Source organism: Lepisma saccharinum, chromosome 9 (genome assembly GCF_977018435.1).
Source record: "Lepisma saccharinum chromosome 9, izLepSacc3.1, whole genome shotgun sequence".
NCBI lineage: Eukaryota > Metazoa > Arthropoda > Insecta > Zygentoma > Lepismatidae > Lepisma > Lepisma saccharinum.
Window position 1 is genome coordinate 54,569,257 of NC_139237.1, and position 144,179 is coordinate 54,713,435.

Consider the following 144,179-nt stretch of genomic DNA (forward strand, 5'->3'; position numbering starts at 1 on the left):
CTCATACTCACGACAAACAACGAACCTGTTCCTCTTGGTGGCAATATGAATTCTAGAAAAACAATTCACACTTGCACACGAAAGCACAAAATGTTAGGTAATATTAAAAAAATATAAATATGCTGACCAAGGCAGTAATTTATTTTATTAAAAACATAAACTAAACGTAACGTTTCAATTTTCTAGCAAGGTCTTCATCAGACTCTGTATCAAGTACAAAAGTAACAAGATACCAAAAACGGGCATTATATATACACAAAAAATTACTCCCTCCAGACTATTAGAAAGTTGCTAGTGAGAAAATGGAAGGAAGCCAAGGAAATAGAGAAGAAAGGTGAAGAAGACACAATGAACTGGAATGGGGGACTGAAGTTAAACAAAGAATGGAAGAAAGTGTTAGAAAGAGTGGAAAGGACAAGAGAGAAAGAGGAGAGGAGAAGGAAGAAAATGAAGGAAAAAGAGCGTGAGATATAAAGCCCAACCACATTTTATATGGAAGCATATATTTTTAGCCTTTTAGGTGAAAGTTCAGTTCACAAGTGAAAGCCACCTGCTAGAAAGTTCCTAAACAACTTTCTAATAGTCTGGATCGAGTAATATTTTGTGTATATATAATGCCCGTTTTTGGTATCTTGTTACTTTTGTACTTGATACAGAGTCTGATGAAGACCTTGCTAGAAGGTTGAAACGTTACGTTTAGTTTATGTTTTTAATAAAATAAATTACTGCCTTGGTCAGCATATTTATATTTTTTCATAATCATGGAAACAAGGCTTAATGGTGTTATAATTAGGTAATATTGTTTCAACCGTCTATAGGAGAGAATATATCCGTATTGACTTTTTGGTTCCATAATGACTATACCCTGTTCCATGTACACTCTGGAGCAAGGCCGCCCATAGCGACAGAGAAGACCGGAGGGGGGGATCGAGTGGGCAGAGCGAAGCAGTGAACGCTGCTGGGAAGGCTGGTAACCGCAATCGCTTTCCCCACTCCACGCAATCCCGCTCCCTCTCACGTGTTCGTTGTGGAGCCGTCTCGCGTCAGTACATGCGCAGAGACTTGTTTCGCCTGCTTCAAAGATAGTTGGGACAGATTGGAGTATTCTCTGTCCCAGGAATATCTGGAGGAAGCGAACGAAAACAAGTCCTCTGCGCAAGTAGTGACTCCAGAGGGCTTGACCAATAACGCATGAGAGTGAACGTGATTGCGTCACGGAGGAAATGGGACTGCAGCTACCAGCGGTTTACAGGAGTGTTTTCTGCTTCGCTTCACCCACTAGGTTTCTACTCCTCTCTGCCGTTACGCGCAAGACATTGCTCCAGAGATTGCCAAGATAGATTACAGATCATTTTGTCTCGATCATCCAGGACCTTTCAAAATATATGGTGTAGGCTGACGAAGAGCATCATCTACGCATTAGTGGTTTTTTATTTTTAGCATTCACAATTGTACGTTAGGAATTTGGAAATAGCTCCTATTGGAGAATTGCTCCATATTACATATGTGCCTTGAAAGGAATGTTTAAGGACTAGATATGGAGTGATATTACCGTCATATTTCCTGCGACACGATTGTGGCATGGGAATAGCCGGGTTTGTCATTCAAGGAACGTTACGGGAAAATGGAGACATAAAAGAGGATCTGTTGCATTCAGGGAGGGCACGAGGAGAGAATCCCGCAAGGAATACGAAGTGAGAAGGAACAATAAAGTGAATATAAAAGAAACCGAAGCACAGAGCAGGGAGATGGAGGATAGAAGGGGTGGGGTGGAGGATGGTCGATGCGAGGAAGACGGAAGCATGTTTCACCTGTTTTGAAACTCCAGGAAAATCAGATCGAAGCGAATAACTTAGGCTCAAAGGTACTTAGAAACAAGTGATGCGAAGAACATTCAAGGCTACAGCACAAAAGACGAGGGAATGCTCCAATAAAAACGCCGAAGAGCGTTCGCTGTAAATACTCCATTTTTTTCGCTTGGAATGGTCGACTTCCAGGAGTCTGAACCGAGTAGGTTGGGTGGAAAGGTTCAAGTCGAGGCAGCGTCGGAAGCAAGCCAGGTGCCACACATAACAACATTTGAACGTAAAATTTGACTCATCCACATTGTCACTTTAGTAGACATTTTGTTTCCAATCCTGTTTCTCCTTTTGCGCGAGAGGGGAAGTGAGTACATGGAGTGGAAAACGCAGCTGCAGCTAACAGCTGTTTGCAGCAGCGCTCACTGCTTTGCCCCGCCCTCTTCTACTGGCCTTGCTCTGCATATTACCGATACAGAGGGAAGATTCCTCGTCATGTTGGGTTACATACTGACAAATAAATATTTTAAGTGCATATAAATATGACCTGGCCTGGCGGGTTTTGGGTGGCATGTAATCAATCATCCAGCATACTACCCGGAGCTTGCTCCTTTCAAGAAGCATATCAGGGGACACCAGTTTCACTCGGATGATGTCAAGTACAAAGCAAGGATTGGGCTCCGACAACAGGACCCCGAGTTCTATGTGAGAGGCATCATGAATCTCGTGTAGCGCTAGGATAAATACCTGAATCGGGGAGGAACTATGTTGATAATTAGTGTACTAAGTGTCCTTCGTGAGTCCGTTTGTATTCGTCTAATAAATACCTACTCGAATTTGTAGGCTTATTTTTTTCAGGTCATCCCTCTTATTTTAAATTTTATGACGCAAACTAATTTACTTAAGTATGCTTGTATGTAATATATTGCCAGGTATACAAAATTAAAAGAAGAAATATATTTTTGATCTGATTTAAACGTGTGGGGCATTCCATGTGAAATCAAGAAGTGAAGAGACACTTTTCAACCTCACATATTTTGATTCATTTGAAATTTGGCATACTGGAAGAGTCACATGAGGTACGAAAATATGCAAAGTTGCAGATCCATATCTTTTGTATTTTCGACATTACAGAGTTACAAACTATGCGATTATGACCATTTTTCCAACATCTTGTTAACTTTATGTTGCAATATTTCGGCAATCATGGCACCTATAGAAGTGATTCGGACGGCGTTGGAAAGATCTTGAAGGGCTCTTACACACGAGATATTGCATATCCATATCAGGTTGAAGGTGGTGTAAAGAACACTTTGGTAGTCATTTTCTCAAAAACGGTCCTTTTTTTAAAAAAAAAAAATATATGTCATACATACACTATTACTCAATAACTGTACAAAATTTGAAAATGGGACGCCAATGGGATCCGAATTTATGTTAAATTTAGGGTAGAATAGACGATAATTACAGGTAAATTAAATAAGTATTAAAAACAAGAACATGTGACCTGTGACGTGCACACCACTCCTTTCCCCAGGCCTCTCGAAACGGTTAAAAACTCACAAATAATAGGCTGCAATGCATAAGTACTTCACACTTTGCCACTGCGCGTGTCACACATTCACATTTTTAATACTTTAGTATAAACATTTGTTTAATTTACCCTGTGTAATTATCGTCATAAATTCTTAATTTACCCTGTACTGTATGGTATTGCGATGCCATGCAGTATTCAGAGCCAAGCATGTGGCATTTTCGGCTACCAATGAGGCTCGTACCAGTGTACAGCCTAAACGGTGCACGAGATGTTGAAAATTCAAGCATTTTAGATTGAAACTTACCTATTTCGAACAATTTTCCCCTTTTTCCATTTTTCACTATGTGCACTAATGACGACGTCACCTATGGGGCCGGACTGTTCCATCCCACTCCATATTGAATAACTGCGAATTTAAACATTAGATTTATGTACGTTAATTCAAACAATATTGTATTTCATTTATGTGGGACTTTTACTTTTGAATATTAGGAATTTGTCTATCAAAATATGTCATCATGCATTACCTAACCTACTATATCCTATCCTAAATCTAACATAACTCTGGATCCCATTGGCGTTCCAATTTCAAATTTTGTACAGTTATTGAGTAATAGTGTATGTGTGAAATATAATTTTTTGAAAAAAAAAAATAATAATTAGAAGGTCCGTTTTGGAGAAAATGGATACCAAAGTTTTCTTTCCACCACCTTCAATTGTTTTTTTTTTACCCTGACGGGGATATGCAATATCTCGTGTGAAAGAGCCCTGCATGGCCTTTCCTGCGCCGTCCGAAGCACTTCTATAGGCCGAAATCTTTCAAATTCAAAGTTAACAAGATGTTGGAAAAAATGGTCACAATCGCATAGTTTGCAACACTGTAATGTCGAAAATACAAAAGATATGGATCTGCAACTTTGCATATTTTCCTGTCTCAGTTGGCCCTTCCAGAATGCCACATTTCAAATGAATCAAAAAATGTAAGGTTGAGGACTTTGTTGATTTCACATGTAATGACCCATGTTGTACAAATTTCAGGAATTAAAACTCGCTTTCTATTCCAGAAGTCGCTACATATTTGAAACTCGATGTCTCTTGAAAGTATATATGCCAACATTTCTGTGTAAATTGTAATGCAGAACAACTTCAATTATACGTATAGCATCTGTTGCAAAATAAAACAATACGAACTGAAGTGGTTTGAAATCCACTGTAATTGATATCCTCTAACAACAAGTGCTTCGACGAGTGTTAAGCTTTTAATCCGATTGAGCTAATGCACCGGCTGAAATCTCTTCTGTACACTGAGTTTGTAAACATCACATTCTGCTTTGTGAAAGAGAATTTAGCTGATTTATGTTCTGTTTTTCAAAGTGACAAATAATATTCCTGGTATTTCTGCGCTTAAGTCGACTTTTCTTCCCATTCTATGTGGCATGTAAAATCACAATGTGCAACTATCGACATTTTCATGCATGAAGTAGCGTAATTGGCAATTTTAATTGGGAAGGTTCTGCGCAGAAGTGACATAGAATATTCCATCATAGCTTATGAGGAATATATAAAGTGTAATCCTGAGTAAACCAAGTAAATTGGATGTCCAGTTTAACATTTCAAAATTGATTCCATATTATGAACTACTTGTAGAATGTCCGAATAGAAAGATAAATATTCCGAAAGAGAAATTGACTAATTTTTTATCTCCTTGACATGCACCACTGTTTGTGTGGTGATATAAACTCCTATATATTCCTAAATAATTATCTATAACAGCATATACACATCGTATCTGATTATGTGTAAACCATATCCATTTAGCACTTAACTCGCATACAGAAGCTCACAAAGAATCATGTAAAAAATGGCTATTAGCTTCCTTCTTCTTTTTAACTAGATTTTGTTCATCTTGAAAATATTCTCGCAACAAACCTTTGCTCATCTTGCACGTTTCTTTGATTCACGTATTTGATTTTATATTGTGAATTGCTGGATTTGTTATTGAGGTGTTGTACATAATAGAGCAGCTATTATCTTGCTTTTAGTATAATGGAATTACTGTTCTGTAATTTACGAAATCATCTGTAAACTGCATTCGTAAAGTAAGCTGTATTTAAGTAATTAACTGAAACTTACAAACTATGCATAATTCTAAAATTATTCTTTTACTTAGTTAGCCGTTCAAAATATGAATATTTCAGATCGCTCAGGCATGAACACTTTAAGAAAATACCAGAATAGACGGAACAGAAAATATGGTTTAACGGTAACTAAGGATTTTTATCCTTTATCCAAATTTATTTCCCTTCAAAATCTCAACTTTATGCAATGTTTCCAACAGGTTTGCACCAGTTTGCGTGCACCCATCTTTTGTTATTCGGCAACAATGAGACTTGGTCATCTATTGTTGGAACTGTATAACTAAGGATTTATCGAAATTTGTTTTCCGATATAATCGGAGAAAAAGAAAAGAAAAGTAGTTTGGTCTGAAGTTAATGTAGACCTTCTATCATACATGCATAGAACTGCCTCTGTTGCAGAGAGCGCGAGTAATGACTCTTGATCTCTGATCCAAATATTCTGGGTTCGAGTCTTGCCCTGAGTAAGGTCCAATCAACAGATATGTTTTTGATTGATTGATTTATAAGACACCAACAATGCTGACCAAGGCAGACATTTATTAAAAAAACACACTATACGCGTTACGTTTCAACCTCTTAACACGGTCTTCTTCAGACTCAAAACAAACTTTGAATAATGGAAACAAGGCTTAACAGTGTTATTATTGATTTGCTTTATTTTACTTCGTAGTTTTGTGCCACTTTTGGTTAATTTGCGAAGATGGGGATGAGTGATGATATAATGAAATTAATGAATGGACACGCACAAACATTCATGCCGAGGCCGGGATTCGAACCCAGGACCCCTGTCAACAGATATGTCAATGTATATCAATCTTGGAGAAGGGAAAGTGGGATACGTTGCAGAAACAAGGAAATCTAAAAATACTGCTGTGCGTGCTTTGGAGTTATACGACTTGCACGTGACATTCATACACAAAACGAAACCAAGCAGAATGGCTTAGTACGTACATATACTGTGTTCCAGATAATTACAGCGGGCCTCCGATGGCACAGTGGTAGCGTCGTCGCCTTGTAATCAAGGGTTCCCTGGTTCGATACCCGGTGGAGGCACATAGTGGTTCGGATCCCACTTTAAGCTGTAGGTTCAGTCCCGATTAGCCTTACTGTGCATAAAGTGGACTTCAAACACCAAATGAATCAATCAGATAATCACATTTCCATTTCAAAGTTAATTTGAATCTAAGATGTGGAACTTTATTCCTACCTTGCTGGACATCACACTTACAAGTGTTGCCCTCCCCTGCTCTATATTATGTATCGGGATGTAATTATTTATTTATAGAAATAATATGAATACCCACTTTTATAATGAAAACTGAAAATGAAATGCCCTCCTAAGTGAAGAGATGAGATTAGATGTTTTCCTATGTAGTGAAACAAACCCCACGTGAGGCGCTGCTAGAAATCTTTTTAAAAATGTCATGTCTTGGTATTACTACTTTTGTGCCATATTTTAGTAGCCTACACTTGAAAAAATATGCAACTAAGTTGCTACCAAATGTGGTGGATACAGGACACCCTTCTCGGTGTTAATGCGTAATTAACATTGATTAGCACCATCTACGGTATCTTGTTACACTGATGTAAAACCACGCGAAGTATGGAAGCCTTTAACTCTAGTTAGGTGTTGTGTTACATCACTTTTGGTGGGAACTCAGTTAGATATTTTTTAGTGTACAATCATGGAAAAAAAGTACTTCCCCCATGGAGCCTTAATAGCAGTAGACTTATGGGTAAGTATTTCTTTCCACGACTGTACAGAACACCCTACAAAAACAAGGTAGTGCAGATGCGACGTGAATATCAGGTAAAAGGTGACTGTGTACTCAGAGATTCCCAAACGTTTTTGTTTCACGGCGCCCTTAAGTGTTTCAAGATTTTTCCGCGGAGCCAAAGTCAGACTGTAGGCTTATCAAATATTTGCAACGCTCAGTTAGTGTGCTTAGGTTGCTTACTTTAAGTTAAATAATGAATACACATTTCAAATTCAGAAACATTTTACATGTAAAAAGTACTAAATAAGCTCGTATTTGGATTAATGGGATGGTTCGATTCTAAAACCACGTGTAGACTTACAAGTAAGAAGGAAGTGTAATTTTAGTGAAAATATTGAAACATTTCGCTGCGTCCCAGGCCGCCGCGGTACAAACTTTGGGAGCCACTGTTGTATTTGATGAAACACGTGGAAATGAATCCACACAATTTGACTCGCAATCAATTTCCAAGTCCGAAAAGTATCGTAAATATTAAACATATTCCATGTGAGATGGACCGTTCAATGAAGGCACGTGTCGAGGTAACACGCCGCACATTCTAGACCTCGGTCACATCGATGTGATGCGATCAACTTCACTCATCTATGATTGAAAGAATGGATGGAAAGTGCGGGGAATGAACTTGAAGCAAGATATCAACGAAGAAATTTCCTCGGCGATAATTGTAAACCAACAATTACTTACAATCGTCTGTAGTTTAAGCGGACAGTCACTCCTTGCGAATTTTGAAAGTCTGCCATTCGGGAAAGACCAGGCTGCTGTTAAGAGGCAATCGCGCGCTTGGAAACTCCGTAACAAGGAAGGAAAGGCGGTTTGAAAGGTTGCCAGCCTAATGGACGCCCTCAACAGCTACAAGTGCTACCACATTGACTTTGGAATTGGTGAGAGAAATCATTGAGAACATTTGTGTCAGGAGTTATACAACTTTTGAACTTAGTTAACCATGATATAAAACCGGTTACGTATTCAGATTAGCTAGCCTCAGAACTAAAGTTCTGAAGAATAAAACAGGCACAGTTTACTCTTGACAGTAACAGCATTTCAAACCCACAGTCCTAGAGAAGTGGATTTAACTACTGAACTAAGCACAGCAGAAATGAAAGTTCTGCATAAACTCATCAAAATCAAAACGGAATTTCTGTTGAATAAATTTAATCTACTAATAAACACGCAACGTAAAGCTCATTCATACAAGGTTCTCTCTTCTAAAATGGTATTTTTTCATAGGGTATTCCTCTTACATAATAACCTGCCTCCAATTTAGATATTTCCTTTCCAGAACACGATTTCCGACAATCGTTAAGAATATATGTGTAACTTTCTCCCCTCTGCCATCTTGTATTGTTTTGTATTGATGATATTGTTTTCCTGTTGTTACTGTTTTAATATAAAATGTCGACTAAGTGCTACACCTGGAACTTTAAGTAAATAGGGGAGACCGGGGTAATTAGAACATGGGGTTATTGGAACATGTTAATGTAGAATAATTTGAAACGAAAAGACTGGTGTAATAACATTTCATACCTATGTACCTACACTAAACCTACATGCAGAAAATTTGTTATTGGAATAACTACACAAAAGTAAGTTTTATTTGACTTTTATTATACACCTGCAAAAATGATGTGACGCATGCTTGGTGTTTCTCTGCTTCTGCATATACTGGATGTGAATGAAAGAACCCTTTCAAAATTTTCTTCACCCCTATAATAAAACATAAGGGCACACATCATTTCATGTGAGTTTGGTTGTCTATGGGCAATTTGCCTGGTTTTTATAAGCAAAGTTCTTATTACCCCAAAAATTTCTCCAAATGGGTTATTAGAACATTGTGTAATTTGCTTGATTTCGCTTGGGTATACTAGATTGTACATGTAACTATTAGAAGTTTTTTCTTTACTACATTGTAGAATGGCCTGTAACCTTTCAAATAAATCATAGAACACTGGTTTTCATTCACACATATTTGCTTCACAGCTGGGAAATTGAACTTTATGAAAAAAGACGTTAACTTGGGATTTTATTTAAACAAGCATTGATAACTTCAGAAGAAGTAGAGCTATTGTGTTCAAATTTGCAGGGTAAATGGGACATTTATATATGATGTTCGTATTACCCCAACAGCAATCTAAAGCTATTCAGTTGAAATTTCTAACTTATGTTCCATTAACCCCAAATGGAGTAATTGGAACAATTTTATGGTGTCATGACAATTTTTTTTTTGGACGAGTATTTGCAATGCAGGTATGGTCATTATTTTTTCCAAAAATATGCAAAAGATGTCCTTTTAAATGGTAGAATTTTTTAAAAAATCCATCAGTAACTTTCTGAGTAATTTACAGTGGAACTTCTACAGGCTGTTTCCTGTTCTAATTACCCCGGTCTCCCATAAATAAATAACAAAAAAAATCTTGAGAAGCATTGTCAGTCACATATTATGACCCAATTAAAACCATATACGTAAATCAAGAAGAGACCCTTGATCGATTAATAAGGAATACTATGTTTCTGCCTTATATATAATTCCTTCAACTTTTTATCTTCTGTTAATAGTTTGTTCTTTTTTAAACTATAATATATTTCGTGGTGTAATTATTTGGAGATGTACGTGGTTTAACAGTGTTAAACATCTTCTCATTTACTTATTAAGTTGAATTGCACAAAAGTACAACGTTGCGACTAGCCATTCATTTATACATATTTTTCAATTTCCCTTCTTTGAGAAGTTTGATCTTAAAAATTTCAGCACATACACTAGAGCGTATATTTACCGTTAACTCTACTAAAAAGTCCAGAAAACTTGTACTCGTACTTCTATCTGTACACAAAGTTTATTTTTTTCTTGATTATTAATATGTTAGAATAATAATTATTTCAAAGCAAGAAGATTGTACTTGTAATTAAATGTAAGTTTTGATAATTTCTCTAACAATATGATAATCTTTGTAGTCTAATGTAAAGTCACTATTGAAGGATGTAATTATCAGCATTCTCAAAACTTTAATACAAACCAAAAAGTATCTATATTTATTAACCCTTTCAGGTATTAAGATTTTAGAAACACTTTTTTAAAAATTGAAAACAGAAGAAGGTAGAGCATTTGGTGTGGCAAAAATAATTGGTAAAGATTTTATCCCACTTTGGTATAGGTTTACTACAAGAAATAAGGTAGAGTCACAGGTGATAAAGATGAGACACCTAGATCGTAAAAAACTCGCTTCCCTGCAAGGCGTTATATGTGTTTCTTAACCCTAAGTTGATAAATGGATCTCAATAGCAAATTTTCAATGGAAACTTCTACGACCGCCGTAGCGTAAGGCAACACACATAACGCTTAGCAGGGAAGAGAGTATTTCAGGATCTAGGTGCAACATTTTTATTGCCGGTGACTGTACATGAAAGATAGTTTTCTGATAAAACAAACCATAATCGATTTTTTTTTAAAAAAATTGACGTCATTGAGTTTTTCAGTAATGTACTTGTACTATTATTATTTTATATGACTATATTCTAATGTTCTGAAAAATCAATGCCCTCTGTGAATGCATTTAGCCCCGTAAGCCATTTCTTGATATATATATATATATATATATATAAAAAAAAGAAGTTTTCTGTTAAGTCTACTTGATGATCAGATAGGTTAATCGGGGCTAAACTTACAGTTTCAAGTTGAATCAAAGCAATTATTCAAAGTGTCTCCACCGGGGATCGAACCCGGGACTCTTTGATTACACGAAAACAGCGTTAGCTACTAAATGGGATGTATGCGGTTACGAAAAAGAACCATGAAAGAAATTTTGCCTGAAATGAGAATACTGTAGGTTTGAAATACAAAGAAATAAATTCGCCCTTTAAACATGGTAAGCTTCTATACTTTACAAGCCTGTGTTTATAAATTGCAACTTCTCTTGCCTTTTTTCCAGTGCTTATTAGTATTATTTATCCTGCAAGTGGTATCCGATGTTTACTTGGATTTCCCATTCTTCAAAGCAGCTACTTTTTTTCTTGTTGACAACGTTTTATCACGAATATGATTGGAATGCTCCCCTCAACCCCTTTTCGTCGTCGCCTTGTAATCAAGGGGTCCCGGATTCGATTCTCGGTGGAGGCACACTTTAAACTGTAGATCCAGTCCCGATTAACCTTACTGTGCATAAAGTGAACTTAAAACACCAAAGAAATAAATCAAAGTCAACCCCATTTATTCTATTTCTCTGTCATCAACTACGAGCTCTTGAATAATAGGAAATTATGTTTTTTTTTAACTCTGTGACTCGATATCGCTGTTACACGAACCCTCTAGGCGTATTATGTCACAACCTCTAGCATTGTTGGATTACTCCGCCATGATTGCGAGCCACGGTGACCGGGTCTCACTTATCGCACAACACTTGAGCAACCTTGTGTTCTGACGTCACGGGAGAAGGCTTTTCAACTTTAGGCTAAATGCCTACGTTGTTAGGTTATGCTAGCTATGTCTAGTTCTCTTAGCCTAAATAATAATTTCTCATTGTATTTATGCTAATGGAACCTAACCTAACGGGCCTAACCTAACCTCGTAGGCATTCCTCGTCTGACGTCAGAACACAAGGTAGCAAAACTGTTGTGCGAAGAGGGAGACCCCACGGTGACCAGGTGGTCCATGGGATTTAAATTTCGTTTGCGATTGTAAATGAAGCAGGGTTCAGTTTTTGAAATAAAAGCTCCAATTTACCCTCAGGTCCTTTGGGAATGAATTCAGAGTCTTTCCGCAAACAAGCAATTATCAAAACGGGATATACACAGATTGAAAAAGGTCAAATAAATAGCACAGTGTGTGCAGTTACCTTTCCATGTCATATAACTACAGTTATCATATTATTTCTCTGTGCGGAGCGTGATGCAAATTTATCATGAGAACGCCTTAAAAATAATGGGTCCAATTCATGTATATTAGTACCGTCGTACAAATTTATCAATATTTCTTTCCTTCGTACGAACAATTGTTAGATTTTATTCTCTCCTACGAACACAGGTGCTATTACAGCGTAACGTTGATTACTGCTAGAAATGAGAAACATCTTTCCTGTGCATCAACTACGCCAAATCTATTTTTCCAATACTGTAGGGTTTAAGTTCAACACCGTTTTTTCACAAATGCTACAAATACTATTCCTCTGATGTATGGAGATGCTATAAGAACATAAACTTTAAGGTTCTGGATTTACAATAGTTGTTAATATGGCATTAATAGTGTACTGCTTCATTCCCTGTTCAATCGCTTATCACAGTTCAGCGCATAATTATTAATGAATTGTAGTCTGTACAGTTTTGAAAGTGTGAAAAATGGTCTAAATGTGGAAAAGGAAACTTTTATACTTGCGAAGACACTCCCCGTATCACTTTTTAATATCGATTTCATATGAAACACGAATATATGTGCCGTTCAAAATGTCCTCAGTAACGATGCATGTACACACACATACACACACACACACACACACACACACACACACACACACACACACAAGCACACACATGCATAACTTAAAAAAATTCCAAATCTGGGGATTTACTTCTTCTTTGGAGCCAGCATAATATCTCTACCTGGGATCTTTGGATATTTTGTTTCCTGGATCACATACGCGTAGGCTTGATTTAACGAATCTAGTAATGGATGTGAAAAGTTTGCTGAGGAGATTGTTGACTGGCAATATCTATGAATCGTGTGTACGCATGGGTATTTCAAAGTCAAAGTTTACGCGCTATTTGCGTTATGTTATGTCATCTATAATTTGATATCCATGCTTGTTAGTAATTCATACGTATTAAAAATGAAATATATATATATAATTACAAGATATGTTACAAGGTAGTTGTTTAAAATATGAAGAAAGAAGGATTATAGCCAACCATTTCAGAAGCGAAACATTTAATGATCTGTAGGAGGAAAGTTCGTCGACAAAAACACCGAGCCGGTGTGTGTGCATGTGCATCCGAGTTTCCTAGCCTTGTCAGCAAAGTTTCCAATCCATAACGACAAAGATTCTTTTTCTTTTTTCCTCAGTTCGGAGACTGAGAAGCCATAAGTAAGGAAACAAGTCGTTATATAAGAATCAAACTTTTCGACGGAGATAGATAGAAATTCAACCCTATTAAGTTCCTTGAAGGACGTCCGAGAAAAAGAGTTTTCTTGGACGAAAGAATTCCTACAGATTGCATTTAATACATTAGGAACAGGATTTTGTTTTCTACAACATGTAATATTGAGTAAAAGGCACATAACTGTTTTGCTATGGTTGAAATAATATTAATTATCTGAATGCTCGTAACAATGGTATTTTTTTGAGCACACGGTGTTAATTAGACTTTATTGTCTTAAATTTCTATTGCACTTATTCTAACACTATGTTTTGAGAGAACACCTCTTCTATATACGAGTGAACAACATAAACCTATCAAAACGTGAGTTAGAGTAGAATCACTAGACTATAGACAAGCTCAAATTTACATTACAAGCTTTTTGAAAGAATATAGTGCACGGTGTAATTATTGTTTTCTCTCGTATTTCTCTATTTCTTTTTGTTGAATATTGCTAACAATTGTCACATGGAGTCATGGTTTTCATTCATTACTGTTCTTAATATAGAGTTACGAAGTAGTGTGTGTCAATCATATCGTTAGAATTATGGTAGTCTAATAATTCGTTATTGAAGAGCTAAGAGAAAACGTATGCAGAAAGAAGCTAGTTAAATTATACACCACCTAACAAAATTTGATCTAGGTTTTCCACACATATTTGTTTGATACATAATCTTCATACTTCAAGTTCCGCAAGTTCTTTAAGTTAATTTCTCGTGTAACAAACATGCTGTTACTTGGCCATTTTTATTACTCAAGTTTGAAAAAAGAGTGTGGTTATTATGTCAACTCCTAGAGAATGTAAAAAAAATATTATTTTTTGCTTAATACAAACTCCATGTCCCTTAATCTAGTACTTGATGACTTGCAATGTGATTTCATACAAATTACCTGCATGCTGAATGCATAATACATTTTTATTCTTGTGAAATTCGCATTTATTTTGAGCACGTGGCATGCCAGAAGTTACCAATAACACAGTAGTACACAAGACATGAGCTAATTAGAAATTTCCAGTTTCTAATTACAAAACGTTGTTCAGCGATATTGGGGTTCACTTTATAATCTGTTTGGAAACTCGACTTATGTTACAGTTGCCAGCTTTCAGTAGGAGGTAATTATAAACGTAACTTACAAAGAGCTATTTTTAAAGCAACAGATACTGCAAACGAATTTATCCTCCAGTGATTAACTGTGACTACATTAAGAGAAAAAAGGGCCTCCCCGATGGCGCAGTGGTAGCGTCGTCGCCTTGTAATCAAGGGGTCCCGGGTGGAGGCACAAGTTGTTCGGATCCCACTTTAAACTGTAGGTCCAGTCCCGATTAGCCTTACTGTGCAAAAAGTGGACTTAAAACAACAAATCAATCAATCAATTAAGAAAAAAAGCAAAGGAACTCCCTGATGGCGTAATGGTAACTTCGTCGGTTTTTAATCAAGGGAGTTCTGTTTCGATACCAGGAGGAGGCATGTAGCTGTTTGGTTCCCACTTTAAACTCTAGGTCCAGTCCCGATTAGACTATCTGTGCATTAAGTGAACTTAAAGCAAACTTCATCATCATTTAAAAGCAACTTTACATTTATATATGTACTAATATTTTTAATCATTATATTTTTCATTTTTTGAAAGTTTTAATAATTTCTTCCTCAACCCTAGCTTACCCGAGGGGGGTGTGTGATTGTCAGGCCCACCACCTCTATTTTTTCGATTTTTTAACTGTGAGAATTTCTATAAACAAATAAAGATAATTACTATGTTCCCTAGGGTGTTCCCAATATTTATGCATTACGTTTGTTCATAAAAACGTAAGTGGAATGTAAATAGGAGGCAAAATGCACTAGGTGGGCCTGTCAGGCACCATCTTTGAGACTCCCATGCCAGCGAGAGTGTACAATTGGTTGTAAATATTGGTAATTTTTGTAATTATTATAATTAGTAAATCATTGCACCTTTATAAACAAAAAGCATACATGAAAAATGTTATGTTTTTTGTAAGTTTCAGTGATTGGTAAAATATGCGTATGACATTCAAGCAATAATTAGTTATTATTTTTTTATTAATGTTGATGTTTTTTTATTTATTAATTAAGGTTTAATATCATTATACTTTGGTACAGACAGTATTCATTGTGATTTCGTTGCTTTTGTTGTGAATGGTAATGTTTTCTTAAAGTTGACTACGCATCATACCAGTACGATTCAAAGCCGAATAACCGTTTCAGGAACACAAACAGTCCACAGAGTGGAAAGGCCTCCTTCGTAAAGCATCACTCCTTTCCAAGTTTTCCTCTCTGGTTTAACATTTGAAGACGTAAGTCATAACTAAAATGTTTCCGGGGGAGCATAAATTCGCCTTGCACTGTCTTGATGCACCACCGTGACTCTGAACAGTAAACATTCTGCCCCGATAGCCTGGCAGGCCGTTTCCCTTATTGTTTTTCTTCCGTCGGTTCCGGAGGGGTTGCTCCCCCTCCACCGATCTTCCAGAGATCCCCGGGAGTAAATCTCACGCTGAAAGAGGTAACGCTTCTGGCTTGGCGACTTTTCCGACTCGTAACTCTTCACCGTGACAGCCTATTTCTCAATTTTTGCTCTCTCTCTCTCTCTCAGATTCTTACCTTCTGTTCTCGGATAAGATATTGCTCCCGTGGAAAAATATCCGACCCGGGATTTGAACTGATACTGTTCGTCAACCGACCACCTTTCACATTCAAGAGATTCGGGATTATCTCCCTCCCTTCTCTAGACTCGGTCTCTATGATTGGTTGAAGGAAAGCGGGAGAAAAATCCTTGGAAGTGGGTGAGGCATGTGGACGTCATCTTCGCTTTCGTTGCTCCAAGGGGAAAGAACAGTACATTTGTGAGAACTTCTGGCTCCCATCAAATGGAAATGAAAGTATGCAAAAACCTCACTTTCTCGGTTACCTTAGGCCAAACATTTGTGCAAAGCCTTAGTGCAATTTTATTTGAAAATAAAATGGGCCTCAAACAAAACCAATTTCCCTAAAAAGTCAGGTACAAAGCCTCGCACCTCCACCACGTAACGAACTGTGAAGTTCGTGGGATCTTACCAAGAATGTTAACCAATTAATCAATGGGTAACCTATTCATCGTTCATCCTCGATGATAAGAGCACTCGTAATTAACATGACGAGTTAACGCTTGGCAGTGCGAAAGGTACAAAGTAAGATTTAGGAACTTAACAACTAGAAAAGGCAACGGTCACTCGTAGGGTTTTATGAATCTTTGAACCTGAATCATGGCTGGGTGAGGATAATTACCTGTCTGTCTGACGAAAGAAGATAATTTCGAAGTATAAAAATATACTAAGTCCTCTGTTGGATTCGTTACAGGTTGACCAGCACATTGCCTCACTTTTGCTCCACTCTTTTCCTAAGCTCTTCTCTCTCCTCAATCCCAATCCAAAGTCAGTCCCTTCTCAGTCTGTCTCACCTCTATATTACCCAGGCCATGGAGCTCTTCCTTCATGCCTAATCGTGATTTTTACTGCCACTATGCAAACCGCTGACTCCATAGGCTGATGGAACTTCCTACATCCTGAATACCTCAGGAGGTTTGCATAGCACACCACTGTGCATTATTTACATACCTCAGAGGTTGAGACGACTGAGACAAACAAGTGAAAGAGCTGGTCAACATGAAGCATCAGAGAGGCTTTAAATAAAATATAATATTATGGATTGATACGATTTCACGCAGGGTGGCAAGAAATATCAGAATTATAAATTTGATCTTATCTTAGACTTCACTTGCAGACATTACTAGCGTTTATGAAAAGTTCAAAACCATAACAATTGTATAACAGCGTACTGCTCAAAATGGTTAAATATTTGACAAGCTTCGAGGTTGCTTTTTTAATACCGGGTTTGGTTTTAATTGTGGTGTGTTTGGAAAGATGCAGGAGTATCTAACTTTACATAAATCACTGAATAAAATTACTATTCATTTTAACACCTTCAAGACCGAGGTCGGCGCTGTTTGAATTAGGATGAATGGTCTCACCCCTGTCTCGACTCAGAACGCAAATGGCAGTAGCTTCGCTTCCAAGATGTTTCTCCTCTCGCTGGGACCGCTGTATTCGTAACGTGATGTGCAAACCACTCCGTCAAGAAGAAAATTTATGTTGTAATAAATTAGCATTTGAATCCGATTTCAATACACGAAGTTTTATCTTTAGAGGTTTCTAAATGGCTAAACAGAGATAGATTACCATTTCATTACAAATGTTACGGACAGACCGATCTAATATTTAATATTCCACTACAACAGCACCTGGTATTCCTTCAGTTCAAAAATTGTACTCTTGTATCTCTATGATTTCCGAGCAATCAACAAAAATAGAATGGTTTGATTGATGAAAAGAACAGACAATTAGGCGGACAAATCGAGAAAATTTTCAAAATTGAAGTTCATAATTTGCATATCTATTGTTACATCAAATTACATGTTTGTAGCTTCATTTAGTTGTCGATTGTTGACAGACAGAGAATGGGATCAAGATAGTTTATATCATGTTAGGTTTGTATTATGGAGATGTTTCTCTCTACCGTATTTTATGTTTTTATGCTTTGTAGTTTCTAAGAAATAAATAGGTATTAATTAATTTCAATTGTTGGCTAGAACGGGCATATAGAGAAAGGTGAAGATCGCATCTTGTACGATTCTTTTCACCAGTAAATTTTGTATTTGTAGTTCCAATGCTTTTAGAGATGTACAGTAAAACTTCTCAATAACGGACAGGCTTGGGGGAAAAATAAATTGTCCGTTATTAAGAAATGTCCGCTATTCAGAAAAAAAGTATAGGATGTTGCACAATAGGATAAGCATATTACAGTACGTACTTTACGAACATAATGTTTTTTTCCTACATTCAAGGAACAAAATACTGTACTACATACGGTGAATTTAAATTTACTAAAGTAAATACATACAAAAATTTGAAAAATGAAAATACAGTACACGTAGTGTAATCCTTTGTTAAATTACTGCATTCAAAATGCTCTTTCATTTTCAATAGGCCCTAAGCAAGATAACCACAAAGAATACTGTCTGCAATTTTAAAAAGAAATACGTTCGGTGTAACATGAAACAATGCGCGCTAGTTCGAAATACTGACCATGTTTGTGTCGCATTCCAGGAATTGCCACCATTTTCTTTCATGTATTTTCCCCATGTATTTCTGCCGGGAAATTTAAAAATGTCGGTAAGTTAGAGGTGCCCGTTAGGAAAAGTTTTACTGTATAAGCATTAAAATATGTCACTCGTTGATTTTGTTTGAGCCCCACAGAACTAACAACAGTCCAATCCAAATAATTTGTGTCACATTAAACTAGCATGTACTAGGACTTCACGTGCAGAAAGTTTTAGATGTCGACATTTGCCGTATTTCGAGATATCACTTTTGATCGATTGGTGCCTCTCGCGACCAATCGGACGGATTGATCGGGTTGGTTTTTGTTGCGCTGAGCTACTATTTAGTAGATCTCTCAGTCATAGAATTTAGTTTTATATCTCTTGTAGTTCCTGAGATGTCCATATTTAACACAGGAAAAGGGTCACGATCGTCGAATAAGGGTAATTGTTTGAGTTTTTACTGACTAGTGCATTAAAATGAACGCTGTAGTAACCGTCCTTTAAGAAAGCCATCGTTTCAATCAGAAGGTTATTATTAGCAACATATCTTTCTGGCTAATCATTGTAAAGGGTGAGTTAGTGTTTTTTTAAGTCGACTTTGTGCACAGTAAGGCTAATCGTTACTGCAACTACAGTTTAAAGTGGGATCCGAACCACTGTGTGCCTCCACCGGATATCAAACCCGGGATCCCTTAATTACATGGCGACGATGCTACAGCTGCGCCATGAAGGAGGCTGTAAAGGGTGGCTCTTTCTAAAAATATCAAAATGGCTATGTACTTCACATAGTTCACCCAGGTAACCTCAAGGATGCAGGCTAACGAGGCTCTGGTATCTGAACTCACAGCCATTATAATTATTCGTGTGGTTTGTGTTTATCCCTTCATCCATTTCATTATATCACAATTGATCCTCATCTTCGCGATTAGTCAAAAGCGGTAGAAAGGAGAGTAAAATAAAGCAAATCAATTAATCAATCACTAATCATTGTATGATAGCCACAACAAACATTTCTTCAGATAAATGTTAGTACAGCAAAGATGGCTTTTTGCGAACAATTAATATGTCTTTTTGTGTATTTTTGTTATATTTCTTCGCCTTTCTTATTCTTTACTGTAATGAATGCGATTAGGCCCTATCAGTATTAATGTTGATTACACGAAATTGATGAAAAGTCTTTGCTGGGATAATCTTACGCACATTCAACCAAGAGGCAGATGACAACAGTTATCGAATGTTTTTTTGTCATTGTGTCTGTAAAATATGGATATGTGCAATTCTTCCGTACTCCAACGGCGTAGTGGTAACTATTGTTATATTTCAAATTGTATATATGATACAATGAAAGTTCACCTTCTTATGTAAAACAGAACGACAGAATAATCACGTATCAGCTGCATACGCTGTTCAGTAGAAAGACAAGATACACAGACTATTGATAGCTACAAAAATCTGGTCACAGACTAACAAAACATTGTACATGCAGTGTTTCATCTCTTGACTCTATGCGTTGTTACTATATACCAACAGTAACGTGGTCACCTTGTAATCAAGGGGTCCACGGTTCGATACTCGGTGGAGGCACATAGTGGTAGAAATCATGATTAGCCTATCTGTACTTGAAGTGAACTTATAACCAACTTGAGACATTTTACAAACACACAGATTTCCCGAAAATAGGACTCGAACAGCAGATCTTCAGAACCAGACAACTAAATCGATCAATAAACACTCCAGGCAAGCGACCTTTACATTAATCTTCAAACTTCCTCCTGGGAGCATTTCTGCCTCCATAAAAGACCGCAGATACCGACTGGTTCTTTCACGATGGTAAATACTGATATTTCACTCTAATGGCCTACAGAAACCAAACCACCTCTTCCTCTGCTATCGAAGAGCTCAACAAGAGCAAACGAAAAGTAAAATATCAATGTGTCAGATACTTTTACTAGTGATAACATTAGACACTTTCCTTTCATAAACGCTGACCTCTGTTGTGAAGTGGTTAGCACAGGGCACCACGACGCCAAGGATCCCGGGTTTGAATCCCGGTCTTGGTCTGGGTATTCTTCGTTAGTGTCCCTTCATTAATTTTTATGAAATGACGAACAAAGATAGATAAATTTCCATGTCGTATGAAAATCTTGCGTTGAGTCCATTGAGAGTCCAAGATATACTTACACGTGCAGGCAAATAACTAATAAAAATACTCAAAGTAATTGAGTAATAAGTAAAAATGTAGCTGACTCCAAATAATTACATGTAGGAAGAAGAAACGAATAATTAATTTCTTAAAAGGTGATGTTTTTTTTTTAAGGAGTATTGAAAGAAGAGCAGAAATTGTGCATAAAATGCTTCAAAATATTGTATAATGTGAAAAAATAGTATAATTGGAAGCATTTCGTAGACATAGAATGGAATAGCAAAATTTATTACAGAATAGCCAAATTAGAGACAAAGATGTGCATGAATGCAGAAGAAACAGGATGATAAATGTGGGTACAGACAAATATTTATTTCTTCGGATAAACAGCATAATTTACCATCACATACAGCGGCTTTTAGAACTTCGGTGGCTTAAACCTTAACGTCCTATGCGAGATGAGGGAACACGATTGTAGGTATGGTTGAATGGAAATCTAGAATGCATGTTTCAGTAAGATTCAAAGGTAATCAAGGCAAAGCAAGTTGTTTGGCTTCATAGACACATTTGTTTCCTCCATCTTCTTTTTGCGTTCCTCTTCTTCCCATCATTAATACATCAATTGGGAATGTTCAGTAATGGGTACCGGTGGCAGATAGATGAACAAAAGAGAAGTGGATAACAGAACTCGCAAAGCCGATAGAGCGAGCAGAATGCCTGCTTTGTCTGCGGTCACTTGACAGAGAACAATGCGAAGCAGCTCTGCGCTCCAACGACAGCGAAACGGAATGAGTGGTAGAACAGGGGCAGCGGTGCATGAGAGAATTGGAGAAATGGTGCGTTTTTTGGGGATTGATCAACAATGAGCTCTGACAGACTTACTGATCAGAGAACACAACGTAATAATGGCTGCCTTGAACTTTATAGATCGCGGAACTAAAGTGGATATGTTATTATCCTAGAGACATCTAACGTGCGGCATAATGTGCTTCAGCAAATACGTATAGCATCTACCTATTGTCTCTTAACAGTGGCAGTCAGCCGACTTTTCCTATATTAATTCCTTCTGTTGGTCTGGTGAAATCGAACCCTTGTGTTTACTCTGAATCCGAATCTATGCACTGGGTGTCCCACGTTCCCAATAAAAAAATGCGAATAGTTAGTTTCTAGGAGAAAATATGGCATGTACCATCATTCTTCAAACAATAAGAAATTGACGGAATAATAAATCATGCTGTTATACGAGGGTAAGTCAGTAAGTATGTCCCAAACTCTTATTTAAAAAATACTAAGTGGGATACAGACTTGAAAATCGTTTTTTTATTTTAATTATGATCTACACCAACTTATCCCATCGCTTTATCGGTTCTCCAAAACATGCGACATGAAAGCCTTTGGGCTTATGTCCCAATCACAGTCGCACCTCTCGTTCAACATCTTCATCATCTCCGAAAATTTTGTCCATCCTTGTGAGAATTTATCTACCCAGTCGATAAACACTTCTCACCCGTAACTGAAAACATTTCCTTATGAATATCCTTTGCAGGAAATTACATTTGTACACAAAAAACGCACAACGCATACTGCTCTTCTAAAGTAAACTTATCGAGCACTGTCGCCATTTTTATACTGAGCTGCTCAGGCGTGTATCTGCTATGTAGGGACAGATAACTGCATCAAGCTGGAATCTGCTGCCACCTAATGGCATTTCTAGAAACTACTCACTATTCCACATCAGTTTGTGACCTATTTACCGACTTCCCCTCATATATAGCAAAGTTCTTTATGGATACTCTGTCCCAACTATATCTGGAGCAGAGCCGTGCATAGCGGCTGAGAATGGGGGAAATCGAGTGGGCAGAACGAAGCTGTACACGCTGCTGCGAGACCTGGTAACGGCAGTTGCTCCCCCTCCACACAATCCCATTCCCTTTCATGTGTTCATTGGTGGAGTCGTCTCGCGTCACTACTTGCGCAGAGACTTGTTTTCCTTCTCTTGCTCCAGGGATATGGGAAAGGAGTACCGTATACTTTCAGTTTAGATTTGTTGATTTGTTGTTGATTTGGTGTTTTAAGTCCACTTTATGCACAGTAAGGCTAATCGGGACTGGACCTACAGTTTAAAGTGGGATCCGAACCACTATGTACCTCCACCGGGTATCGAACCCGGGACCCCTTGATTGCAAGGCGACGACGCTACCACTGCGCCATCGAGGAGGCACTTTCAGTTTAGAGAAAGTCTTCCCGTACTCTATTGATGTTCAGACATGCTCTACATAGGAACGACTCTAGTATTCGTTTATTTTTTTCTTTGCAGGTGCAGCAAGTACCTCCACCAGTTGGTCTCAGGGGAGTGAACAAGTCAACCTATGATTTTAAAGGCTTCTGAGAGGAAAACTGATAAGAGATCGAAGAATCGCAACCAGGCGTCCACACAGGCGCTTCTTGTATGTGTGTGGCATGCATTCGATCGGGTGGCTATGTGCTCTAGTCTGCCTGTTCTTAGCTGGGACTGGTGAGTAATATAAACGCATGGGAGGAATATCTCCCCCTAAGTAACTAAATTGCTTGTAGCATGCTTGTTGTTTATTTAGGTTAATATATATGAAAATGAAACTTGTTTATGAGTAGGGAAAGGATTTTAAGGTGCAAATTTGTGGTGAAAAAAAAGTTCTGAAAATGTTTTAAAAAAGGTGCAAAAAAAGGTGCTAATAAAATGCCTTTATTTTTCTGCGCCTTCTTTATATAATGCGCGCGGACCGCAGAGAGAACGGTGGTTCTGCCGAATAGGTTTTGTTAAAGTTTGTGTTTTCTCTCCTGGGTTTTGCTACATTATCTTGGGAACTATTGGGGCTGCAAGGATTATATTATATCATTTTATAGCTCTTGTTCTGCTCTACAAAATGAGACTAAAGGATTTTATGTAGCAGCTCAAGAAGAGTGAAAATCATTTATTTTTCTGTCCAGTGTTTTAACTAAACACGAAAGGAAGAAAAAAGGTGCTTAAGCATCAAAGAGGGGGTAAAAAGGGGATGAATGTGCTAATCTCACGAAAAGGTGCAAAAAGGTGCAACAAAGTGTTTTCATTTTACTTGATTTTATGTCGCAAACCATCGTTATGAAAACAGCTATATTTTTCGAAAGGTTCTGCACCTTAAAATTCATTCCCTTTTTATGAGTAATGCTTGTACATCAAATAGGGGTTTATATCTTGAAGATATAATTATTTCATTCACTTTTCCGATTTCTACTCCCAGGGGTGTATAGATTAATATATTTCGATATTTCTACAGGGTGAGGCAGTCAAACGGGAAGATTTAAAAAAATCACAAAAATTAGAGAGAGCAAATATTATTTATTTTTTGAACATGAATGTACTGTACATGAGTGGAAATTACTAGTGTACTTGAAAAATGTTCAATTTTTTTAAATATGGTGTCAGTAAGATGGCGTCCTTGGTGTAGCACTCATTGTAGAAATCTCAGAGTAAATCCGCCCATGACGTTGCGTAGCATCTCCAACGGAATGTTTTGGATCTCATGCCGAATTCGAAATGCGAGTCTAAGAACATCCATAGACACTCTGGCAGTATATAGCTAGTTGCACCATCTTGCTGGAAGAGTGTTTCTTCATCTGGGTCATAGTCATCGAGGGCAGGCAGGGAAAAGGTTACCAATATGTCAGCATAACGTCCAGCAGCGTTTACCGTCACCGTGTTACCGCTCAAGGTCACGTCCCCACTCTCATAACCCACAACCACGCCCTCCAGCCATTCCTGAAATCTTTCCATAGTGGTTCGGATCCCACTTTAAACAGTAGGTCCAGTCCCTATTAGCCTTACTGTGCATAAAGTGGACTTAAAACACCAACTCCAACAAATGAAGACTAAATTTGGTAAACGATGTAAGTGCCAAGAAAATTCAAACACCATCTACGTTAAACTGTGAAATGTACCATGCTTTATAATGTGGTAAACGTGAAAAGTGGCTGGTAGTCCTCTAAATAGTTCAAAAGGGCGTGTAAAGAGGTCACTAGTGTTAACGTCCCTGCGGGCTGATTTGGTGAACGATGGAAGTGCCAAGCGAGGTTACTGAAATTCACAAACAATAAAGTGAAAAATGTAATTTTTTCAGGTACCAAAATAGGTTTCACGTCGAGGGTGAGTGAAAATCGTAAACGTTGTAAGTGCCAGATATGTGGAAAAACAGTTTCTTTCGATTTCCCAACACTTTCGCGTTTGGCACTTACAAATTTTACCACTTTTAGTCCTCATATCTGAGACTCCGACAATGTGTGCAAAACCAAGGGCGCCATCTTGCTGACACCATATTAAAAAAATTAACATTTTTCAGGCACACTAGTAATTTCTACTCATGTACAGTACATTAATGTTCAAGAAATAAATAATATTTGCTCTCTCTAGTTTTTGTAATTTTTTTTAAATCTTCCCGATTGACTGCCTCACCCTATATTTTGCCTAATTTCTAGAGTAATTATATGCGATACATTAAACATTAATCTAAAATTTATACTTCCTTATATATCGGAAACGGATATGTAATTTATTGTTGACTGTACGGACATATATACAAACCATTCGACAAGGTTTGTGTCCCAGCAAAATAAATTTTTTTAAAAAAATATTTGAAGCTCTAAAATTGATTGACATATGGCATCCATCATTGAATAACATGGACAGATTGCCACTTTACGAGCATTGTTTTAATTTGAGTATGTTCGTATCTATATTTCGTAAGGCAAAAAATTATGCTCCATGCACGTTACACCATACCGTGGGGTCCACACATTCACAACGTCGTCCATTTGTGGAGGTGATGTGATCAGTGCCATGCTCCGGGCATCTTTACCTTCCTGCGGTAACAATAGGCAACACAGAGAGACAGATATGATAATTACTTAAGTCTATCGTGACGATTGATTGTTTGAATGATTTGGTGTTTTAAGTCCACTTTATGCACAGTAAGGCTATTCCGGATTGGATAGTTTAAAGTGGGATCCGAACAAGTTGCCTCCACCGGGTATCGAACCCGGGACCCCTTGATTACAAGGCAAAGACTGCGCCATCGGGGAGGCCCGTCCATCGTGAAATATACGTGGGAATAGCATCTGCTATAACATTAGATCAAGCTTTTCATTCCCAGCGTTTGAGCTTTACATATCACGACCCATTCTCATCGTTGCCATTAGTCAAAAGTGGCAGAGAATCGACGCTAAATAACAAAGGTATAGTCAAATTAAACCTAGAACTGGAGCAGTAGCTTGAAATATAATTATGGCCTCAATAGTGTCGGTGGCGTTAATATGTTTTCTCTTTTCCAACATCGTCACTTTTGTCTTTCAGTGCTTAGTCACCAAGGCGACCACTTTTCTCGCTCCCTAGCTACGATCCTAGCATTTGGAGACACAATCTATTGTTCAATCAGTAGAGTATTTTTAGATATGATTCTTTATTTTCTGATTCTCCCGCTTCCATGCACCTCAGCCTTATAAGAGAAAGACTGGAGAATTTTGAACCACTCTTTGTAGGTTTTACCCCGCGGAAGCGAGGCGTGGGTTAGTAGACCAACTCCTCTATCTAAGCTAAACTCACCTTTTGTCCCACAACGACCAAATCCCCAGGGTCCTGCTGGGCAAGTTTGTTCAAACTAATTACTATGGACAATACACAACAAGAATACATGAATCACAGGCTAGGGTCGCAGCTTTATTAAAGGGAAGCGTGTGGAGCAGGTTTCAGGTTTGCGTTTCCTTGGCAACCAGGACTCAACTAATTAGTACTGTGCTCTAGATTGGTATGAATTTCCATGGGATTCATCTGCTTCTTATTTTATAAATTTTGTCATTTATTCATAAATTATACCTAGCACTCCTATGCTGTTATCTACAATGTAGTCTCTCAGGTGGGGAAGGGGGAGTTGGTGCGACACACATACACACATTTTTCTTTGCATAATGTTCGTAATTATTCATCAAGAGATAATGTTTTAGGGCATTGTACTATTGTTTGATTGAGTTGCGTTTTAAGTCCACTTTACGCACAGTAAGGCTAATCGGGACTGGACCTCCAGTTTAAAGTGGGATAATGTGCCTCCATCGTGTATCGAACCCGGGACCCCTTCATTACAAGGCGATGACACTACCACTGCGCCAGCGGGGAGGCACCATTGTACTATTGCATGAGTGACTTACATTTTATATCAATATTTACCTTTAATTTTAGTATATTTAATCACAATGTTCGTTTTAGTTTCAAAGTGCATTTTGTGTACAGAAACAACTCTCATTAGTTTTAATGCTTTTCATAGTAACAGTTCTATGATAAGACGTGATGATATGTTATAACGAACCTTGTAGAGATCGACACTACTATACTCTGTCCCGGGAATCTCTGGAGCAAACGAACGAAAACAAATCTCTGTGCAAGTAGTACAGCAAGACTTTTCGTCCAGTGAACACTTGCGAGAGAACGGAATTGCGGGGAGGGAGAAAAGCGTCTGCAGTTACCAGTCTTTGCAGCAGCGTGTACTGCTACAGCTCCGCCCATTCGCTTTGCTCCAGAGATTCCTTGGATAGAGTGTAATGCTTCCAATGGGAGAAGGGTTTCTGAGCCCCCAAAGCAAAGCAACTTTTTTTTTACTTGTTTTTCACTTGATTGGGAATTTTCTTCTTGAAAATGTGCATCACATCATTAGCAACAATTACTATTCTACCACGAAATAAATATTAGCGTAAGTCATCTTTCTAGGAGAAAGTAATTTAGCAGCCCCCTTTTCAATTTGGCTGTTCTAGTATTCTAGGTATAATGATAGCCTCGAAATTGATGAAAGACCGCGGAGGCTGCCATCTGTTATCGAAAAATTAACACAAAATTTCCTTTAGTACGGCCTTAAGTTCCATTCCAAATAGGGCAGAGTAAACCAGGATTCCAAAACCACTCTCGTTCTATCACATTGCAATTTGAGATCAAGATCAACACCCGGCTGTATTCGAAGATACGTAAGGAATAAAAAGAGATATTCTGCCAACTATCATGCACCAGCCTTCAAAGCACTCGCTCTATGTTTTTGTTCAGCGATCTGGAATCTGCTTATCTCCACATCCAAACGTATGCTTGTTTTCACTGCGGCGCCAATCTTTAGTTCATGCCAGGGCTGCATTGGAGTTAATTTTTGAGTCCTGAAATGGATATGTTTTTTGTGTTTGCTTTATCTTGGAGGAAACAAGATACATTTACGAGTATTTTCCTCTGATTGGACCCGTCTTCTTTCGTTTGAAATGTAGCCTCCGCAGCATTCTGATTGGGTCAGTGTCTGGCGAGAATCAAATCGTATTAGTCTCCTCTAAATAGAGATTTGTAGCAAGCCAGTAGTCAACCTCTATCACCGGCCGTTGTTCTCTCAGGTATTCAAACAATGCCATGTCAGGAATTAACCAATCTTCCTGGTCGAGTGGAGTTAAGGTGCTGATCACCCGGAAATAGCAGGTTCAATGACCAGGGGATTGGAAGAAGGGATAAGTTAGAGAACAACGGTCAGTGTGGGGTCGTTTGGTCTTGGGTCTTGAAGCGAGAAGGAGCTGGAGAGATTGAGCAAGTTCAGACCTATTTTGAGAGTCTTCCAAGGGAACTTCTTCATCATCAGACAGACAGGTATTATTTCATTTCCCACCATGTTGAACTAGACTTGGAGGTGTAAATCCAAATACTTGTGTATTGTCATTTCTAGTGTGAATAGTTTAGTACATATTGATCTTTACCATTAGGCTCACCTTGAGCAGTGAGTTGCTCCATGCGCAAGGATGAATGATAAGTGAGCTACATCACACCCCATAATGGCTATGGTTCTTGGTTTGATCCCGCGTTCCTTAGAGAACGTTACGAAATCAGAAACGTTGGTGATTCTTAGACCAGTGCTTCGAAGTAGGAAATTACTTCTTTCAGGCAACAGTAGTTGTAACTACTTACTTTCTGAAGTGAGTAACTGTAAGTGCAACTGTAACTGAGAAACATTTTTCAGGAAAAAACAACGAAAGGAACAATTACTTTTCTGTAAGTTTTCACAGTAACTTGATGTCTAAAAATATGAAAAAAACAACTATAATCTTCATACATACAGGGTGTTCCGGGAGGGAGCGACAATACTTTGGGAACTGGTAGTATGGGTGATTCGAAGCAAAAAAGTTCATATGAACATTGGTCCGATTTTGAACGATAACGGAGATGTGAACAGAAATAAAAATGATGTAGGAAAACGTAAATAAAAACAGTAACAAGTAAAACATGGCAATGTAATGGTAATTGTGTAAGTAAATACTCATGTTATTCGACTCCGGAGCCTCTTCCACCGTCAGAACAATTCCTGGTTTCCCGGGTCGGGAGTCGAACCCGTGACCCTTGGATTGGTACTGGAAAGCTAACACGGCCCCTTAGTAAATCAAAACGTTCCCTGACAATTTCGCAAGATTGCCAACAGGTGGCAGCACACGTGACACAGTTACTTATCGAAGCGTCTTACCTGCGGTGCTGTGAGAGTGTGTACTTGGAACACGTGCACATTTGAGAGATCCTGTTATCTGGGTTGTTTCCGTAGCTACCACGGTCCCTTAGTAAACATCATGGGGAACTTTGTAGTGCAACACAAGATGTCCTCCGACGTGCTCAGAAGTGCATTGATGTTGGTGGTGGTATTTTTGAGAATCTGCTGTGATCTGCTATCATTTCTTTGGCCTTTTCCCTCCTTACATTCGTTCATGTGAGTACTGACCAGCAGGTGTTAACATTTCATTTTTCTACATTTATCGCTTGCATCATTACTTAATTATCGTGTACTAATTACTGCTACACCACAAATTCATGCAATAAAGATTAGTATCAGCATGTTCCTTCTCATATTTACTTACACAATTACCATCACATTGCCATGTTTTACTTGTTACTGTTTTTGTTTACGTTTTCCTACATCATTTTTACTTCTGTTCATATCTCCGTTATCGTTCAAAATCTGACCCATGTTCATATGAACTTTCTTGCTTAGAATCACCCATACTACCAGTTCCCAAGGTATTGCCGCTTCCTCCCGGAACACCCTATACATATATTTATTGTGAGCAAATTTTTTCGTGACGTATTATATTTTCAAGTATAAGGGTTTTGATTTGAATTTTCTTACCTCTATATATTCGTACTAGTGACACGACCGCTTTGTATAATATTTATATGTTTGGAATGTTCATTTGTCCGTTTATAGAAATCTTCTCAAAACACTATAGTATTGAGATTTATGAAACACATAAATGTTGAGTGCGGATACATCACTAATCAGACCATAGTGTAACATTAATTTCATTCCTTGACCAAAGGTACTAACTGAACAAACGCGCGGTCATGAAATTAGGCGGATGGCAGAAGTCCGTGCTATTGCCACGTCGGAGCACAACCCCGTGTGTTCGGAGGTTTAAGATAATGAAATATCTCGTTATAGAGTTGGTCATGTAATCTGGTGATTACCCACTGGTGATGTAAACTGACAGTATTTGACTTACTTCAAAACTTAGAGCACGCATTTTTCTAAAAAGAAAAAAAAATATGGAGAGAGGTCTTTGAGACGATCGAACTAGGCAACGCAGCCCGGATACAGCTACTTTTGTCTCCCTCTCGCTTTGCTTTTCCCATATGTGGCACCAGCGCAATTCTGCCCAGCCGACTATTTTCATAGCCGCGCGTATAGGCTAGTCTCATAGGCTGGACGTAAGGTTGTCCATGGGCGTCGCAGGATATTTTCCCCCAAGAAGAGACATGCGGGTCATTCCATGTCAAATCATCCAGAATTTTGTGAAAATGTCACCTACCATCTCCGATTTTGATGAAATTCAGTATACTTATAGAACTTTTCATGCTGATTACAAAAATGACAACGTTTTTTAGATTGGTCAAGGGGTTCAGAAATTACGCGTTTTTAAAAATCTCCGTGTACGCCACATGCGGCTCCACTTTGAATGACACGCATTAGGCTTTACATTATAGTATCTTCTCTCAGGTTTGCCGTAGAAACTTCAAGTTTGATTTCTTTTGCTCAGGATAGTGTAAGCTTTCATTTAAATAAGGTTTCTGATCAGTGTATCAATAATCATGTATTTTATGTATAGTTTCATGTATTTTTTTAAAAAAATAAATGACTAACTTCAAGATCGAATTTCGTGCAATGCCCCCCTTCAATTTCACCCAAATTTTATATACAGGTAGCTGAGAGTGGGTACTAATGCTTCATGGAAAAATTGGGATGGGCGGTTCAGAGACAGGGTGATAAAAACATCATTTGCATTAAAAGTTAATCTTATTAAAAATACTTACGTATGTAGCAGAAAGTATGAAGTACAATATGTTTTGAGGTATAATATTCAAAATTTCTGTTCACTATGTGTGAAGGTAAGCATAGGCGTAACCTGGTGGGGGCAAAGGGAATCATTTTCCCTATCCAAAATTTATATATTTATTAAAACCTACAAATAATAATTGCAGTGGAACCCCGATTTCAAGTTCCTCGATTTTACATTTCCCTGCATTTTACATTCAATATTGGTGGTCCCAACATAGCAAATTTTCCTCGATTTTACATTTTCTCGCATTCTAAGTTTTTTCAGCTTTGTCCCCTGAACAACGTAAAATCGAAGTTCCACTCTATCTAAGTTAGTTTCAACTGTCTTCAATTTTTTTTAAATATTATAATCATAGTCATTAGCATTCCCAAGCTTAGCAAATTTTCTTCGAGAACATTCTTCTTTTTGTGCATTTTATCTCAATATGGAATTTTTTTTTATACTCTTCACGGAGATACGTAATATGAAGTAAGAATTAATAATACACATTTGTGCTGATTGAAGTTTTTCCAAATGGAGCTTTTCTTGCCACATACCAGAGAAAATCTCCTTGTGATGGGGTGGTTGGAACACTTAGAAGACTTGTATAGACAACAACAGTATCAAGTAACAAGTTCAGCAATGAAGTACCAATTCAATAGAAATAGTTTTAGAGGCATACATTTCTTATTAATCAAGTAAGGTGAAATGATAACAACCTGCAGTACAATGTGTCAGCGATTGCAAAGTACTATACAACAGCACAAGGAAGATTAAGTATGCACTGTTTTGAACTTAGGCTACAGGTTATTTACAGTGTTCGGTAAGTTACTTTTTACAAGTAACCGAGTTTCAGTTACTCATTTAAAAAGTAACTCTGTAAGCTGAGTTACTTTACAGGTACTGTAAAAGAAACTTACAGTTAATGATCATTGATTTGTGTAAAAATTACAAATTGTGTTTCTAGTACATAATCCATATGTCTTCATAAACCTACATTACTACTGCAAATAAATGATGAAACACAGAATCAACTTTGCTTGAACGATTTTAATTAAGAAATCATTTGAATGCTGACCACGGTATTTTGAATATGGTGTCATTGATTCCACTTGCACCTATTTCTTTCTCCTCCATTCCAAGTTCAACAAAATCCAAAGATCCACTCCTTCAACGATGACTGTTTCCTAGCTCGACAGTCCACCTAAAACACTGAAGTTTTCACATACAAGTAGATATGAATTGAAGTAAAGCGTGGATGAAGTTAGCATGCAACAAAGCATAGCTTCCTTGACAGGCCAGCAATTCCAAGAAAATCCTTTTACGTAGCATCCAGAGAAGGTACAGATATATTTGTTTACAGTTGGGAACAGAAAATGTGAACGGCACAAATTATAGTGCATGAAATTTTGGCAATGTATAGTACACAATCGAGTAAGTATTTTTCGGTACTATCTTCATGGGCGTAACTTGGGAACTTGGGAACTATCTTTGGTTGAAAGAATCAAAGTTTTCAGTCCCATAAAAATAGTGTCAAAGATTATTTGCTAAATACATTTGAAAAATCACAATAATTACTCTTTTTTTGTTTGTTCCTTAAGTGCCAGGAGGTTCACAAAATATATTTAACTTGTAGGTTTTAATTAATCCATAAATGTTGGGTAGGGAAAATGATTCCCTTTGCCCCCACCAGGTTACGCCTATGCTTACCTTCACACATAGTGAACAGAAATTTTGAATATTACACCTCAAAACATATTGTACTTCATACTTTCTGCTGATACATAAGCATTTATAATAAGATTAACTTTTAATGCAAATGATGTTTTTATCACCCTGTCTCTGAACCGCCCATCCCAATTTTTCCATGAAGCATTAGTACCCACTCTCAGCTACCTGTATATAAAATTTGGGTGAAATTGAAGGGGGGGCATTGCACGAAATTCGCTCTTGAAGTTAGTAATTTATTTTTTAAAAAAATACATGAAACTATACATAAAATACATGATTATTGATACACTGATCAGAAACCTTATTTAAATGAAAGCTTACACTATCCTGAGCAAAAGAAATCAAACTTGAAGTTTCTACGGCAAACCTGAGAGAAGATACTATAATGTATAGCCTAATGCGTGTCATTCAAAGTGGAGCTGCATGTGGCGTACACGGAGATTTTTAAAAACGCGTAATTTCTGAACCCCTTGACCAATCTAAAATACGTTGTCATTTTTGTAATTAGCATCAAAAGTTCTATAAGTAAACTGAATTTCATAAAAATCGGAGATGGTGGGTGACATGGCCTGGATGATTTGACGTGGAATGACCCATGCACGGCATTTTTCCACGGGAGGGCAAACATCCATATATTCTCCCTAATAGAATCAAGAAACAGTGCTACAGTTTGAAATTATCATGCTCCTGTAGCACCCTCATAATAATTACCATAAAGAAATGTGACTGAAATGAAATTATCTGTGTGAAATATATAAGTTTAGTGGACATTCATTTCCCAGGGGCGGTCATAGTCCCCCTTGCTCCCTTCCTGACATCCATCCTCTCCTTAGAAATTCTGTCTGCAATTAGACGGAGTAGAATCACTACATTGTGGTAGCGGTGGATGGAGTGTATTTGTGGAAACCTTGCTTCAATGTGGCGCATGACATAGCGTGATATAACTTTACTTGAAGATTCTCTTCCTGTAAAATGCGGGACATCCCATTTTTCTCCCCTTTCAATGCCTTCCCGTAACAGCCAGAACTCCTTCCGGTTACAACACAAAGAGAGCAGGGCAGTGACGTCAATGGAAGACCCTTTCTCGTGGGTCGTTTCTCCTTTGATGCATCTGGCGCTTTTCCACGCAGTTCCCATGCACCTCCTGGTTGTGGGAGACGATTTATTCGCCGTAAGTAGAGCGAGCGACCATAACAAATATGACCAGCAGGGTCCAACGTGAAGAACGTTACTGGTGCTACAACACGAAGAAGCTTCTATATAGTGAACGTGAGAAATCTTTACTCTGAAGTTGAAGCTATTTACTTCAAAAGTTTAAAGAAATTAAAGGCTGGCCAAAATTTATTGATCACGTCATTTCCTGTTATATTGTGACAGCTGAAATACACTGGGTATATCTTAGAAATTACTTCTAACATTTACAAAGATATACGTGTATATCGGACCGAATCTACACTATGTTAACCCTTGATTTATGGGTTAACGTTTTGCTTTACAACATTATTATAGCAATAAACTACTTAATATTAATCATAGTGTCAGCAGGTTGTCTTGGTGCATTATACTATTGTTCAACAATTGAATTATTTATTTTAAAACTCATATATCTACGAAAAGGGGAACTGAGATTCTTTAAATATCTTAGATCAGTAGAAATCGGAGACAACAAAATGGAAGAATACATTAAATAAATAATCATTTTGGGCAATAAAGCATTCTTCGCTAATTTGGCTTCATTCACAACCAAACGAATATCATCTTTAAATTAGGAGTTTATCATATCATAATGAGACCTGTAATCACATGTGCTTGTAAAACGTGAACGCTCAAAGACTCCTGTAAACGAAAACTTCTGTGATAACACCATTAAGCCTTGTTTCCATAATAACCAAGAACTCGATATGCTGACCAAGGCAGAATTTATTTTATTTTAAAACATAAAATTAAACGTTACGTTTCAACCTTCTAGCAAGGTCTTCTTCAGACTCTGTACCAAATACAAATGAAATATGGTACAAAATCACTCCCCTCCAGCCCCAGACAGAAGATTATTAGAAAATTGATTATCTGGAACATTCCTTTCCAGGTGTTCCATCATGTGGCCTTCTCCTGTCAACTGTTGTTTCATCTGACAGGCGATTTTGATAAACATTTCCTTTCATCTGGAACGTGGTTGGACTCCTTATCTCATGCTCCTTTTCCTTTCTTTCTTCATCCCTCTTTATTCTTCTCTCCTCCTTCTCTCTTGTCCTTTCCACTCTTAATAACACCTTCTTCCATTCTTTGTTTATCTTCAGTCCTCCATTCCAGTTCATTGTGTCTTCTTCTCTATTTCCTTGGCCTCCTTCCATTTTCTCACTAGTACTATCTTCTCCTTCCTATCTGCTTCACCTCATCCCACTCTATGTCATGTCCTGTTTCTCTCGTGTGCTTAAATATCGCATTTCTTTCTCTCTTAAGTCGTACATCATCCCTATTTTCTTTCAACCAGTCTTTCATCATCTATTTTGTTTCTCCTATGTACACACTCTGACATTCTTTACACGTCACTTCGTAGATAATTCCTTTCTCTTCCTCTTCTCTGTTTTCCCTTTTCTTGTTTGCATTCTTTGCTATTCTTAAAGAAGACCTTGCTAGAAGGTTGAAACGTAACGTTTAGTTTTATGTTCTAAAATAAAATAAATTCTGCCTTGGTCAGCATATTGAGTTTTTGGTTTAAAAACTTCTAATATGTGAAAGGAAAACTCTTAAGAAGAATATATGAATCTCTGAAAGAATGTGACGATACACGTAGAATATAAACTAACGAAGAAGAAAATTAAAATAATGCGGAATGAAAATATCATATTTCATTCAATCATAACGATTAAGATAGTTTGAGTACGTTAATAGAATTACTGATGAAATATTAGTAAATAGAATCTATGAATGGAAACCACTCCGAACACGAGCCTTAAGCTGGCCAAGAAATGATTAGAACACGAAATAATAAAATATTTGGAAGCCAGGAAAGTATAAGAACTGGACGAACACCATCCAGGACAGAAAAAATGGAGAGATATTGTTAAGAAGGCCAAAACATTCAATATATGACGTTGTAGCACATTAAGAAGAAGTTGATTTTGAGTTTTGTGTAGGCATACGCTTTCGTTAATGCATAATTGAGTTATATGGGGCTTCCGTAAATAACCGAAAAATTTATTTGGATTCCCTGTTTGTGACACATCATACAGGCTGTCTGCACTAAAATATGTGGCATTGGCAGTCATGCGTCCGTTTGGCAAACACGTGTTCTGATTGAAACAATATTGGTTGTGGATGATTGTGATGTATTGTCAGTCCTCTCTGAGTTCTGATTAGTGATGTGTTCTTGGTGCATCGAAGTGTTCATAATAATATTCATACTGGAAAGGATGTTAGCAGCTCGTGCGAAGAACCAGTCCCTAATGGAGCAGGAAGTGTTTCATATGAACTAACTAACTCTATAGCCTTCTCAAACCCGAAGGTTCATGGCTGCAGCAACACAGGCTTTCCATCTGTCCCTATCCTGAGCAAGATCTATATACTCTTTTTCATCCCTACCGATTTCCTTTAGGTCCATCTCAACGTTGTCCATCCATCTTCGTCTTGGCCTTCCTACAGGTCTCTTACCATCAGGTTTCCCAACAACATTCCTGTAAACTCTTCTTTCCTCTCCCATTTCTGCCACATGACCTGCCTACCTAAGTCTTCTTGATTTAATCATTCTTATAATATATGGACATGAATACAAATTATGTAGTTCTAAATTATGTAACCTTCTCCACTCACCTGTCTCCTTATCCCTTTTAGGTCCAAATATTTTCCTATGGATCTTATTTTCAAACACTCTCAATTTATGTTCCTCTTTCAATGTAAGGGACCAAGTTTTGCATCCGTATAATGATACAAGCAAAATTACTGTTTTGCATATTTTAACTTTTAGTTTCTTAGATATTAAACGAGAAGACAAAAGTTTACGAAGAGAGAAGTAACATGCATTTCCTGAATTAAGCCTGCTTTTTATTTCCTCTTTAATATCATTTTCATTTGTTAGTATTACTCCTAAGTACTTGAATTTGGAAACTGGTTCAAACGAGTTGTTATCAATAATTAGATTTTGATTATTACCTAACACTTGTTTCATATTAACAGACTTTAAACATAATGCAATATTTAAACCATTACTGAAGATAAAAATTGTACAACATGAAGGCAAAGAGATAGCAAAGATAACTTTTCTGTCTGAAACTATTATATACGATGTGCAGAATTTGTATAGGAAAACAAGATTGTCTAATGAGATTTCATAACGAAAAGACAAGAAAATCCCGTTGAATGTATTATCGTACAAAATGTTTCCACAGTAGTCAAATTCTTTCCTGAAGACTAATACCCTCCTGAACTGTCATCCCTAATGACATGATTCTAATAAATAAAAACGTAAAAAAAAACTACGCAACGTACAAAATGTTTTTGTACGCCCTCGAAGATACAAGCATATCTAATGATTTTCAGATCCTATTGTTGAAGCTACTTATATTGACTTAGAATATGAAGATGAGTAGATCCAGCGGCGGCGCCAGGATTAATCATCGAGGGTTACTGAGGGGGTGCGGAACGAAATTTAGGGGGTGCGATGCTGAAAATAAGGAAAAGGATGAAACACGCATGCAACCTTTCAAAACTGTGGAGCAACGTGCCAGAACGGGAGGAGGGCAAGGACAGTTTAGCATAGTGTGGCGGAAAAAAAGTAAAAAGCGGGAGCAACTGCACCCCTAATCGCCGCCACTGATTAACAAAAAATACTGACTGAAATTAAATTGTTTGTGTGAAATACGTATAATAACTTTAGATTGACATTCATTTTCCACGCAGCCTGTGCCCCCCTTGCCGTCCCCCCTGGACTTACATGATGATATGTATTAAGTCTTATACTCCAAGAAAGTGGTCGTACAGTGTAAACATTCAGATACACGTTGCAGTCTTGATTGATTGATATGTTGTTTTAAGTCCATTTTATGCACAGTAAGGCTAATCGGGATTGGACCTACAGTTTAAATTGGGAACCGAACCACGTGTGCCTCCATCGGGTATCGAACCCGGGACCACTTAATTACAAGGCGACGACGCTACCACTGCGCCATCGGGGAGGCCCTACGTTGCAGTCTTATTCAACTATGTAGTGAAATAAAAAAAATGAAATTATCCTTAATAGCAGCGGTGGCTACCATGACTACCATGCTAAGGTCCCGGGTTCGATCACCGGCCGGTTCAAATCCGGGAACTTTTCCCGGCGTCCACCCAGCGTCGAATAACATGGGTACCTGGAGGAAACCCTGGGGGGGTAAAGGCGGTTAGGGGCGTGCTGCTGATCACATCACCCCCACTCACGACCGGATCAAGAAAGTGTGGGGCGTTACCCCCCACACTCCCTATACGCCTTCATGACGTGGTGTTAAGCACAGGGGAGCACTTTACCTTTTTAATCCTTGTTTTTACAAACACAATTTTTGAACCTTTTCAAAGTAACCAATGGAGGTACCAAATACTTAGTACATTGTACCTTCCGTCTACTTCAGGACAAAACGCGAAGTGCACAGCAACTTCGTTTTCCTTAAAATCCCATCTGCCACACTATCCCCAACAACGAACTGTAAAATTTCTTCGTGAACATTGGGCCTCTTTCTAACGGATTTTGAAAAAACCTGAAATGGTACGTTTACTAGACATGTTACGTGGAACAATTACACAAAACGTATTAACAAGAAAACTGCCCTTCACGTTACTTCTCGCGTTAAATGAAGGGTTCGGGTGTAAACATGGTAAGTGACATTTTGTTGAATTCTGAGTTCATTAAGAAAAAATGTTAGTTATTAAAAACTATACTGTAGATAAATTGTTTTCTTGTTGTGTTTACCGATTTCAGAAGGCTTTACTGAGTCCAATGCAATTGTATGATACGGCAATTTTACTCGAAAATTTAAGGATGGCACATTTTACTTTGTAACTCAAAAATAACCAAAATGTCACTTTCCATGTTTTACACCCGAGCTCTTCAAATAATTTCCCGAACACGACTTGGTCAGTGACTTGGTGATACCTTGAAAGCAGCTGAAATTTTTGCTCCAGTGTGAGGAAGAGCAACTAGGTGGAAAATATACCGTTTATCAACAATGGAAAAGAAAGAGAGAAAAAATAACTCGCTATGTAATTATCGAAAACTACAAACAGACCACTTGAAGAAACAAAGGAAGGAAAAATTCATAACAACAATGCTGACAAGAAAATGGCCGCTTATCTTTATAGAGGCTGCCGCCAGTACAGGAAAGTATGTATATCGGCACCTCTTTCAGTGCTTGCCTGATGCATTCAACAATAACGGTCTTACTTCAGTACCTAACATTCGACGCTCGATATGACGACATGACATAACATGATACTCTAAGAGTTGGTGTTTTCAGTTGAACGTAGGTGGTGCGGAAGAAAATTAAAGGGTGCGTAAGCACCCCCTCTCGCCCCTTGGCGCCACCCCTGAGTAGACCTTAAAGTTAATACATACTTCGTTAACATCAAGCACATTTTAAAAGACCTGTAATTAAATCATTTAAGTTATTTTTCACTTTTTGAGTGTTCTGAGTATTATTGTGTATATTTGCTACTGGACCTACAGTTTGTACATACAAGGTGCCTCAAGTGAAAATTGAACCTGGGAACACTTAATTACACTGCAACAACTTTACACCGCAGAACTACACTTGTGACGTTAACAATATGATAATTGCATTACAATAACCTCCGTATGTATTACATAAGATGAGGAAAATCTATTTCTTCTCTATCTGCAAGTCAAATGAAACACTGTTTTTGATTAAAACAAGTTGCAATACCTTTGATATATGCACATTAAATATGCATATGCATTTATTTATAATCTGTCAATTTTATCTTTCTAAAAAGACAACAGAATTGAAACGAAATAATATGATATAAGAAGGAAGTGAATTACGAGAGTTGATCAGCATGCTCTGCTCCTGAGACACTTCCAGTTCTTGGAAGGAAAAACCTTTTCGTGTGCTGCATGACCTATCTTAGTCATGAACATCCACGAAGTTTCTTTGATCTCATGCATTTCTTTCGTTTTTTGTTTTTATATGTGTCTGAAGTGTGAGAGGTGAAAGCATTCCAAAGAATATGGGAAAGTGAGATTCGTGCAGCCATCTGGAAAAAGGTCTGTCACCAAAATACATTTGTAATGATATAGGGAAGACAGTAGGGGAGTCTGCTCCCTCATATGACATCGTTTAAAGATGGTGTCAGGAATCCAAGTGCAGAAGGCTGTTGTGTGAAGATGAACATGCTGGTGGACCCCAATGACAGTTGTGACTGAAAATGTGATCAGTAAAGTCAATGATATTGTTATGGGTGACCGTCGCATGACTCCGATATTTAGAAGAGACATATAATATTTCATATTGCAGTGTACAGGCCATTTTGACAACATTTGCACATGAAAAAAAAAAAAAAAAATCAGCGCTATGGGTTCCGAAAATGCTGACGCCAGATCAGAAGATGATTCTTAAAGTGAAAAGTCAGCGGCATCTCTCCGTCATCAGAACCGACAAAGATAAGTTCATTCAAAGTTTTCTGACAACAGATGAAACGTGGTTGCACCACTTAGATCCCGAGTTAAAAATGCAAAGAATGCAGTAGAAATACCATGGATCCCCAGCACCTAGTCCAAAGCCAAAGTCATGTCCTCCGTATTTTGGGATGCAAAGGGGATACTGCTGGTGGAATACCTTTAACATGGCACCACAGGAAGTTACTATTCCATCCTAATTGCAAAAGTACAAAACGCTACAAAACCGACGAGGAGTCGAAAGCTTTCCCGGTGGTATGCACTATCAGCACGACAATGCGCCAGTTCACACACCCCAAATTGTTGTGGCATCTACACACAAAGCACAAAGCTAACTGGTTGATCATCCACGGTATTTCTCAGACTTATTTCCAGTGACTACCACCTCTTTCCGAATCTCGAAAAACACCTGCGTGGGAACAGTTTCAGCAGCGATTCTGAAGTGATGGATGCTGTGAACTTATCAGAAGCAGTTGGATTTTTTCTCGTGCTGGGATTGAAGGCCTAGAGCACCGATTGGAAAACTGCATTCGAGTTGCAGGGGACTATGTTCAAAAATAAGATAAGAGCAGTTAAATGGCCCTCTGGCAAAGCTTCCTTGGTCAGGTGCGGAGCATGCTGATCAACCCTCGTATTTCGGTATAATTAAATTAGCGCGTGAAGGAAAGAAATAGTAGTCGGGTAAGGATTTTGTACCGAATGTTGTAGTTAATATGACTTACGAGTAGGACTTTTGGTACTGTGAACAGGGAACACAAACTATTAAGAAACTACAAAAATATTTATGTAAACTATCCTTCTAGAGAGCAAAATATATATGCAGTATAATAAATCACTTGAGTTTCATAAATATTTTTACTTAAAATTATTATTTTGGTTTATAACGATATTTTCTGAATAGTAAAAAGTTTAGAACTTACTTCTCAAACTACAAACGCATGCATTAACATAGCAGATACGGTAAAAATACAGTTGATTTGCAAGTTGAGCAGAAATGCTGCTGGCATAACCTTTCTTTCAAGACTAAGGCCTGCCATGTGGACTTTCTTCGGATGACGTACGGTCAGAGGATTCAGTCCCATCACCACTGTTTTCTGTTTACCTTGTGAAATTGCTAAGGTTCTTTCAGCTCGCACTGGGATAAAAGTCAGCACTATAATCCATCGTGTTGATACGTACGAGTACATTCAATTTTCTAAAATCAACATAAACTTTATCAGAATTATGGAAAACATATCTGTTTCCACGCTAACATGCATACTCGCTCAATCTCGTCACTGCCATGGAAATAGATTGTATACATCGCATTATACATATTTGGCTGTAGAAAGAGACACTTTTCCAACGAGGATGTAAACCGCGAATTTTATTAACAATAATACGAGTACTTGCTCCGAAATTAAATTTCAAAATATCCATGCAATCAGTTGATCTAAAGTAAGTCTTTTTGTTATTATTTTAAATTTCCAATGTTGTCACTAATTTAAGTAACTTAGAGGTGGAAAGGGAAATCGCTGAGTCATAAAAGTGAGGAGAATAAACTGAAAATGTAATGTCGTTTTATGTTGAACAATTTGTTGTAGAAATTTGCATCTAGATTATCAACTTATTATTTAACATCCCGTAATGTTTCACTTTACATTGAATTTTTCAGTAATATATTAGTAAATGAATCTTTGATTTATTATTCTGGTTTTAGTACAAGTCTTTCAATTTTAAAGTTCATTTATTGTAAATATTTTCCAATCTTGCAAGCGTAGGAATTGGATTGATTGATTGATTTGCTTTATTTTACTTCGCTTCTTGTGCCACTTTATGCTAATATGCAAAGATGGGGATGAGTGATGATATGATGAAATTGATGAATGGACAATCACAAACATCCATGCCCAGGCCAGTATTCGAACCCGGGACCCATGGCGTCGTAGCGCTATGTGCTAACCACTCTGCCACGGGGCCGGCCCTAGGAATTGGAGCTAGGTGCTGTGAACAGTGAGACTTGGTTCTTTGTATAATGGTTTGTTCTCGCTTTAATTCCTTCTGTAACATATAACATCAGTTCCATAACTTTATCTTTCTATATTAACCTTCAGGGAGATAGAGAAATAATTTCGTATAACTAAAATACTAAACAACTTCTGAAGAACTGCTATATAAGTGTAAGTTTCAAGAAACTCGAACACCACATTCAGGATATTATAGAAATAATGGTGCAAGTTTCTTCCAGAACTGTTGGGAACTCGCATATCCGCCATATCGAATACATCTACTTTAAACTCTTGGAGAAGGGTTTCCTTATCTCATGAATTTTTTGTTTCTCATGCTGACGAGTCAGACTATTTTCGGCGAAGAGAGTACTTGAATTTACAATTTTTATACGGAATCTTCCCTTTCTTGCAGCATCTCGGTTTTGGAATGTGTTCAATACAGTAGCAGCGTTGCTTTGCTCCTTTTCCTTGCCGGCATGGATGTGTGTTTTGAGTCATCATGCCAACTTCTCTTGCCGAGGCATTAATAATTATAGAAGTGTGAAATAATGCATTGCGGAAGGAAAACTAAGAACGAACTGTATTCAACGACAAATGAACATGAATGTAGCAATAGTAAATATGAAAGCTCATCGGACAGATAAAAATTCGTTTTATGTACCCTGTTCAATAATAAATCCAGTGATGTCGTGTTTATTAGTCATAAACCAATGATGTTTCATAATAGGTAAGCCAATTAGGTTGTTCGTCTGTTCAGAGATTTTTGGATGAATTAATATTTAATATAGACTCGAAGATTTTTTCCATTTGGCTGGAAAATATAGTTTTGGAGATTTTTCCTTATTGACAACTTTAAAAAGACAACGGAATGTGAGTGTGAAATTTATTAACTAACTAACTAACTAACTCTCTAGCCTTCTTAAACCCGAAGGTTCATGACTGAAGCAACACAGGCCTTCCATTAGGTCCATCTCAAAGTATCCTTTCATCTTCGTCTTGGCTTTTCTACAGGTCTCTTACCATCAGGTTTCTCAACAAGAATCCTGTAAACTCCTCTTTCCTCTCCCATTCGTGCCACATGGTCTGCCCACCTAAGTCTTCTTGATTTAATCATTCTAATAATATCTGGACATGAATACAAATTATGTAGTTCTAAATTATGTAACCTTCTTCACTCATCTGTCTCCTCATCCCTTTTAGGTCCAAATATTTTCCTAAGGATCTTATTTTTAAATACTCTCAATTTATGTTCCTCTGTAAAAATTTTTTGCACAAGATTATTGCAATTACGTAACATAGAGTCTAATTACTCGCTGTACGAGTACGTACAGAAAACCGTAGCAAATAACAACATTAGTAACTAGTAATAGATTTGTACGAATAATCTAAATTTTTAAAAATGAAAATTCAATGGTTATTACACCCACGCATATAATTCGCCTGTTTCCTGTATTTGAAACATATTACTTTTTTATTTCTTCCGTTTAACCATCTAAATGTTTATTAACTCGCAGAAGATCTCATTTTTCCCCTTGTTCATTTTCTCGTTTAATATTGTTTGATATTTTTCAATTTACTTTCGTTGATATATTACTCGCCTTCGCCTTACAGCCAAGAAATGACATATTGATTTCTCGAAAACCAGCCACGTGCTTGGCTTTCTCAGTGTCATATTAACTTACAAGCTTAGTGGACTGTAGCATGCGGAAATGATTTCTTGGTGCAAAATCACATGAGCTTACACAACTAGCCAAGTAAAACAAAATAGATAAATATTTTCTTAATTTATTTTATGGCAAATATAAATATCGTAATTATTTATGTACTATTTCACAAAATGTCTAGCACTTGACCAATGATAAAATATAATGACAAATGATAATTAAAGTGTACAGCTGTTACTATTACGGTCATTCATGTTGCTTCTACATGTCTACGATTGGATATGTTTTTCCTTGTCTGTAGCAATCAGGATATCTGAGTTAGAAAACTTTAATCTATTACTATAAATGTCGAAATGTCAAGAATTTTCACAAGTATCGTATTCACTAATTGAAATTAGCTGAGGAAGCGAACTGGGAAGCAAATCGCTAAGATATAACTTATCCTCATTAGTAAGTTTATCAAAATCTATGCAACCAATGGACTTGTGACATGACAATATTATTATTCGTGAGCATAATGCACATCGTGCTTATGCATTGAACACAGTTATAGCTCGCTTTTATGGTATTTTATATCATACTACAACATTTGATTTGATTTGATTTTGTTATTTAGCGTCGCTTTTCTGCCACGTTTGGCTCATCCTGGCGATGAGGAGGAGTGATGATATTATGACATTGATGAAGGGACACTCACAAAGAACACCCATGTCCAGGCCGGGATTCGTACGCGCGATCCCTGACGTAGCGTGCTATGCTAATTACGGAGGTGGGCATATCACAACATATTTATGCATTTAATTATTACTTCGTCCCAGTACAGGGTGAGTCAAAAGTCAGGTTACATATAAAGTTTTTCTTGCCACGTTAATGGTTGAATGTCCAGTTTCCTGGTGCGTGGATCGGTCGCTGTGGTTCTGTTGAGTGGCCACCGCGATCTTCAGACCAATGTATTTTTTCTTCAGGGCCTCCCCGATGGCGCAGTGGTAGCGTCGTCGTCTTGTAATCAAGGGGTCCCGGGTTCGATACCCGGTGGAGGCTCATAGTGGTTCGGATCCCACTTTAAACTGTAGGTCCAGTCCCGATTAGCCTTTCTGTGCATAAAGTGGACTTAAAACACCAAATCAATCAATCAATCAATCAATCAAACCAATGTATTTTGTCCTTTGGAGTCATATAAGGGCCCCGGTCTACTCAGTTAAGATTAAGAACATCCAGCATCTGATGGAACGCATTGAGCAATGTTCAAGGTTTTGGAGAACTGGAAACGTCGCTTGCACAAATACATTGATGTTCAAGGTGCACACATTGAAGATATACTATAAATCCCTATGTTACCTGACTTTTGACTCACCTTGTAGTTGCATGCCCAAGCAGATGTGTGTGTGTTACGCATAGCCATGTTCCTTATTTCTACATACACTGCTGCTCATTTTTATGTGCCTATGAGATATCATTACACAACACTATACCACGCATTAAACGCATACATATACCACTTTACACAAATTTATAGTAACGTATTTTTATTAATTTGTTAACTTATGCATATCCATGGTACCATTTCAAGAACCATTGCTTATCTGCTTTTGATGTACATATTGATCAATGACATGAGAGTTACTTTCCTCCTTACTTACTTGCAGCTGCTTGTTTTCTTTATTTTGTAACGAACGTACTTGAAAATTGGTTTTGAACATTCTTGACCATTAACTGGGTGTAAGTAATATTCATGTAGTTTCATCGTTAAAAGGAAGCTCACCAGCTAGTGTAACAAAACACTGTGTAAAGGAAATCAACTAATCACTTTCATGCACATCAAGATCAAGATGAAGACTAGCATGGAGCTTTAATTTTTGTTGAAGTTTCAGCATCTTTGATGCCCTGCCTTCCAAATAAGAATTTTGACTTTTGATTCTTATGTTTGCTGCGTAGAAAAAATTCTTGACGAGCCCCTCCTTTTCACACAACTGTCGCGTTACTAGGCAATTTCCCCTGTGACGCATGGCCAGGTTATTAAGTAACACGTATATAAGAGAATGTCTAATATACGCATTGCATGACAGAGTGAGATATACTTGGGTGTAGTATACCCAATCTACTTATGCTGCATAATAATCGATAGTATATACTGTGTTTAACATGATATTGATTATCAGCCACTGACCGAAATAGCTGCTGGTTGACTTTATGTAATGTTACATTTAGTTGCATAATATTATTGATCAAGACGCGGAATTTGTGTATATGACTTCTTGGATCAATTCATCCTATGTTGTGAATTGTAGGATTTGGATGGTGAGGCTGCTTCGTCGAAAATTTAATTTTTACTCTCTGCATTAAGTCGAGTAGAGTTTCTTGGTCGAGCATTTCTCCAATCCGCATGTTAGAAACATATATATCTGCACCTGTTGTTATTCGCAGTGTTTTGTTATGTATACTTTGGAGGCGATTTATACAGGGTGTTTCCGGGCTGATGATACAAACTTTCAGGGATGATGGAGAAGGGCACATGTATCAATTTGAGATAAGGAACCCTGGTCCAGAAACGACTTAGTCGAAAGTTATAAGCGAGAATCGGAGTATGAAGATGTAATACTTTTATAACCTGCACAAGTTTCACCAGCTGCTACATTCACAACAGTTGTTAAAAGTAGTGTCCCCCAGCTTCGTTGCAGGCATGACATCGTCGCACAAAGTCCTGGTGTACCCGTTGGAACAACCCTGGGGTCGTTCGAACAATGTCACAGGCAGCAAGAATTCTTGCCAGGAGATCCTCTTCAGTCTCGACAGGTGTCTCGTACACAAGACTTTCCACATGACCCCACAAGAAGAAATCAAGTGGGGACGCATCTGTTTAACAACTGTTGTGAATGTAGCAGCTTATGAAACTTGTGCAGGTAATAAAAGTATTACATCTTCATACACCGATTTTCGCTTATAACTTTCGACTAAGTCCAGGTTCCTTATCTCAAATTGATACATGTGCCCTTCTCCATCATCCCTGAAAGTTTGTATCATCAGCCCGGAAACACCCTGTATACGTTGTTGCGCTATGTTGCCACACTACGCAAGCATACGTAAGGAATGATCTTATTAATACGTTGAACGACGTAATTTCGTTTTAATCGTCAGTGTTTTTCCAAAGTGAATACAATTGTCCGATTTTAGCATTCCCTTTGTTAGCGCTATCTCTTAGATGTTCCCTGAATGTTAACCCTTCGTCCAAGAGGAATCCAAGGTACCTACCTAGCTTTGCTTTCCTGGGGAATATTGTGTTTTCCCACCCTGAGATTCTGTGGTCCGCGTTCACTTCTCTTTGTAAATAATACAGGCACACTCTTGTTAGGACTGATCTTGATCCTACATTCACATAGACTCGTCGCCTTGTAATCAAGGGGTCCCAGGTTCCATACCCGGTAGAGGCACATAGTGGTTCGGATGTCACTTTAAACTGTAGGTCCAGTCCCGATTAGCCTTACTGTGCATAAAGTGGACATAAAACACCAACTCAATCAACCAACCAACTCCATTCACATAGAGCCGGCCCCCGTGGCGGAGTGGTTAGCACATCGCACTACGACGCCAGGGGTCCCGAGTTCGAATCCTTGCCTGGGCATGGATATTTGCGAGTGTCCATTAATCAATTTCATCATATCATCACTCATCCCCATCTTCGCAAATTAGCCAAAAGTGGCACAGAAAGCGAAGTAATATAAAGCAAATCATAATAATAATATTAAAAAATCCATTCACATAGAAAGACTTACTTTTTTGCATCATCAACAATATGGAACTGTTTGATGAGTCAAACTGTTAAAATATTCAACTGTCAGGTAACAATACACGAAAGTAGCTCGTATCCAGGACACAGTCAAAATATAGCCATGTTCAAAATTCTATATTGAAGCTTCCGGCAGGTTACAGATCTTATTATCTCAGAGAACTACTTATAAGTGAATATGGAGAACGAGAGGAAAAGAAAGCAAAAGGAGAGGGAAGAAGAGGAGTTGGGAGAGCCACGAAGGAGGTTCGGTTGGGGCTTTGGCTTCCCGTTCATCTTCGTGCTGCCTTTCCCCTTCTTTATCTGGAAGGCAAAGAATTCTCCAAAATGAGAGAAAGGCCTGGAGTCTTCATCACGAAGACAACGTGAACATAACCAGCACCATCATCGTCACAGTGAGGCAAGGATGTTAAATTTACTATTGCTGAAACGTTCAGTAAAGGAAGAAAGTAAAACAAAATTGGACTTTGATAATCTGACAATATTGACCTGTTTTTTTATTACGACTGTTAAGTGTTTTTGAATTTCAACAAACTGTACCTTAGAAAACGCATACTTGCACTGTCAACTTTCATTTTTTTTTTAATCTGCAGTTATTAACTGCTATCCACAATGGTTGAACAGGAATAAAGAGTCGTCATTTAAAATAATCTTACCTTTTTAAGAAGTTACTAATTCTAGAATAAGGAAAATTAGGAAGATAACCACTATAAATAGCCAAATGTTGTGTAGTGCGTTGTCAACCCAAAAGGGTAACGAGATTATAATACACTTACCTCTTGCGTGACGTATTTGTAGCGATCAAGTGATGGTTTCGTCCTGGTTTGTGCGTGATCATTATTTTAATTAAATTTCTAATAAGAGAGGTGTTATATACTAGAATGAAAATCGTAGTTGGTTTTGCCCATGAATTTGGCTGATTCCTAAACACTGGATTGAAACAAGAAACTTTCCACGCTGTATTTGAGGCAATGCTTTTTCAAAGTCATCTTTCTTAGCAAGATATACTACAATTTATACCTGAACTTTTCAGTAATTTATAAAGCTTCTTTGTACTTTTAAAAACTGAAAGTTATTTCCAAAAAGAACTTTGAGAATTGTACAAATTGAGAAACTTGATTTACAATGAAAGTTTCATTTTAACGTGGAGGTGCTGAAAAATGAAAAGTACCTAAGTAATATAATATTATTAATGCATTGGATTGAAACTGTGAACCAGTATGCGTTACAGAATACCAATTATAATTATTATTAGAGCAAATTTAGTACGTATTTAGTAATAATTAATTTTACTCTAGCAGTGAAGTTGAGTGTCTGAGAAGGGGACTTTGTGTAAAAATTTGTTGTTTTCAGAATTGAGAGGAAAATCAAGATAACGTGCAATGTCATTTTGTTTTAATGCAAAAAATCCTTTGAAAAAGTACATTTAATGAACATATTTCTGCAAAAGACGTAGCGAGAAATTTTATTATAGACATAAAAAATTGAATTACATTGTATGGGCCTACTAAGGCTTCAAATATAAGAAAAAGATTAAGTTTTTGAAAAATGTTAAATGTATTGATATGCTTAGAGCATAATTTCGTAATGAAAAGGCGTCCATCAGACATACCTATAAGTTGCTGATGTAAACCGCACGATAAACTCAGATGTTTTTACTACACAGGAGGTTTATATTGAATGCTAGTGTTACTAAGGTAGTGGACATGTTTTTCAACCGTGACATGCTTAGACTACAAGAATGAAAATACAATGAAGATAGTTTAATAGATAAACTTGTAATAACCACTGCTATCAAACCTCTCTCTATTTTTACACTGTGGAAGTTATCGTAAAATACTTAACTGTGGGCTAGTACTTATAAAGGCATCAAAGGACCCCATAACATACAAAGTATAAGGTAATGTGAGTTTACTTAGCGATTACAAACACAATTGACTTAACGCGACACCAGACCTTAACTGCGAAACAGCGACATTTCAGGGATCATTTCCTCCTCTCCTGCTGATACGGCCGAGTTTATTTCCTTTGCAAATTAATTTCCAGCTCATTGAATCGTCACCAGTTAACCACCAGAGTCCCATCTCGAATCCCTTTCAACACCTCCTACGTTTCCTCTTGCTCCATAATTAATTTCACCGTTAATCTTGTTCTCCCTCACCTTCCCTTGCAGACGAATTTCTGAAATGCATACCCTTCTTGTCTGTGCTACGAGATATTCCAGGTTTCGATGTAATGTGAATGCTACCTCTAGAACAACAAGACAGATTGTTATCCTTATGAGATATTTACACCTTTTCGTATCATATATCTGTAAATTTGCCGACGCTTCAAGGTATAGATTTTCACTAAAACATATATTACCTCCGTTTGTTAGATCGACTCGAATCGAAAGTATATAATGCAACCAATGTTAATGCTTCCTTTTATGACCAGCTTCTTATTGCACATCCTTTAGAATTATTTTCTTAAGAAATATTGTCCTTTAAAGTAGGACACAAGGCATACAACTAAAGTTGATCCATTAACCTAGCAGATATATAATTTAAATACCGCAGTGGAAGGCTTAAGCCGTAAAGTTGTAGGTTTTGAGGAAGAATACGTAATGGCTTGATTGTAAAGAGCTTTATTTAACATAATGCCTGAAGGGCTTGAGACAACATAAATGGTAATAGAAATAATATAAACCCCAATCGACATTCAATAATTGAAGTAACCAAAAAACAAATTTACAGAAAGCAAATCATACAGTTAAATCTTTACATTATGATGTATTTCTTACTGACACTTTATTTAACCAGTAATTTCAATTCATTACCTAATTTTAATATTCAATTTTCCCAAAAGACCTATCTTAGAATAGAACAAAGTGTCCTGTCCTTTAACTAATATAACCCAAATAAATACTCTACATGAAACAACTTAAAATACAAAACCACTATAAAAACCGCTACTCCCTGCTCTTTGTTCCATTCCGAGTATGTCCCATTTTACACTCAAAAGAACTCAACGTACTTTAACCTCAGCTATACGGCGTACGCTTTTAGAAGGAACATGAGTTCAGCTACAGCGCCTTGAATAACGTAGTGTGGAAAACGGCACAGTTCTGTGCGCTCTGGCTGGTTCCACTCGAAAATGATCCGCTAGAGGCGCTGGTGTTGACCCCGGTGCTTGGTGTTCGACTACTTATAATGGAAGTAAATGGAGTTTTCGCTGCAACGTCTGATTCTTTTACATGAAGCATTTCTATGAATGTGATAATTGCTATGATATTTGGTACAGTGGTTGCGAAGATATTAACGAACATTCTAGACAGTCGACCACGTCCTGTTATCGTCATACTTTCGTTAATAATACGGGAGAAAAAATACGCGTGGAATGTTCTTGGCAACTAAATTTTTGTGTATGAATTAGGTTCATTATTATTATCATCATCATCATTTCTTTTAAAGATATACACACTGAAGCATTTGTATTTTGGATATTTACTCTCTCTTTTCTTCCGCTTTAAACTAATCGCGGCGATGATGATAATGATAATTCCATGAAACGACAAGGGGAACCCCACAAAACTTTCTTAGTGCCATCAACATGAGTGTAAGGAAACTTTCAAACCAATGGGACAAGCGACACGGGATGTTCACACTGTCACACTAGTGACACACACTTCCAGACTGTAAAATAGCATTCATTGCACATGAGGGTCCAAACAGCAAACGACGCGTTCATATGGCGTATTCGCGTGCTACTTGTTACTTCGGTCGGAAAGCTCCTTAAAGGAAGGGTGCTCAGACCGAAGCGACGCGCTACAGGGGAAGTTCCCAACTAAGTGACAAGCAACATGGTGCCTTCAGTCTATTGGCAAGCGTTCGCTGCTAATTGTGCGAACAACAGATAGGCGACACGAAAAACCGCACATTACAACAACAGATCTACGCGACACGATAAGTCACACGTGTCGCTTTGTCGCTTGTGCGTCGCTCAAACTGGGCCATTTCCTCAATAGCTTGCAACATGTTGCCGTGGTTTGTTGTTCGCGCATGCGCGATTCAATGCAGGGAGTCGTAACGTACCCAATTTGCGTTACACGGTACGTTCCATTTTGTAGGAGGAAGAGTATGGTTCAGCTGCTGGTACCCATGGAACGTAACGAAATGCAATATGTTACAGACTGACGTTACAGAGAACGTAACAAAATGTATTATGGTAGATATTAACGTTATAAAGGAACGGAACGAAATGAGCACATTGGAACATAACGTAATATGCAATATGGTATATACTACCGTTACAAGGATACAAGGAACGTAGTAACGAAATGCATTGTGGTATATACTAGCGTTACAAAAAAACGTAACGAAATGCAACATGGTAGTAAATAACGGTACATAGGAACGTAATGAATGCAATCCTCCGTAACGGAACGAAGTGAAAGGCAATATGGTTAATTAACGTTACATAGGAATGTAACAAAATGTAAACCACTGTAGCGGAACGGAACAAAATGCAGTTGGGTACATACCATCTGCATAAGGAACGTAAATAAATTCAGTATGGTAGATGTTAACGTTACAAGGAAAGAACAATTCACAAATGTTTACTAGTAACGTTATAGGTGCGTGACAAATATAATCTATTAAACATCAAGGAAGAAAAAGGAAAAGCCCAAATCTCTTACCTTTCTTTTGAACATTGCGAAAAATAACTCAGTATATCGTATGGGATTAATGTGAAATAGCCGTTAAAAATATGGTTGTTTGTAAAAAAAATGAATTTCAACCAGGGTTGTTAAAGGGTCAGGAATTTTAAATCAATTCAATTCCGGTTCAGCAGGGAATATTAGCAAGCATAAATGGATCTGGACCGTAAAGAGCCTTTTTATGTTTAAAATATTTCAATTCGTTCCAGGAACCTTTTCTCCGGATCAATTGAAATACGGCACAGGGACCTTCTTTCCGGATCAATTTAAAGACTGTCTAAGTTCCATATTGAAATGAAAGAATACGCAACTTGGACCGAATTAAAACTGTGCGATAAAGAAGGTTCCGGTCTTGTTGCGGAACCCAATAGAACCCATTAGGATTTATTGGTTCGTGGACGTTTAACAATCCTGATTTGAAAATTACATTTTTGGCTCGAAATTGAATACAGCTTCCAACTAGTGTAGAAATGAGTAGTCATAGACGTGCGCACGGGGTGCAAATGGGAGGGGGGCACATGCCCCACCCCCTAATCATTGACGTCTACCGATATTTTCGACGCAGGGACAAGCAAGGTATTTTTCCATGGGGCATATTAACCAGATAATAGTGTTGCCCCCTCAAGAAACACCACTTGAATTCGAAATTATCGCATTCCTGCATTCCCATTATAATAAATTAATGTACATTACTATGACTGGGATCAAATTATACGCGTGAAATATATACTTTTAGCTGACATTCGTTTTCTAAAGGGGAGATGTGGCCATCCTCGCCCCCTTTCAGATTTCCATGCTCCTATATTATTATACTTTAATCCAGAAATTTAGGGTTGAGGAATCTTATCGCCGGTTATTAAACGATATTATGCTCTTGAAGAAAATGAAGTATTACGAAGCCGATGAAAGTTCACAAAGCAACAACGGCGGAAGAAGGTGCAGTGGCACAACCACAGGGGGCAGGGGAGATTAGCCCTCAAACTTGTACGGAAATCAATTCTAGGAGTAACACCATTAAGCCTTGTTTCCATTATTATGAAAAAATATAAATATGCTGACCAAGGCAGTAATTTATTTTATTAAAAACATAAACTAAACGTAACGTTTCAACCTTCTAGCAAGGTCTTCATCAGACTCTGTATCAAGTACAAAAGACTTTTGTACTTGATACAGAGTCTGATGAAGACCTTGCTAGAAGGTTGAAACGTTACGTTTAGTTTATGTTTTTAATAAAATAAATTACTGCCTTGGTCAGCATATTTATATTTTTTCAATTCTAGGAGGTAAGGAAGGCAAACATTGGACCATAGAAAGAAAGGTTGCAGAATCTAAGAGTAGCAAGACAAAGGGATACTGAAGATGGATTTAGTTTTCACGTCTGTCGTGCACTATTTCTTCCAGACGGTCAAGAGCACCTGCAAGGAGGCACAGAGGGGCAATTGCCCCCTCTTGATTTCTATCTTTATACAAATATAAATAAAGTTATATAAACTTGGACAGTTGCTGCTGCTTACGGTGTACGTTTTGCCCGTGTAAGGTAATAAATAGATGTATTATTAATTTTTGAAACCCCACCGTTCATTTATAAACACACTGTATATGAGTCATTGTGAATTCGAGTCAATTAAAACATTTTGCGTTGTTGGGAGATTATCTATTAGGATAAAATTTGGACATAATGAATCTAAGTAGAGAAAATGCAACTTGTATATCAAAATTGCCATGTCCAACTGATCTCCGAAAGTAGTGTTTAGCACGTCACATTTCAAGTATATTGTAATAATCTTCAATTAAGCCAAACGTTAACGAACAAAACAACTTTTATTTAACTTATAACTTCATGTTATATAAACTACATGAAATACATTTAACAAAGACAAAAGACAAAAGACAATCTCTCTCCAACTCGACTTGCTCACAGTATCTCTTCTAAAATTTTTATCTTTTATATTTTTCGTAACTTCTATCATATATGATTGATTAATTTGAGTCCACTTTATGCACAGTTAGGCTAATCGGGACTGGACCTACAGTTTAAATTGAAATCCCAATCACTTGTGTCTCCACCGGGTATCGAACCCGGGACCCCTTCATTACAAGGCGACGACGCTACCACTGCGCCATCGGGGAGGCCATTTCAAGTATAGTCCATGATTGTATCTATAGTGCGCGTCAAATCTCCTGCATATGGCGATAGCCAATAGCAGCGCACTGCAGCGGTGCCATGTCGAAATCTCACACGGAAAGAGACAGCGTGGTCGAGCGAAACGCCTTGTCACGGAGAGCACGGAACATTAGATAATATAACATATAATAAACATAATGGGAGAAAAGAACATACCTGATTAGGGACTGCATAATTCTTTCAATATTCTCAAGGTGGAAGTTGTGGAGCCTTTGTAAGATATTTTGTCCCGTAAAGAGTACGTTATCTTTTTGGTAGTAGAAAATTCGCCACGATCGTAAATTTCAAAGACTGTTCTACGAACTACGTCTTTTTTCAAAGTCATCTAAATTTGTCGTTCTTTTCGGTATATTAATGTGCTTTCTAGTCTAGGTTATTGAAACATTGGAGCAGGCCCCGATCCACATTGTTTTGCCCCCGAACATATCCGAGAAACGGTAGCTTGATTCACACCACACGCTTGAGCTGTTAGATCCTGGCACTTCTTAAAGTCAATTTTACTTCTTTGTTCGTCACTCGAACACTTTTTTTTTTTAAAAAATGTACACCTGAAAAATCACCTGTAGTGCCTGGCTTCGTACAACACTGTATTTTTCCCTCTTCTCTCGCCATCACTACCACTTGGTTTACTCAACGACATGCTGCACACACCCACTAAACACATGAAAAAAAAAAAAACGAACAATGACGGTATCCTCTTCGTCAACTTCTTCTGCCATCACTGGGAACGAACGTGCCCTGTTCCCTTAGTTCGGAAAGTTTCAGAATGCAACAGGAACGAAGGGAGAGCAAAAAGGATACAATGCAAATACGTTTATAATAACATTGCTTCTACAGAGGGAACGGTATAAGCTACAATCACGCTTGTTTTTCGTACATACTCGCAAATTCATTATCTTTCCATCTGTTGAACTACTGACACTTGAAATAATCTATTTATATCCGAGCGCCAGGTACACGATTTAGTAGCGAGGTGAAACAGCTTCTGAACTAGGCAACGCTGCACGTCCGTGATTCGCTGGTGCTGTTCAGTCGTTCAAGGTCATATGCAGGAGATTTGACGCGCACTCTAGTAGTATATGAACGAGATGTGTCCCTCCATTCAAACAATACGTGGCTTGTCCCTACCGAACGAAGTGTGTCACTTATAAATTACGTTTCCGAAAGCAGGTATTATGCATAAACAGAACAAAAAATACTTGTGAGAAATTACAAAAATTATAAGTAAGTTCGTGGCGGGAGTTATTGAAGGTTTTCCCCACAACCTATCCGCTTTAGGTTCCGGGTTCGAGTCCTGGTCTGTAAATATCTTTTTTAGGTGTCTCTTCATTAATTTAATCTAATTATCATCCATCTTCATAGTTTCGATTAATTATAAAAGTGACATAAAAGCGAAGCAAAATAAGAACATATAAAAATAATTGCAAAATGATTACAATGTCAGAACTACATTTGAAAAATAAAATGCGAACAGAAGATTCATTTTCAAACAGGTATTTGGGTAGAATTGTGTAGACAGACAGCATGCTCCCGAAAGTTGCCAATCCACGTGTAGCATGACCTTCGATACTGGAGTTGAGTTGTGCTTTTCAGGAAAGTTTGCTCGACGCTCTTCAAGCGTCTTATCAAGAATGCCTCGGTGTTTGCAGCATTACCAACTTATTTTCCGTCGGGAAAATCTTTTTTCTCCTATTTAATCTGCGGTTGACTCTACAATACAGCATATTAATCAAGATACAACAACTGAATTACGGCGAAGTAGGTTAGAAACCCTGCGTGCTCAAGAGCAGCTTCGATAAGGCACCGGAATTGTTTCGAGCTGAACCAGGAAATGGGCGACGTTTATTCCCCAAGGCCATTCCGTAAAACTAATGCCACAAGAAGTTTTCTGTGTGGATTTGTGAGCATGAAATTGTAGGTTAATGATAGTGCTACAAGACGTCAAGTGGATTTATTTTTCTGTTTCGTTATTTTAGATAGCTTTCCTACCTATATAGTTTGAATAACTAATTAATCATTTGATGAGCAGACAAACACAAAGAAGCCGATCCCGTGGCAAATTGGTTAGCGTAATAAACTGCGAAGTCTAATGTCGGATTAGAGCCTGGACTAGAAAATATGGATGGGTTGGGTCATTGTCTTTATACCACTTCCATCACCTATCACATCCTTTATCATCGCGATTAACCGAAAGTGGTAGACGCGAAATAAAAATAGAACCTTTGCATGGAAGTCCGAAAGAGAGGCAAGGGAGGGGGGGGGGGGTTGCAAGACCCACCTGGAAAATGAAAGTCAACCAAAAACTATATATATATATATCACAATTCCATTTCAGCTGCAATAATATATGTTAATTATTGCATGAACATAACTAGCTAACTAACTAACTCTCTAGCCTTCTTAAACCCGAAGGTTCATGGCTGCAGCAACACAGGCCTTCCATCTGTCCATCTGCCATCTATCTTGAGCAAGTTCTATATACTCTTTTCCATCCCTACCGATTTCCTTTAAGTCTATCTCAACGTTGTCCCTCCATCTTCGTCTTGGCCTTCCTAAAGTTCTCTTACCATCAGGTTTCCCAACAAGAATCCTGTAAACTCCTCTTTTCTCTCCCATTCGTGCCACATGGCCTGCCCACCTAAGTCTTCTTGATTTAATTATTCTAATTGTCTCCTCATCCCTTTTAGGTCCAAATATTTTCCTAAGGATCTTATTTTCAAATAAGATGAATATGATACGTAACTTCAAATTAAAGCAATGTTTTTTTTAGGAGACAACACTGTTATGCACCTTTTTTGCTCCCCCGGAAAAACTACCTTGCTTGCCCCTCTTTGGAAAAAACTCAACAAAGTGCATTGTGAGGGAAATGCGTTTCAAGTTGTCAGGCACAGTTCGAGCTCTACAAAAACTTGGTAACAGTAGATCGGAATGTTTCATGCGTGATTTTCAAAGATTTTATGAAGTTTGCACTGTGCCTGGCAACTTGAAACGCATTTCCATCACAATGCACTTTGTTGAGTTCGCCCTTCGTATCCGCAATGCCTCATATTTTCAATTACTTTGAAGCATTTTGGACCATTTTTTATTTTTATAAGCAACTGCATTAATTGATAGAATGATCTTAAACATGAAACTAATTGTTTCTTCCAATGATTAACTGTTTTCTTTGCCTTTCATTACGCTAGGTCACTCAGCCGCTATCTTCGTTGTGAGCCTAGATTAAGTGTGATTGGAGCTTATCCTATATGCTTTCTTCATACAGCATGGCTGTCGGCTACATGTTTGACATCTTAACACAACTTCTTTCAAACATCGCTCATGAAATGTATTTCACCTATCGTCCTACGGGAATCAGAGGGACGTAACTACAAAAATGCTGTTTTCAGTTTCGTGAAAAAAAAAAAATCCTCTGAAGAGTATTTGGAGTAAATCGACATTTTCCACTTCTAATGCTTATCTGTAAGGCGGAGTCACATTTAAGAGTCATATTCCTAAGAATACATTATTTCCTCTCCTATTAATTTGATAAAGTAGAGTTAAGTCGCTCTGGTTCTCACACACGCTTTCAGCTCCTATTTTCCAAAATTTGGCACGTTAGGTATTACGCCAGGTGTGTCATTTGGGTACGATACTACATTTTTATTATATGCCTGTGGAGATTCGAACAGTGTTCTCGGCTTGCGAGCCAGGTTATATCGGCGTTAGCGTCCAACGTTTGGAGCGCGTATATTCCTCTAAGCAGGATGCTCCAATTTAAGCTGGCTCGCAAGCCGAGAACTCTTCGTCAGGAAAGCTACACTTTTTTACCCATGAAAGTTATTGTCCGTGGCCTGCAAGCAAGGTTCTTGCAACAAACTGCCTCGAGAGAATTATGCGTAGGCTATGTGTGACTTTTCTGTTTCTCAGACCACGTGTGACTACCTACAAATTATGTGAAACAATAACATAAACAACTTCCCATCTGAGTATGAGAAACCACTTGCATTCTAGCCGGGTTCGATTCCTGGTGGAGGCACAGTGATTCGAATTCCACTTTAAACTGTAGGCCCACTCCCAATTAGCCTATCTGTGCATACAAGTAAACTTAAAACAAGACAAACTTTCATTCTAACCTCAGTCACTTATGGGAGCTGCTTAGAAGTAGTAGTGTTGACTGCCATGACTAAAATTTCTGGATCCAAGTTCACTTCGTCTCAACGATTTTATTTGTTGTTTTAAGTCCCCTTTATGCACAGTAAGGCTAATCGGGACTGGACCTACAATTTAAAGTGGGATCCGAACCACTTGTGCCTCCACCGGGTATCGAAGCCGGGACCCCTCTCTCGACGATTTGACCGAGTCTGCACTCCCTGCGCTGCACTCCGCTGTCTATGCAATGTAGTTTTAAAAGTTGTTAACTGAGGTATCCTAGTCACCAATTCCACCGCTGCCACCGGTTAGTCAAGGTGTGACTCATCATCAGCCAGGCTCGGACGAAACGCAACTCATTAAACCGTCGCGGACGAACTGTAGCATTTTTCTAGGAATTTCGCTTTCGGACGAAACGCTACTGAACCGTACAGCAGTCCCAGTGCCTGCTCCAAGTTGGACAGCTGCTTTCGGAGCTCTTGGTTTGGAAAGGGAGTGGGGATGAGGAAAAGGTCTTGATTTTTCATACTGAATCTCGTTCATTTCGTTCTCCTATTTCTCTTGGTTGAATTTTCTGAGATACGGAATCTACCTCATTTTCCTTTTCATTACGTATTATTGCGTCACCCACAGTACTCTTACATGTACTTAACATTTTCAATTTCCCTGTACCTGCACCCTTTGGTTAGGTAAAAATAAATAACTGCAGTTCGTCAAATGTTGTATTTTTGTTTTTGTTACCCATTTTTCTCGTACTTCAGTCAGGGGCAATGGAGCTACTGGTAACAGACGTAGTTAGGAAATAGCATGAATTGTTTCTTCCCCGCACTGTAGTTGACCGATAAAAGAACTATGTAAAGTCTCGTTTCTATTACCACAAATTTTACCGCGCAACATGACACGCGGCATGCGACGCTGCATGTGCCAAGCATTTGTTGAAATAGAAACTGTCTGCAACATGCCGCGGCGCAAGTGCCGGGGACAAAATTGCCCCAAACGATTAAGACGCACAACGTGCGCGGCGACAATGGAAACAGCCTACAGCAAGTTCCTGGGCACGGGCATACGAACTAGAGTAGAAACAGACGACGCGACTACAATCTGTGGCCCAACAAGATTTAATAACAATGCAAAATCACTTGCAGTCATTCTTACAAAGTTTTCGTATCCACTTTGAAGACGTAAGTCTCTCATCAACGAGTTATATGCTCCTTCCGAATTTCTTTTCGCTTGAAAACTTCTAATCCACCATCTAGGTTGTTTTCGCCTCTTTTTTTTTATAGAAATTCATGATACGCGCCTGCCATAACCACAAAACCCGCCATAGCTTTATTGTTCATCTTTACCCAAGTTAAATCACCACCAAATTATTACAATACAAGAGAAGAAACACTGACTACTCTAAAGCACTGCACAACGCTACACTGCGATCCTGCACTCCAGTGTTGTTGCGGACGTATTTTGAAGAAGTAGTTTTGAATTGGAAGCAGTACGAGTACACTAAATGACGCGCAACATGCGCCGGCACATGTTGCACCTCATGGATCTGGAACTTGTCAGAATGGAAACGTAGCTTAACAGAAACAGAATGCTTTCACGATTTGTCTGAATATTAAAGTGATCTCTTCTTTCACACCCAAACATAAATAACTATTTTCAGATTTGAAACCGTAACAGGGGTGTAAGGGGTGACCTTCCACGTAGTACACCCAATCGTCAACTTCATTCCACGTAGTACACCCTGGACTGCTCTTTGCAGACTAACGAGGCTCTGGCGACTGACCCTATAGCCAGTATAATTCTGTGTGTTCTGTTTTGTGTCATGTGTGCTGAGTGCCCCTTTAGAGCCTCAGCTTTTAACCTAAGTCAGAATATTTTAATATTTCAGTTATTCGATATTACAGTTACGTTATTTGTTATGGTAAGGGGCTGGTCCCCGTATAACGTGGCGGTTGCAAAATAGCCTAAGTGCTGACGCACCCAAAATTAAAAAAGAAAAATGTAACAGGGAATATAGCTTTAATAAATGTCTATAAATATTTCACTATCGTTTATATTTATGTACATGTTGTTAATTTTGAAATATTGTGAAGAAATGCAGCAAAATGCTACATATTCGATTACTAATGTGAGCCACTGTACATGTTATGTTTTTATTTCATGAACAATGCGACACCACAGGTCCCGAGTTCAGATCCCAGCCTGTATATTGTTTTCATTATTTTCTTCGTGATGTCCTTTCATCAATTTTGTCATTGCATCACCCATCCTCGTCTTCGCGATTAGCCAAAAGTGGCAGAAAACCAAAGTTAAATATAACAAATGAAAATCAAACATTACTTTGTAAGACAAGAATGGATAGGTTCTTTTGAAGCTGCTGTTATTAAAAGCAAATTGTATGTAGCTTTCCTAGACAGAAGTTTCAAACACAGAAACTGATTGATTGGATAAGGGCTGTGGATTCCTACTCGAGCAGAAAATATATATGTTTCAATTTATTACGTACAACAATAGCAGACTGATTTCCCGCTAAATCAAAGAAAACTTGCATTCACGGTTACAAATTGACGTGTTGAATGACCTTAACTACAGACTTCGCTCACTCCAATTCTGATTAATCGAACAGCACATCACAACGTGGGTCATTAAATATTTCCAACTTACTCTCGAGTTCCTCAACTAAAAATAAATTGACTGCGAGACAAAAACTCCTCTGCGATAACTATATACCACGTTATATGCAGAGTATATGTAAGTTGAAATTCCATCATAATAATTTGAATTCTTCAAGTAGTAGCTACAAATATAATTTTTCATGCATATTTTCTTAGCATTGAAGTTTCTCACTTCACAAGGATAACATATATATAGTATTTCACAAGAGTTTTTAGTTCGAGCTAGTCGTAGGCCTAATATGAATATAAACGTCACTTCATTACTTAGTTTAAAAAAGTGCCAGGCAATCAAAATTCGAGGGTATGCCTGAAATTATTTGTAGTATCTCATGTATCAAGGGGGCTTTTTAAGTAGTAATAGTAGAAACGTAATTATACTGCATGTTGCAACTGAAACCCTAGCCTCGAAGACCGAAGTCGTTGGGTGATCCACTCATACACTCGGTACCAAACATTTCAAGTTCGAGTAGACACCTGGGCATGGCTGTTTTTTTTTTTTGTAAGCATCCCTTCATAGATTTAATATGATCATCATTCATCTTCATCGTCGCGATTATCTACAAGTGGCAGAAAAGCGATATAAAACAAGAATAATAGTATAACAAACAAAAGAGGATAAAAGGATGAACTGAGTTAATGATAGGAAGTTTTATAAAATTACTGTTTCTTGAAGAATCCTGTCCTTTGTTACGATTTTATTTCTCAGTCACACGTTGCTCAATGTTCAAGTCGACTGTCGTCCTTACGTACTTGAAAATTACTTTCATGTCTGCCTATGCTCTTCTTTCAAACGTGGTAGGTGGGCGCTCTGTCTGTTTCTACACCAAAAAGTTTAATGAACCTCCTGTCCAAGAAGACAAGAATTACTGAAAGTAATTTTCAAAATTGTAAGCGGATGAGGGCCCTTGTAAATGATAAAATATACTGTCCTTTTATTCGCTTAGTTTTGAGAATCACTTCCCATATAATTCTTGCCTTCTTGAGAGTCCAATGGCCCTGTCTAGCCACAAACCAGTTGCACAAACGCGGTTTCGTTTGTTTCGTACAACAATTCCATCTAACGTTTCGTTTCTACGTAGTTTCTACTTGCTAAAAGTGCCTTTCATATCGCCCCAGGGCGTTCTCTACTCGGCTGCTTCGTGACCGAAGGTCACGTGTACAAAGTTTGAGGATTCACATTTTCCGATTTTGCGTGGTGCTGCTGCTACGAGCGAACACAAGGGAAAAAACCTTGGACGAAAAGTCCCAGCGCAGCTTCCCTTCTACTCTTCAGCTCGGCCCATAAGGAAGAACGGTCAACTCTCCCCCTCCCCTCCAGGCGGTAGTACAGTGCACAGGAGTCGCGGGTCTGCACAGGTTTCTTTCCTTGTGATTCAGTTCGCCTTATCAAGGTCGTGCAGCAAGCAATTATTTTTCGTCTTCCGATAGGAAAAAGCTTGCCTCTCGCTTACGTGGATGAACGCGTAGCACAGATGATTCTTTGGTTGGTCCTTTATGTTTCGTCCTTCAGCAACTTAATCTAAGCACGAATCATTCTCATCGCCAAACATACTGTATTTTTTTAATTGATGTAACACATGTAAACTGAAAGAGAGAGAGAGAGAGAGAGAGAGAGAGAGAGAGAAAGAGAAAGAGAGAGAGAGAGAGAAAGATAAACGTTTTCTTACAACAAACGTTTGTTTTCCTATCGTATAAAGTGAACGCACATGTTAAAATTCATCTTTCATAGATAATCAAATTAGAACAAATCCACGTAAAGTGATTTAGTATGCAGAAAATAAATATATTTGTGATAAATACATAGTTAATCAGTAAATTCCAATAACCAGGACTTCTGTCACGCCAAATCTTGTTTACGGATGTTTTCAAACGTTTTGTTTTACAATTTCATTTTTTCACTGACATCCAAAACGAAAATACGTATTATAATTTAATGACTTTCAAAATGTCAAAATACTGTAATGTTACTATGCTGCCGATCACAATTATGAGGCTTCTTCGAACCAGGGTTTCGGAGCGGAGCGGATCAACGCTCCAGCTGTTGCCCACGCTCAGGAGCGAGGAGCGAGATACTAAGAAATGGTTCGCTCCGCTCCGGAGCGGAGCGATGTCTTAGCCCGCTCCGCTCCGGAGCGGAGCAGCGAGAATCGAAAAATTTCTCGCTCCGCTCCGGAGCGAGGAGCGAAATTTTAGAAAATGGTTAGCGCTACCTTGACACGCTCCGCTCCGGATCGGAGCAGAGGAAGTTGGAAATTTTCTCGCTCCGCTCCGGAGCGAGGAGCGAAATTTTATAGAATGGTTCACTCCGCTCCGGAGCGGAGCGATACCGTGTGACGCTCCGCTCCGGAGCGAGATTATAAGAACTTGCCCACTCCGCTCCGGAGCGCTCCGAGGTTGGATAATACGAGTGTATACAGAAAACTAACGATCAAGGGTTCCGAGTACATTAGTAATTTTGTTTGTGGAATTTGTACGGCATTTGAACATCGCCTGTTATTGTTGTTATAAAACTGATTATTACTAAAGCTAACGCCACGGAAACAGTCCAGTCAAGATCACGTCACTCACCTACAGTGTTGCCAATAAGCAAGGAATAATCCTTACACAAGACACCAGGGAAGGCACAATCAACCGCATACGTACAACGCGCAATGTGTCAACTGTGAAGCGTAGAAGAAGTGTGGAAAACCTGGAGAACCAGGGGTGTGTAGAAGGCAAGGGGAAGCTTTGATCTTCACTGGACTGTTTTCGTGAAGAGAGCGATATTATTATTATTATTGCTATTATTATTATTATTCTTACTATTATTATTATTACTATTTTCATTATCACTTTTACTACTCTACTACTACTTCTGGGGACAATATATTTCAATAGCAGGTGTGCCACCTGTGTTTTATAAGTTGAGAGAATGGAACTCTCATTTCCTGCCACCAGGGATCGCGACTAAAACTCATTTCCGTTCGACTTCTGGTTCGGGCTAAGCACTTCGGCATATCGGTCCGACGTTACAGTCCACACCGTGGGAGAAGTGAGTTATTCCGGAATATTGGTTCGAGTAACATTGGTCAAACTACTGCAGAGAATACATTTGACCTTTCGAACGCCAGGAGCACGCAGAGGAAAGACGAAACAACGTGTACAGAGGAAGATGACAGGCAGACAGGTGTTCATGCAAAACAAAACACTCGCTGGTGCATGATTGCCATATCTAACTTTCTTTGCGCTGGTTATGATGATACTTTGAATGTAGCGAAAGATAAAAGTTTAAAGTAATTGGGAATTCAGGTTGCTAATTTTCACTGTATGTTTGTTCCGGCATAACTCTCGAACGCCTGGAACGATTTCAACCAAACTTGGAACACGTATCACTTGCAATCTCGAAAGAAATACTGTGTAAGACATCTCTGGCACCCCTAGGGGTGAGGGTGGGAAGGGTTGACATGTAAAACGACCGATATTAGTGTGGAATCCATAGTTTTCGGGGTCGTTAAGATGAATAGTGATACTCCCAATGCCGTTCAACTCCAAAACACCCCTGGCAACCCTAGGGGTGGGGTGAGAAGGGGGCGACATGTAAAAATAATAAAAAACGACCGATATTAGTGTGGAATCAATAGTTTTCGGGGTCGCTAAGATTAATAATGACACTCTCAATGCCGTTCAATTCCAAGACACTCCTGGCACCCCTGGGGTGGGAAGGGGGTGACATGTAAAACGAGCCCGACCCTGTGGCCGAGTGGTTAGCACATCGCGCTATGACGCCAGGGGTTCCGGGTTCGAATACCGGCTGGGCATGGATGTTTGTGAGTGTCCATTCATCAAGTTCATCATATCATCACTCATTCTCATCTTCGCAAATTAGCCAAAAGTGGCACAAGAAGCGAAGTAAAATAAAGCAAATCAATCAATTAATTAGTTAGTTCTACTATAGACCTTCAATGATTACCAAGGTTTCAGATGCATGGAACTAACGATTAAAGATTTTATTTGTCGTTGTTGTACATTGTTTGAAATAATTGTAGACAGCTTATAATTCCACTAACCGAGACTGTTTCGGAAGGATCCCTCCATCCGTGTTAAAAAAATATTTTAAATGCCCATAAATCAAAGTTCACAGGCACACATACTATGAACATACTTTTAGAAGAGAACACATATTTTAAAACGTCTCTTTAAGAAAGTAACAATACGCGTAAGCCAGAGTCGGTGTAGCACACTTTTAATACGATTGGCAACGCTGCATCTCCCTCGAAAAGGCAACGATCTGTCTGCCAAGTACGTTCAACCCTTTCCTCTTGAAAGGGGAACAACAAGGCCAATCCGCTAGCCGGTAGCACTGACGTCAGTCACCTACACAAGAAGCGCAGAACACGAAAACAAACAGGGCTGTCGTGTGGGGGAGGTAGCATAAGCAAACGTACAATCCCGCAACACTGATTGCTTGAACGGGTTCATATCCAAATTAAGATAAGGATGAGATATGATGAAATTGAAGAAGGGTCAATCACAGAGAACTCCAATTCCCAGACTGGAGTCGTGAAGCGTTGAGATAACCATTGATGTGGGGGTAGGGCCCGACACATTCCCAATCTCGCTCGGCCATTTGGAGGTGATGTGATCAGCACCACGCTCCGGCCACCTTTACCCCCCCCCCCCCGAGGGTTTCCCCTAGTTATCCATTTATTTGAGTCTGGGTTAGCCCAGGAGCCGCTATATGCTGGGACAAGGCCGGAATAATTTCGAAGTTAGATCATCCACCGCGGGATTCAAACCCTGGTCTCCAGCGTTGCAGTCAGACGCCCTACCGACTAGACCAGCAGTTGCGGTTACACCATTCATATATAAAAATAACTATCTCACCGGATATGAGCTTGCACTTCAAATGCTCCGATTGCGGATCAGAGCACTATTGTATCTCGCCCCGCTCCGGATCGGATCGTGCATGTAAAAATAAGTAACCACTCCGCTCCGGAGCGGAGTGCTGTCGTCCCACGCTCCGCTCCGGAGCGAGGAGCGGAGTAGAACTGACGCTTCGAAATCGCTCCGGAGCGCTCCTTTAGTACGCTCCGCACTCCGCTTCGAAACCCTGCTTCGAACACGCCTTCGATAACGGTATTTGCTATTCGTAACGGATATGTGTATCACTTTTTCGAAACAGACTTTTGTGGAGGAAAAGAACTGTAACGTTACAAAAGTAACGAGCACAATTATACGAGAGACCTATGTTATTCTATCCGGAACACGGCATCGGACACGGTATTGCACATCGGAACGTCTGTATGATACCAGCTATCAATAACGTTGTTGCTTTGAAGCAAGGAGTGTAACGTTTTTACAGTCGTGGCCTCAATTAAGTTACTGGTTAATTGTAACGTTACTACCACTTTCCATACACACTAAAGTTACTAGTCAATACGTGACAAACTTGTTTCTTACCCTGTAACGTTACTGGTTGCCGGCAATGGATGTAACGTTAAAGCGTCACTTAACGACCTACTGCTTTGCAGATCAGTTATGGTTCGGTACCGTTATGCACACCTGTAACGTAATGTTCATATACCTGAGGTAACGTTTCTGTTCACGAAAAAAGTTATTCTGTTTCTGGTTGTAACGTAACGGAAACCGTAATTGAAAATACCGTTCCATTTCGTTACGTTACGACTCCCTGATTCAATGGGTGTCTTGCTTTAGGGAGATTGCGCACCAAAGCGACAAGGAGCACGCGACACTTATCGCTTGAGGATTTCACCAACCGAACGCTGGCCTGTGCTTCCCGTCATGCCGCTACGATGTGAAATGTTGCTCTTGATTGGCTCCTTTCCAAGCAACATGTGTCGCTTCGGTGTGAAAGTTGCCTTGGACCGAAGGACCCGTGTCGCTTTGGTGTGAAATCCTTGTATCGTTTGTCGCGTGTCGCTTTGGTGTAAAATTTCCTTGAGGAAACGGTGCAGTCAGAACTTGTGTCTCTAAGGCTGCATTGATTACGGACTGCTCGCTTCCAAGCGACACTTGTGGTTTGTCGCCTCGGTATGAAATATCTCTCAGGATACTATTTATATTCTAATAACATAGAAAAATAAAACTCTAGTACACACCGGAATCACTTTGCGATGTTTCTTCTTGTGTTACGTATGCTATTTATTAATTAATTTTATTTTACTTTTCTTTCCAAATTAATGTCATTTCGTGACTGCAAATCACTCCACAAATATAACTGTTTCCATCAATTCATGTACCGCCTTTCAAGACAAACAAATCTACATAATATATTCCAAAAACTAACAAAGCCGCATTACTTTCATAAGAAAAATAGCACCGAGATTGATCGCACTGTCATCTATGTTTCTCATCCGTCTGGGGAACCAGTTTCTTGGGTCGTTTTCCACACTACGTTATTCAAGGCGCTGTAGTTCAGCCAATTCGCAGTCAGTGCTACTGCGCTGTTGCCAAACTAACTGCTAGCGGAAGGGAAACACAGAGAATTCGTAGAGTTCCATATTAACCCTTTTATATATAATGCATGCACATTTTATTTGAGTACAGTAAAATAATATAGTGAATATTCCTACACAGGATTATAATATCATATCACTGCAGCATATAAGAGAAACTCGTACCTGAAAGAAGTTTGAATGCTATCTTAGAAATAGGTTAGTCTGCACAGAAAAAAATATAATAATAACCAATAGAGTGCTCAGAATTGCATGTTGGGCTTTTGAACAAGTTTCCTCAAATATCAAATTAATGAAAAATACTAGGTTGAATGCTACGAAAAGTTTCAGCCTTCAACACAAATTTACTGTCGTGACACTGATCATTAAATTGAAGTGAAATTTCATACTTTATTTTAGCAAGTGCTGTAGGACATACTATACATGTATACTTTTTACACTCTGAAAGAAAAGTATGAAAACATATTTTGGAAAACTAAATTGTTGTTCCTTTAAGACTTATTTCAGCATTTAAAGCAATTGAAAGAATGAAAAACCCTAATATTGAAAATTAATATTTCTACTTTAAAAGTACAAAGAAAATATTAACATCACCTGCAAATGCTATACAAAAATAATATCTAGAGTATCTCTTACAACAGCTTATTTGAAAACCAAATACTCATCATTTACTAAATAGCTTAACATCAATGAAGAAATGTTCCCTTGCCACGATGATATTTGTGCCAGCTGATACGAGACAAACAGAGGAGTGCCATATTTATTACACTTCCCACGTCCAAGTCCCATACCGGACTTTGCATTTGCATCTCTTCTCTCTTGATATGTGAATAAAACACACACACTGGTGGATATTTCCTCGAAATTAAAGAAATGCTCTATTATATATAAAAATATATATATACTAGTACTTTCATTCCAAATATGTACAGTGGGATTAATTTTGTTACATTTTCATGTTTAAATACTATTAAAAAAACATGAACTGGGATTTTCCCAATGGGTAATATAGTTTCCCTGCTGATACTAACATTTCATTAGCCAACATTCTAGAGTGCTCACCACATAAATGAGAGTGCACTTTGCAAAAATCAAATCCACCGAAGCTATGGCAAACAAAAATGATGTACTTAATGTACTCACTTCAAGAAATGCATGTCTTCATTATCAGCTTTGGCTGCTTTATCCTAAGGACATACGAGCACCATTACAAAAATGAAAAATTCATACTGGACTTTGTTACTCCGTACCTCCTTTCTGTAGTTATTACGCGTAGTTTTATAACATGAGCAACTAGTATTTAATGAAGTACAGCATAAACAGTGTGCAGCATAGACTACTTTCATACATCTCACTGGACTTGATTAATCTGTTATATCAGTAACTACTGTAATGTGTGTATCATGATACATGCATGTTACTGAACACAACATTTTTTATCTTGAAATAGATAAATTCTGGAAATGATCACATTCTTAAGTGTTGTTGTTTTTTTCACAGAAAGGTTTCTCGGAACTGCAAATTTACTCTCACAGTTGTTTGCAGTACTGAAAGCACCTTTTCATTCTCTTGTATAACTTCTAAAAGAATCACACAATGGGAACCATGATTTTCAGTAATTATTCTCAAAATAAAATAAATGAAAGAAAATGTGCAACTACATTCATGAGAATGTATTCATAGCAGAACAAGTTATTTTCACCAGTTTTTTATATTACGTACAGATGCAATAACACAAATTAAAAACATTTTTTAGAGAGAGCAGTTATATCACATGGTATAGACATGTATAGATGATTATTTTTTGAGACAGAGACATGGAACCTAACAAAATCAAATCAAAATCTTACAAGAGAACGTGAATGTTATATTAAAAAAAATCCCACATTGTGAGGAAACATGAATTTAGGTGAATAGCACAAAAACGAGCTTGACTACTTGGTGAAAGTAGTAACTGAAAATATGCTGCTTTCAATACAAAGTTGCATTTACTGTACCTCAAGTGATCCTTAAGCATTATATGTACATAAAAAAAACATTGAAAGTAGTGCCCCCATGAACATACACTGTTAATATTTATACGTTTTAAGTAGTTTGGGATCATTAGGTTTAATTATCTTATTATTTCCGCACGTGTGTATAATTATGAAAGTAAGAGAACCAAACCTGACCCACCTAATCTACTCAAGCAAGCAAATAAGAGAGGGAATGAAAATTAATTGCTTGTAGAAAATATAACATATAGACATGGAACATGGGCCTTACAAAACAACGACACTGAACAGTTCATAATATTATTATCTTTAAACAACAAATGGTTCACAATTATTTGTTTTCGATACTGAAAACAAGTCTGTACTGATATACGAAATGAACGGAATTTGATTGGCGGTATTTGAAAAATGCTGTGATTTTACGCAGTGATTTCATACAATGTTACGATAATTACGTTCACATTAACTACATTAGGCAAAACTTACCGTATCTCCAAAAACATTCTTTATTGACAAGTATCAGACGACACAATTTCAAAATTTACGGAAACAGATCGGCCGACGGCCGGATGAAGCTACTTATCGAAATTAAAAACTAAACACTGTGTGATTGAAAGATTACATTCCTGTTACTATTATTAAATATTATATGTATTCTACTCGCATTATCGAAATACATTTTACTAAAAGAGAAGATTCATGAATGTCGACACGAATTGGACTTCAGCCGGTTCGCGAGGAACCGTCGAAAAACAGACTACTAACTTACGGTCAACCAATCTCCCATTAGACTGAAACAGCTCTGACTCAAACTGACTCAGACTCGCAATGTTCGTGAACGCCCACGTCAATGAAGGGTTATTGTGTATATTCAGCCGAATATAACACCCATAGATTTTCGAAGACACAACAACTCAGTGGCGTCAACGCGGTGGCAACGTAACGAAAAAAACAGACGGAAGGAAAATGAATGGGTTATTGCGTGTGTGTGTGTGTGTGTGTGTGTGTGTGTGTGTGTGTGTGTGTGTGTGTGTGTGTGTGTGTGTGTGTGTGTGTGTGTGTGTGTTGAGACGCGCTGTTTCCCGTGTTTCTTCGAGGAACGATAACTCTGCCTCTAGGCGAAGGAAATTCATGGGACTTGGACAGTCAGGTTCAAAATGTCGTGGTGCCCCATCTTATGATGAACCTTTAAGTGGCGAGTTTTATAAAAACTTTTTGCTAGCAAGAAAAATACAGAACCCGACGTTCAACTTGCGCGCCAAAGTATCCTAACTGTACAACGTTCACGCCTGTCATTGGCTGGTCGCCAAGGACACGTTCTACCTGGCACCGCCCTATATCGCTTCAAAAAACGTACGGCATATAATCAGTTGGAAGTGAAGTTCCCACCGGAGGCTCGCGTAGCGTCGTCGCCTTGTAATCAAGGGGTCCCGGGTTCAATACCCGGTGGAGGTACATAGTGGTTCGGATCCAAATTTAAACTGTAGGTCTAGTCCCAATTAGCCTTACTATGCATAAAGTGGACTTAAAACACCAAATGAATCAATCAATCACCGGAGGCTCGCTTTTCTCCGACCTTCTGTACTTCCTAGCCACGCCTCTTTTTCCAAATCAAAGCCATCTGGTGGCACATCAACTAAACAGGTTCGGATTTAGAGCGGAGGACTTTAACGCTGGGGAAAGAAGGAAGAAAATAGCTTTGAAAATTCGACCAAAAAATATGAAAAGGCATCTGACCATGTCATGGACATCTGTCCAGGACCATTAGTGATGTCTGAGGGAAAGCACGGTGTCAGAGATTTCTTGAGTCATGCAAGTACTTTTCCTGAATTGTAATCAACAGTTCATCCACCGTACACTATAAACAGACCAAAATAATAGAACCCATCAGGTAGAAGAACATGATTTTCAACATAAGTTTGAATTCCTTTTACTCTCGAAGAAAATGTTATCAGAGGATCATAATATGAAGGCTCTTATTAAAATATAAGGGGATATTGTAACTAATTTGAGAGGTGATCATGATGTGTATGTGTAAAAAACTCCAGGAGTGGCTGTAAAATTTTGTGGGTATTTAGAGGGTGTGGTAGACCACTAATATATATGTATATCATTTTGCATATACACAAATAAAACTCGCACAAATTCGTTCGTTGCTGAATGATCCCTGTAAAGATGTCAGAATAAGTGGTTAAGTTGTGGAAGGAAGAAATACATAAAAAAGGAATGGCGGATAAGAGAAGGTCAGAACGGAAATGAATATTACATAAGACAGTTCACGTCCAACGCCCAGACTTTTGGAAGAAGTGATGGACGTAATCAGGGGGAACAGAATCTGAAAAGGATGAGATAAAAAAAAGTTACGAGCCAAGCTCAACGTTGGAGCAAGGGAACGTTTACCTATGCTACGGTTGGTTAGGAAGTTTACCAGTACTTTATCAAACGTGGTCAGCTTCTCGCGATGGAGAGAACCAACTGACTATCGAATGCTTGAACTTGTTCAGAAGCCATCTCATCTGATCATCTACTCATACTGACTACACCATGATTGAGTGTGAATAAAATGATATTACTTATACCTATTCCTACCCCTCCAATAATAGGCAGTAGTTAGATTGGCTAGTTTTATAAACTAACCAAAACTGAACTGTAAACTCCCATAGAGTGTTGAGGCAAACATTTTCCCTTGTATATTTATTTATGTATGTATTTAAGTAGGCTACTGCCTCAACAGAGGTAAAAGGTCCAATTGCAGGTAAACATTCATACAAATACAAGTACACAAGAAACATAAACAGAACTAATACAATTAACAAACAAACATACACATACCCATTACAAGTAACCAATTACATAATCACAAATAATCGAGATCTTTCACTTGTTTCTACCATACAAGAACAAAGATGTGTCGAATAATTACATACATTGAATATATGCATATACTGGAAGATAAAAATAGTGGTAACAAAATGATTACAATGTATTTAGTATTATACTTTTGATTCGAAGAATGTTTATAATTACATAATTATTTATATGTAATATATAATTACATATAAAACTTTATACTTTTTATATCATGATAGAGTATGCAGGTGCCAAAATTTTGAACCAAGTGCAGGGTTTCAAACTCGTGTTAAATCCTAAACCTAACTCTGTTAGCACACATCATGCTATGTACTAGACTCATGTAAATCCTTATGATATATAAATGTTTCTAGAATTAAGTAGAACGATGGTATAATATCAAATGTTATTTTACATGTCAAATTGAAATTTTCAATTATATTGGATCACTAATTCTACCATAATCCCTATTTGTTTCCTAAATCTATTTAGATAACTCGAGATAGTGAGAGATATTACACGATGATCAACTCACGAAATTATAGTTATGTTTAACTGTAGAACCGCTGTATGATACAATTATACTGATCAGAACAAGAAATTCTCATAATTCAAAGATTATACACTTAAGTGCCAAAAGTCATGGGATACCTACCTAATAACGAGTGGGACCCCCTCGAGCACGGCGAAGTGCAGAAATTCGACGTGGCAAGGACGCAACAAGTCGCTGGTAGTCCACTGGAGAGATGTGCAGCCATGCACTCTCAATTGCCGTCCACAATTCGGTCATTGTTGCATGTGGAGGATCCTGGGCACGAATAGTTCTTTCGATGACATCTCACATGTGCTCGATAGGGTTCATGTCCGGCGATCTAGGAGGCCAATTCATGCGTTGAAAGTTGCTTGAATGTTCCTCAAACCAGTCGCGCACACTTGCGGCTCGGTGACATGGTGCATTGTCATCCTGGAAAATCCCATTGTTGGCAGGGTACATGAAGTCCATAAAGGGTTGGAGACGGTCACCAAGCAGCTGAACATAGCGATGAGCTTTCATTGTCTGGTTCACGAGGACCAGAGGACCCAAAGCATGCCAAGTAAACACACCCCACACCCATAGGCGCCGACTCCATGGGGCTTAGGGTGGCTCGAGCCCCCCCCAATGTTAATGATGTGGGGCAGAGCCCCCCAAATAATTTTGCTTAAGAGGATCTAATGAATATTTTTCTTCTCTTGTAAAGTTTACTCTGAATTGTGCCACATGAACTTAACTTGAAATACACATTTGAAATGTTCAAGACCATCAATTTTGGGGGGCTGAGACCGCTAAACCATCAACTTTGGGAGTGGGGGGCTATGACCGGAGACAGCAAAACACACGACTTATTACTATATACTAAGTATATAATTATTACTATTATACATATATTAAACAGAGACATAATGCATTTAGCCAACGACTTGTTAAAGACTGTTTGGGAATCCCCTAAAAGAATGCAAATACAGTAGAGCGTCGATTATCCGAAGTAATTGGGGGACATGGGTGTTCGGAAAACTGGTTTGTTCGGATAATCGAACTGTACATGTTTATTTGCCAAAAAGAAGTACTGTACAGTAAATTTATTCATAAAAACAGGCATCTCCTTAAGTATGTATTACAAAGTAACGTACAAAGGCAACTTTAGTAGGAATATATAGTATGTGGTACAGTTTATTAAACAAAAATATGTACATATTACATACGCATTTTGCATGAACAATACACACAGTACACAAAATTAACGTTTAAAAAAATCCTTTATTTTGGTCTGTCTAAGCAAGCCTACACGCTTACGAGCAGCTAAGTCACGTACTTTTTTCATTACAGATATCTGAAAGTGAGCGAGTACACAGTTCGGTTAAGCGGTCGTTCGGTTGACCGACGTTCGGATAATCGACGCTCTACTGTATTTAGGAATATTATTGATGTGAATGAGAAGGCTGGCCATACTGGACTGCGACCACTTTGCCCTCGTCGGTGGACGTTGAGAGCCTCCAGTATGCAACAGATCTTAAGGAACTATGAAAACCTTCTCAATTTTTTTGAGAAATTTTCGGAAGAAGATTCTGCTGACGCAGCATCAAAATGTGCTGGATACCTGGAGACAATGCTTCACTTCAAGACATTTTTCTTTCTCTCCCTCTACTGCCATGTGATGGGTCCAATAGAAGAGGTAAACTGTAAGATTCAGTCTCCACGTATTGGTGCTACAGAAGTGGATTCAAAACTAAAATACTTGACTGACATCTTTCAAGAAAAGCGAATGTGTTTTGAGCAGTTCTGGCTGAAATGCACAGAGGGCAAACCGAGCCTCGTTGATGAGCCAGAATTGCCCCGGCAACGTCACGTCCCTAAGAGACTTGAAAATCCTGATGATGCCAAGGATCAAAAGTTCTACACTCCAAAATAGTATTATAAATCAATATACACTGACGTGTGTGACACAGCAAAATCATGTGTTAAACAAGGACATGAATCTACTGGACTACAGAAAGTAACAGCCGTAGAGAAAGAATGCATCTCAGCTGTGAACAGTTGCACAACAAACTTTCAGCAATTCAGAATTCTTTCGCCAAGATTTGGATGCCGATAGGCTCTCCTTACGCATGTCCATGCTTGGTGATATCGCCAAACAGAAGAAAGTGGTTCTAACTACCATGCGTGACATAAGGAAGTTTCTTTTGGAAGACAGCACCCTCCAGGAGCCAAATTCATGATGGTCCTCCGCACTGTGCCAGTGACGACAGCCACAACCGAGAGCCGAAAGGTAATTCAGTGCTATTAGCCGACTCAAGACATATTTGAGATCTACAATGGGGCAGAAGAGACTAAGGAGCTTAGCGGTACTCCACATACATCAAACTGTGCTTGATAATTTGGACCTGAGACCGCTCGTTAATGAGTTCATTAAAAAATAACCCACTGCGTAGAGCAACTTTTGCTTTATTTTTAAATCATGACCATATGCTTTTGTTGTGTATGCCACTTTATATCTTAGTGTACATGCTATTTTTTTATTATTGCAAAATTAAATTTAAAAATTAAAATATTGTAGCAAGAATAAGAAAGTGAATCTATTTTCCTACGATTTGTGTTAGCATTTATGTAAATAATTAAATAAAACTGTTAAATATTCGTTATTTCATGGGTTATTTGCAACCCATCACATATCTGTTGCGGACATTAAAACACATTAAAACACACCCATGCCCTCGCCGGGACTCGAACCCGAGACCTCTGGATCAAAGCGAGTTGAGTCGACCACCCAACACGCTCGGCTACCGAGGCCGGCATAAAACTGTTAGGTTCGTCTCTTAATGTAAATACATACTTTTCAATAAAAATGTTAATTGTTATCTAAAAAACAAATGAGCAGACACAAAAGACATAAAGAGACTTTGAAACATTTTCTAAACGTTTTTCTTGTTACATTTCATTTGCATGAGGAATATAATAGCTGCTTAAAAACTGCTATACGAAGACGTAATTTTTATTTTTAAAAAAGGGAGGGAGTGAGTCATTCATTCATTCATTTATTTCAGTGATGAGAGCCCCCCCATTAATTTTGACAAGTCGGCGCCCGTGCACACCATGACGGAGCCACCACCAGCTTGCACAGTGCCTTGTTGACAACTTGGGTCCATGGCCTCATGGGGTTTGCACCACACCCGGACCCTGCCATCCGCACGTACCAATTGGAAACGTGACTCATCTGACCACGCTACACGTTGCCAGTCCTCTAAGGCCCAATGCACGTGTCCCAGAGCAAATGTGCATCGCCGTCGCCGATGGACAGCGTTTAGTAGCGGCACACGTGTCGGTCTTCTGTTGTGATACCCCATGAAGACCAAATTGCGTTGCACCGACCTCTGAGACACGTTCCTGGGACGTCCTGCATTGATTCCTTCTGTCAGATTACGCACTGTTGCTTGTCTGTTTGCCTGGACGAGTCTGCCCAGACGTCGCCGGTCGCGGTCATTCATCACTCGTGGGAGGCCACTGTGTTGTCCCTGATGGGTCGTAATGCCTCGAATACGGTACTAATGGTCCACCCTTGACACTGTGGAGCGAGAAAAGTTCAGGGTCCTTACGACTTCCGAAATCGCATGCCCCGTTCGTCTAGCACCAACTATCAACCCGCGCTCAAGCGCCGATAATTCCCATCGGGTTGCCATCACCACGGTACACGACGTTTCAGTGCACTCACAGAAGTCTACTTGACAACACTGCAACTGCTTCGTGACGTTAGACTGGTTTTCTGCCATGTTACAGCGCCATCAACTAGTTACCTCCCGCTATCCCATGACTTTTGGCACTTCAGTGTACGTTTTTATTTAACCTTTTAAAGGCAATTATTTGTATCGTTATAGGTACATTAGTATTTGATGGTGATTTCATTGTACAAAGTTTAATACTTATAATTTCTTCATTTGAGATAAATGATATTCATCATATTGTTTTAAACTCCACAAATATATACATTATTAGTTGCGTTTGCGATATGAGATAGCCGAACGACCATAATTTCAATTGTTGTAAATGTTCGACTTCAGTTGCGAGAGACAGTCATATCGATCGAGATATCAACTTCGTCAGTACTTGACATTTTAGAGTGTGTTTGTATCAACAACACGTATCAAACGGTATCAAATGCTTTGAATGCTAACACTAGCGAACAAATCGACATTTTGCAACAATAAGTTGTTGTTAAGTGTGCTTGCGTAAATCCAATTTCAAATTGTACATTAGTTCCATCTGAGATTTACAGTTTAGTTCTCATCTGCAATTAAGCCTAGCAAATTGTGCTCCGAACAGGTTGGCCAGGAACGTTGGTGGGCTGGTGTGTTTGGGGTGGACTAGGATATGCATACGTCCACATGGACGTCTGGAAGGGGGGCAAGGGGGGCCACTACCCCCCTGGAAAATTGAAGTCAACTAAAAATATACATATTTGACACGTAATTTCATTTCAGTCACAGTACTGTGTGTTAATTATTGCAAGGGCGTTGCAGGAACATGATCACTCAAAAGAAGAAATGTTTTTTGATGGAACAAAACTATTATGGGGGAAAATGTCCCTCGTTTGCCCCTCCTGGAATTAATACTTTGCTTGCCCCTCCTGCAAAAAATTATGCGGATATCCATGTACAGTGTCTCTCAAAAGTTTTAGGACAACGACATTTTAAACTAGGCAACCCAATTTACACAAGCAGTTGGAGGGTTGAGTGCAGATTTAGGCTCAATTTCAGGGTTGCCACATGAACAATAGATATTTGTAAAACACGCGAAAGAAATATAAACAAGTATTATTGTATAAAATTATTAAAAATATCACTATTATATCGCAAATGACAAAATTCTTTCTGAAAGAAAAAAAATAGGTTTTCTAGTATTTCATCGCTGATGAGTCTACAGTAAGGAAAAGAGGTGAGAGGAAACGAAAGGTCAGAAAGGAGAGGAGAAAGAGAAAGCGAAAGGAGAAGAGGAAAAGTAGAGGAGAGAAGAAAGATAGGATAGACGAGGAGAGGAGATGTAGTGAGGAGAATGGAAAAAGATTCGAGGAGAGGAGATGAGGAAAAAAGAACAAAGAAGAGAAAAGAGGAGGAAAACGAGAGGAGAGGATAGGAGGAGACGAGAAGAGGGAAGTGGAGAGTAGAGTAAAGGAAAGAAAAAGAGAAAAACGAAAAAAGAGAGAATAGTGCAGTGGAGTCGGAAATCTAAGACAGGAAAGGAGATAAGAGGAGTGGAGAAGAGTGGGATGGAGTTAAGATGCGAGAAAAGTAGGGAAGGCGATATGAGATAAAAGCAGAACGGAAAGAGGGGAGAGAAGAAGGAGAAGGAACTGGAGAGAAGAGGTAGTTGCAGAAAATATCGTCTGAGCGTCAAGAATGGACGGACGCATTGGTCAAATTATCGACATGAAACATTCAATAACATTTTGAAATGTATTGGAGAATATATTAGATCGGTGCGAAATGCCTTTTGGCTGAGTTCAGAGCAAATTAAAATCTTCCATGCAAGATCTTTGATTTTACCTGCGATTACACCACTAAAAAAATGAACGTAATTTTTAATATTTATAAGAATTATTCAATTTTTCTCCACTTCTCGGTTCGTTGTAATGGAGATTTTGTAATTCAATATTTCCCCTCCCCCCATCGTTAATTCCAAACTGAATCATTCCGTTTCACACGGCGTGGACAATGAACACAATGGGATATGTCTAAAACTTACGAAAATTTTCTGCCAGCGGAAGGGTTTGAACCTACGACCATCAGATTGACAATCCTGAACGGTAACCACTACCCTACAACTTTTAGCTCCTTACACCAGGTAGAAGAACCACTACACTACGCCTTTACCTTCGAATGAAACAATAATTTTTTTTTAAGTATTCTGTCCCTCCAATATTGTAAATGTCGTTTGGTATACGTGTAGGTGGCCGCGGTGGCTCAGTCGGTAACGCGTCTGACTACCATGCTCAAGGTCCCGGGTTCGATCCCCGGCCGGTTCAAATCCGGGAACTTTTCAAACGGTGGAAGCGGCCCCGGCGCCTACCCAGCGTCGAATAACATGGGTACCTGGGGGAAACCCTGGGGGGTAAAGGCGGTCAGGGGCGTGATGCTGATCACATCACCCCCACTCACGACCGGATCAAGAAAGTGTGGGGCGTTACCCCCACACCCCCTATACGCCTTCATGGCGTGGTGCTAAGCACAGGGGAATACTTTACCTTTTTATACGTGTAGTTGAACTTTTACTTTAATTTTGATTTGCGTTCTTGTAGTATAACCGATATCTTCGAGAAATAATTTTCGAAGTAATTAAAAACGAGAATATTGATAGTTGTGAAAATGCGAGTTATTTCTTCTAACTTATTATTGTGATTAGACATTACTAATGGAAAATATCTAGAGGCTTGAATATTACAGGACGATGTTCTTTTCCTGTGATACTGTAACAGACAAAATGCTTGTTTACTGATGCAAGTCTTGTGTCCAGAACAGTCTTATGAAATGTATTTGCTGTTGCGTAAGATAACACGAAATAATTACACCGTTTGCGAACTACCAAATCTGTGCAACGTTATACGTAAACAGGCGGAAAATTTTATTCATAAAATCACTTCACATTTGACAGTGTTAGTCAAGAGAGACTCGTGGGACACTGTGTTAAGGTGCTGGACTAAATCCTTCTAATTTTTCTTCCTCGAAGAACAACAATTTCTAAGGAAGAGCAACAGTGATGATCTTTCTTATTTCTTTTAAATGCTTACACTTTCCTTTAATTGGGTTAAAAGTAAATAAGAATATTGCTTGCATTTCTGTCATTGACGTAGACCAGAGAGAGAGACAGACAGACAGACAGATATTACAAAATAGTTCAAATAGTGCGAACGCCATTAAAAAGTCATGATAATTCTATGTTGCGTACTTAGAATTATTCATACAATAAAGAACATGTCTAATTGTGAGTTAACAAAAAAAATACAATAATAAAAAGACATTTTCGCATCACGATTGCAGTTCGAAAAAGTCGGGACAGGGATTGAAAGTAACGCACTGTCCTGACTAAATCGGTGAATCGGACGTCTGGTAGCCTTGCATCAATGATTATAAAACTAAAACCACCCAATATTGCAGCTTGAAGACTTTTGCGCAAGAAACAGATTCATTTATACAAGAGCAAAATTGAATTTTTTACACATTTCAAAAATCGACGATGTTATTTTCGTATTTATTTATTTATAGGTTCACAGTTAAATATTTTAGGGTTCGAGAGGGAAGCATGGACCACATGGCCCCTCCCCTGGGTACTGACCTTACGTAGACAGTGGAAGAGAAATTTTGGAGAACCTTTCTATTAAATTTAGTATTTACATTCACCTTATGCTCAGATAGGTTAAACCGTTTATTGACAATCGTGAACTTTTCGTTTAATAGATAATATTTGGTTTTAAACGACGGGAGAACATTGGTCGAATTTCCTTTTGAGAAACAATTAACTGTACCCTGTCCCAGCATCTCTGGAGCAAAGCCGCGCATAGCGGAAGAGAAGTGGAGAGAGGGGAGAGGGGATCGAGTGGACAGAGCGAATCAGTGCACGCTGCTGGGAAGGCTGGTAACTGCAGTGGCTTTCCTCCCTCCACGCAATCCCATTCCTCTCACGTGTTCATCGCTGCTCAGATACTTGTTTTCGTTCACCTGATCCAGAGATAAGTGGGACAGAGTGTAGTTCGCATACATGTAGCAAGTAAAGAAACTTATCCCAGAATGAAAATTCCACATAGTTTTAAAACGTTTGTTTAAGCAATGAATAACTGGAAACGGGTCACACATAATTCCCTTGCCAAAATCTAGTGGTCGAAAATTAATTTCAAGACATTTCATATCTATTCACCATATTCCAAGTTATAAGGAACTATTTCGTAGATGTTCATGAAACCGTTATAAAATTACAAATAAAATATATTCACAAGCTTAGATATACTAATACGAAGAAAGAAATTCAGAGTTAAATTTCAAATGCATGTGTATCAAGTAATTCTAGAAGTACAGAGCTATATCTGAGTATTTAACTTCTTTTTTGCAGATAACGTTTACAATATTGAGGCGACAGAATAATTAGGAACAGTTGCTCCAAGAAAACAAAGGGCGTAATGTATTGGTTAGAGTTCTTGAAAGCATTGCGGTCCCACGTTCGATCCTCCAAACTAGATGTTCCTTAAAAAAGAATCCCTTCCATTAAACAAGAGCATGGTAACATTATTTGTAATAGCAGTATATAGCCTAGTGGCTACATTGTTCTGCATATGGAATTTATAAAAAAAAATTAACAAATAAATGAATTGACACACGTTCAACGGGATATTTTTATATATAAGATCATGAATTATGATACTCTGACGATAATTGTGTACTGCTTCAAAGACATTGACAAATATTAATGAAATAACTATTTATATGTGTGGCAATTCAGGACATGCTAATTTTACCCCTTTTCCCACTTGAGTTCAATGCAAGGATGCAAGGATGTGTAAAAATTTCAATTTTGCCTGACCTTCTTGATTTTTCTATTCATTATTCATCCTCATCGTCGCGATTAGCCAAAGGTAAAATAAGAAAAGTCCTCCTCAGTGACCTCCGACTGCAGGACGGCATGGATTCGAGTCCGCCTATGCTCACTCTCTAGGTTCTCGGCCTGTGTATGGGACCGGTGGCTACCCACCATCGTGAAGAAATTGGGGAGCTACGAGTGAGTAGCGTAACCCGGTCTCGGAAATCTCCTATGGGGCATGTTCCTGGGAAAACAAAAAATAATCGATCAGACAATTCGATTATCGAAGGCGATAAAATAACCTCTGGTTGACCAAGTTGCCAATGTAAATAAATGGAATATAGATTGTCTTCGAGCTTACATTGTTAAAAAGGGAGCGGATACACGTATTACTATCCCAATAATTATTCAATACGGTTTTTTGTTTGTCAGGAATTATCACTTAAACTATTGCATGTTGAGCTGGTGCCTACCTAGCCGCCTCTGATGAAATCTACCATTCTTCAGATTCTCTTTAAAATTCGACTCTGGTCACTTGTAACGTGCTGGGTGCAGACACTGTGCATCGAAGCAGAGTGTTTTGCGATAAGAAGCGGCCTTGAATAGCGTGAGTGAGTCACTTTGATCGCGAGCAAGCTAGACTACCAAGCTTGTCTGCCTTTGAAAACCAAGTCATTTTTTTTTCCACGGTTTCCGAACTCGATTGCTATTGTAGAAGTATATATTCTCTCAAAAAAGAGCAAGAAAGGAAATTCGACCAATGTTCTCCCGTCGTTTAAAACCAAATATTATCTATTAAACGAAAAGTTCACGATTGTCAATAAACGGTTTAACCTATCTGAGCATAAGGTGAATGTAAATACTAAATTTAATAGAAAGGTTCTCCAAAATTTCTCTTCCACTGTCTACGTAAGGTCAGTACCCAGGGGAGGGGCCATGTGGTCCATGCTTCCCCCTCGAACCCTAAAATATTTAACTGTGAACCTATAAATAAATAAATACGAAAATAACATCGTCGATTTTTGAAATGTGTAAAAAATTCAATTTTGCTCTTGTATAAATGAATCTGTTTCTTGCGCAAAAGTCTTCAAGCTGCAATATTGGGTGGTTTTAGTTTTATAATCATTGATGCAAGGCTACCAGACGTCCGATTCACCGATTTAGTCAGGACAGTGCGTTACTTTCAATCCCTGTCCCGACTTTTTCGAACTGCAATCGTGATGCGAAAATGTCTTTTTATTATTGTTTTTTTTTTTTTGTTAACTCACAATTAGACATGTTCTTTATTGTATGAATAATTCTAAGTACGCAACATAGAATTATCATGACTTTTTAATGGCGTTCGCACTATTTGAACTATTTTGTAATATCTGTCTGTCTGTCTGTCTCTCTCTCTGGTCTACGTCAATGACAGAAATGCAAGCAATATTCTTATTTACTTTTAACCCAATTAAAGGAAAGTGTAAGCATTTAAAAGAAATAAGAAAGATCATCACTGTTGCTCTTCCTTAGAAATTGTTGTTCTTCGAGGAAGAAAAATTAGAAGGATTTAGTCCAGCACCTTAACACAGTGTCCCACGAGTCTCTCTTGACTAACACTGTCAAATGTGAAGTGATTTTATGAATAAAATTTTCCGCCTGTTTACGTATAACGTTGCACAGATTTGGTAGTTCGCAAACGGTGTAATTATTTCGTGTTATCTTACGCAACAGCAAATACATTTCAAAAGACTGTTCTGGACACAAGACTTGCATCAGTAAACAAGCATTTTGTCTGTTACAGTATCACAGGAAAAGAACATCGTCCTGTAATATTCAAGCCTCTAGATATTTTCCATTAGTAATGTCTAATCACAATAATAAGTTAGAAGAAATAACTCGCATTTTCACAACTACCAATATTCTCATTTTTAATTACTTCGAAAATTATTTCTCGAAGATATCGGTTATACTACAAGAACGCAAATCAAAATTAAAGTAAAAGTTCAACTACACGTATACCAAACGACATTTACAATATTGGAGGGACAGAATACTTAAAAAAAATTATTGTTTCATTCGAAGGTAAAGGCGTAGTGTAGTGGTTCTTCTACCTGGTGTAAGGAGCTAAAAGTTGTAGGGTAGTGGTTACCGTTCAGGATTGTCAATCTGATGGTCGTAGGTTCAAACCCTTCCGCTGGCAGAAAATTTTCGTAAGTTTTAGACATATCCCATTGTGTTCATTGTCCACGCCGTGTGAAACGGAATGATTCAGTTTGGAATTAACGATGGGGGGAGGGGAAATATTGAATTACAAAATCTCCATTACAACGAACCGAGAAGTGGAGAAAAATTGAATAATTCTTATAAATATTAAAAATTACGTTCATTTTTTTAGTGGTGTAATCGCAGGTAAAATCAAAGATCTTGCATGGAAGATTTTAATTTGCTCTGAACTCAGCCAAAAGGCATTTCGCACCGATCTAATATATTCTCCAATACATTTCAAAATGTTATTGAATGTTTCATGTCGATAATTTGACCAATGCGTCCGTCCATTCTTGACGCTCAGACGATATTTTCTGCAACTACCTCTTCTCTCCAGTTCCTTCTCCTTCTTCTCTCCCCTCTTTCCGTTCTGCTTTTATCTCATATCGCCTTCCCTACTTTTCTCGCATCTTAACTCCATCCCACTCTTCTCCACTCCTCTTATCTCCTTTCCTGTCTTAGATTTCCGACTCCACTGCACTATTCTCTCTTTTTTCGTTTTTCTCTTTTTCTTTCCTTTACTCTACTCTCCACTTCCCTCTTCTCGTCTCCTCCTATCCTCTCCTCTCGTTTTCCTCCTCTTTTCTCTTCTTTGTTCTTTTTTCCTCATCTCCTCTCCTCGAATCTTTTTCCATTCTCCTCACTACATCTCCTCTCCTCGTCTATCCTATCTTTCTTCTCTCCTCTACTTTTCCTCTTCTCCTTTCGCTTTCTCTTTCTCCTCTCCTTTGTGACCTTTCGTTTCCTCTCACCTCTTTTCCTTACTGTAGACTCATCAGCGATGAAATACTAAAAAACCTATTTTTTTTCTTTCAGAAAGAATTTTGTCATTTGCGATATAATAGTGATATTTTTAATAATTTTATACAATAATACTTGTTTATATTTCTTTCGCGTGTTTTATAAATATCTATTGTTCATGTGGCAACCCTGAAATTGAGCCTAAATCTGCACGCAACCCACCAACGGCTTGTGTAAATTGGGTTGCCTAGTTTAAAATGTCGTTGTCCTAAAACTTTTGAGAGACACTGTACATACATACAAATATCAAAACTTCATATGGTTTATAAATTATATATTATTTTCTATGTATTAATAATATTTGATAACAATAAAACACATCAATCATAATTTATGTGACATTAGTTTTATTTATTTACATATTAGCTGTTTTTTTTAAATATATACCCAGGTATATAAGTTTGTTCGTGTTCATACAAAGTTTCAGAAAGTGGCCATAAAATGTATTTCTACCTTCTATCTATGTATGTATTTATGTGTACATACAAGAGGGTATATGTATAAGGATATTTCAATGATTTCCTAAATATATGTATGCATCCCAAGTATTATACCTTAAAAGATGAAACTGCTTGTTATCTGCTGTAAATGTATATAATAAAAAAATGAAGAGTTCTAAAATTTGCTCCATGACATGGAAAATTTAGGAGAGGTACATGTGGATGTTTCAGGAGGCTAGTGCCCCACCGGCCATCTTAACGACGTCCCTGACATTTATTTTAACGTTTAATCACCTGTCTTAACCCGCTCTTCAAGTGATCAGAGCTTCATATTTTCATCACTAGATGTCGTCTTCATCTTGCGTTTTCGTACACCAATCGCTAATTTCAAAGATTAACTTTCCCTTTTGCTCTACTCATTTCACAATCAAAATAAGGCACCTAACTTTATTTCCATTACTCCTGACTGAACTTTGTTTTGTGATTCACCGGTTTTATTATACAATTTGCCTGTCCAAATGATTTGCAATTTAATTTGTGGCTAAAGTAGCAAAGCTTCCAGTTGTATTTAGATAACTTTTTAATAGAATTAAGAACGACTAGAGATCGAACAACGAAGTGTATTTTAAGCTGAACTAAGAAGACTATTGTTGAAATCAGGAGAGTTAAACCACTGTTGCTTAACCCCATCAAGGAAAGAACAGTATAAAAGGTCCTTTACGTTCGTGAAAGAAATGGAATATAGAAATGTTGGATGCTCTGGAAATGTGGGTATCATAAAATAAAATATATAAAATACATGAATAGAGAAATTGATAAATTAGTAATTTTTAATAAAAATAAATGGTAAAAGTGAAAATTCCAAAATATACCCTGCATTGTTGTGTTCGTATTTATTTTGCACCGGTTTTCTGTCACTCTACTTTAATGGTGAACTGAGGGTCATAGTTGAAGAAGCAAACAAAATAACATCTACAAATTTTACACAGTTTGTTGAATTAGGAAAGGTTGAAACGTGACATTAAATTCAATTAATCGTAAATTCAAATTAAATTACATTTTACTTTTACAAACACGATTTTTTTTGTGGAAATCCTCACCGTAAATTGAAGTCCTACTCATATTTCTAAAATTAACTTTGAATATGAATTAGTATAAATGGTATGGCAAATTATTCCGTGTAAACTTAGCTTAAGAGGAATGTTCAGAAACACCATATCTAATGCGTTTTAGAGCACCAAACAAATTTTCACTGAGCACTCACACAGCCATTACATGTAACTACACAATCTTAATTCACTTAGGTCCATTTAGAAAGTTAGTCCATAATATCAGAACGGCACAGTCACGCTTTGAAACATATTGACACACAGATATTGTAAATATGTGAAATACGTTTCATTTTGAACGTACCCAATGATATATTTTGCATTGAGCTTAATCAATTGTTGTTCATTGAAAGGTCTGATATATATATTACGACGTGACTCGGGGAAAGTGTATTCAGGGGAAAAGGAAAATTTAAGGAGTGTCAAGCTATAGTAAATACTTCCTACATCTCAATCGAAAATTTTATTAGTTTATTCCATTATTTTGATTTTTGTTTCGTTGCACCACTATTAGGAACAGGTACCATTCGTCGCTTTTAAACGGACATTTCTTCATGTCTTTATGCTTTGTCAAAATAAGAATAATGTAAACCGCTAAATCAAATAATACAATTCAGTGGACTAGTATTATAATTTTAGTAATAATAAAACTGCAGCTGATTTTGCTGCATAATGAAAAGTTTGCACATTTAGCCTATACAGTGGCGGCGAATAGGAGGGAGAGGTGTGGCAGTTGCCCCCCCCCCCAACTTTTCAGGACTTTTGTCCCCGCACTATGCCAAATCTTATTTACAAAGGCAAATATACTGCCTTTGCCACCCCAGAATTGGCACCTTGCTCCCCCCCCCCCCCCGGTTCTGGAACCCAATCGCCGTCACTGAGCTTATATATTATAATTGATTTATGTTAACGAACGTAATTACTTTTGTTACGGCAGCCAATAGTGGAAAACTTGCAATACTATGGACACGGTTCCTATCTAAAACTGAAGATGAGAATATAATAATTTAAAATAAACCAATCTATTATTTGTGTTGTTTGTAATGTAAATTTGTTAGATAAATGCAATGGAGTATACATTTGTGTACCGTGCCTGATTATACATTATTTCGTGTTCCAGTGACAGCTGTTCCCACGGAGAGGGAGAGGGAACAGCCCATGCCTACGATGCCGACGATCACCGGCATCCGGAAGACAGGGCTGAGGGCCCCTTGGAGGCACGGCGATCCCTCGCTCATCAAGACTCTGTGGACCAGCAGGACTCCGCTAGGTAGGTCTGATTAGAATTCGTAGCACACCCTGTATAGAGGTATATACAGGGTGTAACAATTAATGCCCAAGCTACAATGGCACTATAATAAAGATACGAAATCTGCGTTAAAGATATGAAAAAGCATACCAGCGAGGAATCTGTGACAATAAGTACCAATGTTGTGCCTGATTGATTAATATTTGCATTAATTTAAGACCATAATAATCACAATTGAAAGATATACCCTTACGTTTCCTAGATCCTTCTTCAAAAAAAAGAAATGAAGAAGGGGTAAATGAGCACAGAAGCATAGCGAGCAATTAATAGAAGAATTAAAAATTGAACTTAATGCCATTGATTTTAATTAGAACAAAAACTAATTTGACCGAAAATCATTTTGATTTGTTTAGAGAGCATTCTCAAATGATGCAAAATTACCCCACAATTTCCTTCCAACTAACATCAAACTAGAAACTAGAAAGCGCAATTCTGTCATCTTCCAGATTCATATATTCATCGCTCGATATAAGAGCGGAATGGGGAAAACAGGGAAACGCCATCTGCCTAGCTATGAAAATTTGCACAAAGCAGCTCACCCCCCTAATATTTCATAATCTTCCTGTTAAAGCATTTCCCCGCTTATACACAAGCTTCGAGGAAACAAGCGTGGCACATATCAATCAATGTTAGGGTCACGGTTAAGAAGTCCATAATTAGCCTTCACATGTCATTTTCCTTTGTCCTCTTCATCTCTTTAACTAACAGCTTCTCATACATTCTCCCTCCTGGCTAACTATTCTCTCCCAGATGACCAAACCTCATGTTGGTTTTTAAATTTCTTTTATTTATTCTCATTTTCATTGCTGTCTCTAAGACATAAAATCATTAACATTTATATTTTACAAGGGAACTTTTTACCATTTATTTTTTAGGTTGTGATTAAGATAATAACGATTATAGATGTTTATTTAGATACTACGAAGAGCTAATTACTATCTGCCTTGTCTATAATAATGCAAAAAATACTATGTAGAAATTTCAGTATAATCAGTATAATTACAGTATAATCAATGCACATGCACCCACGGAAGTATCCACAGATGATGTAAAAGAAGATTTCTATGATGCGTTAGAGAAAGCATTTGATGATTGCCCGAAAAATGACATAAAAATAGTAATTGGAGATTTTAATGCCCAGATAGGCATTGAAGACGTGTATCAACCAACAATTGGTAAACAAAGTATGCATAAAGTAACAAATAACAATGGTATGAGGCTAATAATGTTTGCAGCATGTCGGAATCAAGTAATAACAACAACTCTGTTCCAGCACAAGGATATTCATAAAATGACATGGAGAGCCCCGGATGGAAAAACTTACAATCAAATTGATCACATGCTAATAGATTGTAGACATAGATCAGATATCATTGATGTTAGATCTTTTAGAGGGGCTAATATTGATTCCGACCATTATTTGATTATGGGAAGGATTAGAGCAAGAATATCTAATAGTCGAAAAATGAAGGCGACTAGCCTGATTAAATTTAATGTCACGCAGTTAAGAAATCCAACGGTGGTTGAGAGGTACAGAAGTAAACTACAAGAGGGATTCGTCGGGATGAAACCTGCAGAAGTGGAAAATGTAGATGAGAGGTGGGATAGATATAAGCTGAGGATCAGTAATGTAGCAAAGGAAATACTTGAAACACAAAAGCCAGTAAAGAAAGAAACGTGGTTCGATGAGGAATGTCAAAATGTAACCAAAGAAAAGAATGATGTATATAAGAGGATGCAGCAAAGAAGTGCAACAAGGAGAGCTAGGGATGAATATCAAGAGAAAAGAAGGATTGAGAAGAGAGTCCATAGGAAAAGAAAAAGGGAATGGATGAAGCAAGAGATGAAGCAGTTGGAAAGCCTGCATGAGCAGAAGAATGTAAGACAGATGTATAAGCTGGTAAATAATACAAAAGATGTTTTTAAACCAAGGACAACAGTCTGCAGAAATGAAACAGGCGATATAATTAGTGACAGTAATGAAATTTTAGAAAGGTGGAGAAGGCATTTTAATGATGTATTGAATGGCAGTGCAGATGTAGCAGGTATGCTGGAAGAAGGATTAAATGAAGAAGAGGAAGGAGAAGAGGGCATAGAAAGTCCAAAGTTAGATGAAGTATGGGAGGCAGTGAAGATATTGAAAAATAGTAAAGCACCTGGTATAGATAACTTGCAAGCAGAGCTGCTTAAGCATGGAGGCGAGAGTGTCATTAGAGGCTTGAAGGAAATAATAAACATAATCTGGAAAAAGGGACAGATGCCAAGTGAATGGAGGACGGGTATCATAGTACCTATCCACAAGAAAGGGGACATGATGGAGTGTGCAAACTATCGTGGAATTACATTGTTGAACGTTGCATATAAAGTATTTGCAAGAATTATATATAAAAGACTACTACCATATGTAGAAAAGTGCATTGGACCATATCAATGTGGGTTCAGGCCAGGAAAATCTACAATTAACCAGATATTCACCTTAAGGCAAATACTGGAGAAAACGCTGGAGTTTGGGATAGGAACGCACCATCTATTTCTTGATTTTAAATCTGCATACGATAGTATAAACAGGACCCAACTATATCTGGCAATGAAAGATCTCGGAATACCAATAGGATTAATAAGAATGGTGAGGATAACTACGGAGGGCTCTAATAGTAAGATAAGAGTAGGAGGACAACTCTCAGAACCTGTTGAAATAGAAAATGGACTAAGACAAGGCGATGTGCTGTCCTGTTTGTTGTTTAACATTGCCTTAGAGAAGGTTATACGGGGAGCTCGGGTGCAAATTAGGGGTACCATATATTATAAGTCAATCCAGATACTTGCATATGCAGATGATGTGGACATAGTAGGAAGATCTCTACATGCAGTAGAAGAAGCATTTCTGTCCATAGAAAGGGAAGGAAAGAAGATGGGACTGGTGGTGAATGAAGGGAAGACTAAGTACATGACAGCAGGCAAAGCACACGGATATAATCCATCACCGACCATAACAATGGCTAATTATACCTTTGATAGAGTGGATGCCTTTATCTACCTGGGTTCTGTTGTGACACATGATAATGATCCACAGGAGGAAGTAAAGGCACGACTTATAGCAGCGAATAGGGCCTATTATGGACTACAGAGACATTTTAAGAGCACCATATTGTCCAGAACAACTAAGTTAACACTTTACAAGACACTGATAAGACCTGTATTGACCTATGCTGCGGAAACTTGGACCAGTTCAAGGAAAGATGAACAGCTGGTAGAGACCTTTGAAAGAAAGATATTACGAAGAATATTGGGACCAGTATGTGAGAATGGAAAATGGAGAAAGCGATTTAATAAGGAGCTCTACGACTTATATCAAGAACCAACAGTTATTGGTGTAATAAAGGCGGCTAGATTAAGATGGGCAGGTCATGTGATGCGCATGAGTGATAGTGACCCTGCAAAGAGAGTGATGTTGGATAGCCCAGGTGGACAAAGGAAGCGAGGAAGGCCTAAATTAAGATGGGTGGATGGAGTGGATGAGGATGTTCGGAAGCTCCAGTATAGAAATTGGAAAGTTGTGGCAAAAGGTAGAGATAGATGGAGACAAATCACAGAGGAGGCCAAGGTTCATCAGTGGACTGTAGTGCCATAAGAAGAAGAAGAAGAAATTTCAGCGAAAAATACAAGCTTGACAAAAAAAATAAAGGTTAGTATTTTCTTTTTCATTAATTACGAATTACAGTTTTTCAATGAAATGATTATAATTATTTTATTATACCATGTCGTTCAATATCTCAACCGATAATGATGAAAATTGTGTAATTAATAATAATTATGATACTCCTAATTGCTTGGTTTGAAGTTTGCTTAATAAGCAATTTACATTAATGGATAGTGCCCTGAGGTTATGGTTTGAAGAACCCACATATGTCGCGAGGTATTTGCTAAGTTAGGGATTGTAGGCATGGACACTTCTGGTTTGCAATTATCCCTTTAAAAGTCAATAGAGTTCTTACAACCTAGAATTGTCGGTGACTATACATTGTATAGAGATGTCCGTCACTATCTACTATGTACATCTTCTCTACTTTTATATTTATTTTGCTGGGTGAGTGATGATACCATCCCAAAAGCTTTTTTAGATAACAGGCACTTGTCAACAACTTCAGTATTGTCGTCTAGCCTGGTTTGAAATACTACTAAGGTACATTTCAATTGATTGATTGATTTTGTTTATTTTACTTCATTTTTCTGCAACTTTTAGCTAATCTGAAAGATGAGGATGCATGATGATGTTATGAAATTGATGAAGGATAACTCACAAAAAACACCTATCCCAGTCAAGGATTCGAACCTGGAACCCTTGGCGTCGTAGCATATATTTAAGTAATTCCCTTGGCACTTTTCCACTGTAAGTTCGAATACGACAATAAACCGATGTAAAAATGGTTTCTATTTTCTTTCACTGGAGTACGAGAGGAGAAGATGGGCTGAAAATCAGAGACGTAAAAATGATATCTTAAAAGGAATGATAAAAAAGAAGATGGATGGGGTTTGTGTGATCGGAGAGAATATGAATGAAGAGGGTTTTTAGAGATATCGGAATGTGAAAAATGTCCTAGAAGAAGAATGACGTTTAATTTGTCGAAAATAATAGGAATGAATCCAAGATAAAGCAGTAGGAATATTATCAGACAAATATCTGCAAAAGCGTTTGGAGCATGACATTTGAAAGTAATGAAGAATGCATAGTTGAGTTTGTGCCAAAGGAATGAGTCGAAACTAATATACAGGGTGATTCAAAAGTCGCCATACAAAGCATACAAAGCAGTTTTGTGATTACACAATTAGTTCAATACAAGGTGGATTAATTTAAATCAGTTTGATTTTTTTAAAAAAACATCACTGATTTAAATCACTTTAAATAAATAATTTATATAATAATGTACATAAGAATTTTTGTAGATATAAGGATCACTTTTGGTGAAAGTACATTAATCTAGAATCATTTAATGGTATTTATTATGCTCTAAGAAAGGAAACAAAATACATGCACTGATAAGGGGAAGCTCATTCGAAAGAAAATGTAATATGTAAACTGTAAAAGCATTTCAATTTGCCTTGATTAAAAAATCAATACTTTATATAGGAAAAATTGAGAAACATTTTGTGTAGACAAATATACAAAAGACTAATCAGATTTAAATTTAAAAAATACAAAAATTATTTTTTTAATAAAAATCATGATTTTTATCCACCCTGGTTCAATATGATTCCCGTTGTTGTTAATGCACATGTCAATGCGTTTCACGCAATCAACTTGCACTGCATTCAGTGCCTTGACAGAGATCTTAGAACATGCATCAAGAATGCGGCCTACATGAACAGCGAGTGTGTTATGTATGCATGGCGACTTTTGAATCACCCTATACATCCAATTTTCTAAATTTCTCACCATTTGTAAAAAAAAAAATTTCTGAACCTTTAAACCATAGATCCCGTAGGTGGAAAATAGTGACTTTTTTGCTTTGGCTTTAGAATAACATTAAATATAGTAATAGTAATAGGGACGTTGGCTATGGTTGGGAATACATTGGCCGTTTCATGGAATTCACCAAGAGAACAATCACAAACATGCATGTACAGCACACACCATAAACTCCACAGAGGATTACACTGGCTGAAAGTCTAGGCGCCCGAGCTCCGTTCATCTGCAAAGTGCAATCCTGGGTGTACTACGTGGAGGAGCGGTTATCATTTGTGACGCTTTGCAGCCCCGATTAAATCGAACTGCATACCCGACTTACTACAACAAAGAGATTGTTCACAAAATTACATGAGAAGCAACATGTATGGTGATTTTGAAGGCTCGGCTCTACCTTTTCCCGACGTCAGGGAAGCTGTTTTCAAAATTTCCTCTCCTGTCGCTAAGCCGCTGTGATATTTCAAAATCTGAAATATTATAGTTCACGCGTTTACTTCGTTAACGTCGAAGTCTAAAGCTGTCATTCTGCTCGTCTACTCCACGTGGAGTCTCAGTCACATGACTGCGGATACGCTGTTCTTTGCAATTTCAATGTGGAGACCGAGGGAAGGTTCTTGTGCGCGGAGGGACAAGGTGGCGTAGAGTAGATGTGGAGAGTAGACGTGTGGCAACACTTTGCGTTGAATGTGATTGTTGGAGCTCGTGGGCGCGCTCCGTGAACTTCAAAGCCAGCCGGTCGTTAACGTAGCTAGCGCGTCGACTATACATATTCATAGAATTCCTTCTGGAGCATTCACCTGAATTTTCGTGTGGTTTTCTATCGCTGTTGCCTAGATACTCACAATAGCTTCGTAGCTACGTAAGTCTGTTAAACTATTGATAATATCTAGACAAAGCAACACTAAGAACTAAGAATGCCTAGGCCGGAATTCAAACCCGGGATCCCTGGAGTCGTAGCGCACTGTACGAACCACTCCGCCTCGGAGGTCGGTATTAATGTCACTTTGGTAGGCTGCTATTGGATGGGGAAGGTTAACTACGGAGTTCATTGCTTGCGCTTCGCACCGACGGAAACGGCTTCGGACAAAGACTTCCCGGCTTCGAATGCAGGGAAGTGTTCCTGTGGGACCTCCGCTGGAATGAGATGGTCGTAACTGCTACACTTACAGGATGTCGGGAGTCGGCCGATGCTCTTTGTTTATTTATGTGCCTCCTTGACACGGAACGACGGCTGCTTCCAGAAACCGCTTTCTTCAAAATATCCATCCATTTCCTGTTACACCAGTGGTACAAGAAGAAGTAAAGTGCTTCCCTGTGCTTTGTTTGGTTTTGGTTTGAGTTAATGTTTTAAGTCCACTTTATGCACAGATAGGCTAATTGGGACTGGACCTACAGTTTAAAGTGGAATCCGAACCACTATGTGCCTCCACCGGGTATCGAACCTGGGACCCCTTGATTACAAGGCGACGACGCTACCACTGCGCCATCAGGGAGCCCTGTGCTTTGTACCACGCCATGAAGGCGTATAGGGGTGTGGAGTTAGGGCCCTACACTTTTTTGATCACGGCCGAGGGTGGGGGTTATGTGATCAGCACTACACCCCTGGCCGCCTTAACATCCCAGAGTTTCCTCCAGGTACCCACTTTATACGACACTGAGTGGGCTTCGGATGCGCTTAAAAAATCCAGGTTCTCCCCCTGCCGGGGATCGAACCTGGGGTCTCTCGCATGGTAGACAGACGCCCTAACGACCAAGCTACCGCGGCAAAATGTAACATATACGCTAGGAAGACTGAATCAAATCACAACTCTTGACAAATGATGAAGTCCAGATAGGCATATTTTATTACATGTGTGTGTATAAAACTTATATCGGTGGCATGCGATGGCTTAATTAAGACAGTCAAAAACTTGTAAGACTTTTCTTCATTCAACACGATCTTTAAATGCAGCTAACACTTTCTATCATGCCTATCGACTATCCATAAATCGCGGTCTATAAGTTACAGTTTAACCGGATTTCATATTATGATTACAAATTCTGAATGTAATAATTACAATGAAATTATATAGATGGAGGACTCAACTTAACTGTGATACAGGACTCGATTGTCAAGGTTCTGGCTTTCTAGCGTGTTGCGCTAATCACTTACTTAAAGAGACTGCAATGCGTGTGTGCATTGTGTTCTAGCACGTGTGACCTGTAAAAGCATCACAATATTTACTTATTTTTCAGTAATTCAAAGCAGTTTTTCAATCTCTCTCTTTGATAATCGCGACGATGAGGACAGGGTTGAAACTGTAATTGAGATGACGAGATCATGAAATCAGTGTTCAACTGACCACTGATTTTCTCAGCGTTACTTCTGGGTCAAACCCTATGTGTTTCAAACGCCAGTTTATATGTATTCTATTCTTTGAGCTTTTCTTCCAACAAAGGTTGTAAAACTTGAGAAGGAACATCAGTAATATTTCTATCTCCAAATAACGTCTAGTGCTTATAATTAAATTTAAAGTAGAACTTTATTTCTATTATGAACAGTCTATAGGAAAGAGTATTATTTGCTTCAAATGTGTTTTCATGAGAGACAGGGATTCTGACATAGAATAGTATATGAATTGTTGTTTTAAGTCCACTTTATGAACAAATCGGATAATTGGGACTGGACTTACAGTTTAAAGTGAGTTCGAACCACTGTGCCTCGACCGAGAATCGAACCCGGGACTCCTTCATTACAAGGTGACGACGTTACCACTACGCCATCGGGGAGGCCCTCAGTGTGTTTCCAAGTAAGAATGTGAAGTACTGCACACATTGAAGGTTAACCTGTTGCTTAGGCAACCTAGTTCGCTATTGTGCACCAAGAGCAGCTTTATTTATTCACGTCATGCTCTGCTTACATTGTGAATGTCGCTTGTTTTGTACAACAACAATTGTCGACAATGTTGGAATTCCAACGAGGTCTACCTTTGAATTGAGTTTCTGATTATTACTGATTTCCACCTCCTCTCTCTCTCTTTCTCTCTCCTGCCTGTTCCATCTATACGGCAGAGTTGTACGCCATTCTAAAGGCACTGGACTTTGCAGACGTCAATGGTCTGAAGAAAGTCCTTGTGTGCTGTGATTCGACCAGCGTGTTGCAGTCTCTGGATTCGCCGTATTCCCGGCATCCGGTAGCGCAACGCATATTCAGACGGCTTGTGTCCTTATCTGCCAGCACAGATGTACACTTCTGTTGGGTCCCTAGCCACGTGGGCATCCAGGGGAACGAAGCAGCTGATGCTGCCGCCAAGTCTGCTGATGCAGTTGGCGACGTTCTCGTCCATCTTTTGCCAGCTAGCGACCTGCAGAATGTGTTCCGTTCTCGCCTTCTTGACACTTGGCAGACCGAGTGGGATGTGGAAACGGGGAACAAGCTTCACGCTGTTAAGCCCACCATAGGTGTTTGGCGTTCCTCGTCTCGTCCCTCTCGGCGAGAAGACGTTATTCTTACCCGCCTGCGTATAGGACACAGCCGTCTCACGCATGGTCACCTACTGCAAGGGCTGGACCCTCCGTTGTGTCGTACTTGCAATGTTATTTTAAGCATTCGACACATTCTTGTTGAATGTGTCGATCTTGCTCACCTCCGGCAGACTTTTAACCTTTCCGGCTGTTTGTCATCCCTCTTGGGTGATGACAGCAGTATTTTATCACATGTTTTTAGTTTTTTGCGAAGAGCTGGACTCTTCCACCGTCTGTAAGGAGGTTTTTAGTTTATTCTGACTTTTTAATGTGTTGTGTTTGTCTCGTGCAGGTCTTTTTACAACCTTGCACTTTTAGTTTTTCCCAAGGGGCTATCTACACCCCCTTTTTTAAATCTCAGTCAGAATTTTAGATAAGGGGACATTTCCCCGTATACACAGAAGGGTGCGAAATGGCCTTAAGTGCCGACGCACCCATAAATTTTAACTCAATCAATCAATCAATCTTTCTCTCTCTTTCCCCGTCTGTGTGTCTGCATTCGCCTATTTAATATGCATGAAAGTCGCCATTCACCAACCAGCCAATCAAGCTGGCCATTATGCCCGAAAGGACGAAACAATTTGAAAGCTCCCGAAAACGGCAAACGAGGAAGTTGAAAACCTTTAATAAACCCAAATTGTTGTTTTACTCTTCGGGCAATTTTCGATCCAGTTGTCAGTTTCGTTCGTATGACCATAGTTAGAAATGTATTTCGGTTCAGTGCACCTGCCTTCTTAATTATATGTATGCCTGTACATGCCTGTGCTATTTTTAGCTTAAAACCGGCGGTGATATAGCAAGGATGCCAGAATGTAGGGGTAGTCAAAGAGAAATGTCCATTTTCGCGTGGAAACCGCTCCAAATGTGTATTTTTTAAAGTTTTGTTACGGTAGGTTATAAATATGTTAATTTTAACTGGCGGTGACCTTGTCGGCTATGTCTGGCCCTTTCTGGCCCCCAATCGTCTTCGGGTGGGTGGTTCGATGGGTGTCAACAAACTCAGTTGCGAAGTAAAAGCTGAAGGGGTCACATCGCTCTCCCGAAGCAACGTTGCCAAGCGTACTTTTGTCTTTTCCAGTTGCCTATTTGTGTGTTTATGGAGTATTTGTGTGTAAAACTCCCTCATATGTAGGATCACGCGTACAGTTGTACCATTAACACCCCGCTGATTTCTGGTACTAGCAATATCGTTGCTCGAGAAGACGTTCTCGCGCTTTACAGTACGTTTGGCAACATGTGGTGGACCCAGCGCTCATTTGTTTCGTCCCTAGAATAACGTTCGGTACCTTGTGACTCAAAAATGCCAGATTTCAGTCCAAGAAAATTTAACTGATCGCTGATTCGCTGTTTCCCAGCTGCCATTTGTTGTTGCGTTCAGCATAGCTGCTACAGAGCCGTCTAAATGCGCGGTCATGAAATTAGGCCGGTAGCAAAAGTTAGCGCTGTTGCCACGTCGGAGCACAACCCCGTGCGTTCGGAGGTTTAAGAGCAGTCTGACGTGTAGATATAGCACTCCATTTCTGGGCCTTTAACAAACTTTCAATTCACACGGTCAGCAGCTCTGTATCGAATGGGGGTTGGAAAGTGCCCCGGAGATAGGTCGGTCTGATGGTCAAACTAGGCAGCCCGGTTGACGTTGCCACAGTGCGCGGGAACTAGCGACTTTTGTCTCGCTCTCCCTTTGCCTTTCCCTAATGTGACCCCAGCGCAATTCTGGCCAGTCGCCTATTTTCATGGCCGTGCGTTTAGTTCAATACAATTTTTGACTCTCTTTGAACTCACTGGTCTAGTTCTTTACAAGGTGTAACACCGAGTCGTCTATTTCGTTGATTCGGTGTCTGCATCGTTTTATTACGATCTGGAGCGGTGTATGAGCTCACCAATGAAATGAACGATGAAAGCAGGACATGGTCATTTCTTGAATCTTTTGAACTTGAACACCTCTCATCGTCTTCTTCGTTGAACAAGGTTTCTTTGCACCAGCGTGACACTGGGATACATCTACACTACATCTTGTGTCAAAAAGTGTTGCGAACTAGGCGAGGAGTATGAAAAACTAATTTAAAGGCAGATGACATGATCAAAACATTGGTAATTCGCCTTCCAAGGCCATCATTCCCCCCCCCCCTTTCCTCCCAAACAGCACACCACAATCTGTCCCGGGGATCTATGGAGCAGGTGAACGAAAGCAAGCATTTTGCGCAAGTTGTGACTCCAGGGGGTTCGACGAATGAACGCGTGAGAGGGGAAGTGGGCGCATGGAGGGAGATACGCAACTGCAGCTAGCGGCCTTATGCAGCAGATTGAAAAAAACAACAACAGTTTTTCGTTCTCCATCTTGACCGCCTTTTCTCACATTCAAAATTGAACGAATATCCCAACATATTTAGTAGTAGTAAAAAATCCAGCACAAAGGCTTTAAAATTTACAACAGTGATTGCGAAAATATTTGGGGTTTGATCCACTCTTCCCTCCCAAACGGCGCAATGAATTTTAAAATTTAACTGAATTTAGTAACTTACATTTGGAAAATATACTTCTGTATTTGTGCATTATGATTACAAATGATAATCAGTGGCGGCGATTTGGGTGGTGTAGGGAGGCAGTTGCCCTCCACTTTTTGTGCCTGCAGCCTCTTAATGCAAAGCCTTGCCTACCAAGGAAAAGTAAACTGTCCTTGCTCTCCCAGTTTTAGCACCCAATCACCGCCACATCACTCCGTACATACAATTACTGCCAGCTGTGAATGCTTTGTAACCAACAAACTATTTTGAAACGAATTTCGACAAATATAGTCCTATATCAAACATAATGTTCAAAATAGTTTACAGAATAAAAATGAATTACAACAAATCTTATGAGCTTATCTTATTTCATTTTCCGATCAAAATAACTTATACTAAAGAAAATAGTTAATGATGTTTTCAATTATCAATCAGATAACATACTAGTTCAGTGTTCAAAATAAAACAAGCAATAATTTGTATATAACTAAATATCTTTGATTTTTCGAAAAAAGAAAATTGATTCGACCTAAAAGCAAACAATATACAGAAGCAGGAAACTCAACTTTTAAATATATGTTCGTTTTTATTCATATCGAAAGTCATCATGTGTTGAAAGGTGTACTTAACGTAAAATTGACATTTAAGGAATCATAAACCACTCCTTTAAATTTGAAGTCCTTTGTCCTAGACAAGATAGATAGTGGGAAAATACACGATCAAGGTCGTTTATGGACGTGTTGTTCGATAAGTGACTTACAAGGAACTTTTCCTGACTCAAGCTCGGAGTTAGAAGCTCTTCGGCGTGATTTGAAACGCATGGAAATTGAACTCACAATTTTAGGATACGGATCAGTTTTTGTCACTTATGATTCCATAGTGAAAGGCCGGGTAGTCATAAGACCAGATTTACGGAAACGTTGCGAAGGAATTGTTCTATGCTGAACTGTTGAATTATTTATTATCGAACTAACGAAAATTCCAAATAGTAGAACAAAAATGGTTACTAGAAAACTGTACATGCATGAAGAACGAATTGGCAGTATTTGCCTCCGACATATACATCTGTATGTGTGTCACAGAATCTTGCAGTATCAAGAAAACAGACTACTGCCTGGTCATAGTTGCCAGTTCATAGTAAATATTTACGAAGTTACTAAAACAAAATATCTCCTTCAATTATCCCCTCGAAATGATATCTTACAAACATATATAATTTCGCATCATTTTCTTTTAGACAGCATTATGAATAATACTTTTACAATGTTTCTCATGCAAATTACGACATAGTGATTTGGTAATCAAGTCTGCTGGATTATTTTAACTTGATACAAATTGCACTTTCATAACTCCTTCCATTAATTGCAGTTTGCTTTATGCTTTTCCAAATAATGGGAGCATTTGCAAGAATGACTAAGTAATCAGTAATACTCTTGCAGTCCTCTTCACAGTTCGCCCAGTCAGCATCACAGTATGTCACAATTGGTTTACCTACAGGTTGATATGTAATGCCATAATGTTTGGTAGTCTTCACATATCGAGGAATTCTTTTCGCTGCTTTCCAATGTTTTCTATTATATTTGGAACAATATTGTGCTAGTTTACCAACAGCAAATGCTATATCTGGTTTGGTTCTTTGAGATAAGTATAATAGCTCATCAATAAGTTCTCGATGAGGAACATCAATTTCTTGTCCGTCTTCAACTGAAAATTCAGGTCGACTTTCCATTGGTTTATGAACATCCTTGGCATCATGTAATTCAAATATTTTCACCAGCTGAACAACATAATCTTCCTGTGATAATGTTATTCCACCTGTATCTAGATAATTGAATTTCACCCCTAGCAAATGTGATGCTAATCCCATATATTGCACTTTGAAACACGAATACAAACATGTCTTCAACCAGTCTCGCTGCTTCACTTCGTGATATGGCTAGTATATCATCCACATATACTATTAGTATCAATCTTCCCTGTTTTGAGTCTAAGTTGTAAACACAAGGATCAACTTTGTTTCTAATAAACCCTTTCTTTCTTAGTCTCTCATCTAAATATTCATTCCAACATCTTCCACTTTGCTTTAAGCCAATTATAAACTTTTTCAGTCTGCAATACAGTCTTTCTTGTCCCCTTTTTACATAGCCTTCTGGTTGTTTCATATATATAGTCTCCTTCAGTTCACTATGTAAATAAGCATTCTTCACATCATATTGGTCTAGTATTTATCCTTTTTCGGCAGCAATTGCCGTAAGTAATCTAGTTGTGTCAAAACTAGGTACAGGATCATAAATGTCATTATAATCTATGCCCTTTTTTATGTGAAACCTTTAGCTACTAATCGTGCTTTGAAGCGCAAATTATTATCATTTTCCTTTTTCTTGAATACCCATTTGCAATCAACAGGTGTGACTCCATGTGGTAATTCTGCTAATTCCAAAATATTATGTTCCTTTAGTGATTCTATCTCTTCTTGCATGGCTTCAACCCAATGTCCAGGTTCATTATCATTCATTGCTTCTTCAAACGTTGTAGGATCTTCAACGTACTCATTTTGGACTGAGTATGACTGTTCATTTATTGTCTGATTACAGCAATGTTCTTTCCGAGTCGGATTATTTCTTAGTGTCATACAATGTTTTCTGGTTAAATTTTCTTTTCGCGATTTTTCACCCATTTCGTCCTCTTCTTCTTGGGACATATTCTGCTTCGTCATCTTCGTTGAAAAAATATTACTTCTTCCTTTAAATTTCCTTTGTCTTGAGAGTTGTCATAGTCTTCAACTTTGCTACAATCTTCTTTGAATACACAATCACTAGACTCTATAATTTTATTTTCTCTTGGCATCCAAATTCGGTATTCTCGTCCACGAATAGCATATCTAACCAGTATACCCTGTTCAGCTCTTGTACTTAATTTTAAAGTATGCTTTTGCTTTGATGTGTGTACAAAAACCTCGCATGTAATGGCATTAAGACGTCTCACACTAGGTGTTTTTCCAGTCCACAGTTCTTATGGGTGTTTTTCCTTCATTATGACTATTTGTTGTACGGTTTCTAATGTACGCTGCTGTTTATGTTAGTTCCGCCTAAAGTGTCCTTGGTATGTTACTATCACTGAAAGCACTTCTCACATGATTCATAAGTGTTCGATACATACGTTCGGCCACCCTATTTTGTTCTGGTGTGTATACCATTCTTCTTTCATGTATTATTCCATGATCCCTACAAAACTCATCCCATTTCTTCGAACAGAATTCCAACCCATTATCAGTTCGTAATCTTTTCAATCTTTTTCCAGTTTGTTTTTCAACTTCCACTTTCCAATCCCTAAATGTCCTAAACACATCATCTTTGGATTTCAAAAAGTAAACGTATGTATACCTACTTGCTTGCATCATCTATTATGCTTAATACATATCGAGCGCCACCTAAACTTTTCACATCCAAAGGTCGCATGAGTACAAGATATTTTTAAATTTAGTCATGTAGTCATGGCTATCAATAAATCTGTACACGTAAGATTATGAAGAGAATAAATATTCGTTACCTTTCCTTTAGGATATATATTTGTATCCTAAAAGGAACTTGCAATGTTATACTTCTTTCGTAGATGTTACACGATCATTCGATTCTATATTTTGAATCTTTAATATTAAAATTACATTTTTTTGATTCAAAAGCGAAAATGCGTTACTCGTTTCTCGACTGGCTTCCATTTCAAGTTGTTTCTATTTTCTAATGAAATTCAAGTTCTTGTTTTTGTGATTAATGCTTTTCTTTCCATTTTTTAAAATTTAAATTTTGATTTCTCATTTCGTGTAGCTTTGTTTAACTTTACAACCTAAACTTAACTTATTTTCAATTATTTTTATTTCTGGTCAGAGTTACAGGTTTATGTCACTACTGTCATTCTCATGTTCTTGAATGTGTATTAAGTATGGATGACGTGTTAATCTGTGCAATTTCATTTCAGGTAACGCCGAGATATACATCGTTCTCGCTCTCCTTATTGGTGTTATCACTGTTGTGATTGGGTGCTGGCTCTCAGACAATTGTTGGTCAGCCGAACCAGATCATCATGTTACAATAGCGTAGTCTTTGTCTTGCATTTGCCCAATGACAACTCGCAAAGATGCCATACAGTGATGTGATTGAAGACATGGCATTGGATGTGCTTCAAATACGAACCTTTAACGAAATATAGCATCTAATCAAGATGTAACAGCGAAGTAAGTTTTACATTAATACATTTCTTGAGGCATAAATTAATATTTGGTAAGCGAGTATAAGAGTTACTATGGTCAAGAAATGTTGGTTCAATGTCTGTTTCTGTGGGTTTTGAGTGAGCGGTTGTAAAATTCTACAACATGCACATTTTGCTAATGTACTGAATATTCTCTAAACAAATGCCTACCACCAGCATGAAATGCTGTACGACGACACCAGAAAGCATTCTTAAATTTAGTGAGTACATTACAGTTTTGAGATTCGTTCACTCTGTCTCTAATACTAGTGTTGCGTTTGTCAATTATTCAGTGGGGGAGTAGTTTCGCAGGATTATGCTGTGTCAGAGCAAGCTTTGTTATATGTTTCCTTAGATATATATGATGTAAAATATCCCTTGATTACGAAAGAATATTCTGCTATTTGTATTTTTAAGATGTATTTTACCTTCTACTACTTTGTTAAGCTCTTATAGAGAACATGTTAATTATTGTTTGTCGAACTTTATCTCGTTCCTTCATGTGTGTATGTGCGTGTGTTCATGATCAATGTGCATATTTCTAGACGGCACTTTTCTCTGGTTTTCGCTGAGACGTTTCTCAAGGCGGACACGTACTGAAACGTATAAACTAACGAACTATATTAATGCGAATGCAAAGTTAATCGACGAGAGATAAATAATCAAACAATGAGAACTAAAGTGCGAATTCCAGTATCCGTTTTGGCTATGGATATTTATACTAGAGCTTTAAAAGAGGATTCCACCAAGACAATGTAGAATGTGTGAGTGTGTGTGTGAGAGAGACAGTTAAATCCTTTGCGTATGGATGAAAACTTGAAAGGAAGGATGCGATATAATTCATTACTCATTGATGTTATATCCTTGTTCTATTACATTAACGGTTAAACGGACCAGTTTTATTAAAACGTTCATCTAATAATACTTCTTATTCTTAAAAGAGGAACAATTATTAAAAGTGCTATTATAATAATGAGATTGGAAGGAATGCAATACATTGCTTTATTTTGTACTGTACCATTTCAATTTGTTTCCTAGCTTTTTCATTAAGTTTGTACATTTCTCTACCTGTTAGTAAATTTTTCTTAATGACCTATCCAATTTAAGGTGCAAAGACTGAAATTGTAGAAAATAAGCAACAAATATTGTTGTGGTTGTAAATTTCCCTTTCGTTGTCTTTCATCTCTAATGCCTTCCAGTGTGTTATTTCATACTGTCTTTTATACCTTTTGCCTATCGCTAGACAAAACCGATTGTGTGTATCGTTAACAAACATGTTTAAATTACAGAAAGTAAAGTGAAAATATATTTAATTATAAAACGAATTAAATTTTTAAAGAAACAACTTTCACTAATTGGTAAGTACCACGTTTCTCCTCGCTGGACGGATATTAAATAAAATACAATTACGATATTAGTGAATTCATTATTTCTAGAAAGGAGTTTTCACAATATTCATAATATAAACACAATACAAATTAACATAATATCATGTGCAAAATGTCTCGAAGAAGAAATTACTTTCAATAAATAAAATAAAATATATAACTATTTTTAAACAAATGTTATCCACATGTATATGTTGCTCATTAATATTTCTCTTAATGCCTGAATACCTCTCTTGTTAGAAATAGAAATTCTAACATGTTTGACTGTAACATTTTTCTAAAGAAACCATTTCTAACAGTACACATGAGTACTAATTCTAAAAGAAGGATAAGTTCTTTGGGATACATAAACAATTGTTATAAAACTGTTTCGACAAACCTTCAGGGATAATTATTTCAAATAGAAAGATAATATTTCTCGATTGAGAGTATTGATTTTAATGAACATTGATACTGTACTTCATGCCATCATGATATAGTGATAACGTGTATTTGCTCACAATTATAATCTAAGTACGCTTATAGCTCAACAAGAGTATGTAAGTTATCACATGTACTTGCATAATGTAGACTTAAAGACTTCATAGAATTTAAAAATGCACATTAAGTAGTAACTATGTATATAGTTTCGTTACACTCTGTGTATTAAGGATAAAGAAATTTAGGAGAAAACAAGTAGGTGTTTATACGTCACAACAATAAATATAGAGATACTAGATGTTTAAAAACAAAAGTTTTTACATTGTTATCAAGTAAATGTACGATGTTTTGAAATTGGTATGATTTATGCACTTTTATATAATTAGTATTAATTATAACGGCTTGTAAAATATGTATTAATTCTTCGAAGCGTATCAATGTATTACTGGCGTTGAAAATTGTCAACATATTGTACTTCCTTATTTTCAATAATTGTATTTGTATCCGTGATCTATTTCCTAACATGTTTTATGGAAGTTAATGTAGCAGAAGCTTTCATATATCAACATAATTAGATATATATTTTAAATACTGTAAACATGGTACACAGAGGTAATAATTATCGTGCTTACTTAGTTAATAGTAAAACATGTAGCATGTAAAACACATCAATATATATTTCCAAGAGCAGTTTGAAGTGACATATACAAGTATCTTTTATTACGTACTAGATATTGTTTTACATTAGTATTGTTAAAAGTTGTCACATTCTTCAATTGTTATTTAAATGCAGACCGTACCATATATCCATAGTACTGCACTATGCTTTATGTTGTTTCTATACCACCCATACCGTATTGTGGAGTAAGTATAATGAAAGTGATTTATTAAAAAAAAATAATAATAATAATTTCGAATGTATGATCAAGCTGTATATCTAAAGTAAAATAAAAACTAGATCTCATTTTGATTAATTGTCTTCATAATAACACCAAAAGGTTAACATTCGCGATAGTTTGTAATTATTATTTGAGATATGTTATAAAGAAAGGTGTGCAGTTAGAGTTTTGTGAAACTGAATTTAATATTTTACAAACAAACTCCTTGCCACACGCGCTGTATAAACATAATAATTGAAAATATTATATTCTTCTTCTATTATCATCGATAATATAACTAAGCAGGTGAAAGCAAATGCTCTTGTATGTGTATATTACTAAAACTGATACAATTATTATTAGACGATATATTTATTTAATTCAAGGCCAGAACATATAAAAATGTACATTGTACGTAGCATAATTGCCATTGAAATTGATAACATTTGTGCTATTTTGTGTCTTAGACTTTATAACAGAAAAATTATACTTGTTTATAGTTCCTATGTGGATGTATTCTGCAATCCCTGCATATGTATTAATTTTCCAATAATTTATTAAAACTATATGAATATGGTCCGAATTAGTTTTAGTAATAATTTAGTAGTAAGTTTATGAAGATTATTTTCACGGTGTTATATATATGCAAATGCATAATAAATATTGCTAGCTGAAATGATTGTATGATCAATTTAATTTACTACTTTAGATAAGAAGTAGTGTCGAGGTATTTATCAAGAACTGTTTTATGCGATTAATTCAGAGTAGGATTTGATATGTGAGAAATGTTTTTTAGAATATTTTGAAAATTATATTTCACTATTTTTACTCATTGTTCCTTAGTAAAATTCACCATGCTGAATCTCCCCCAAACTCATTTGTAATATGTAGCCGCAACTAAAACAAATGAACTATTAACAAACAGTTATTTACATGTGAAATTCTACAATTGGTCAATCTATATTAACTGATATTATCTTTGTTGTTAAAATCTTACCGGGAAAATAATGTTAAAATATTGAGTCTTACAACGTCAAAAGATATTGCGCATACATTCATTTTAGGGATTCAATTTGATGGTATATTGAAAGAGGAATATATCATCATATACAATATACATACACACCAGCTGTTCGCTAGCTGTATAATATAAGTTCACATATATCTCATATGTTTCCATAGCTTTGTGATATTTGTCACGTGCACACCATATACATGGAATTGAGAATCTATGATTAAGTCTTATCGTGCATAACATAATTTTACTTTTCATAGAAATATTTTTCGTCTACTTGTATATAGTTGGGATCAAAACATTGTCTCCTCACAGATTGCTGACAATACTGCTAGTTATATGCCTTACTGTAAAAGAAATCTATTTGAAATGCCATGTTTTTTTTTTTAAAGTAAATACAGCGATATTTAAAACAAATACTATTTGGAATCAAGGAATTCACATTTCTTTTTTTAAACAAGCATATACTATTTCAAAACTCAATTTTGAAGGACGCTTTGATAAGTTGTTGAAATGTAGAAAAGTAGTACTTACCAGAATCAATATTCTGCTGGAATATTCACAAATAATGACTCAAATAATAAGAAATTCTCAAATTCCCATAAATTTTTAGAAAGTCCGTTCAAATAGTTTTCTAATGTTTAAACTTCAACGACTGAATTATTTTTTGCAAATTGTTAATTAATATTTATAATCAATATATATTAATTTAATCTCGGTGAAAATAGCGTGGATAATATTCTGTCGTAGTGCATTACATTACTTTTCAAAGTAACTAAGGTCTCATAATAAACAATGAAGTACGAAATTTGTTTTAAGAATCTATTAAAACAATTTGGATTAACCACATGAAATTCATTAAATGCGTTTCTTTCTTGCCCCGACTCTTAATGTTTTATTTCAATGTGTAATTATAATGCTAAAACTTGGATCCGAAGTTTATTTTAGCCATTCATATGTGTAGAATAAACATAATATAGTTATGAGTTCAATCATTCTATTCTTCAAATTTCACAGGATTATAGTGGCAGTTGAGAAAGAAATTGAAAGTAACAATAGAGTAGAATAACGAAATATTTTAATTTCATAAAGTATAGCTTGATTATCAAACTTAAGTTTAATGCTTAAAAGTAAATTATTATGAAACTGAGGAAACCCTATTAATCATTGGTAACTAGTTTATATTAAATGTAATAAAATAATTATCATGATTGGAATAATTTTTTAAAAAGCTATGAAAAATATTGTGAATGTTCAATGCAATTTTATCTAATGTGTGAATATCGTTATACCATTATATTTGTTAATTTATTATATCATAACATATGTTGCACTGTATTGATTCAAATGTAAATGGGAAAATGAACGTTAAAACTTGTTACAACATTCAATATTTTAGAATATTTTCCTCTGGAAAGTGGTATAATACATTTGTCAATTCTATTTGCTCAAACCACCATTGATTTAATTGCTCACTAGTATTGTGAAGCACTTTGAAAAAGTATAAAGTATATATAAATATGTGTGTCAACTGGAAATGAAAATAAAAAAAGCATAAGTTAAAACTTTTAAAATGCACATTGTAACACACGGTCTAAATAATTTGAAATTACTTGATTATTACTAACGGATTGGTTAATAAACAAAGACACATGTGGCATCCGTATATGTATGTATGTATTAGGGCTGAGGCGATACCGATACATGTATCGATATCGGTAATTTTTTCACAGATACCATCCCATACCAATAATTTTTGGCCAATACCGATACCGATATGAATTCATTTTATTGCAAATGTGAGAATACTGGACAGCATGGCATAAACAGAGCCGGCCAATTAAACGTTATTTTAATCACTGTATTTGTATGTATGTTGACGTTTCATTTCTCCCTCTCCAGGTAAATCCAAACGACAAGAATATTGTTTACATTAAATTGAAGAAGGGACACTTACAATCCACCAATTTTTCAATGCGACAGCAACACTTCAATTATTTTTTCAACTTCCAATTTTTCAAAAACTTGTTTTTCTCTTTTTTTGCATCCTCTGGGTGTGGAAAGAACTTCACCAATAAAATAATACCTAATGAATGAATAGAGAAAAGGAAAATGACCATACTTCACACTCTAAATGCTACTCTAACTTCGAAATTATTGCCTCTTGAGACAAATGATTATTGATTGTTAACATTTCTGTGCCTTCTCTATTCTATAAAATCTGAATGGACAGTGATTATAATATATCCAAATTCTAAGAGTGATTTAGCTTAAATGTAGTTTGAACCTCGCGGTCGGACTTAATCATAGTACGTAAGAATAAATGTTAATGTGGAAAATTGTATATGTTTTGCACTTTATTTCTTAATGAGCACAATGTAAGAAACCTTTGAATGCATAGATTGTGCATTTTTACTTTTGTAAAATTGTTTCCTGTGTATATGTACACCTTGAATAAATTACGGTTAGAAAATATTTTTAAAAGGTTTTCTGCAATTCATTAATTCAATTTTCAGTGTGCTTCTCCTTATTGAACTACATTCTCTTGAGAAACGCTTACAATAAAATATAATTATCTCCGCAAGTTATACAATATACTGATTCCACATCATATCACCCAGGAAAATTTCAAAATGCAACCCACAGATTCATATTTTCATGGAACGTCGTGTATTTGATAATACTACCAAGGTATGAACATATGTAATGTTTTTCTGCTGTTGATATCATAGTTACTGAGAAAGAGGAGGCTAAAGTGTCAGAATTTTGCACGCATCGGTTATTGCCGAGGCCATGGTGGTAGCCTGCCTGCAGTGCTTAAGAGAAAGTTATATCTCAGAGCCAAATCGACCAATCGCATTGATTTTTTTTTCTATAGTTCATAGATATATGTACATATATTCCATTTAGAAAGTATACTACTGTCAGATTATTATTTTATTTCTGTTTCCAAAGTCATCCCAAAATGAAAGTTACACCTAACAGAGACTGCATTTAGCTGTTAGCATACTTTATTCCCCACAAAATTGAACTTACAAATGTTTATATATGCAAGGTCAAAGTTGACATCATTTGCCCTTGAAATGAAAATTTCCATATTTTCATATAAAGATATATTTTTTATGAAAACTATGCTCCCTTAGCTTCGAAACAAGCCCAAGATGAAAGTCATACCATAATTCTAAACAAAGTTATTAATGGTTTTATTTGACCTTGTAAACACATAAATTTCATATTTGTTGTAAGGTTGGAAACCTTACTGCATGAACACCGTGCATCACTGAGGGCTAAAATTTTACATATATAAGTTACTTGTATTCTACCATCCAACCAAATTTCATAAAAATCTGAAATGGTCTGGTTGAAAAGTTCATTTTTTTGTGATGATTTGGCATGGAACAACACATATGAATGCACATAAAATTTGTTTAATGAAGATTTATTAATAGAACCAGTTAAAAAGCCACTATTTGTATTATATAGCCTTTTAGAACATACTCTAAGCTTCAATTTGAAAAAAATAATTAATGATAACTGCTGTGCCTTTTAGTGATAATGTAATTTTAGTAATGTCAGACGTTGACCCCAAAAAATCAACATTATTTAAAACAATATTTTTTTCTGACTCTCAGTGCAAAGGAATCTTGGTGACAACTTTTCAAATTGAATATACATATATCTATGAACTATGGAAAAAAATCAAAGTGATTGGTCGATTTGGCTCTGAGATATAACTTTATCTGTTAAGCACTGCAGGCAGGCTACCACCATGGCCTCGGCAATAACCGATGCGTGCAAAATGCTTAAACTTTAGCCTCCTGTTTCTCAGTAACTATGAAGTCAACAGAAGGAAAAAAAATGCATTTGATCATACCTTGGTAGTATTATAAAATACACCAAGTTTCATGAAAATGTGAACCGATGGGTTGCATGGCCTGGGTGATTTGACATGGAATCAATCAATAAGTAAGTAGTTTGTCATATTACTACCAGATATATATTTTGGATGTTGCATGTCACTTTCCGGGAAGAAAAATAGCAGTATTTTTTTTCAATATGTTTAATTAGAAATTGAATATATTAATTTACAATGGAAGAAATTGGAAAAAAAAATACTTCGTTTCATTAAATTGATCCTTTAAATCTTATGCCATGAATGTTTTAATGATCCCTTGTAGTTAACCCTCCTGAGCGAGCGCAATTGTTTGTATAACAGGAGCTGGTGAGCAGGTGACTTTGTGACCTCATCCGTTTTTCTTTTAAAAATTGACTTGTTTTATATTTATAATCGAATACTCTTTTATATATGATGTAACACTCTTTATTTGTGTCTTTGTATTTACAAATGTTTATTTTTTATTTATTTATTTAATTATTTTTACTCATACAATGATAAGTTGTTCTTACATAATGTATTTGAATCTTTGAGTTTAAAAATGTTTATTATATTTATTTATTTTTGCTTATAAAACAATAAGGTTTTTACATATTTTATTTGTGGCTTTTAGTTTAAAAATGTATATAGTTTTTCTTATTTCTTTTCACTCATTAAATTGTTCAACTAATATATTGCATGATAAATAGATGAAAATATTAAATATATATGGAAGTTTTATTTCTGTAAAAGTGATCGGTGATAAAACTAATAATAGGTACAAAAGAAATAATAATAATAATAATAATAATTTTACATACATGAGAAGGCGCGCGGGGTAACTCAGTTACCCCAAGAATACAAACAAATAGAAGCGCGCCTCTCGTATGTAGACAAAGGGAGACCGAAAAACGGCGCCTTCCTCCGTTGGTAGCAGAAACTCGAATAGAAAATAGCCGAGCGGAGAGTGCGGTGGCGGCAGTCATGTTTAGACACCGCAAGAAAACACGGTTGTGGGGTAACAAAGTCCCCCAACATACCCGCGAGAGGCTTAAAATGAAATTTGATGTCGGCAAGGAGTTTTAAAATGTACTTTGATTAATGGAAGAAAATTTTGGAAAGTGTCTGAAAATTACTTATCGGAGGAAGGGTGTATATCATTCCCTCCATCATTTGATTGCTTTGGAGTGAGGGTCGATATTCATTTTCCCGAACAGTGACTTCTTGCTACCCACTTGATGTGGATGATTCAGCACCCAAAAGGAAAGAAGGATAAAAAATAAATAGGCGTAGCACAATTACAGTTTCAGTCACTCAACCACCAAACTGTACTGATTCTTACCTCCTGACGCTAACAGTTACTCTGCCATATTCATTCTCTTCATCAGCGTTGATTTCAAGTGACTGCTCATTTTCTTCTAGAATATATTTAGAATCTTCTTCTCTGTCGCCTCACCAAAAGGAAACTTTTCATAAATACGATTATTAACATTGAATAGCAAACTTAACAAAAACAGCTTCATCATATTAGGGTCCTCGGGACCCAGGAACAACCTCTGAGCGTTCTGTTGCCGCCACAAACAGATGTTTATCGAGGCAAGGCATCAAAAGAATGCTGTCAACTGCATTTACAAGAGGGGGTAAATTTCACTACTTCAAAACTTACAAAGATCTTAAGAAAATAAAGAAGACTGGAGTCCTACTTACTGCGAAGGGTTAATGAATTCGGAAGTGGAAACCATCAAATAACTTTAGTTTCAGAAAACGTGCATCATTAGCTATACTTTTGGAAGAATGGAACTTTAGATGTCTATTTTTCTAAGGTTTGCCAATATAGGGACCATAACAACATAAAACGTATGACCAGAACAGGAAAGGATTGAGGATAGCCTCAATTCTAAAGCTTCCCAGGAATTGTGGAGAGCAAAAAATTTGAGGTTACCTGCCCAAGATGTGGTAATCTGACAACATCCTTTCCCAATAGCCAAAGTGTTGCAATCATAATCTGTTGTAACTCTACAACAACAAGCAACTGAGTTGCCATCAAAAGGTGTGGCAAGAGGATAGTCCGTTTGGTGTTAATGTGGAATTGTATTGTATTGTGACATTGGATTTGCGTCATGCACCGTGGTCATACGACGAATCTCTGAACTGTTGCGATTTTTTCCGGACAGAAATCGTACAGTTCCTCCTACATCGAGCTTGCAGTAAGTGTCCAAATGACAAACCACTGCACTCCGTCGCTACGACGAAATAGCCCAGTCAATAAAGGTTTCATGTCAGGAATAATTTCGTAAAAGCTGAATTTTGGTCAGTTATTAGAACTCTACCAGTAGTGCAAAATCCAAAAGGTTCCCGCCCCTCCCTGCGGTGCTTCCCCCGACCCCAGCGCCTCCCAAAACGTCAATTCCGCAGACTGTCAGTTATTGACCTATAACTCTGTAACTAATGGTCGTGGGCATGTAATTTTTTTTGTCTTGATTCGAATTAGATGGTCTACAAAACTATTCTGTTTACTTTCTCGGTAATGGCGGTGGCATTGCCGCAATTTAAAAAATAATATTTAAATAGTGACTTTTTTCTAGAACTTTCTAACGTTTTTGCCTTGTAACTTTTGAAGAAATTACATAACAAGAAATTGTCTCGATTAAAAGTTGTAGCCTAATTTATAGGCTTTAAAACTATATTAGGTTTAATGTGTTTTAATTAAAGTTACACTATAAAATGTGTCTCCAAATGTAGGATAGTATCAATAACGTGTGTCGTTATTACAGTCCGGCGGTCAAGTCCGGAATGATTGACTTTTCAATAAAAGCAAGACTTAGTAGAATAAATTGCTATACTATTAAGATATGTTCAGTTGGGAAGCCAATCAAAAGCTGAGTGCTGACTGCCCCTATCTTGGAAAGAGTCCGCCATATTCGATATTTTTGATTTGATATATCTCGGGAATGGTGGCACCAGTCAACTTTCGGTTTTTGAGAAATGCGCCAAATACATAGTATAAACTTTCGTAATATATCAATAAGTCTATTTCTTAAGAATAAGAATAGTAGTTTTGTAGGAAAACTTGTGTGAATAGCTAGCTCCTAGTTGAAAGTCTTAATAATTCTCCAATCAAACAGTAATATTTTATATTTTGTAAGGTTACGAAATGTTTGTTAGAATATATTAAACGAACTGAATCCTTAAGATAGTATTTCTTATATTTATAATTTTCCCCTAAATAACATTCTTAGGAAAAATACAATTTATGTACAACCTAAATATAGGATTTAAAGAAAAACAAAGAATTGTGATAATGAAAATTATTTTGAATATATTTTATTGTGAATTTTTCATAAGATCTTTTCCCTCATATGATCAGGTATCAAAATCGTATCCTTCACATTTGTGTAATGTAGTGGAGGGAAAATTCCATTCAACACTTGAAACGTCCAGTGTACAGTTTACTTGCGGCGTGTTTTATGATTTCTCTGTAGTTATCACCAGCAAGTATATAGTAGGGTCAACGATTGAGGTATTCAAGGACAACTCTCGCTCTGTACTCCTCAAGCAGAAATCAGCAGAGCTGGGCTAACAACAAGGGAACTTACAACAAAAATAAGAACGCTATGGCTATAAGTGCTGGAGGTTCTTTCATGATACAGACATTTTATTATTCTAACATCCTCATGTTGACAAAAGTGGATCAGAATAGCTCATTATAACCATGTCAAAACGAGTAAAAACGATTGGGATGTTTTCCAATAACTACACATTCCCAGAAGGTTTTAAGCACAAAACACTTTTCTATTCCTAAACTTTCATCTTCTCGTATAATATCTAAGAAACTAAACGTTAAAAATAAAAAAACAGTAATTTTCCCTGCAGTATTATATTCCGGAGGTAAAATAGTCCCCCATTCGGATCTCTGGGCGGGCAGTACTTTAGGTGGTCCCTGGACTAAGGATAAGATCTACATTAGGAATAAGGATATTAAATTAGGCACCTGGAATGTTCTGAGCCTGGGGCATTTCAGTGTACAGTTAATGAGATAGTTAAGTATAAATTAGATGTAGTAGCTGTCCAGGAAGTTAGGTGGCCAGGAGAAGGGAATTGTAAAACTAAAAATTATACTTTTTTCTATGGTGGTACTAAAAATCGTAATTTTGAAACAGGCTTTTTCATAAATAATATAATTATCTCTGCTCTTAAAACAGTAGAATTTATTAATGATAGGATATCATATGCAGTTTTACAGGGTAGGTGGTGTAAAATTATTTTAATAAACATACATGCACCAACGGAAGATAAAGATGATAATACTAAAGATGATTTTTATACAGAGTTAGAACAGGTCTTTGATAAATTTTCTCAGTATGATATGAAAATTATGTTAGTTGCTTATAATGCACAGATTGGCAAAGAAGAGGCATTTAAACCCACGATTGGTAAAGAAAGTCTTCATGAATTAAGTAATGATAATGGTATAAGATTGATTACTTTTGCAACCTCAAAGAATTTAATTGTGTAAAGTACTACTTTTAAACATAAAGATGTCCATTAATATACCTGGTCTTCTCCAGATGGTAAAACTCATAATCAGATAGATCATATTCTCATTGATAAGAGAAGGCATACTACTATAATTGACGTTCGTACACATAGAGGTGCTGACTGTGCCAGTGACCATTATTTAGTAATTGCTAAATTAAGAGAAAGACTCGCGGTGATAAATCATAAGCAACAAAATCTAAAAGTTATAAAATTTAATACAGGAAAATTTACTAACGATGGAATTAAGAAAGATTACCAAATTAAACTGTCAAATAGATTTGATGTTTTTCAGGATATAAATGATGATGAAAATATAAATGAAACATACGTAAATACGAATTGGGAGCACATACTTAATGCAATAGAATCAGCAGCTAAAGAAAGTATAGGATACCATAAACCAAGAAAAAGTAAGCCATGGTTTGATAATGAATGTCATAATCTAATAGAAATAAGAAATCAGGCTAGACTTAAGTGGTTAAATAACTCTGATGATACAAATCTAAGCAATTATAATAGAATAAAGCGAGAAGTTAACCGCAAATTTAGAAATGAAAAAAGAGATTACTTGAAAAGCAAAATTAAAGAAAGTGAAACAAACAGCTAAAACAAAAATATCAGAGAATTATATAAAGGTGTAAATGAATTTAGAAAGGGGTGGCAACCTAAAGTAAACTTGATTGTTCATAGTAGATAGAAAACAGGCATTTAAAAACAAACCGGTTATAACCGGTTATACAAAAAGTGCAATTTGCCATCGGGCACTTAACAAGTGCAAACAGGTATTTAAAAACAAACCGGTTATAACTGGTTATACAAAAATTGTCATGTGCCATCGGGCACTTAACAAGTGCAAACAGGTATTTAAAAACAAACCGGTTATAACTGGTTATACAAAAATTGTCATGTGCCATCGGGCACTTAACAAGTGCAAACAGGCATTTAAAAACAAACCGGTTATAACTGGTTATACAAGTGTAATTTGCCATCGGGCACTTAACAAGTGCAATCAGGTGACTCTGTGTCGGGATGTGTCATGTGCCCATCTTGCATCTTGGAACATGCATGTTAGAACATGTTATTTCCCAGTAAGGAACAGTGCATCTTGGGCTAAACCGGTTATAACTGGTTATACAAGTGTAATTTGCCATCGGGCACTTAACAAGTGCAATCAGGTGACTCTGTGTCGGGATGTGTCATGTGCCCATCTTGCATCTTGGAACATGCATGTTAGAACATGTTATTTCCCAGTAGGGAACAGTGCATCTTGGGCTAAACTGGTTATAACTGGTTATACAAGTGTGTGTAACTTGTCATCAGGCACTTAAGAAGTGCAATTTAAGGTTATGCCTACCCCTCTGCAAGAGGCCACCCCTCTGCAAGAGGCTACCCCTCTGTAAGAGGCCACTTACACTCACTTCCGGTCCACTTCCGGTCTACTTCCGGTCTAATTCCGGTCCACTTCCGGTCCACTTCCGGTCCACTTCCGGTTATACAGTGTAACTTTCCTCTATCGGGCACTTAACATCAAGTGCAATCATGCGACTCTGTGTCAAGGGTGTGTTGCATGATCTCTCTTGCATCTTGGTCCAAGTTCACCCACACCCATTTTTGCATCTTGGGCATAAAGTTCTGATACTTATTTCATGATAATAAATAACCCAATAAAAAATAATGCCAATGAACCTGTTTGGATTTAAGAAACATATTCAACCTGTAGAGAAAACAGCTGTAAACATGGATGTAATTAAAGAAATTCATCGCCAATTAAAAGGAATAATTATCATCCATCTGAATAGTATCTGGTATCAGGTTGATGAGGATACAGGGAAACAATTGCTTGTGTTCAATAATAATCTTGCATCTTACAGAATTCCTGTCACAGGTAAAATTCAAATATCTGTTTCTTCTAGCACGGGGGAAGGGAGGCCCCCTACGGGGGTAAATATACATATAGGTAGAAATCTGTATAGAATTAAACACAATAATATGAATCCCGACAGCACATACGATGTAGAGAAAGATGATTATCTCTATGCAGAAATTATTGGCGAGTATGACAAGTTAATCCCCTTCTTCATGGAAATTAAATTAATTTATTCTCTCATGAATATATAAAAATACCGTGAATAAAAAATAAAATTAAATAACACATATTCGAAAATTAATATACATAATGGATATATTTGGAAACAGAAGAAGACAAGAAATACCAGATAATTCAAGTGACATTGCCAGACTAGATGAAAGATTAAAAAAGCTTAAAGCTGACTTGTTAATCTTACAGAATTCACTAAGTTTAAACATACAAACAGAGATTACTAATCTCCAAACTCAATTGATTAACCCCATAGTGAAAATTGATAGTGAACTCAAATCCCTACTTGAAAAATATACAAATTTAGCATCCATAGACAACCTTCAAAGCTTGGGGGAGAGTGTAGGCAAATTGAAAATTGAACTTGAGAAATTTAGACAAATACAAACAACTGCTACAGAGCAATTAAAACAAGAATTAAACAATCAAGCGAATACTCTTCGCACAGAACTGCTTTCTATTATTCAAAATTTCAAAACTCAGGGGGAATATGAACAGCTCAATGCCAGTATTGCAGAATTACAAGAGCAGTTTCAATCTTTTGAGATCCCTTCACTGGAAAATATTAAAACTGAACTCCAAACAGATGAGTTGCATACAGCTATAGCAGAAGTTCAAGCTAAACTACAAACATTAGAAAATTTTATCGATAATCTTCCTTCATCTTCAGAATTAAATGCTATCGCACGCAGCGTTGCCAATATCAAGCTACAGTTAGAAACTTATGAAGATTTTGGTAAGATACAGGGTACCATAGCTCACATTGAGGATACTTTGACTACTATGAGAAATGAATTAACAAATGTACAAGTAACTCTAGAATTCAAGTTGCCAAGTATAACCGAAACTTTAAACATTATTCAAGAACAAATCACCAAATTGGAAAATCTGAATACCGAAACTGAATTATCGCATTTTCACCATCTCATAGATGACATTCAGAACAAATTGCAAATATTACAGCAATCTACGCCAACCCAAGATGACTTAAAGCACCTTCAGGATGCCTTGAGCAGTGTTGCAGATGCCAGCGAGTTAAATATTGTGAAAGAAGCCTTGACCACACTTCAAAACACTGTAGCTAATTTGCCCACTTCCCAAGAGTTAAGATCTGTAAAAAGAGCAGTGAATAGAATTCTCAAGTCAGAGGACATCAAAAACATACAGGAAGAGATTGGTGTAATTCAAAATACTATTAATACTTTACCTACCAACCAGATAATCAATGAACTTCATGCATTATTTGTGGAAATCAAAAATCAAGTGCACGATCTTGCAAGCCAGAGTACCAAATTGAAACTTGTAGAGAGTTTACAAGAGATTATATCAAACATCAAGCTACAGCTTGCTACTCTGGAATCTACTCAAGAATCAGCATTATCTAATTTCACCACACAACTCCACAACCTCAAGGAAGAGTTCAAACGATTGTATGTTGATGTGAGAATCAAACCTAGCTACAGTGAAGTAGTACAAACCATAGAGGAACACCTGGAACAAATATTAAGCAGGTTGGAGGAACAAGAATTAAAACATTTTTTTACAAAATATCTACAGACAGATAGAGGAAAAGAATTTTATAATTCTACATTTAGCAAGTTAATGGAACAGTATAATATTATACATTATTCTACATATAGTGATCTCAAAGCAAGTATAGTGGAAAGGTTCAATAGAACATTAAAACATCTAATGTGGAGGCAATTTACTCTACAGGGTAATTACAAGTGGATAGATATTTTACCTAGCCTAGTTCATAATTATAATAACTCAGTACACAGTACTAATCACATGAAACCAGCTGAGGTAACCAAAGCTGATGAGGCAAGATTGATTTCTACTGTTTACTGTAATAAATATAAACATACAATTAAGAAACCAAAATTCAGAATAGGAGAACAAGTAAGAATTAGTAAATTTAAACATTTATTCGAGAAGGGATTTACTAAGAATTGGTCTACAGAGTTATTCACTATAGTTCAAGTTTTGCCAGGGAATAGAAATACCTATATGATAAAAGATAGTAGCAATAAAATACTAAAAGGGAGATTTTATGAAGAGGAGCTCAGTAAAACAAAATATCCAGACACGTATCTAATTGAAAAAGTATTACTTAAAAAGAATAATAAACTTTATGTTAAATGGCTTGGATTAGCAGAGAAAAGTTGGATAGATGCAGACAAAGTTATTCTTTGACACCAACATGGAATGTTGTACAGCGATTGCCAGATATATCAAAAACCACTAAGAGAAATGGTGAGTTGCTGCCTGATCACATAAGATGCCTCATAGTAGGGCCTTCAGGTTGTGGGAAGACTACCTTGCTTGTAGATAATTTTTTGCTGGCCCCTAACTGGTTACACTGAAAAAATAGACACTTGTATGTATTTTCAAGAAGTTTAGAACAACCAAAATACCAGCAACTCATGAAGGTGTATGAGGGACTTAACATATCTACATTTGATTCAAAAGTAAAACCTCTCGATCACTGTTTGAAGAATTCTGTTGTTGTTTTTGATGATGTGATTCTAGAAAATCAGAATGAGATAAGAAATTTCTTTACACAGGGTAGACATAGGGAAATAGATTGCTTTTACTTAGCTCAAACTTACTCCAAGATTCCCAAGCAGTTATTAAGAGATAATACAAATTTAATTTGTTTATTTCGCCAAGATCATACTAATCTGAAACATGTTTACGATGACTATGTTGGGGGAGATTTAAATTATAATCAATTTTCAAAATTCTGCTCTTCATGTTGGAACACCGATGATTTTGGATTTGCTACGATCGACATGACAAGAAAACCTAGCAATGGGAAATTTAGAAATAAAATCAACGACTTTTTGAACGTCGAAACATTATAAATAACCATCAATCAAAAAATATAAATATGTCGAAACATAAAATTGAAGATAATTTAAAATTACATGAGTATCTTGCTAAACGCTTCAAGGGGTGGAAGGATGAGAACAGAGGCTTTTATGAGCAGCGCAAGCATCAAGATCAGCCTATTATAGATGCTATCAGTGGTCTTGGTAAAGAAATTAAAAGCATCACAGAGCAAAATAAAGATCTCATCAATGATTTGGTGCCTCTCACTGCTAAAAACTATGCAGACTTCCCTCCTACACCCTTATCTAGCATTCACACACCTTTAGCACTTAAAGAACCTCCTAGACCAGCTATACAACAAGAATCAGAGAAGAAAATTGAGTTGGGGCCCTTGGCAAGGGATTATTTGAGTACAGGCAAGTTTGAGAAAGATGAGGTCTTTGGACTGTACCCTACTATGAAACCTAATGAAGGAGCAGTTTGGAAAATAGGGAAGTCTAGAGTGACATTCGAGGGGGACAACATAAAAGTCAATTTGGGTGATGAAAACAGTTGGTCAAGGTACCCTGGTACCCCTGGTCTATGGGAGCTCTTAACCAAGAAGCAACCAAAACATTTTACTGAAGAAGACTATCAAAGTTATTCAGATATTCTTATACTATCTGATGCCTTGTATCAAAACAACGATGCTAGTCAGAACAGAGTTAAATCAAGTAGTGGAGACAAGTACAAGAACCTTATCAAGCCCATCTGGAACCAACTCAAGACTGGAAGTGGTATCAAGCAATACAACACTTTAGCTAAAGAGTTTGTGTGGATGAATGATGTAAGAAAACTTATAGACAGGCTGTTGGTGATAGCAGGGGAAGAGAATGCTGGAAACAACAATTTTTACAATGAGAAGATGGGTATTGTAGATATGATTAGTAACAAGCTAGCTACTTTTATTGCAAATGATCCTAAAGGCATAGGATACTTGATTCAAATTATCAATACTCTACCACCTAAATTCTGGAACATGGCAGAGGGTAAAGGCTTAGTTAATGATATTATTAATAAACTGCCATTTGAGGTACATGTTCCTGGCTATCAGTACTGTGGTCCAGGTACCAAACTTGACAAGCGATTGAAGAGGGGAGACAAGGGAGTTAATCCTCTCAATGCAGCCTGCAAGGAACATGACATTGCTTACAATAGACATGCAGATCTTGATACTCGACATGTGGCTGATCAAAAATTAGAAGAAGCAGCATTTGGAAGATTAACCAGCAGAGATGCTTCGTTGGGTGAAAAATAACTGCATTGGGTACAACAATTGCTATGAATACAAAACAAAAGTTAGGGTGGGGTTTGTAATATAAATATATATAAATATAAATACCCTTAAATAATAATAATAAACAACATGAAACCTAAAGGTGTTGTCTACCAGATTCCATATCATAATCATAAAAATTTAAAAATTAATCCAATTTTAACTAAAAAACAACAAGAGAAGAAGAGACAATGTATAGCCAAAGGGAATGGAATGAAATTATTACTTAGCACATCACAATTAGAAAGGTTGCAAAATAGAAGAAAAAAAAATCACATAGTGGTGGGTTCATATTTAGCATCCCTGCCATCTTAGCTGCTCTAGGGGCTATCGGGAGCTTGGCTGGCGGGAGCGCTGCTATTGCCAAAACTGTAATAGATTCAAAAAAGAATAAAGCAGAACTAGCAGAACAGAAAAGACATAATCTAGCTATGGAGAGCCCCCTACGAGGGGGTAGTGGTGTAAAGTCTAGGGTACTCAGTGGTATGAAATCCAGAGCTCTCAGAAAATTAAAAAAAAGAAGAAGCACTCACCAACCAAAATATTGAATCTTTAGTTAAAATATTTAAAATTAAGTATTTCAGAGGTGTTTTCATGAGTGACGCTCTCCCTAAAAATAGTTCTCCCCCCTCTTGGGGGGCTCGAGAATGTGGTGTGGTTAACTTGGATATGTCCAAAAATATTGGTACACACTGGATATGCTATTATAAACAGAATAACAATGCTTACATATTTGACTCCTTTGGTGGGGTGCCCCCTACAGAATTAATTAATTATTTAAAACATGTAAACATTTATTACAATGATGGGCATATACAAAATTTCAATCAAATTATATGTGGTCATGTTTGTGTTACCATGCTCAGAATTTTGAATAAAATACATAACATCAAATTAGAAGATTTTCAAAAAGCTGTGTGGTACATTAAGCATGGGAATTTTTCATCTTTCTAGTGAGACATCGATCTTGAAACTACATCTCCATGATGATATCATATATCCAAAATCCATAGCTCTCAGAGCTTTCTACAGCATGTATCTTATTCCAAATGTAACAAATTATAATAATTCTATAGTTGTAGACAATGAGAAAATTGTTATTCCCCCTGGACAGTATAATTTATCTACTTTACAATCAGAACTTGGCAACAGTGTACTCCTATCTCAGAATTCTGTAACACACAGAGTGGAGATTGTGTCTGCGCAAGAAACGGTAGACCTATCTAGCATGGGTGAGATTTTAGGATTTCCCAACAACACCAAACTAGAACCAGGTATCAGGCACATAGGTAAATTCATACCAAAATTCTTGGCTATACAGACATTGAACATTCACTGCAACATTGCTAAAGGGATGATTATCAAAGCTGAAGAAAATTCAGTTGGTAGACACAAGGAAACAGGTATCATAGCTACATTCAAACCAAATTCTGAATTCATGGAGCCAATTTTCTATTCCCCCATCCCACCAATCTATTTTCCAGTTTCACATGACAAAGTTAATTACATAGAGATAACAATTACAAATGAGAAGAATGAGATAGTTGATTTTCCTGGTGCCAATACCACTGCAGTAATTGAAATAAATATTTAATAAATAAATATATAAATAAATACCCAAAATGGAAAATATTGAGAGTTATGAATTACAGTCCTTCCCTCCAAACAGGAGGACCTTTGCAAACCTCAATGAACCCAACAAAGAGATCGAGTTTGAAATCACAGCAGGAGATGGGTTTATTCATCCACACAGATCAGATTTGTATATAAAATTTGATATTGTTAAGAAGAGCACTGGTGAAGAATTTCCTCCTACTGCTAATGTGAAACTTATAAATAACTTTGTACCCTTCTTGTTCTCACAAGTTGAAGTTAAGAAGCATGGCACAGTCATAGACAGAATTGATTACCCTGGTATTACGTCCACTACAATAGGAACTTTGAAACTATCTAAAGCAGAAAGTGCTTACTACAAAGCTGCTGGATTCGAAGCAGGTACAAAAATTCAAACAAAATCTCACACAGTGTTGTTCCCTATGAGATTGCTATTTGGATTCTTTAGTAATTACAAAGAGATCATGTGGAAAGGAGGTCTTAGCATCATATTTCGTAGAGCACCCAATTATAACAATGCCATCATGAGGTACAAAACTTTAAATACAGATGGTACAGCAAATGATGCTAGCTTGCCAGAGGCTGCAAAATGTGTTATCCAGTCCATGGAACTAAGAATGCCAATTGTTGAATATGAAGCAAATTATTCTCTCAAGTATAAATCCAACATCTTGAAGAATCCAAAAATTCATTTAGTTTTTTATACTTACCAGTGCATATCTAAAGCTGTAGAAGGCAAGTTTTTTGAATATGATATTACAACACAGTTTCAATCTTTAAGATATGACATGCCAGAGTTTGTAGCTGTACTGTTCCAAACAGCAAGAGATGACAATCAAGAAAAAGACAGCAGCCAGTTTGATGACTGTAAAATTAAAAACATATATTTAAAGAATGGTAGAAATGAAGTGTTCCCCCGTGAAAATTACAATTTGAACATAGCAAATCGAGATTATTTAAAATTGTATGAAGGATACTCTGCTTTTAAGAGAGTTACTGAAGGAAATATGAATATGTATTATGATCCAGATGAATTCATAGCTCATAGGCCAATGTTTCTAATACATGCTTCAAAAAGAAAATTAGTAGTTATAAATGATAGAACTAATATTAAAATAGTATGTGAATTTCATGATGCACTACCAGAGAACACTACATGCAGTGCAATTTTAATTGTAGAGAAGTCATACATATATGATGTGAAGAATGAAAGAATAATAGAACAATTTTAATTTCTATATGTTTAACAAGTTATCAACCATCCTCCTAGCTCAATTAGGGATGGAGATATAACAATTTTTAAGTTACATCTATCTATGATGAACATTTGTTGCAAGATTTGCTTGTATTATAGTGTCCATACTCTCTTGTATGAACATTGCAATCTAATATTTGCAATTTATTATCATTGCCATTGAGTGCTATTTTGTTTTTTATAGTGGTATGGACACCATCCAATCTACTAGTAAGATGATGAGCTGACATTAATAAGGTTTCATTTTTCAATAGGCACTGTTTGAAATCTTCTATTGTGAGTTTAGCAGTACAGCTTAGACTCACACCCTTGGCCTTTTTTATTTCATTTTTGCCATCTATCTTTAGGCAGTACATTTTTGGCCTCAGGCCAGCAAATTCTGATATTATGGACCCTTCCACCTCATCTTTCATTTTTCCTGGGATCATCTGATTTTCAACACTGTACAGTGGATGATCTTTTGGATAGTTACCAAAATCAAAATGTTCTCTCATAGAAAACAGATCACTGTATAAATCATCTATTTTTATTACATATACAAAAGCATCAGTATCCATGTAGGCTATCTGAATATTATTTTTGGGCCTCATAACATCATAATGGAACTTATACATCTCCAATTTAGCTAATTCTAGAACTGCAACACCCACAGCTATTGGTGCATCACATATTACACTGACAGGGTTCCTCTCAATAAGAGTTAGATCATCAGTGATGCTGTTAAAGCTCTTGTATGTGGGGTCATTAATAAGCTTCTGGATTTTTTTAGGATCAGACACCAAAGAGCATCTCACCCTATTTCTTTTATCCTCTAAACATTTCCCATAAATAGAGTTGTTTATTAATTTATACAAATTTTTCTCAACCTTGGAATTTGTCTGTATGCGACGATCTGTATTTTCTTGAATATAAGGGGCTAACCATTTTTGTTGCTCAAATTTCAATCCCTTGTGGATTTTGGTGAGTTTCAAACCATGCTTGACATAATATTGTAACAGTCGATAATGAAGCACATAATTATATTTGTTTTCAATAGATAACACCAATTTTGTTTCCCCTGTACCTGGAATCTTCTGAGAAACTGGAACCATAGCAAATCCATGGTGTTCATCATGAAGATCAGATGGATATTCTAAATCAACTTCTAATAGACAACCCACTGGATGATCTTCACCCCAATTTAGAAAATCCTGGTTTTCAAGTTCTGCATTAGTCATCCATTGATAGTTCCCAATTGGGAGTGATTGGGTCATGACATAACCATATAAATTGTTCATGTCAATGTATAGTATGTATGTAGAAGATTTGCCAGGATTGTAATCAGCTAGATATTTATTGTTGGCTTTTGCATACCTCAAAGGACACTGTACTATACCACCACGTTTACCAGACTCAATAAACATGAACTGCTCAATATTGTCAACAAGACCAATTTCAACTCCTGTATACTTAAACATAGCCTGCCAGGATAGACCAGGTGTTGTGTAATAATATACAGGATCTAGTTGATATATGTGGAAACACCTACTTCTAAAAGCCTCGAACACATCAGATAATAGGAGGGTATCCAGAATCAAATATTTGTCATGATAATCTCCCATTGTTCTACAATCTAGTGTATTCCAAATTTTCTGGGCATATTGATAATCTTCCTCACTACACTCCTCATCTTGAAGATGATTATAAAATTGTTCTCGTGGTGGTAACTGTGTCTCATTAAATTTATCAAAATTATCCATGTATTGATAAGGGTAGACACCCTTTCTTCTCGGCAATTTCATGTTATCATCACCAAAATATTTCTTCGTGTGAACAAATTCACTATCGGTTAATTGTTTCACCAGAGTTGCCAAGCTACTAGATAGAAATTGGTATGAATCAAGAAACCTGAGAGAAACAATTTTTCCATTTTTTAATCTAATAGTTTTCTCTATGGTGATATATTTGTCTTTACTGTGTGGTATAATATTAATATCCTCTGCATCATATCCCAATTCTGAGATAAACAAGTGTGCATCAAAATTTTGCAAATTGTGAATAAATACTGGAATAAATTTGTATCTCTGTATTTTCAAGTTACATGGATTGCAAATACTGGCAATGAAATCCCCACTATAGTGATTGTGATGTTGAATTTTTGGGCAATGTGAATCAAACTTATTGTTACAGTATGCACACTGTGTTGCCTTATTATGTTGGTCTTGTTGCTCTGGTGTAAGATCATTCATCGGTTTTGTGTTATGTAAAATTGGAGCAAGTGTTTCCACCCACTCTCGAAGAGTTTGGATAAATTTTGGGGCTGCATTTTCACCTCGATAAATATAAGGGGGTGGACTGTTTGTGTGATATGTGTTTACCAATTTCAGAGCAAAACCACAAGCGACATGTTTAGCAATATGTGTTGTGTATGATGAATTTGAATCTGGGAGGCATACTGCCATTGGTTTCTGTATTGTCTCAAAATCAGCATAGATCACAAATGGATGCTGCACTAGTGATTTAATTTTTTTTAATTTTATAGTTTTGAGTGGAAATTTATAAGTCACACAAGGGTAGAGGTAACATTTTTCAATATGTTCCTTTAATTGTTCATCTCTTGTTTTCATACTTGTGCCATGAAATATTGATAGGCAACAACCACATATGGTAATTCTATTATGATATAATGTTATTTGGTTTCTCACTAATTTTGGGAGATCCTGTATCAAACAATAATGCTTTTGATTTCCCTCAGAAATATACAGCAATCTAATAATATGTGCATCATTAGCTGGTGGATGGTGTCTAAGTACATTAATGTGGAATTTTTCATCATAGCCATAAACAAACACAGCTAATGGTTGATTGTGGTGTTGTTCATATTGTTTTTCAAATTGCTGGATAGCTGAAATACCTACTGGATATTGGATACCAAACATTATTTGTTCAAACTCATCAAAATATTTCATATAGTGAGAGACACGATGTTTATTATTTGGTGCTGGATAAAAATGTGCTATAATACACCAAAGAAAACACATATCATCTTCATTTTGAATATTTAACACAGCATGTTTGTTTCTAATCTTTTTGGGCAGCTCAATATAACTAGACCCACCACCAAGGGGAGTATATCGAGCTAATTTAATTTCAAGTTTATGATCAGTATTACACAATCGCCATCCTGAACCTCTGCCTTCAAATTCTTGTTGTTTTAGTTTAAGTGTTTCACACATTTTATCATAAATATCATTCAAACAAGTGATATCATCACGGTGTAAAATTGACACACGGGTACAATGAGAATATTGTTCTTGTTCACCACGAGGATTTATATACAGTGAGGATAGAGTGAAGTATATTTTGAGGGAACATTTCAAAAGCATGCTTTGAATTGCATCTATAATTTTTTGCTTCAGTTTAGCCAGAAAATTTGGAATATCTGAGAGATCATCATCTATGTCTGTTGTAGTATATTCATTTCTATACAAGATTTCTTGTTTTTGGTTTGATCTAATTCTTTTGTTACTCATTTTTTTTACCTATTGTTTATTTATATACAATTAGAAAAATTTGTTGGAATAACTCACACTTAACTAAAATTGTTATAATTTTATGTTAATAAAAATTATAGAAAAAACAACAAATATCATGAAATAGAGTTTATACTGGGGTATATGTTTATTTTTATAGGTTTCTTTTTCAAATTGTATAATTTCAGGCAATAAATTATTAATATACAATATTTAAGAACAGAGCTTTATATTCACACACCTTTAGCACTTAAAAAACCTCCTAGACCAGCTATAAAACAACAAGAATCAGAGAATAAAATTGAGTTGGGACTCTCGACTATAGTCTACAATGATAGAGCACTTGAGTACCAGGCAGACAAAAAAAACTGCATAGCTCTATGTCAATTAGTTCTTGAGATATTAATTATTTTGTATTTAGGAACCACTTTGGTCTTTGGCCCCCCCTGCCAAAAATTGGCTTTTACTGCACCAGTGTATACTGCCCCTATGATCTTACTTGGGTTATTCTACAAGATTGTATGCTTCAAGTCTCCTACAATCTGGTAGAGCCTGTTCAGATTCTGCCCCCCCCCCCACTTGTGGGTTCCACTGCCGATCCAGCAATGGTAACAAACAGCACTGTGCTCTGGCTTATATAGATTTATAGAGCCAATAGAAATCTTGCTTACTTAAACCAATCAGAAAACACCACATCATCACATTATGTCATAACCAACCAATCAGAAAACAACACATGCCTAATAATTTATTGCATAATATTGGATAATAATTTGTTGCACAACATGATGCACTAGAAATAAACCAGAAGTAGGCCACAAGTGGGCCGGAAGTGGACCGGAAGTAGGCAAACCGGAAGTGGACCGGAAGTGAACAGGAAGTGGACCGGAAGTGAACCGGAAGTGGACCGGAAGTGGACCGGAAGTGGACCGGAAGTGAGTGTAAGTGGCCTCTTACAGAAGGGTAGCCTCTTGCAGAGGGGTAGGCATAGCCTTAAATTGCACTTCTTAAGTGCCTGATGACAAGTTACACTTGTATAACCAGTTATAACCGGTTTAGCCCAAGATGCACTGTTCCCTACTGGGAAATAACATGTTCTAACATGCATGTTCCAAGATGCAAGATGGGCACATGACACATCCCGACACAGAGTCACCTGATTGCACTTGTTAAGTGCCCGATGGCAAATTACACTTGTATAACCAGTTATAACCGGTTTGTTTTTAAATGCCTGTTTGCACTTGTTAAGTGCCCGATGGCACATGACACTTTTTGTATAACCAGTTATAACCGGTTTGTTTTTAAATACCTGTTTGCACTTGTTAAGTGCCCGATGGCAAATTGCACTTTTTGTATAACCGGTTATAACCGGTTATAACCGGTTTGTTTTTAAATGCCTGTTTTCTATCTGTTCATGTAGGAGATAAATCAGAAGTAAATGAAGTACACACAGCAGAACCTTTAGTTCCAGAACCTAACGTGACTGAAGTTAAAGATGCTATTAAAAGGCTAAAGAATAACAAAGCACCTGGCATTGATTTATTATCAGCTGAGTTAATTAAATATGGTGGAAATTCGTTAATATGTCAAATTCATAAATTAATTTGTTTAATATAGAATAAAGAAGAAATCCCTCAACAGTGAAAAGAATCCAGAATTGTTCATGTGTTTAAAAAAAATGATAAAATGGAATTTCTCTACTCTCAGCAACATATAAAGTAATATCTAATATTCTTTTAACAAAACTAACCACATATGCTAATGAAATCATAGATGATTATCAATGTGGATTTAAACGTAACAGATCAACTACAGATCAAATTTTTCACATCAGACAGACACTTGAAAAAAAGTGGGAATATAATCAAAATGCCCATCAGCTATTCATTGATTTCAAAAAAGCATATGATTCGGTCAAAAGAGATAAATTATATAATATATTAGTAAAGTTTGGAATACCTAAGAAACTTGTTAGTATGATAAAAGTATGTACCAGTGAAACAGAAAGTAAAATTCGTGTGGGTATTAATGTGTCTGACAAATTTACAATTCATGATGGGTTAAAACAAGGAGATGCATTATCTTAATCGCTCTTTAATTTTGCCTTAGAATATGCTGTTAGGAAGGTAAAAAACTAAAGAAGGACTAAAATTAAATAGTGTGACACAGTTGTTAGCATATGGAGATGATATAGACTTATTAGGGGGTGATATAAATACAATTAAGAATAATGCTAAAATATTTTTCAAAACTTCTAAAGAGATAGGTTTGGAAGTTAACAAAGAGAAAACTAAATATATGCGTACAGGTCGAAACCAAGTGTTAGGTAATAATCAAAATCTAATTATTGATAACAACTCGTTTGAACCAGTTTTCAAATTCAAATACTTAGGAGTAATATTAACAAATGAAAATTATATTAAATTGGAAATAAAAAGTAGGCTTAATTCAGGAAATGCATGTTACTTCTCTCTTCATAAACTTTTGTCTTCTCGTTTAATATCTAAGAAACTAAAAGTTAAAATATACAAAACAGTAATTTTGCCTGTAGTATTATAAGGGTGTGAAACTTGGTCCCTTACATTAAAAGAGGAACATAAATTGAGAGTATTTGAAAATAAGATCCTTAGGAAAATATTTGGACATAAAGGGATGAGACAGGTGAGTGGAGAAGGTTACATAATTTAGAAGTACATAATTTGTATTCATGTCCAGATATTACTAGAATAATAAAATCAAGAAGACTTAGGTGAGCAGGCCATGTGGCACGAATTGGAGAGGAAAGAAGAGTTTACAGAATTCTTGTTGGGAAACCTGACGTTAAGAGACCTGAAAGACGCTCAAGACGAAGATGGAGGGATAACGTTGAGACGAATCTAAAGGAAATCGGTAAGGATGGAAAATATTGGATTGATCTCGCCCAGGATAGGAACAGATGAAAGGCTAGAGAGTGAGTGTGTTACTTAAGCTCAGAACCTTTCATCCTTCAAAATCGGATGAGTTAAGAACTTGCATGTAAAGAAACCGCCTGGCGTTGACATGTTATGAACTGCATTAGCGTAGATTTGATTGCAATCACACTCCGCAACATAGTTTGGATTTCACTTCAATGTTCATCTCATCCACGTGATGCAACAGCACTGCTGCTTTTGTTTCTTGATGACTAAATTAGTTGCAATGATCTTACATGGGTTTGACGGCACTCAATAAACCAAAAATCTTCTAAAACGAAGACAGCTTCAATTACTGCATGTGACCAGCCAATATTAAAAAAGTCGAACTGGATTCAGTGGTTCTGGCCTGGCCACACCTATATGGAGACGATAAGAGAGTCACCATGTTGGGAGGCTTCACGTTGAAATGACCGTCTTAAAATGCTGCAAGAGGCTAGATGTAAACACTGGAACAAACTAAAAATTCCTTCTTACTTTGTACAAGAAATTCATTTCGTAAGGCTTCACATGTGAGGAAAACAAGACATGCGCATCAGACCCCAACGTTTGTGCTCTACAAACTGCATAAGGATATATACCTTGTCAATTGTAACATAGAAAGTTATTCAAGATATCTCAATTTTGAAGACTGGTGGAAGCAAGGAACTAAAAAAGCCTAAAGGTTTCTGTGTGACAACTTAAATGAGACAGAACTTCACACTGTTCACCTGGGAAAGAGCCTTCATAAACCACTCTCTATACATCTCTGCAATTTGCAGTGGGTTTTTCACGCTCAAGATCATTACAACTAAGCACGAGGTACTATACTCTGTCCCAGGAATCTATGGAGCAAGGGAATGAAAGTAAGTCTCCGCGCAAATAGTAACTGGACAAGTCTCGACAAATGAAAACTTGCGAGGAAACGGGATTGTGTGCAGGGGAAAAAGGACTGCACCTATTTGAATCAGCGTGTACTACTTTGCTCGGCCCACTCGCTTTCTCCCTTCTCTACCGTTATACGTGGCATTGCTCCAGAGATTCCTGGGATGGAGTGTAGGTGTTTGGCGTTGAATGGGAAATATTGCCTGTACTACTACATTATCCAAATGTAGGATTTCAATTGAAGACCTCATCAAAAAGGATACCGATATAATGAGAAATTCATAACAAAATATTTTATATATCAAATTTCAGTATTTTCGTATCATCAATTACAATGAATGTGTGTGTTTTCTTTTAAATAGAATGATAATTTAATACTATATAAATTTCAATAACTCCTACTTTCAAATATCAAATTGGGTTGTGCATTGTATATACATTGTATTTCTCTTAAAAATGTTGTTTAAGGTAAATTTATAAATATAAAAAATAATGTTTTAAGGTTCAGTTCCTTTAATGTCTTCAAACAAATGTTTCGTAACCTTACAAAATATAAAATACTACTGTTTGGTTCGAAAATTATTAAGAGTTTCAACTCGCAGTTATTCACTGAGTGTTTTTACAAAATTATTATTTTTTCCAATTTTTTTTATTGATATATTATGAAAGGTTATACTACTTGGAGCATTCCTAAAAAAAACGGAAGTTGACAGGTGCAACCGTTCTCGAGATATATCAAATCAAAAATATCGAATATGGCAGAGTCTTTTCAAGATGGCGGCAGTCAGCACGAAGTTGGATATTGGCTACTCGACTGAACATATCTTAAGTGGTATAACCATCAATTCTACTAAGTATTTTGATTTTATCAAAAAGTCAATGATTCCGGACCTGGCCGCCGGACTGTGATAACGACACACGTTATTGATACTATCCTACATTTGAAGAAATACTTTATGGTTGTTTTAATTAAAATACATTAAACCTAATATCGTTTTAAAGCTTATAAATTAGGCTACAACTTTTATTCGAAACAATGTCTTGTCATATAGTAATTTCTTGAAAAGTTACAAGGCAAGAACGTTATAAAGTACTAGAACAAAATCACTTGTTAAATATTATTTTTTAAATTACGGCAAAACCACCGACATTATCGAAAAATTATACAGACTCTTTTTGTAGCCATCTAATTAGAATTTATACGAAGAAAAGATTACCTGCCCACGACCATTGGTTACAGAGATATAGGTCAATAACTGAGAGTCTGCGAAATTGATGTTTGCGTAGGCCTTTGTACGACGCCAACGGAACTGACTCGATGAGTAGATATGAATTCCATTCCGCACATGCGGCACATTAATTGCGCAATTTTACCATGACACGGCATCAGGCGTAAATTTTAAAAAAAATCCCTCGTGTGTGTGTGTGTATGTGTGTGTGTGTGCACGAGAAAAACAGTTCATTATTAAGGGCTTTTTAAACAATAACAAAAATATGCAGTGAATTATTAGACTTGTTATTGACACGGTGAATGAACTATTAAAAACTGTAGACTTTGATATGTTCACAGACTCACGTAGTGTGCTGAAAAAAAGAGAATCACAACAATAAGTTCATAAATTGATTTAAATATTGTGTACATAGACGTTCATACTTTCAGGTATTATTTTTTTCCTCTTCTCTCTTGTTATTTTTTCACAGTGTATTATGTTCAATATAATTGGGAAATGTATTCTGTGCTGACCAAATAAATAATAATAATAATAATAATAATTATAAGACACCTGTGGTATCATTATGTATCCAGAAGTATTGAGAAGCATTTTGTATGAATAAAAATATCCAAAATTAATATGTTGCTCAGAGAGAATGGATTGAATAAAAATTTCTCATTTCGACTATTCTCTATATTGCCTGTCTATTAAAGGAGCTTCCCCTGCATTGACGACATTTTCAGTACCAGCAATTGCAGCACCTCCTATACCAACCCAGCCTGTACCTAAAACAAATGGTGGGGGTGGGGGGACTTTGCGAGCTTTTCTTTCTTTTGCCACAAGCCATGCAGCTGTAAATTTAATAGTTTATTTGTAATAAACCTTTGTAATGTTGGAAAGAGTTTGTGGCCACCTAGTATAATACATTAAAGTGCATCCTAACGTAGAGGTTAAGGAAGGTGTAGGTTAGTCGCTGGATTGTTGACACAATAAACTGTTAATGTAAAAAAATAATATACAAATTTTATTAAAATAGAAAACTATTTGTTCCACTACATAAAGTCTTCGTGCTTTATGAAAACGAAATATCTGGATGATTTTTATTGTTTATAAATCTAGTGTCTGATTTGCTAATACATACCCAAAAATTAACCCAGACGCATTACTGTAATTTGACAGAAGTTATACATTTTAAAACTAACATTGTTACATATATTTACGTGACACAAGAATATATTATAAAATTAAGTGTAAGATGTAACCACAACATATTTTGAAAATTATTTTACATATATTTTTTTTAAAGTAAAATAAAACAGATTCAACTGCTCCTGTTAGCTTTCAAAACAAGGATCTTCAAAATGTTCCACCTACCCAACGAATTGAATTTTACAAGTAAGATTCAAATCAATTAATATATTAATTTAAACAAAGGGCAATGAGAAGATAATAACGATCGGAATATGTTTACATATACGCATGTAGGTCTATAATAATAAAAAATATTTTATAGTTCGTTTTCCTTGGTAACGCACACATACATTTCAGGAAAAAGCTCATGAGTCAAAAATGTAATTTAGAGCAGATTCTATATTTTTATTTCTTTAATAGCAAACATTACAGACATGATATATCGCTGTTTAGAATCATTAAACATTCCGAATATAAAATTATACTGCTAATATTTTCTTTAATTTATTCCGTGGGAGGGTGGCGGCAATTGGGTCCCAAAACTAAGGGGGGGCAAGGTGCTAAAACTAGGGGGGCAAAGACAGTATATTTCCCTTTGTAGATAAGATTTAGCATAGTGCGGGGGCAAAAGTGGCGAAAATGGGGGGGGGGACTACCCCCATCCCCCCCTAATCGCCGCCACTGCGGTGAGACTTAGATGAACGCAACAGAAAATCGCAGTTTGTGACTTATTTGCCTTTTCCCGAGCACCCTAGGTATAGTGTCCTAGGTCCCCCCCCCCCTCTGCTTTCTCGAAAGGACAAATTTCTGGTATATTTCCAAATACTTCAAATATTACGAATCCTCTATATTCAAAGCGAATATTGTTAAGATCGTGAAAACTCCACATATCATACGTCATAGTTTTAGTGAATACAAATTAATAAAATATATTCTCATTGTCGTAAAATTTCTAACCTCAATTCAGAGAACCAGAACTGTTCACATTATTTTTTGTCTGCGAAGGTGGGAGCGTTTTCTTTTTATTTACACCTTCGTTACAAAAATATAAAAAGGTATGGGCTATTTTTTTTATTTTCTCGTGTAATTCCGAGAGAAGGATACAGACGAAGTTTGCTTTCATCGATCAACCAATGAGGAAACTGTTTAGATTTCTATCTCCTGGCGGCATATTCCAGAACTACCTCAACAAGTGCTCCGCAAAACTTTACATTACTGCCATCTGTTGAGAGTTCATGGAACTTGCTTCTGGTGTAACATTGAACGGCAGGTGAGGTGTATCTTAAATTGCAAATATTGTTTTGTATTATAAATACTAAATTTTGTTTTAAATTGTCCCTCGTGAACAATGATTGTTACTAACTAACTAACAATTGCACGTAGATTCTTTCTAATTAACGAAAATGGAGACAGAAGAGGTTAATTTTACTTCATCTAACATCTCAAATATACATTTCAGAAACGTGTATGTAGTTTGATTGATTGATTTGGTTTATGTTTCTTCGCTTTTCTGCCACTTTTGGCTAATCACGAAAATAAGGATGAGGGAATTATTATGAAATTTATGAAAGAACCCTCACAAAGAACAGACATGCCCAGGCTGCGATTCGAACTTGGGACCCATGTCGTCGTATCGCGTGCTAACCACTCTGCCACACGTATTCACTCCCGTGAGCTAAAAGACATATTTTATCAAATTTATGCCAAAAATATATAAATGCATGTTATTTAATATCATCAGTTTATAACGAGTCAAAGTGTGCAAATACATATGGAAACCATCTGAACGGAAAGATATTAGTGGATATATTATTGCTTTAGCATACAACATACGCATGTAACAGCTACCGTAAGCAGCCCTAGATGAGTTAGATAGTGTTGCTTATGAGTGTTCCTCAGCAATTAACTACGATTTCAAACTTTCCACCTGTCAATCGTCTTTATTATATGCTGATACTAAAACCTCATGATATATTTTTCCTTATGAAATGGTGAGAAACAGGAGCGCTTTTAAACATAAATGTTCACCCGTAAAATAATTATATCGTATATTTACGAATAAGAAACGGTGATATGTATATAGTTTCTCCCAAATGTATCCAGTTATCAATTATTCAAATTATTGTAATCCACGTACACCCAACGGCGAAAGAAATAGTAGGCAAATTGTCCATCGCCATTTTCATTCAGTTCGTTTTCCACAATGTGATGATCATGAATTGAAGTAAAAACGTCCATAGGCAGAGGACAACACCTGTTTTGTATCAACAGAATTTAATTCCTTAAAACAACACAGGAGTAATGAAACTAGTGATGGACAATTTGCCTACTATTATCTTTGCCGTTGGCTGTACTACACCCAACGGCGAAAGAAACAGTAGGCGAATTGTCCACCACCATTTTCATTCGGTCTGAATTACGCAATATGATCGCAATGAATTGAAATAATGACGTCAATAACCACAGAACAACATAGTTTCATTTCTTAAAACAACACAGGATGTAGAATAAAAAAGTAATGAAAATAGCGGTGGACAATTTGCTTACCATTATCTTTGCCGTTGACTGTACTTGGTCAAGTTCTTACCGTGGGCGTAACTTGGGACAGAATCGAGAAATGTCATCCCATAAAAATAGCGTCAAGGATTATTTGCTAAATAACTGTTACATTTACAAAGTCACAATTATTGTACTCTTTATTTATTTGCTCTTCAGATCCCAGGAGGTTCACAAAAGTATCCTTAACTAGTAAATTTTAATACACCTGAGAGGGGGGAGGGGGGCAGTTTCGGCGCCAGCCTAAAATAAGTGGCAGGGCTAAAGATTTTGTAGTCAAATTCTTGGGGGCTAACTAATATCTGCTAAAAGATAATTGCGTAATACCTTACTAAGGTATAATTTTACCAGTGACATGTTTTACAGTGTCAGATCCAAAGATAAATCACATGAGATGTTATGTTGTTTTATTTTATGTAAAATAAAATGCAATATTTGTATTGTTTTCCTTTCGTAAGCCATTATCGAGAGAACAATATTGTAGTTTTTCGTGCTTCAGAAAAGCTTAATAAAGTAGGCATCAAGTAAACAACGTCACCCTTGAATAGGAATCATGTTAATCATGTTATTTCATGATGAAAGTCTTGTTCAACGACTGGAATTCAGAAGTTATGGCTAAAAATGGGGAGGATGCGAGAAATACCATCCACTTAAGAAGTGCCACTCTCAAGGAACAAAAATATTTTCACTACAAATTCACCTCAACTAGGAGACAAGTATATGGACATAAAAGGGAATATAGTTGCAACTCTTACACTGAGCATTTTGATTAGTGAAAGTAAGTGCTGAAGATTATAATTTTTTTTTCAGAAAGTAAGTGCTGCTGATCAGAATTGGGTGCTTCAAAGATTGATTCTTCTCTGACCAGTATGGGGCTACTGCAGGAATAATTTTCTAACCTCTCACAAACTAAAAACAATTAATATATAGGACTAGGACTGCGAGTTATAAAATTGCCCAAGCGTGCTGATCTTAGCACCGTATTGCAATGATTACTTGATTGGATTTGTATTAAGGTTCATTATATGCACAGAGGCTAATCGGGACGAGAGCTAAAGCTTCTAAGTGAATTGAAATGATTTTTGAAGTTCACTTTATGCACAAATAGATTAATCGGGACTGGACCTACAGTGTAAAGTGAGATCTGAACCACTGTGTAATGTCCCTTCACTCAGTGTCGAACTCGGGACACCTTGATTACAATTCGAAAACGTTGCCATTACACCATGGGGGCATCCCTTCTAGAGGAATCCGAACCAATTAATGAAAGGTTACTTCCACCGGGGACCGAACCCGGAACCCCTTGATATCAAGGCATCAATTTTATCGTGATACAATATAGGGCCTGGGGGGCCAATTCTAGCCTTTCCAAAGCTTAGCATTTAGGAATTAGGTAGTTTGTGTATTCTTTGATTATTTAACTTGCTATTTCTCCTCATCAAATATTTGAAACGATGAAACCAATGAGCGAACATCGCAATTATCAGTACTCGAATGAGAAACTAATGATCAGAAAATAAACAAGACGTTTCTTTATATTTTGAACGTCCTTCTACTTATAAAAATTAATTTGTCACACCTGTTAGACCTATTCCGAAATAAAGTTTTTTGATGTAGAGACGCTAGTTACTACTTGTGCACATTTAGCTGTAATGTCAACAACAATCAAAGAACAATCTCACAGCCACTGAATACGTCCACCTACAGGCAGCAGACTTCCTAGCAAGTTTGGCGACTCACGATTGGCCAATTCCTTAGTACAAGATGATAAATAATGTAACCTTACGATCTAAGCGATCTAGAAAATCTACTTGAACATTGTAATTGCCCCAATGGAAGTTTTATAATGGAAAATGTAAACTTTACTTTTTAAGTTTTCGGTCGAAATGCGTCTACCGTACTACGAAAACCTAGGGGGGCTACGGGGGGGCTGAGGCCTGTTTTGGGGGGCTTGAGCCTCCTAAACCCCTTGTAGCGCCGTCCCTGGGGGAGGGGGCAAGGGCCCGTTTGCCCACGCCTTGTTAGGACTATAGTTTTTACTTCTACGTAGCAAACACTACAGATAACTGTAGTTTTCCTCTCAGTGTATATTAATGATTTCATAACATTAATAAACTACTTGTCACACAGACAATTTACTCTTTAACTTGTAAGTTTTTGACGTTATGTCAAATTTCATTAAGCAAATCCCGATATTTCCGCGAACGACTCATCAGTACACACAATACCTATTTTGTCTCGGAAATTTCAGCTGTATTTTTGATCCACATTTATACACAGCGTCGATCTTCCGACTGATTCCTGCTTCAATAATTTCCCGCTATAAGAACGATAGTACAGTGGGATCCATGAGTATTACCGTGCAAATTGTCCATGACTATTTTCATTCGATTTTCTCTTACATCCTGTGTGTTTTTAAGCGATGGATTTTCATGTATGCTGGTGCAGAAGTTGTCGACAGCTTGATTTGAATTTTCTTTTAATTCTTGAAGCTCTTATTGGGTCAAATAAGGTGTACGAACATGGTGATGGACAATTTGCATGGTATTACTCATGGATCCCACTATACCGTACGTTCACAACTTCAAATGTTAGAATGATTGTTGTTATTTATAGAGAATACGCTTACAATGAAGCCGGTCTGTAGCGCGAACACGGTGTATAAAAGAGAGTAGAAACACTGTCGAGGAAGTGGAGAAGCCACGCCCACGATCGATAGGGAAGTGCGTCGAAAAGGTGAAACGAAATTATCCCAAATTCCGCATCGAGCTATTGCAATCATGGATTCTTTCCGAAATGAGGTTAACAACAGCAATGAAGGACATCTGCATCAAGCTTACCAGGTAACAGTTTTAAAGCAACATAAAAAGTAGTGAATTTGTGATCTAATTTCCGATTTTAGATGTAGTGAGCAGCGTTTTTACCTAGACCTCTGATTGATGTAAACACAATGTTAGAACTGTTGCTGTCCTAGCGTGCAATCGTGAATTGATTGCGCTAGTGGTTAAATCGCCTGCACATAGAAAGACAGTGAAAGCTTACAGTAACAGTGCCGATGTTATACACATTTAGAATTTGCTACATATACAAATATATAGTTCTGTAAGGGAACAAAGACCAATTTTCATTTGTCACAATTTGTCGAGTGTCATTATATTTAAGAGTTTCTGCTACAAATAAGTAACATAAGATAAATTGAACGTCTATGAACATAAATTAGATATTAGAGTTGACATCGAAGAATTGGAACTGCGCTTTTGGCAACAGGTGACTTGTCGCGATATGATTCATAGGTACGCACTAATCAATAACAGAGTTTTCTCGCGCTGCAGATAATAATAAGTTTGATTCAGGTATTCAATTAGAACCACAAGAGAGAAACATTTTGCAGTGTATATCTGTTGTCGACGTTCACAAAAAGGTAGATCTTTTTTGCTATGCTACTTGCTAATATTAGACTTTTCACTCTTAGCCATTCTTTATGTGCAACCTTGTGCATTTATCTTATTCCCAATTATCTAGGTACCAATAAGGCACATATCGACTTTTAGTGTACATAGAAATACACACCAGAATTCCCCCCCCCCCCGATATGAATAGGTTTCATTTGAGGAGCTTATTTTCAAAACACCTCTTGTGGCCTCCCACATGGCGCAGTGGTAGCGTCGTCGCCTTGTAATCAATGGGTCGCGGGTTCGATATCCGGTGGAGGTACATAGTGGTTCGGATCCCACCGGTGTTCAAGTTCATAAAATTTAACAAATGCCTTTCTTCTTCTTTAAACGCTCATTTGATTAGTTAGAACACACCACGTGACCAAACAACACACATTACACCGCTCCAGAATGTGGTGAAAATCATAGGAGTGTGCAGATCCTCTGATTAGGAGGGGCAAAAGCCTTGATGAAATTTTTGTCGGGAAAGAAAAACCTCATTTTATATTTTATCACTGTTTTAGTTTCACTGCATTGATGGCTATATGTATATACATACATACATACATACATACATACATAATGTAAGAACATAGAGACAGCATAATGAATAAATAAAGTGTCTCTGAAATGTTCACAGCACCTTTTCCTCCCCAAATTTGTGTTGATATATTTAAGACAAAACGGTTTAGCAATAACAGTCTGAAACACTTAGTAGTTATAACTTCTCTATCTGGTAATTTACAATGCATTACAGAAAAGAAGAAAAGTGCGAGCGAAGCGAGCAAGAAAATTTTTAGATCCAATACTGATTTAATATGGCACAAAAAAAAATCATGGGGCGCCATGCCATTCTCTTCCATAATTTTTCTTCATCTAGGTCTTTCGGCGTCCAGGGCCAACTCCCGCCGTCTCCTAGCTACGGTTCTGAACTTGAAAAGACTGTAAGAAAAGCAAATATTGCGAGCCAGAAAATTTTACGAAATTCGTTTTTATTTGTATATAATTTGATATCGAGGGGAGGAATTGCCCTTCTGTGTTCCCCTGCAGGTGCTATTGATACAAGAAAGACGTGAAAACTAATTCCTTCCTAAACATCCTTTTGTCCTGCTACTCTTAGATTCGACTAATCTAGCTTTCTTTTACCTCAATGTTTGCCCTCTTGCCCTCTATAATTGATTTCCATCCAAGATTTGGGAGGGACAATGCCCATTTCCCCCCTGTGGTTGCACCACCTTCCCCCGTAGTTGCTTCGAACTTTAATCGGCTTTTAAATACTTAATCGTTTAATTACGGCGATCCTCTGCACTGGATTTGTAGGTGAAAGTACAATAATGTAGGAGGAACGCGGACGTCTGGAAAGGGGGGGGGGGGTAAGGATGGCCTCAGCTAACATAAGTATAATTTGATTTATATTAATGTGATAATTTCAAATTCAAGTGGTGTTTTTTCAGGGACCAACACTATTATCGGGTATTATGCTCCATGGAAAAATTTCCTGATTGTCCCTTCGTGGAAAAAATCTGCGGTCGTCCGTGATTTGGGGGGGACAATTGCCCTTCTTGCCCCTCCCGGTGGGCACGCCTATGGTGAAAATTATGCCGTCACCAAATACACTACGTACTTGGCACAAAATCAACGAAGTAGACGAGTCGGTGTTGCACCGCGTAACCAACTAGACCCGTGAGTGTTGAGAGCGTCAAAATAGGTTCATTGGTAGGGATGAGCCTGTGCCTTGGCCACCGAGGTCGCCAGATCTCAACCCTCTCGATTTTTTCTTCTGTGGAGAAATGAAAACCCTCGTATACGACACACCTGTCACATCAGCTCGTTGCTCGCATCAACGTCGCCGCCGGTAGCAGATACACCTGGCTTGTTTGCTCGTACTCGACAATGCTTGATTCGTCGCTGTCATCTCTGCGTAGAAGTGAACGGCAGACATTTTGAAAACCGTCTGTGATTATCGCCCTCGGCAAATCCCAGTGAGAACACTCTTGGTATTGTTCCCCACCCCCTTTGTGTGGTGAAAGTGACATCTTCAGTTTGTGTACCGTGACACGCACTGTCTGTGCGTAAGACATTGTAGCATTTGTTGTTTGTTGTGTGTGTGTGGGCGGGGATATTACGTAGTTGTCGCGTGTAAAAATACACGTTGTCGCAATCATCTGATATTGTGTTTTTCTTTCCATCCTCCTGGTGGAGTAATGTGTCTCTCGTATGACACATGGCATGATTCGTTCATTCCTCGCGTGTAACTGGGGTATGCAACCGTGCTCAACTTTTCGGATTTTGTGTTCCGTGCTCATGTTTTGATGTTTGCGGTCGGGATTTGTTGTCTTTAACGCATTTCTCATTGTCACGGTCCTTCTTGCTGCGTTACATGCCCTTTCCATGCATTGTTCTTGCTGGAAATCCCCAATTCCTTTGAGGACTCCATTGCGCATGCGTGCAGTGAACTTTCCATAGCGACTTCCGGACTGAGCACATACGATTCCTTCATGATTCTCTTGGAACCGCCTCTCTATCTGTGATAGTATTCGTCCCAGTTAGGTGTGACATTCACTTTGTCACCTTTTGCGAGGATCCTATCTCGGAAACGAAGCCTCAGTCGTAAAAATGGAACTCACACTTTTAGCTTGTTTTCGTGTGAGGAATCACCTCCCAAGCGTTGTACACGACCTTTAGAAACACCCTGTATATTGTTAAACATCTATTGATGAAGTGATACATATTTTCTAATCAGTTATAATCGCTACGGAAGTAAATATAAAAAAATAACTCTCTTTAAATGTAGCCTTCAACAAAAGGGTTAGATGAATGTTTGAATGAAAATTGGACTTTACAAAAAAATAAAAAAAATTAAAAATGCATCACTGTTATTGAATTAACATATCTGAATGCACATGTCTTACTTCAACATAAATACTGGAAACGATTACCTATACATTTAAGATAATTGCGTCACTGTTATTTTAAATGTAGTCTATTATGTCATTATGTTTGATTCATTGATATTTTCGCTACCTCTTCACTGTACTACAATTTCTAATGCCCTAAGTTTTTTATGGTGACTTTTGACCAACCCTGTATGCATATTTATACTACCGTAGCCTACATTTCTAATGATTACAAAACAGTATCCTTATAACATTCCAGTATTTCGTATTATGTTATTGATTAAGACTCGATTTCTTGTTTTATTAAACAGGGAGCAGGAGTCCATTATGATTCTCGTTCTAACCTTCAAGGGTGCCAGCACTTAGGACAGGAGTAAGGAAGAACCATGGAGAACGGAATTGACTTGTCTTCGATAGTGCTTATTCTAGTTCTAAATGGTAAGGTAATTTGGTTGATAATTGTGCAATTATTCATTAATTTATATGTAAATCAGACATGTTAGGAAACATTCTGCTCCAGCATAGTATTGAGTTGCATCATATGCTTAAAAATGCATGATATGATGTGTAAGAAATGTATTTCTATTGGAATTTTAAATTTAATTTTTTTTCACGTTACCTAACTTCTTGGCATGCATGAACAATAATTTTTAACAAGATAAGAGAGGCAATGGAAAATATAAATGTAGCCAAATTGTAACTTGGCAACAATGTATCAAAATTCAACCAATTTCTGCAAATACAGCCTGTGATTAA

At 37.2% G+C, this 144,179-nt stretch overlaps 3 protein-coding genes across 4 annotated transcripts in view; 2 read left to right on the forward strand and 1 right to left on the reverse strand.

The window, feature by feature from the left end:
- The first annotated feature begins 48,048 nt into the window (after positions 1-48,048).
- On the forward strand, positions 48,049-95,788 carry LOC145992432 (uncharacterized). The gene is made up of 4 exons (XM_083128816.1): positions 48,049-48,116; positions 87,668-87,817; positions 88,862-89,972; positions 95,759-95,788. Exons 1-4 carry the CDS (start codon positions 48,049-48,051, stop codon positions 95,786-95,788), a joined length of 1,359 nt encoding a protein of 452 aa, XP_082984942.1.
- Positions 95,789-100,643: 4,855 nt separating this feature from the next.
- LOC145992433 (uncharacterized) lies at positions 100,644-101,195 on the reverse strand. The gene has a single exon (XM_083128817.1). The coding sequence runs from the start codon at positions 101,193-101,195 to the stop codon at positions 100,644-100,646; it is 552 nt and encodes a 183-aa protein (XP_082984943.1).
- A 38,621-nt stretch (positions 101,196-139,816) lies between these two features.
- LOC145992672 (uncharacterized) overlaps positions 139,817-144,179 on the forward strand; it is a 31,190-nt gene continuing 26,827 nt past the window's right edge. For both annotated transcript variants that reach the window (XM_083129047.1, XM_083129048.1), the window contains exons 1-2: positions 139,817-139,935; positions 143,735-143,861. In XM_083129047.1, coding sequence (XP_082985173.1) covers positions 143,810-143,861 — 52 coding nt within the window. In that variant the 5' untranslated portion in view covers positions 139,817-139,935; positions 143,735-143,809. The remainder of the gene's footprint in view (positions 139,936-143,734; positions 143,862-144,179) is intronic.

Excerpts from the sequence above, each read along its gene's own strand:
- LOC145992432 (XM_083128816.1), top strand. The coding sequence starts at position 48,049 with ATGGAGAACGAGAGGAAAAGAAAGCAAAAGGAGAGGGAAGAAGAGGAG. Across the intron at positions 48,117-87,667 it reads TTGGGAGAGCCACGAAGGAG|TGACAGCTGTTCCCACGGAG; the intron begins GTTCGGTTGGGG and ends TTCGTGTTCCAG. Across the intron at positions 89,973-95,758 it reads AAAGTCCAAAGTTAGATGAA|GTTGTAAAACTTGAGAAGGA; the intron begins GTATGGGAGGCA and ends CTTCCAACAAAG.
- LOC145992433 (XM_083128817.1), bottom strand. The coding sequence starts at position 101,195 with ATGGGATTAGCATCACATTTGCTAGGGGTGAAATTCAATTATCTAGAT.